A 131,508-nucleotide genomic window follows, 5' to 3' on the forward strand; every position below is an offset into this window, starting at 1 on the left:
CCTCTGGGGCCAAACATTGCCTGGAGCTGCGTCAGGACAACACAATGTGGGCGTCTGAAGGCCAAAAAAAAAAAAAAAAAAAAAAAGGCAGAGGAAGAAAAATACTGGAAATTCCCTGTGTCCCAGCGATGTTAGAGCCTTTCTTGAAAATCAACAGCAAGGGAAAGGTTACTGCCTGCCCAGGCAGGGGACCTCGGGGAGGGGAGGAAGTCACAAGTGATATTTTGAGATATTTTCAGTCTGGTGTGATGCCGGCTGATTTTCCAAAACACAAGGGCCTCACGCTGGGGGGAGAACCGAGGTTGGACTGGGGCTGACCGGGCATGGGGCAGGGCTCAGGATGGCCAGGACGAGGACATAAACACAAGCTGACCCAGATGGAGCCGCTGGCGCTCCCGCTAGCTCATGTGCGGGCCCCTTGCCGGGAGCCCCGGGGGTCTCCTGTTGCTCAGAGGCCCTCCCGGACCTCACCTCGGTGGGAGGAGTGCACAGAGAAGTCCCGGCTCGCCACGGAGCAGAACACCTGTCAGGTGGCCAGGCAGCCTCTGCTTGTTCTGTCTCCTTGCTGGGGACTCACCACCTGTTGTGAGCCCAGCCCCTTTGTGCGCAGCGCAGAGGGCCACCAACAGCGGTGCTTATGGAGGGACCAGCAGTGCCCAGCACAGATGACAACTCTGCTCTGGAGCTGGCGTTCTAGCGAGGAGACACAGACAGTGCACACGTTCATAACACGCACATCCCGTGGAAACCACCCACACAAGACAGAGCAGGGAAAGGAGAGGGAGGTACATAGGCTGTAGTTAAAAATAGGCTAAGGAGGAGGTTTCTCCTCACTCTCTGAGGGACCCAGACCCCTGGGCTGGCACCCAGGGCACCCGCTCCCCGCTGTGGGCGCATAAGCCCAGCAGCTGGCATCCTGGGAAAGCCTGGCTCTGCCTCAGACTGAGCAGGGCGCCTCTCCCAGAAGCCAGTGGGCATTTTATACCTCCCAGTCCTATGAATGCGCTTTAGGTCCCACTTGAGCTGTTTCAGCCGCTGTATCCTGCTGTCCCCTCCCTGAGCGGGCAGCCCTGGTGCAGAAAGCTCCGCCTCCTCCACCCCAGGGCGGTGGGGCCTCCACCCCAGGGCGGTGGGGCCTCCAGCCCCAGGAAGAAGAATTGCGTTTACTCCCATTGCTGCTGCTTGTGGAATTCTGTGCACGAGGCTTGCAGAAATCTTTCTGGCACAGAGGTACCTCACCCACGAAGCAAAGAGTTAATGTTAACATACCAAATGCACCCAAAAATTGATAAGAAAAATACAGAAGAAAAATAAATGTGGGAAAGACTATGACCAGGCATTGCACTGCAGAGCAGCAAATGGCCAACAAACAAGTGAAAAGATGTTCCGCACTCAGGCGGTTGTGCAAATACAAATTAAAAGAACTGTGAGATGCCATTTTTCTCCTATCAGATTGGGAAAAGTATTAAATATTGATGGCCTGCTGGGAGGGGGGCCGTCGAGCTGTGTTAACACTACTGGCGGGAGTGTGGCTGCCACAAGCTTCGGGGACAGTAATCTGTGGTTTCTATTAAAGTTTAAAACATGTCTGCCTTTTGATCCAGCAATTCCACCTTGGAGAATTTATCCTGAAAAGCTACATACACATAAGGTGAATTTATCCTGAAAAACAATGTAGACACATATAATGTGCAACAAACAAGGGTGTTTGTTGGAAAACATAACATATATATACACACACATATATAATATGCAAGACGTCAATCAAAAGGGCAATGAATGAATTCATCCTATCACATTCATTCTATAAAATATTAGGCAGCTGGTAAAAACAATTAGATTTGTATGTGGGTATGGGCCTAGAGTCATGTTTCTGATATATTTTTTTTAATAGAGGCATGTTTGTTTATTTGTTTGTTTGTTTTGTTTATACATGCACTGGGTACAGTCAGAAGCGCGGGAGGATGAGAGAATTCACCAGAGCCAGAGCGGGGAGCAGAGCAGGCAGAAGGACCGAAGTACACTGCTGAGGGGAGCAGCGGGCGGCAGGAGAGGTCTGCGCGCCACGTGGGACCCTCCTCCGGGGCTGGGGAGCAGCCGGGGATCGAACCGGCACCACAGAGGCTGCGGGCAGCTTCGCAACCCAGCGCTCAACCGCTGCGCCACCGGGGAGGCCCCTGATATGTTATTAGACCAAAAAAAGTTGCAAAATCAGGGACACAGTGTGCTGTTATCTTTACAAATATGTTTGGAAGAGCAGAGTAAACAGGAAGGAAATATTCTCCAAACTAACATCAGTTACCCCAGAGAATGGTTCCAGCAAAATGATTCTGTTTTTTAATGCCTCTTCTATATTCTTTGACTTTCACAATAAGTTTTTATAGCCCTAGTGATTTTAGCAGCAAATGCTTTCTCTCAAAAGTCCCTTTTATAGGTTGCTTATGGAGATGGGCTCGTCATGCCAACAGTGAACAAAGGGCACTTGCATGATTGTCTTCTCCCTGCCAGGCTGGGGTCCAGCTCGCCATGGACCCCAGTCCTTCCAAGGGGCAGTCACGTGTCCATTACTCACCCTTCCACCAGCAGGAATCCCATTGCTCAGTGAACCTCCTGGGTTCTCCCTGCTCCATTTCCCCATCTGCCTCTCCTATGCCTCATCTTACCTTCCCTGTTCTGTGAATGGTGCTGGTTCCAAAAATTGTGCAGAAGAGGCTGGGCGAGGCCCCTTAATTGTGATCAAAGACACAGGGGTGCAAGATCTAGTGCAGGACAGCCTGTTTCCATCTTGCACGCCAGCTCTGGACAGTGGCAGAGACTGCTCTGCAGAAAGGCATTCTGAGGCTGTTCTGGTTCTGCTGGCAAGGGTGCAGTGATTGATTTGTGATGTCTGCTCTGGGCAGGGAACTGGTAGATGGGAGAACTAAAGTTGGGACAGCCATGCGTGGTCTAGCCGGAGAGTCCCAAACTGAAACAGAAATCACTGGGGATTTTGCTTAACCTTTGGCGTCCGGTCCGGTAGGTCTGGAGCAGGGCCCAGGAGTCTACATTTCTAGCAAGCCCCCAGGGAATGTGGGTGCTGCTGGTCTGAGGACCACCCTTTGAGAGCCTGGTACAAGGATCTTTGAACTCCCCACTCAGCAGCTCCCTTCTCTTCAACTTCTTATTCATGTGCACACAGCACTGGCCCCCCTCCGCCTCTGTGCAGCGCCTTTTCTATCCATCATGATTTGATTCTTGAAACAGCCCAGTTACTATCTTCTTTGACAGATAAGGAACTAGAGGTCCATGAGGGTAAAGAACTCGCCCACTATGTCCCCCTCACCCCCTGCTGCTGGCAGAGGTGGCCCGGATGGCAGACGGATCACCAACCTCCCTTACCCATAGCCCTCTCCTCTCTGGAGCCAGAAGCCAGACAGAAGACCCTGCTGCTCCCCGAAAGCACAGCATCCACTGCCATAAATAAGGCTGAGCCTCGTCCCCCCTCCTTCCTCTGCAAGATTTCACAGCAGGCTGGGTCCAGGGCAGCCACGGAGGGAAGGGAGACAGTGTGAGTTATGGGTTCCAGGAAGCCCATTAGTCACCGAAGCGAGAGAAGTTAACTGGAGCTTATTAACTCTAAACGTTTATTATTCACATTGATCACCGAGCAGACAGCACCCAGCACCCCACCCCCGGAGTCAACCAGTGTATTCTGATGGCTGCACGGCCATGAGGGCTGGAGGGCTGGTGCCACCACATCCCCAGAAAACAGGCAGGACTCAGGCAACCTCAGCTGCCCCTTCCAAGATGCCACACCGTGCCTCATCAGTGGCCCTGTCGGCTCCAGTTCTGGGCCAGGCCCTGAGCCAGGAGTTGGGCAGCCGTGGTGGCACCACCAGCCACCATCCCCATCATCAGGACTGGAGCAGAGGAGGTGGGGTGGCTGGGTGGCTGGAGCCCTCGGGGTCTGTCTGGTTATGTCTCCAGCTCTGCCGCTTGGCAGCAGGTGACCTTGCATCTAAGTGGAGGCTGGTTTGGCATCTATAAAATGGGGACGTGTCCACTCAATGGGCAAATACTCTTAAGCACATATACTAGAGAACGTTGCCCTCATTTATATTCTGGGGATGAGACAAACAAAGCAATTGAAGAAAATAAACAGCTTTTCAGATAGCAGTGAATGCGATAAAGAATCCTGAGCCGGACTTAGGGGGGCTTGGGGGAATGTCAGTGGGGGTGCCCAGAAACGGCCTTCCCCAAAGAGTTTTCATCTGAGCTTGACGGGAAGGAGCCCACCAGGATCCCTGGACCAGGGAGTTGCCCAGGCAGAAGGAACAAACAGCAAGGACAAGGGCCATGGGTCAGGCAGAGCTTGGCAGGCATGACTGGCGAGTAGGCCTGGGAGGCTCAAACCGGGGCCAGCTCTGTGGCACTCCCTGGGGCCCTGGCTGAGACCAACCCCAGCTGGGCCTACAGCCTGGCTCAGGCTTTGCTCTGACCCTCCCTGCATCCCTCGCTCCCCACTGAAAGCGCCTCCTCGGTAATTCATATGTACCTGGATCTCCAATTTGTAGGGGACCCAGCCTAAGACAGGAGGATGAGTTCAAACAGCGGCTGTAGAGGTTGAACCCAATGGCTACCACTCAGTGGTAACTTAGGGTGAACAAGTTTGCCCAAGATGTTCATGGTTTTAGCATTAATGTACTGCCTCTCAGGAAGTCCTTCTGTTCTGAGCAAACCAGGAGGACTGGACCCCTGAAGTAACTGGTGGAGAAGATTCGTTCATTCAGTCATTCAGCAAACACCTCTTGGTTCCCCCCACCCCCGGGCAAGGTTCTGCCAGTAGAGCTGCCATGGGGTCCTAGCCTCACGGAGCCCCCAGCACAGTTGCGGGAGGCAGATAATATCAACAGAGGCTAACTCAGGCCTTGAGGAGATAAGAGGCCACCCCTGTGGTGAGTTGGGGCTGCTTTGGAGGGGGAGTTGCTGGCCCCCATGAATGGGGAAGAGCACCCACTCTGGTGAGCTCATGGCCAAGAAAGCCTTGAGCTTCAGCTGTACAAATGCCAAAGAGGCCAGGCAAGCAGGTCCTGGGGTCCCACTGGCCAGGCCCTCAGCTCTCTAGGCCTCGGTTCCCCATCTGGGCTCCATCAGGAAGCCCAGAATATCTGCCAAGCAAGGACTCTTTGAGAGGAACTCCTGGGCCACCAGTCGGAACCAGTAAGGCAGGACAGGGCACTGCCCCCAGGCAGCAGGCCCAGCAGTAGTCTCAGGGCCCACAGCCCAGACAAGTTGTCTTACCTCCATTGCACAGACAGGGAAACTGAGGCTTAGCAGAGCAGTGACTTGCTCAAAGTCACATAGTTCAATGGTGGTGAAGCTGGGGTTGGAATCCTAGGGCTCAGAAGCCAGTTCATCAACTCAAGAGGAAAAGGAAGGCATGGTCACCCACACAGTCCATTCCTTTATGTGTTGCCCTTTATTTTACCCACCAAGCCCAGAGGGGAGGGACCACTGTGTGGATCCAGCCAGGGCTCAGAGTCCAACCCCACTGTGCAGAAGCCGTGGAACTGAGGGCAGATGACTGACCGGGTCCAGTCCTGGTCTCTCCAAGAGGTGCCCAGGCCAGCCCATCTTCAAAGGGCTGCTGTGGAGATGCAGTGGGCTGATCTATGGAACCGCTTCCCAGAGCCTGGCACGGCATCTCAGCTATGATTGCTTTTTTTATTACGATGACAGTCCAAGGCAAGTCATAATAATAAAACATTGGGAACGACCTAAATGTTCAGCAACAGGGGCGTTATGAGTCACCCACAATTTATCAATTTGAGTGGACCCAACTGTAATGAAAACAGATGGTCTTAGTGTGAAGATAGACAACTAGACTAAGAGAACAGGATCGAAAGTCCAGAATAAGACCAACCTGGGTAGCCTCAGCAGGTTTAGAACACATGCTAGTGGCAAAGGGTGGATGAGCTAAACCAAGGGCGCTGGAGATGCACCCTGGAGGGAGAAGGGCCGGGACTCCCTACCTCACACCGCAGCCCCAGATCGGACCCACAGAGCTCAAGGCAAGCACTGACCTGGACCAGGTACACTCGTCTAGCCCTGCACTTTGAAACAGGTGAACCTGCAACATGAAAGCCACTTCAAGCTTGTGCACAGACGTTGGCGAGGAAGCCAGGAGGTGCTCCAGTGGCGCTGAGGCTCCCTGTGGCTGAGCCTCCCCATCGCCATGACTGTCTTCCAGCAAGCGAAAGCCAGGCCTTTATTTCTGGAGTTACTCACGCAACACGCCCGCTCCAAGCGACCGGCAGAAGACGAATCTCAGGCGAGGAGTCAATAAGAAAGTTCCGATTTCCTCTGGAGAACAAGGAAAACATGTTTTGTTGTCCTCCGGCAGGGAGATGGAAAAAATAAAATAACCAAGGGGAAAGTCACCCCACGCTTTCCTCGCGGCCGTGGGCCCCCACCACCGTGGCGCCGTGAGGAAGTCGAAGGTTGAGTGAGCAAAACATGTTTTCCTACGGCAGGACGTCTGTCGGAGCTGTTGGAATCAATTATTGGAAAACATAAAAATAAAATAAACTTCAGTTCGTGGTAAACACAACCCCTTCTTTCTGGGGTCAGGAAAACAAAGGCCAGGCTCGGGGTCAGCGTGGAGGAGCAGGCTAGCGCGCCGGGCAGGGCCAGGGGCCCCGTGAGGGGACGGCTGGGTGAGACGGACGCCTCCTGGGCCTCCGTTTACCCATCTGCAAGGGCACGACTCTGGGTCTCCCTCGCAGGGCTGGGGGGGAACGTGCCGTTTCATTCACGCCATAAACGTGTGTTTACCCTTGTCAGGCTTGACATGACAAGGTGTGTTTACCCTTGACATGGCCCTCGTCAGGCTACTGGGGTGGGGGGCTGGGCCCTGGAGCTGCTGCTTTCCTAGCTCTGCCGTGCGACGTTCAGCTTACGGGCTGGCGAGCGGGGCGGTCCCACAGGGGCCCAGGCTGCGGAGGGCCCTGGGCTCCGTTTCAAGCCCCATGTTCCGCGCTCGCCATCTTGAAATTCTTAATTTTTGAACAAGAGACCCCGTGCTTTCATTTTGCCCTGGGCGCCCCCCTCCCCTAAACATGGAGACAGCCCCGGCTATGAGGCAAGGAGCAGCGATGCTGTCCAGGGCTCAGGAAGGGTGCTGGCCCTGCGGGGTCCCCTTGAAGGCACGACATGAGGAGGACATGGAGAAATGCAGTTGGAATGAATGCGGGAGGAGAAGCAGGGGTTAGGGACGCCACCACCTGCCCCAGGTGTGCCCGGCCCGCGGGAACTGCTGTTGTTTCTGGGAGAAGGACCCCGATCTAGACTGGGATGGTCCTGGGGAAGGGCTGTGGGAAAAGAGCCAGCTGCGAGGTCACCATGGACCTGCTCTGTGTGTCCCTGGCCTCTGAGCCTCGGTTTCCTCACCTGTGAAATGGGCACAATCGTACCTGCCCCCTGGAGGCTTGTGCAGTCAACAGGCTGGGGTTCAAGGCTCTAGCTAGGGAAGGGGCACTGAGCCCTGGTCTACGCTGGTGGAAGTGCCTGGATCCTGAGAGGGGTTACAGGTAGAAGCAAGTCCTCTCGAGGCTGTGATATTGAATCTGACTAGACCCTGGAGCCCCGCCCCTGGAGGGCAAGGCGCTGCCGCCTGTTCTGAGTGAAATGTGAACAGATTGTGTCACGCATAGTCTGGGAAGCGGTGAGCCTGACCGTGAGGCCGGTGAGAAGCGGCGTGTGGAACAGACCGTCACGATCACACATGTCCGCCTTGCAAAAGTCACCTAACCGGTGGCCTCCTGAGCCAGCTAATAACCTACTCAAAACATCTGATGTCACCCAGAGGTCAGTGTGCGCCGGGGACCCGGCTAACTTTAGGGGCACGTGCAGTGAAAATGTTCGAGGCACCCATTTTACAGATGAGGGGTGGGACCCCAGGCAGGAGTGGGACTGGCCGGGCCTCCGAGCTGCTGGACAGTGCTGAGGCTGGAGCGCAAAGCCCCAAGGCTTCCACAGACACCGGCTGCCGAAGGCCTGTCCCAGCTCATCAGCATGCCCTGCAGCCTCCACGGAGGTGAGGTGGGTCCCCTCTTCAGGGCCACCCCTCATTAGGATCCCCCCCCTGAGCTGAGAGGGCAGGCTCCAGCCTGCAGCCCTTGGAGGCCCCTCAGCAGGGAGCCGGGAGGCTGCTGCCTCTGCTGGAAAGACGAGGCTGGCGCCAAGGGGCGGTGGGGCGGCGCCGGGCGCTGAGCGTGTTCATGGTGTTCCCGGGCCGGGCCTGATTCATTTCTTTAAGTGGGCTTCGGGTGGGGGGAGGCTAACCCCAGCAATGGATGGTGCCCATGACAGGGGGTCACATTGCCTGGGGTCTCTCCGCACGGGCGCACATGTGCTTATTAAGCTAATTAATATGATATTGCTGCCGCCGTCGCCCTCGCCTCCGCCATGGAGCTGGGGACAGACACAGTCTCCTCTCGGGAGCTCCCCGGGGGAAATAAATCAGGGGTCGGCCTCGTGGCTCATCAAATTGCTTCTTTTTAAATGGCCACCCTTCCCTCAAGCCCGGGGAAGGTGACATTGCGGCCCGGGCCTGCACACTCTCCCCGGGGAAGGCGGCCCCTGAGGACGTGCGCTCCACCCGCTGCGTCAGAGGTCAGAGCTGGGACAGGGTGCATGGCAGGGCCGTCCAGCGCGCGTGGGGGGGGGGGGTGCCGGCGTGGACACGCCCCACTCCCCCGCGCTTGGCCGCACACCTGCTGGATTAGTGAGTCGCGTTTTCATCGGATGCCCCGTTGGGACCTTCAGGCCCTTTCACGAGAAAGGGGTCCCCGTGCAGCTCCCACCACAGGCTCCCAGCCTTTCAGCGGGGCCTCCAAAGCCTTGACTCTATGAATCGAAGATTCTCAACCCCAACCCCAGGCGTCTTAACTGAATAAGCTTATCCACAGGCTTGGGATCCCCTGTATTAACCCAAAGGTGTGGGAAGTGGCCACGGCCTGGACAACCTTTGGAGGAGATTGTTCAGAACGTCAGTCTCCCTTTCTCGGTTCCGTCTGTGCGCGAGGCCCCTCTTGGCGCGGTCATCAGTGGGAGGCAGGCACAGGCTCCAGGGTCAGTCCCGCTTTACCCTCCACCACGCTCCTTTCCACCAGGGCATCTTGGGCACAAGACTCCCCCTCGGGCCTCAGGCTCCTCATCTGAGACATGGCGATGATGATCCCTCCCTCCTGGCGCCTCAGGTGCAGCGCAGTTTGGGGTGAGTGCAGACGCTCGCCAAATGTTAGTTCCTTTCCAGACACTTCACTAAGTGCTCCTGGGAGCCGCCTCCAGGCAGGGGGCCCACCGGGGTCACCTGTGGGGGTGAGTGCCGGCTTGGTGATCAGCCCAGGAATGGGGGTCTTGCGGGCACGCGTTGGCTGGGTATTAGCAGATATCACGGTGGGTGCTGCCAGGTTGGTTCCAGGTGCCTGGGGAGGGCAGCCGGGAGAGGCCAGTGCTCCCTCCTGGGGCTGGCATTCCAGGTGGGGAGACACACCCCACGCAGGTAAACAGACAAACGAGGCGGCTTCATATACACAAGTGAGGAAGCGCCGCGGGCTGATGGGGTGGAGCGGGACTGGGCAGAGGGTGGACCGCGAAGCCTCTTGAAGAAATGACATTTGAGACCTGGACGGTGAGGTGAGGCAGCCCTGGCACATCCGCGGGGAAGGTTTCTGAGAGCAGAGGCACGGGCCCAAAGACGCGGGGGGCTACAGCGCAAGGGGCAGGGCAGCGGGGGGGGGGGGGGATCGAGAGGAAGGCCAGGGTGGCTGGAGGGCAGGAAAATGGGGGACGTGGGTGATGAGGTGGGAAAGGGGCATTCTGAGGGGAGCCCTGGGCCTTGGGTGCTGTAGAGAGGAGAGAACCTGCCCAGCAGCTGCACAGGCCTGATGCCAATGCCGCCGATGCCAGGGGCTGTGGCCATGGTGAGGAGGAGGTGCCCAGGGGGGCTGCGTTCAGGTGTGTGGTTGAGGAAAAGGCTGGGCTCCCAGACAGTGGCAGCACCGGGCGCAGGCCCTGGGTCCCCCCTCCCCTGCCCTCTCGAACAAGTGCCTGCCTCTCCCTGGGTCTCTCCAAGGGTAAGGTCCCCCGAAAACATGCCTTCTGGAGTCCCACTGTGAGCGGCATCCACCAGCACCCCCAGCAGAGGGAAATCTTTAAAACTCAAATCTGCACGTCCCTGTCTCCCTCACCCTCGTCCCCAGCTCCACCTCCCTCGGAGAGAGCCCAAAGCTCCCCCTACAGCCTTGCTGCCTTCTCCCTCCCCGAGTCCCCTGCCCATGGCCTCTGCCCTGCCGGTCCCTCTGCCCGGATGCCCATCCCAGGCCTTGCAGGGACAGGCTCCTCACCCTGCCCGTGCCCTCCTGTCCTTGTCCACCAAGCTGAGCCGCCCCGCACCTGCTCCCTATCCACAACGCCAGCGCCCATCCTCAGACAGACTCATCCACCCAGTGGAGACGGGTCCGCCGCCACCTCCCCCAACGGTGTCCTCACAAAGAGGCAGTGACTCTCTTGGGGGCTGTTGTCACTGCCCGATCCTCAGCAGCTCAAAGACACAAGTGACTCCGTGTGGGCCGAGCGGATGACCCGAGTGGATGCTCACGACAGCCTGGAGGCTGGCACGTTCACCATCCCATCCACAGAGAGAGAAACTGAGGTTGCAACGTGGACGCCACCTGCCCGAGGGGCGGGGCCAGGAGCCAAGACTCTGGTGGAGATGGCACGACCTCCGACACCTGCCTGTGCCCTGTTCTTGACCCGCTGGAGGCCCTCGGCCTCTGAGTTAGCCTCGGGGCTGTCATCCAATCAGTGGGTGTAAACCCGGCCCCGCCTTTCCCTCTAGGTGGTGGGGACACCTGGGAGACACCCCTGAAGCAGACGCCCAGTCACCTGGACAGCGCCCCACCCGGGACAGGTCAGCAAGAAGGGGCTCCAGGCCAGGCCTGTCCTGGGAAGGGTTAATGTGGCCTCTTTGTCCCCTGGTTGCCATGGGGACAGTTCCTGTCCTTCAGGAAGCAGGGAGAGCAGTTTCCTGTTTTGCAGAAGGCTGGAGGGCTGTTTTCCTCCAATCAGCCCGCCCAGAGGGGCAGGAAGCCCAGGGCTGGCTGCTGGGTGTGTGGTGGAGACTTGCCCACGCCCAGCCGGCCAGGAGGGGCTGTTGTGGAAATGCAGCCTCGGGAAAAAGCCAGCCGGCCAGCAGAAGGAAAGAAAATGGCTGGCCGGAAGAGGGCGGTCACTTCCCCCACAGACCTTGGATCCCACCCAGTGGTGATAAAAACTCTGAGCTGGCCCTGCCCAGTGTGACTCCCCTCCCCCAGTGCTCAGCCCCTCCTTGGGGAGCCCAAGGCCTGCTGGCAAGACCCTCTAAGCAACTGTGTGCCCTCCCACCTGAGCACATCCTGCCCCCTGGGCATTCCAACCGCCACCAGCCCCAGTTCTCACCCCAGCCCCGACCTGGCATACCCCTTTCTGCTCTCCTCTGCTTGTGGGATTCCTTCAGTGTACACAGCAAAGCTAGCCTCCTCCTGGAAGCCCTCCCAGTCTGCATTTGAGCCCCTGCAGTGGAGAGCCAGGGGCATTCCTGAGTTCAGCCTAATCTCTTGGGGACCTGTGCAGCTTCCTCAGATCATCCTGCCGCCAGGCTTGCCCATCTGACTCGCCCACCACGCTGATACCACCCAGGTCTGACCATGTCGCTCCCTCCACAGACACACTCTATGGCTCCCCATCACCTGGGAGGTAAAGTTCTAGCTCCTTGTTCCCACTGGAGAGCCCATCTGTGACTCACCTTGACCTGCCCCTGCCTTCTGCTTCCCACTCCAGGTGGGGCTCTTCCCCTACCCGACTCCTCCACACGGCAAGGGCCACTTTAAAGCCCGGCCCAGCTCTTCTCCATCCCTCAGCTCAGTCCAGAGTCCTGCTATCACCCCAGCTGCGTGGCATTACTGGTAGCCGCCCCTCCGCTCTCCCTCCAACTCCACAGCAAGCAATTGGAGGGCAGGAGAGGGAAGAGGGAAGAGGACTAACAGGCCTTTCCTTTCATCCTCACCACAACCTGGGGAGAGGGCTGAGGTGCAGAGAGGTGAAGGGTCTTGCCCAAGGCATGGAGCCAGTGATGGGTGACTCCAGAGGTCTCCAGACCCCCAGCCACCCCTCAAGTCTGACGCTGTGTATACGGTGAAGGTGGGAGATGCCTGAGCAGAAATTATCAGACTTTCCCACCACCGATCCTTGGGGTACGGGAAGCACAGGCAGCCTTGCTATGACTGTGTCCACCCCTGCAGGTGTCTGGCTCAGATTTGTCCAACCCTGGAGCAGGAAGTCAAGCTGGCTACTGTACAGGGAAGAGGCGGACTGGAGCCGTGGCGTGAGAGAGCCGAGCTGTCCAAGGGGTTACCGGGACAGCAGCCCGGGAGGCTGCAAGACCAGTGGCTTCTGCTGTAATGACATGCACCTTATCCCGGAGACAAAAGGTACACCTGCAGAAAACAGGACGCCCAGGAGACTCCGCCACGGAGTGGCTGTGATGGTGGCAGGCCTGGGCCCTACCCAGCTTTATGGACGAGTCCCAACAACACCCAGGTGGTTACCCCTCAGAGCTGGGGCAAGAAGTGGAGCCCAGGTTTCCTCCCTGGCCTCCTGCTGGGCTCCCACCCGGCCCTCTATATTGCCCATCCCCGGTGTGCCCTGATTGTGGATTCCTGTGTCCGAGGCCCTGGAGTTTGTAAATATTGCTTGAGTACCGACTCTGCTAGACATCTGAACGACAATGACCTTTCATGGATGCCTCCTGTGTTCTTTCCCCTGAAGGCTCTGGATGAATTATCTCATTTAATGAGCAGACACTGTTATCATCCCACTCCACGGGGCCAGCATGCTGAAGTGCGTAACAAATGGGGCCTCAGAACCTTGGTGGGAGCCCCACAACTTACTGGCTGTGCATCCCTTGCAAGTGTGTCAGCCTCTCTGTGCCATAGTAGCCTCACCTGTAACATGAGGATAATAACATTGCCTGCCTCATAAGCTTGCTGAGAGGATTAAATGAGCCAATATTATATACAAGATACTGAATGCACAAAATAAACACTCAGCAAATACCAGTTGTTATGGTTTACCAGCAGGGAAACTGAGGCGCAGTGACTTGCCCCTGATCACACCCAGGTCTGTGCAACTCCTAACCACCGCATTCTACCGCCTGTCTGGACAGTTAGGGGTGGCATGCGCAGGTCACATGCGCTCTGGGTGCTCTGTTGTTTCTGGCAAGCAGGACCACCTCCAGTTTTAGTTTGCAAAGCCCTGCACTTTGCTGAGGCTTCGGGTGGCGGGAACAGGGAGCTGGATCTCAGCGGTTTAGATCTGAGGTTACCTAAGCTGTGTGTAATTAGCCCCAGATGGCCTAAGGACAATAAAAAGACAGGAGATATTTGCTTACCAGGAGAATACTGATCTTTTATGCCACATTATATGCATGAGTGTTAGTGAGAGGTGTGTGTACATGGCGGGGGTGGGGGCTTCACTGGGGAGGACCCTGGGGGTCTTACAGGATCCACAAGGGGTGACTGATTTCAGAGGTGCCAGGGAACCAATCAATCCCACAGCACGAGTCAAAAGGCATGTGGGGGGCATTGGGAGGTCTGTGTTTCCCCCATAATGCTCTCATCAAACTAAAGGGTGATCTGTCCTTGGGGGTCCTGCTTCTTCACCTGGCCTGGGCCTCCAGAAGGCATGGAGTGAGTTTCGCTTGGTTACCTGGTAGCTGGCACAGAGTAGGTACTTGGTGTATTTTTGTGGAAGAAAGGAGGAAGGAGGAAGGAAAGGAGAGCAGGCAGGTGGGGAGGAAGACAGGTCAGCCCCCTAGGATTTTGGTCTAGATTCTGCCCTATAATCCTGGACTAATGAGATTGTATGTGACTAGCACAGGGCGGGGGACAGGCAGACCAACGTTTAGTTCCAAGTCCAGTCTTGAGACAGTCTCTCCCCATTCTGATCTTCAGTTTTCTCATCTATAAAATGAAAATAATGGTAAAAAACATCTCGCATTAGCACAAGAAGCATGGAAATGGGTCAGCAGAACAAACCGCGCAGTAGGTGACAGCCGTGGTGGTGCTAGGGATATCCGGCACGATTGTCATTGTTAGGACGGTCGGCTGGTCCTGCCACAGCTTCCACACATGGTGCTGGTCCTCCGGGGTCCTTCCCTGCACGTCTCCAGGCTCCGGGGCTCCCGGGGCTGCCTCAGGACCAGAGCTGGCCCCCTTGTCCATCCCTTCCAACAGGGGAAGTTCATCCTGAGAAGCTGGGAGCTGCTGGCTGTCCTGACCCTGCAAGGCAGATGGAAAGAAGGAGGGCAGGAAGGAAAGAGAAAAAAGAAGGGGGAGAGCGAAAGAAGGCCTGCTAGGGAGGCCTGACACCTGCAGGGGACCCGCCTCAAAGGTGCAATGCCCCTTCCCTTGCCAGCCTCCAGTGGAAAGTGGGGAGGCTCCTGTCCTCAAAGAGAAGATGCCCATGTGGATTCCAGCCAGCGCTACCCCCCCCCCGCCACCTCCCCCTGCTAACTCACCATGTGATCCCACCACTGTCTGGGCCTCAGCTTCCCCGTCAGTCAAGTGGACACGGCACCTGTCCCTGGCAGGCGAGAGTCTGCAAGAGCAACAGCCAAAATGATGAAAGCGGGAAATCAATGCCCCTGTTTTGCTCATCACAGAGAAAAGGGGGTGTTCGTCTGTCTGGGCTATAAGAGCAAATCATTTGCCCTCTCTGGCCTGTTTTCCCAGATGTGAAGTTGGGGGGTTAATAATCTCTTTGTGGGGATCCGGGGAAGAAAATAAGTGTGAAAACTTCAGAGGCAGAGCAGGGAGGGTCATTCCTGCCATGCCTCTGTCCTTCGTGGGCGTGGACAGCCATACCCCAAGTTCCGTGCCGGTGGTGGCCCGTGCCACAGGGACTAAGCAAGTGCACCCACAGGCATTAGCAGCGAAGTTCTGGAAGCCTGTGGTCTTTCACATCCATTTTCTCTTATTAAGAAAAGCAAACAAAAGATAAACATTTCAGCCTCACAGCCTGTCTGTCATCCCACACAACATGTGGTTTCACCTACACAAGTTCAGACCTGTGGGTTTTCCCCACTGTCACTGGTGCTGTGATCTTTCTAAGCAGACTTTGCTGAGCCACAAATCCCAAATTCAACAGTCTCGGAAAGGGCTTAGCAAAGCACTGAGGTCTCTTCCTGCCGTGCTGGCCCCTTTGCATTATCCACGCCTCCCTCTCTTGCCTCTCTGCCCCGGGGTCCTAAGTTATATGGGTTTAATTATGAGTTGCCCAAAATAAACTCATTTGCGCCCATAGTCAAACAGATCCCTACCTTCTTTACCACAGTTCCACCCTGCATCACCTCTACTACCTCTGACAGCTTGACCAACCCCACCTCCCCTACTGTCACCGCTGCCACCCCAACATCACCTCATCCAACCTCCATCACTTCAGCCAGTTCCATCACCTGTCATCTCTGAGTGTCCACCATCTCTAGCTCACCTGTTGGTTCTTCTACTGCTCCCTCCACCACCATGGCTACTCTATCACCTCCAACACTTCTACCACCTAACGACTTCTCCCTCCTTTGTCCCCAACCTCCCCCATCCCCAACATCGCTGCCACTGTCAACTCCCCCATCACCACCTACTTCACCATCTCCACCAGCTCCATGCAGTCATAGAATGTATTAAGAGCTTAAGTAACACAAATCCTGGATGGAGTTTTTTCAATTCCGGAAACTCAGTATTTCTCCGCAGAAGGCCGGAGGCTTAGGGACTCTGTTGGCAACTCAGTGATGAAAAAGACATTTGAAAGAATCAAATTCAACCCCCAATGGGGAAACTGAGGACTGGTGATGGGCAATATGGGTGCTTGGGCTCTGGAGTTGGGGTTTGCCCACCCTGACATAGGCTGACAGTTCTGCAAATCTGGGTCATTTCTGGGACGGGGAAAGACGTGCACAGACTTGAGGGATGGTAGCGGGAGGTGTTGACCCTGTGTGCTGACTGAACAAAGAAAGGGAGCTTTCAATATCACCTCCTCCAGGACGCCTTCCTAATCATTTAGTCTCTACTCAAGCGGTTTCCAAACTTGGCCTCACCACAGAATGACCTGAAGGGTTTGCGAGACATGATTTCCCATTCAGGGTCCGGGAAGAGCCCCGGGAATTAGCATTTCTGACGCCTCTCCAGCTAGTGCGCTCATTTTTGAGAGCCAGATTCCTAAGCCTGCCTCGTCTCCCTCAAGCACCTGTCACCGCGCGGTGGCACGTGCCGGTTACTTGTCTGGCGTCTTGGCTGTGCCTCCCCTTAACTTCCACGGAGGCGCGCACCGGGGCTGTCCAGTCCCGTGCCGGGACTGAGAATAAAGGGCGCGATGACCGTTGGCCGAGGGACCAGAAAGTCCCCAGAAGTCCTCCTGCCGGCTTCCCCGGCCCCCGCCCAGTCAGAGCCGAGTCCCTCGCGCGCGCGGCTCCCCGGGGCCCGCGGCCACGGCCCCTTTAAATGCGCGCGGGGACGCCTCGCCCCCCGGCTCCCTCGGTCCCTGACAGGGCGGCAAGGAAAAAAAAAGCCTTCCTCTCCGGGCGCGGGAGGAAACGTCTAGGAGGGGGCGGGGGCCGGCGGCCGCCACAGCAGCGCCGGCTGAGGCGCGGCGGCCAGAGCGCAGCGCGCCCCGCGCGGAGCCGGGAGCCCGAACGGCCGCGACGCGCCCGCGCCCCCTCCCCGCCGCCCCCGGGCGCTCCCGGACCCCGCCGGCGCGGCCCCGCGCCCGCGCCCGCGCCCCCCGCGCCCCCGCGCGCCCCGCGCCCCGCGCCCAGCCCCGCGCGCAACCCCGAGCGAACGCGCCGCCGCGCGCCGCCCGGCCCCCGCCCCCGCGCGCCCCCGCTCGCGCCCCCTCCGCTCCCTCGCGGCGCCGCCCAGCCCCGAGGCCCGCGCCCCGCGCCCGCTGGTCCTGCGCGCCGTGCGGACTCCGGCGCGCGCCGGGGGCGGGGCGGGCGCCAGGGGTGCGGGCCCCGCGGGGCGGCCATGGAGTGAGGCGGCGCCGACTCGCGCTCGGACCGACGGACGGACCGACGGGCGGCCGGGGCTCCGCGCGCTGGAAGATGAACAGAGCAGGTAGGAGGCTGCGCGCCGCCGCGGCGCAGGGGGGCGTCCTCGGGGTCCCGGCCAGGTGCTCAAGTTGGAGCCCGCGGGGCGCCCCGAGCGAGAGAACCCCCCGACCCTCCCACTCTGTCGGCAGCGGTCTGGGCGGGCCCGGAGTCCCCACGTCGGGGAGGCTGACAGTCCCGGGGGCCCCGGCCCGAGACGCCCCGCCTCAGGGACGCCCCCTCTGTCTGGGCGAGGCCGCGCCCGGGCTCGCTCGCCCTCACCCCGCTCTCGCGGCCGGCCCAGAGCGAGGGTCCCCTGGGCAGCAGAGAAAGACGCCCCTTGCACTAGGGCGACTCGGTCGCACCCCTCAATCAGAAACCCCGCTCCTCGGGCGCCCCAGAATGGCCCCTGGCCGCAGGGCACGGCCGGGTCTCTCACACCGACGTGTATTCCTGGCGCTTCAGAGCCGGAGGCGCACCCTTCAGTGGATTCCCGCACCCCTCTTTCTCCCTGGACCCCGAGACTTGGAACTCGCGCGCCGGTGGGGACTAAAAAGCCCTCCATTATTCTGGGCGCAGCGCACCCCTCCCTCGCGGCGCCCTGGCCCGGGGCCCTCTTTGTGCCGCCCTCCGGGGAGCCGAGCGCCCGGGGGCCACGGCTGAGGCCGAGCCGCGCTCCGGCGCCCCTCCCTGCCCGGGCGCCTGATGCCGCTAGTTCACGGGCCAGGCGAGCCCCGGGACGCCCTTGGGTGCTCGCGAGCCCTCCAGAAGGTGCCATTTCACAGACTCGGGCACTGAGACCCCGAGATGGGCGGCGCCTGGAATCCGCTTCTGGTTCCCGACTCCATCCCGGCGGCACAAAGTTCCTCCACCGCGCGAGTTCGCGGGGAGCAGCCCCGGCTCACTCCATCCCGAGCCCGCGGCGCGCCCGCGCGCCAACTTCTTTCTCTTGGAATTTCCAGGGAGGCAGCCCCTTCCCCAGCCAGCACCCTCGCCTGGACCCGCACTCCCAACACACGGCCCTGAAGAAACAGGAAGCCACCATTTTGCCTGTCTTAGAACCATATCCTGCTGCCTTGTGTGCTGTGGGCTTTTTTCTTTTTTAAATCTTTTCAATGAAAAAAGTCATTGTCCCCGGGCGCATGAGGTGCGGTGGAGATTCTGGGCTGGCCTGATCTGACAAAGGAGCCCCTTGGAGTGCGGGGTCGTGGGAGCGAGGCGGCCGCCTCCCGCGTCCAGGCCCTGCTGTCGCTGGGCTGTGGACCCCTGGACTGTGAGGGAGGGTGGGTGGCAGAATGGGGGCCGTGGGGGCAGGGGTGCCACTCTGTGGATTGGGAAAGCCTGGAGCAGGGTCCCGGCGCCCATCCGGCCACTCCTGGGAGGAAGAAGGTGGCCCCCGCCTGCGGTGGCACCGCGCACGGAGCCCAGCTAGCTTTCCCTGCCTCCCAATAAAACTCGCTGGGAAACAATGGTGAGAGCAGTTTCAGAGCTTGAGGTTCAGGCCGCCCCCTCCCCCACTTTCAGAGACTCTGGGGGACGGAGTGAGGCAGGCAGAGGACATTTAGAGTCATTTTCCGCATGGGACATTTTGCCAGTTGCCACTCTTGCTTTCTGCTGTCCTAGACAAACCTGGATACCTTTCCAGCGAGCCGGGGTGATGGAAACCTCACGTCCTGGCCTTGCTCTGAGTTTCCTGGTCCTGTGGTGCAGGGGCTCTGAGGCTCAGAACCGCTATGCCCTTCCATACATGACCTGAGCATGTTACTAAATCTGTTTCTTCATCTGAAAAATGGGGATCATATGATTTTTTCTTTGGAGCTTCATGATTAAATAAAGTAAAACTTGTAAGGTGCTGTCGCTGTCAGGTTGTAAGCTTAGTGGTCACTAACTGCCAGCTGACACTCACTGGTACTTACTATGAACAGGGCATCTGCTTTTAAGTGTGCCTACTTTGTATCAATTCCATTTTCACAGTAACTTCCTTTTGAGGTGAGTTCTCTTACTATCCCCACTTTATAGAGGGGAAAACTGAGGTGCAGGCATTATGTGGGCACTGGTTTGTGGGCACTGAATGAAGGACAGAGACAGGATTGAGAGCCTGTTTTTAATTTTGTTTTATCCAGTGTTTTTGTTTTATCCAGTACCTGACACATAGTAGGTGTACAGGAAAGGGTTGCCAGTTGACTCTGTTAGGCATCTTGTGTCTGTTACTTCCCTTGAACTTCTCAGTGGCCGTTTTTGTTTTTTTGTTTTTTTAAAAAAGGTGGGGGGAGGGAGGGAAGGTGTTCTGTTTCATAAAGAAAGAAACCGAGGCTCAGAGAGGCAAAGTGGCATGTCCAGGATCCCATAGACGAGGCCGAGCTGGGGTTGGAGTCCAGGTCTGTCTGAGCCTGGGCCCGTCGGACCGGTGCTGTGCGGCGCTGCCTTCCTGTGCGTGCCCTGTTGTGGGTCACCGGGTTAGCTAACAGCAGTCTAATTAGAAATCATCAGGCTTGGCTTGGACATTCCAGCAGGCACCCAGGAATGAAAGTTAAATTTAGATTCAATTGGAAGGTGAAATTGGAAGATAATTACTCTTGGAACATATGGTTATGAGAATTCCAGGGGGAGCATAGTGAGCTGCAGTTGAAACAGATTTGGGGCCAGAAAGTGGGGATGTGGGGGGGCGTCATAGGAAGAGCCTTGAGTTTAACAGGCTGTAGTCAGCCAGAGCAGAAGGCACTTCCTGACTGTTCCTTGTAGTCCCTTCACTCTATAGGTGGGGAAGCTGAGGCTCAGAGAGGGAGGGACTTGTCCAAGGTCGTACCTCAGCTAAGGGCCCAGCCAGGAATAGAGCTCGGAGCTCTGGTCTCCCAGTCCCACGCTGCTCCTGACACCTGTCCTAGCTGACCTGTGCACAGCTGCCGAGGGAGCAGCAAGCATGAATGTGTGAGTGACAGATACTTAATTAAAATAGAGAGAGAAAATATAAACTGGAACGGGGGATGGGGTGGGTTGGCTGGGGATGATTTTTATCACGAGAGCTGTTAAAAATCTCTTTGTGTTGTCACTGTGGTTCCCCTACCCCTCAGTTAACTCTCGGCATCTTGGCTGGAACAAGGGCATTCTGCACTGGAGTCATCCTTGGGCTCAGCAAAGTGCTGGGAGATCCTGGGTGTTGGTCACTTGGGGTGGGGAGGCTATGCACCCCCCCCTCCCAGCTCTGTGATGCAGGAGAGGATTTCATGTAGCAGCCAGAGGATCTGAGGAGATAGCTGAAGTCTCCCCAGCTCCTTCCATGCAGGGGTCTCCACAGTCGCAAAGCTAAACTTAGCCCAGATGGGGAAACCCCGGCTCTGATTCATGATGAATTATGTAATCCCCCCACCATCACTGCCATATTCTAAACCTCAGCCAAACTGATCCCGACTCTGCTCCTCTGCTCCTAGAGGGCTTTGCCTCTGGGTCTCTGCACACTCTGTTCCCTCCACCTGGAATACCAACTGCTTTTTCACACATGAAAGTCCTGCCCGTCCTTCTGCCTGCACCCTTGTGTCTCCTTTTCCCTGAGTCTTCTCTCGGCAGACTCGGTCATGACCTCATACTGAGGGCAGGGGCCTTATCCCGGTCCTTTCACAGAGGGAGGCGGGAGTGTGGGGAGCAGGGCTGGAAGCTTCACACTCCCTTCAGTCTCTCTGCAGCCTCCTCAGGCTCCTGAGGGCTCCCTGCTTGGCCCTGCTCCTTTCTCTGTCCACACTCCATCGCCTGGTAATCTCACCTGATTCATGCTTTAAATTCCATCTCTCTGCTGGCTGCCTCCAGCCAGACCTCTCCCCAGAGCCCAGACAGCCATCTCCCAGAGACCACTTGACAGCCCCGCCTAGGCGTGGCCGGCTAGCTCAGACTTGCACGTGCAAACTGAAGTCCCCGCACCTCACCCAGCCCAGTGTGGGGCAGCTTCCTTTTCCAGTCGCTCAGTCCCCAAACCTTCATGTTCTCCGTGACTCCCCTCTTTCAGACACCCCACACTGACAGCACGCCCCACCAACTCTCCCCTTTATTTTCAGAATTTGACTCTTTTCATCACTTCCAAAGCCACCGGCCTCTCTCATCTCTTGCCTGGATTATTCAAGACCCTCCTCCCTGGTCTCCTGCTTCTCTTTATTTCGACACATGAAGCGCAGTGTGCATGTCCTTCTGCCTGGAGTCAGAGCCCAAGTCCTCCTGAGGCCTGCGGGCCCTGTGCACCCTAAGCTCTCCCCACCCCCGACCTCAGCTTCTGCTTTTTCCCTTCACTCCTCACTCATTCCTCTCCAGCCACCCTCGCCTCCTTGGACTTGCCAGGCGAGTCCTAATCTTTTCCCGTGGACTTCACGATCAGCTGACATACAAGATGTGACCTACTGACCTTTGTATTGCTTATCTTCCACCATTTGAATATGAGGCCCACAAGGATCAGGGTCTTTGTTTTAGTTACTGATGTATACCCAGAATCTAGATAAGTGCCTAGCGCACACAGTAGGTGCTCAGTAAATATTGAATTGGATCAAAGGGAATTGGATGGGAGCAACTGAAAGTTACCCACCTTGTGGTCAGCTAGAACTTCTGAGCCCAGGACCCAACTTTATTTAAACGTCCTATCTGGATAGCTGTCCCTGGTCTCTCTGGCCTCAGTTTCCCTGCATTGTCACCTCTCTGCCTCACTGAATCTCCACGGTGGAGGAAATAGTCAGTGGCCAAATGGTTCAGGATGCAGAAGGCAGAAGTCCAGGATACAGGAAATCCACCTTTGACGCGGTGCCCCGCTCTGGACTCGCCGAGTAACCTTGCACCAGTTGCCTGCCCTCTCTGTGCCTCAGTTCCCTTGGATTTCAGTGAGGGGCCCGGAAGGGCCCTTCTGGTTCTGGCATCCTTTGATCCCGGTGGGACACAGATGAAATGTCCTTAGCTTTGGAGCTGGAAGCAGGGGTGGGTGCTGCAGGGGTGGGCGCTGCCTGCTTGTTCCCAGGGGGCTCCTGTGGGGAGGGAATTTTCTTGCAGGATCACGCGTCACCATAACCTTTGCTGAGGAGATGGTGCCCACAGATCAATAGCTTGATTGGATGAACGATGGGGTGGGGGTGGGGGCGAACCAGCCAAGGTGATGGTCGTTTTTCACAGCCCGTCTGTCCCTCTGTCAGGTCTCTTGGTGCCCTTGTGAAATGCCACCTGTTAAGGATGAGAAATGAGGTTTCCCACCCCTAGAGAATAATTTCATGCCAATACCTGACACCACACGTTGAAAGTCTGAAACTAATATTGCGCAGCGTGTTAGGGTAGCGCGGGGCTTACATGGGGATGTGGGCTCGGCAAGGATTGCCTTGTTAGAGCCGTGGTAGCGACTGTTCGTGGAGTGCTCCCGTGTGACAGCCTCAGCACTTCACTCCCACAGCAGCCCTGCGAGAATATGTGCTACTGTTGTACCCATTTTACAGATAAGGAAACTGAGGCTCAGGTTCATAGCTCAGGCTTTGAACCCACACAGCTGGGCTCCAGAGGCCCAGCCTGTTACCCCACATTGATGAGGAGCTTGCAGCCTCACTGTTTAAGCTTCAAATTTGGGGGTTTCTTGTATTCATTTAGACAGATATTTTTCTAAACTGGGAAATAGTTGATTGCTTATGGGAACAAGGAGTTGCAATCTCACTTAAATCTTAAAGCCTCTGGGCCACTGTCTGGATGCTGGTGGCCGGGTGGCCGTGGCTGCCGACGACAAGGTGTGGGCTGGGGCTCACGCTGCTGGTATGTTGGTCTTTAGACACCTGTGACTCTCCCCTCTTCTCTCACAGTCAGTTACCACATCTTTTTAAGATTTATTTTTATGTATACAAGAACTGGGGTGCAGGCCAGAGGTGCAGGGGGCTGGGAGGATTCACCAGAGACAGAGTGGAGAGCAAAACAGGCAGATCTACTGAAATACACCGCGGAGGGGAGCAGCAGGCGAGACAGGAGAGATCTGCTGTGCCATGTGGGTAGCTCCCTGGCCAGGGATCAAACTCGTGCTGCAGTGGCTGGCAATAGCTTAGTAGCACTGAGCCTTTAACCCCTGCGCCACCAGGGAGGCCCAGTTACCTCATCTTATAGCTGGCAGCGATCCTGCTCTAACTGCCTCCTGTCACCCCTTCTAATTAGCTGTGCTCCGGGAAACCAGACACCATGTTCATTAGATTTATGTGCAAAGTATAAGTAAAGAGGCTTCAAAATCAGGCCTCCAGGAGCCTGGGCTTTGTAAACCTGTGTTATTGCCTCTCCAGGCCTTTCTTATTTCCTTTGGGGCCTCAACTGAATTTCAGAGTTTTCTGTCCGATTAAGGGAGATGATACTGACTTTTTTTTTTTTTTTTCACTTATACAAGCACTGGGTACAGTCAGAAGCACGGGAGGGTGAGGGAATTCACCAGAGACAGAGCGGGGAACAGATCAGGCAGACTGACGAAATACACTGCTGAGGGGAGCAGCGGGCGGCAAGAGAGGTCTGTTGTGACATGTGGGACCCTTGCCGGCGGCCGGGAATCGAACTGGCACTGCAGAGGCTGCGGGTAGCTTCGCAGCCCAGCGCTCAACTGCTGCACCACCAGGGGAGGCCCAAGATGATACTGACTTTGAGGTGACTATAGGAAGATCCCGTGGAGATGTCTAAAATCAATAGGAGGTGCTCAGTTCGGTCCTCCAGCCAATGTGGCTGGTCTGGACTGTGATGTTCTGTGAGTGTGCAGTACACTTTAGATTTGGGCAACTGAGCATAAGAGGAATGTCAAAACCTTATTAAGCAGGCCTAGATTAGTGATGACTAGAGTTTGAGGGCGTGAACAGGAGAAGCATCTGCCCACAGAACCCCAGTTCCTTTTATGTTCCACCTTCCTTCTGCTCCACCTTCCTTCCATCATGAGCCAGCCTGGCATTCTGAGGCTGCTCTGTGTCTATCCCATCCTCAGTGTGGTGAGGAGGGTACAGTTGGACAGCCTTATCCACGGACAGCAGGGAACCAGGTGGTATTTTGAAGCAGAGATGTCGGGACGGAGCTGCCTTCTTGGAAATCTACATTCCTCGCTCTGCCCACAGTATGGTGGGACCCTTAGGGGTGTGGGGCAGAAGCGATGCAGAACTGGGCCCTTCTTCTTGTCCATATGGCTTCTCTCCTGCGAAATGTAGCAGAGACTTCACCTTCCCCGAGAGGTCTTCCCTCGCCACGCAGCTTTGCTTCTCTGCAGCCAGTTGCATATCCAGTTTGCCCCCCCCCCCCACTTTCTTTTCTGCCAGTAGGTCCTCAGCACCCATAAGGGAAGAGCCCTTTTGCAAATATCCATGTTGTAAAATACCAGGTAACTGCTCCCCTGGTATTTGGAAGCCCATGAAATTTGGATGCAGGGAAGTTAGCTAGACATCAATCTTGAAGCATGTGGAGTTCAGAAGTGACGTCGGAGTCATACATCACTGTCACTGACCTGTGCTGTGTCACCCTTGAGAGGGTGAGATCATGGTGCCTCAGTGATAATGCCAGTCCACAGCCTCCAGCTGCTGCTTTGCTCTTGTCAACCTCTCTCGGCTCAGCAGAGGTGTCCTCTTCTTGACCCTGCAGACCGTGCCATCCCCGGTGCTGTGCATGTGGATAGCAGGACCGGGGAACTCACTGTAGTATGCGTGTAAACTCCATGAGGGCAGGAGGGGCGGAGCTGGCAGGTCTAACATGGTCTCGTGGATACCCGGCACCTACCTCTAATGCATGGCTGGTGAATGAATGTGTGCGGTGATCTAGGCACCTTTACTGGGAGAGCACAAGATGCCATTCGGGTGGGTTACACTGGCTGGACTGTGGGTAGGAGAAAGGTCTGCTTGTTTGCTTACAGAATGAATTTTTAGGGAAGGCCTCGGGATTTTAAAGATGCTGGTGGAGGCTGTGAGCCTAAGAGACAAAGGAACATAATGGCCTGGTTCGCGGGGCTTGGACAGCATCGCCAGTGTTCTCTTCAGCGTGGTGAGTAGGAGACTCTGAACGGAAGAAAAGTTAACCATATTTTTGTCTCCTCCATGTCCTTACTTTCCATCCTTTAGATTCCCCAAAGCCACCAGTTGCTCCCAAGCCAAGGACTGCCAGTCCCTTCACGCCAGTGACGGCGCCCAAATTACCTTCGTCGCCCCGACCTGACGGTCTCCACAGCCCCAACTCCATGTCCAGGGGGCCGAAGCCCCCCATTGCCCCTAAGCCCAGGCTGGCTGCGCCCCACGAGTGGAGAGCCAGCGTGTACATGATCAACAGCCTGAACAAATGCAGCAACGGGAAGCTGCTCTGCGTGGACCGGGGCCTTTACGACGAGCACCGGCCTGGCCCCGAGGGCCCCGAGCCCGCGGTGGAGGACTACATCGTGGCTCCCCGGGCTCCGCTGGCAGAGGAGGACGGGCCTGGTGATGGCTGCGGTGGGGAGAAGGCAGAGGAGCCTCCAGAGACCCCTGAGGAGGAGAAACAGCAGGAGCTGGGCGAAGAGTGCAACCCTGAGGGGACGGGAGCTGCTGAGGACTTGGAGGCCTCAGCTGAGGTGGCGCTGAGCACAGAGGGTGACGAAGGCGCCGCCCCTGCTCCCGAGGACCCGCAGGCCGAGGATGGTGCCGGGGACCCGGGGGCCGAGGAGCAGGTGTGCACAAGTGAGGAGGCGGAGAAGCCGCTGGAAGAACACAGCCTGGAGCCCGGGGACCCTTGGGCTGGCGAGACAGACTCCCAGGACCTCACTGGTGGTGGCGACGAGGCCCCCGAGACGGCCCTGGAGGCGGAGGATGATGGCGAGGACTCGGGCGCAGAACCAGGGGCGCCAGAGTGTGTGGATTCCGACCACCCTGCCGAGGGGGCTTCTGAGGATGCCAGTGAGGAGCCCCCGGAGCAGGAGAAGTTGGCCGCGGGGGTCCAGGAGTGGGGAGCGGCCACCGTCAGCCCTGAAGTCTCGGAGGAGGAGTGTGTGGACGGCACAGGCGGCCTCTGCCAGGACGAAGCACCAGAGCAGGATGAGAAAACAGACGGAGAAGAAACGGCAGCCGTCACCCCCGAGGTGGGGGAAAACCCCCAGGAAGGCGGAGGTCCCGGGGAGGAAGAGCCTGCAGAGGAGAGCTGCCACATCGTCCCTTTCGAGAGCGACGGCATGGACGACTTCGTGACCGCGCTCTCGGCAAGCCCCTACCAGTTCTTCCCGACGGAGAGCACCTCGTTCTGTAGCCAAAGCTACTCTCCGTCGGCCGCGTCCGGGACGGGCTCAGCGCCGGAGCAGGAACCAGAGTCTGGGGACCGTGTGGAGCTGGACCCAGTGGCCTGGCCTCCGTGCAGCCAGGAGGGTCCCGGCATCTCTGACGTGGCGGCTGTGCCGGAGGAGGACGCCACGGACGACTCTCTCACCAGCCCCTATGAGATGGGCCTCGAGTGTGGGGCGGCCCTGGGGGCAACAGAGCGGCCTGAGCTGCAGGCGGCGTCCGATGCCCTGAGCGGTCTTGGGGAGACGGCGATCAGTGAGGCCGAGGGCGGCCTGCTGCCCCCGGATGTGAAGAACAGCAGCAGCAGGGCCAGGCCCCACTCCGGGAAGCTGACCGGCTACGTCCCCGAAACTGTCCCGGAAGAAGCCGGCCCAGAGGCAGGCTTGTCAGCTGCTGGCGTTGCGGCTGCCTCCGAGGAGGCCAGGAGGACGGCGTTGTCCTGGGAGGGGAAGCCGCTGGAGGCCGGCAGAGCCTTGCCCGCCAAGCCCCGGGCCTTCCCTTTGTACCCGCGGTCATTCTCAGTGGAGGGCAGAGAGATTCCGGTGTCCGTGTACCGCGAGCCGGAGGGGTCCGGCCTGGACGACCACAGAATCAAGAGGAAAGAGGACAACCTCTCTCTGCCCTGCGTCATCGGCTCCTCCGGGAGTTTCTCCCAGCGAAACCACCTCCCGTCCAGCGGCACCTCTACACCGTCCTCTGTGGTTGACATCCCCCCGCCTTTCGACCTGGCCTGCATCACCAAAAAGCCCATCACGAAGAGCTCCCCCTCGCTCCTGATCGAGAGCGACCCCCCAGACAAGCACCCCAAGAAGAAGAAGTCGTCCTTCAAGCGGTTCCTGGCGCTGACGTTCAAGAAGAAGTCGGAAAACAAAGTGCACGTGGAGGTGAACCTGTCTTCCTCCAGGTCCTCCTCGGAGTCCAGCTACCACGGGCCTGCCAGGCTCCTGGAGATGGACCGGAGGAGCCTCAGCAACTCCCCGCAGCTAAAGACTCGCACCGGCAAGCTCCGGGCCTCCGAGTCCCCGTCCTCCCTCATCTTCTACAGGGACGGCAAGCGCAAGGGCATCCCCTTCAGCAGGACGGTGTCCAGAGTGGAGTCCTTCGAAGACCGCTCCCGGCCCCCCTTTCTGCCCTTGCCCCTGACCAAGCCACGCTCCATCTCCTTCCCCAACGCCGACACGTCAGACTACGAGAACATCCCCGCCATGAACTCGGACTACGAAAACATCCAGATTCCGCCCCGGAGGCCTGGGAGGGCTGGCACGTTCACGAAGCTCTTTGAAGATCAGAGCAGAGCCCTGTCCACCGCCAACGAGAACGACGGCTACGTGGACATGAGCAGCTTCAATGCCTTCGAGAGCAAGCAGCAGAGTGCAGAGCAGGACGCAGAAAGGTACCGTGACATTCCCTGGCTCTGTCGTGCCGCGGCCGTGACTGTCCTGGAGGCAGGCGTGGGTGGAGGGGACGGGGAGGGCTGGTGTTTACAACCCAGGCCCTGTTTCTCCCCAGCGGTGTGGCTCAGGCGAGTGGCTTTACCTCCCTGAGCCTCAGTTATTTCATCTGTGAAAAGGGATCTGTTCTTCCTCGTGCAGAGTGTTTGAGAAGATCAGAGTAGAGAATCTGTGTGGAGGCATTTTCCAAAATACCGAATGTGGTACAGACGTGAGTGTGTGTTTCCATTAGTTGGGGGACATTTCTTATCTTCTAGGTAGATGACTTTGCCACTCCCCTCTGGGAAAGTCACCAAGAGAGAAGGTTCTGGAATCTGGCCAATCTAAATATCTTACACCCTCGGGGAAAATACCCTAAATTAAGATTGATACTTTTTTATTGTGTAAATATGCTCTCTAGTCAAGGGAACTAGAAAAGACTGTTTAAATTGTTTAGCGAACTAAGGGTGCTGTGAGCTAAATGTCTCACTAGGAGTCTTTCAGACTTTTTTTTTACTCATCATCTTGGGAGTGAATGTCTTGAAGTTATTGATAGCAGTGGCGGTTTTCTGGCCCCACCTCCCAGGGCTGACGGCATGGCATGCCATGCCCTTACCCAGCACCCGAGGGGCTGGCCCACAGCCTGCTGTCCTGACACGCTGTGGATGCTGCTTAATGGCGCTACAGTTCAGCCTCAACCACTTACACGTTTGGGGCGCCTGAATGAACAAAAAGCCAAAATGGTGGTGATTTTCAGGGAACTCCTGCCTCTCACCTCCTGTGTGGTAACAGTGGGGGGTCCTGCACAGCTGTTGCTGCTTCAGGATCCCCTGGGGCCCTGTGGTAATGAATAGATAAGAACTGTTGGCAGTTAGCATTAGCTGTTCCCACTTAGAGATGCTGGAAGTGTTTGCTTGGTTTATTCTCGAGTTTTTACTTGGTTCCCCACCCTGACTCCATCTTCTCTCTACACCAAGTCTGGGTAGGGCTGCTAATTAGTTCTTTCTAGGATGAGCGGGTTTGTTGCTGAAGCAGAGGTAAATGCCAGCACTGCTGGGGGGACTGAGTTTAATTTGGAGACTGTGAACTGTGTGCAAACTCGAAGAGGGTGAGAGTGGCAGAGCCCTCGAGTTCATTGAATTAATACTTAGCCAGGGCCTGACAAGGCCCAGTCCCAGCCCAGACCCAGTGCCTCCTGGCAGCACTGGGAAGAAAACCAAGCTCTAAACCCTTTAAAATGCCATGCTGGACAGGACCGCAAAGGGCATATGGTAAAAGCCCCCACCTCTCACGGCTCTTTCTCTAACCTGGTCCGTGCCTGGGTTCCTTGGGTCACAGGGAGCTCCCCACCTCCCGGAGCCGCAGCATCTGTTGCTGGGTTCTGACTCAGTTTTTCTTCCTGGCTGAACTGAAAGCTGTCGCCCTCTAACATTGCTGTCCATTTATGTCGGCTCTTTCCTCTCAAGCCAGGCGAGTGAACTCATTTCCTCTTTCCTCCGAGAGCCCCCCAGAAATTGAACTCTGCTTCTGTACAATCACATTTTCTAGCTGGAAGGAGCGACAGACAGTAATTGGTCCAGCTACAGAGGAGGAAGCTGAGACACAGAGCAAGAGGGACTTGCCTGAGGTCTCTCTGTGACTTGGTGGAGAAGGCGGTGCTAGGACTCAAATTTTGTGCTTCTTGCTTCAGGAATTTGCAGTGACTTTATGCTGGGGGGCGCTTGGTCTGGTTGTGCGGGCTGTGCACTCCTCAACCCCAGGACCACATTCATCTCTCAATCTCTATGTGGTGCCCCTGGGATTGTGCAGTATGCCCATAGGCAGAGGCTCTGTGGTTTTATCAGTACTTTGTCCAAAAAACAAAACAAAACAAAAATCTCTCCACCCAAACTAACACGACAATAAGGAAGAAAAATACCCAAGAAAATGCCCATGCCACCGTACCCTGACTGTGTGCCAGACTCTCTGCTGGGTGCCATCCCTGCATTAGCTCACATTTGGTTCCATAGCCTGGGGCTGGGATGAAGTTCCTGCCCAGCAGACTCTGAATGTCAGAAGTGTCATTGTCCCACCTCTGATGCTGTTTCACTGAAGGCCAGACTGGCAGGGATAAATCTCCCAGGCAGGAACCACATCCTCCTGGACATCAATCAGTGAGCAAAGCTTTCTTCCGTTTTCCTGCAAGAGACAGACGGAAGCAAAGGGGGAGAAAAGTCCCTGCTTTGGGCTGGAACAGGTCTGGGCAAGGGAGGTTGCAGACATGAGTTGAGAGCACCAGGGACTGCTGTGCAAAGGAGGCCTGCATGGGGGGCTTTGAGAATGCTGCTGATCTGAGACCTGCGCCCGGGGTGCTGGGGTCGGATGAGACAGGACAAGAGGGTGGGGAGGCACTTCCTTCCTCCTTCCGCCACTTGTCCTGCTCCACACCTTGCTCCAGTGCAAGGATCAAAGGCCGAAGCCAAAATAAATAGCAATAGTCCTGAAAGAGCCCGGGGCAGGGCCCTGGGAGATGTGGGCTCAAAGCCCTCCTGTCACCGCCTGGCTGTGGAAATGACCAGGCCAGTGTGGCCGTGCGCAAGTGGTTAAGATTGGAGCCGATCCGAACTTCCTGTGCCACCTTTACTTGTTCTGCTATCCCGCCTCCGCTACCACTCACTTGTGTTTTTCTTTAAGTCCATCCATCTTTTTGACCAAACAAAAGTATATCTAGAAAGGAAATTTTATGACATTATTGGGGCATGGGAACACAGTATCCATGGCTGTAGTTAGAAGCAGGTCTCCCGCACCTCTCCCTGTTGAGCAGAAGACCGGCCCCCACGCCAGGCTCCACTTTGCTGGTGGTTTTATTTTTCCTTGTGCCTCACCAGGGGCGCGCGGCGGGCGGGTGTAAGACGCTATCTTCAGCAGCGCGCGCTGGGTGTTCCGTCCACACTTGTTAGCCACCCGTCTGGTCGAAGCACTTCACAGACTTGGGTTCGTCCTGTGTCTCATTTCAGTCCCCATAACTGGGTGTTTGTTTTTTGCGTGACGATGAGTCTGCGGCAGTCACCCAGCATCACCGGTCGGCGCAGATCCCTGGTGCCGCCTTCCCCCATCTTTTCATTAAGAACAAACTTACAGAAAAGTGGAATGTTCCTACAGTGAGTCTCGACATGACCGCTGACTGGCTTGTCCATTAACACACTCCTCCTCCAGCGCCTTCTCCCTCTGCGGCCACGGGGGTCCTTGCTGCATTCACGGGGCCCGTCTGTGCAGCAGACAGGGCCTGTGCTCCCTGAGCGCCGTGGGTGAGCATGTGGACTTTTGAACCAAGCTGCCTGGGGTTCAGCAGCACCCCAGCGCTCTCTGTGCATGGCGGAGGACAAGCTGCTGGCCTGCCTGTGGCTCAGGTCACCTGAAAAGGACAGTGATGGTAGGTCCTGCCTCCTAGCACCCTGGAGACTGCGTGCGTTCATCCAGCACGTGGCGGGACGTGTGAGCACAGTCTGTCACTAAGCGGGTGGTCAATGGTCGCTGCAGGGTCTGAATTGCATCCCAGACAGGTGGGTGGGCACCTGGTCCTGTCGCTGGGGGTATCTCTTTCTCTTTCTCTTTCTCTCAAGACTCTTCTTCTGCATATGTTGCCTGGAGTTCAGGACATCACATCAGTGTTGTGAACTTCTCCGCTGCACCCACATGGCCACTACCCCTGCATGCGGCAGGGTGGGGTGGCAGCAGCTGCGGGCGGTGCTGGTTTGGAGTCCTCAGCAGCCTCTTCCACCGAGGCCAGCGGGCGCGGGCACCCTGGGAGTCCGTAATCGTGGTAGTAGAAACGCCTGTCTCTGTGACTGGTTCTAACCAGGACTGCACTTGTCATGCGTGCTTAGTTAGGCATTGAGGCGTTCCCAGCCCCGCTTTCCAGGTGAGGCTGGGTGCAGTGGTGTGAAGTCCCCGCCGCTGTGCAGGCAGCAAGAGACCAAACCTAGGTTCTGGCCCAGGACTTTGTGACTCTCAGCCAGAGCTCTGCCTGCTCTGCCCCGCAGTTGCAAGACGCCAGCTCTCTGGTGGTCCTCGTCCAGACTATGAGCATCTCTCTTGCAGGACACTGGCTGGCACAGCCACCCCCCAGAATGTCGCCTTTGCTCACTGGTTCCAAGGGCACAAGGGAAAGTGGAAGGGCACTTTCCTGACTTTTCGGACAACTGGTGGGTCTGCTGCTCCCTTCACAGCTCCTCAGAGAGACTGACGAGCAATCCTGGAGCGTGCCAGAGGGTCACCCGGCTGTCTCACCCTCCCTGGGGACCCTGTCGGGGACCCTGGCCCTCCTGTGGCAGCTGTGACACAGGGCAGCTGGGGCTCTGGGTTAGGAGCAGGCCGTATCTTTGGAGCTGAGCTGCTAGTTAGAGGGGCCACAGATGGTTCAGCCCAGTCCGATAGCTGTAGTGCTGTGCCTTCTGGAGAGAGTGTGAGGTCCGAGTCCAGCCTTGGGGATGGTCTGCTCCCTGTCCTGCTGCTGGTCATTGTTGGAATGCAGCAAATCCACGCACTCAAGTCTGAGTGTGGGACACGGTATACATGCGGGAGAGGACACGGAGCAAGAGCGTCCAGGTAATTGTGACTCACTGAGGACGGCCCTCTGAGAAACGGTGGTTCTGGGTCAGGATCTGCATCCAGTGAAGTATGGAGAGAAAGTGGGACCAGATGCCTGGCTTCGGGGGGCATACAGCCGGAGAGGCGGGTAGGAAGAGGTCTTAGACCCCGATCCTGAGATGCAAGACAAGATGCTCAGGACCCAAGGGATAGGAGTGCAGAGGGGGATGGGGTGGCTTTGTGGATAAAGTGGCATTTGAATGGACATGACGGGAAAGCGGGATTCTGACATACAGAGATAGGAAACAGGTGTGAGACCTGCAGAGCAACCCAGGGCGGTGGGTTTTAGCAGGTAAAGCTGCAAGGACAGTGACTTGATCTTTCTTTGGTAGGTACCTTGCTTCTTTATTCTGGAAAACAGCTCATCATTTGCAGACATGGAAGTTGGGTGGAAAGGCTTAAGGGCTCAACTCAAACGCTGTCTTTATCAATCTCCGGCCTAACAGAGGTGTCCACAGGTTCAGCTAATCCACTCTTTGGACTTTTGTTGTGCATCTACAAACCGTCAGCTATTCTTCTAGGAATGGGAGGGTTCTGGGTCTGGTTGGTAGAAGTGCTAACTTGGGTTTTGTGACAGGGCCACCCACACAGCGCTGGGGGAGGTCGGTGGCGACCCTGACCACCTGGGAGACCTTGAGGTGGGTTTTGCTAGAGGAGCATGAGTTCAGGGTGGAGACCAGCAGCTCAGGAGGCACACAGGCCGGCGGCTGAGCGTAGGCTGAGCAGGGAGCTGCAAGTACCCAGATGGCTCTCAGTGGACGTGTCTGGGGTCTGTGAGATGAAGTGGGGAGGGCAGGTCCGGGCCCCTGCTGAGAAGTGCCTCATATATCCGCTTAATGAGTTTGTGGTTCCTGCTGGGCTGTGGGGAGTCTGGGGTTTTCAGCAGGGGAGGTTGAGAGACAAAGACCCTGGTGGAGGGTGGAGGATGCAGGCCACAGAGAGATTAGTCTGGAGGCCATTGTGGAGTTCCCTCCAGAGGCAATGAGGATGGAGCGGGGCTGTGGCAGCGGGAAGAGGGGAGTTCGCACTCTAACGTGTACCCAGGAAGCCAGGAAGCCCCTCTGAGGGCCCACCCTGGCCAGGTACAGGGCCAGCTCTGTCTGCCTTTCCTCTTGTCATTCTTTTATTTACCTTTCACAGTCTGCGCCCCAATAAATAAAAGATTGGATTTGAGTTGGTTTCCAATAAAAGAACAGGAGGAAAGAATTAGAATTCGGTCCTTAGAAATGAAAGTTCAAGAACACAAGCCAGATAATAAAGTTGGGTAGGTGATTGCAGGGGCTGCCCCAACCAAGAAGTTGGCTGCGATTAGAATTCTGAAATCCAGCAGAACTTCTCATCCCTCCTCCCCGGTTCCCAGCATCCTTAGAAGGCGGTAAATATTTTGCTGAAATGATTCCCTGAAAGAGCAAAACCTGACATTTATTTTTAACAACCAGAGACTGAGCCGCAACAACAAATATACACATAATTGTAAAGCAAAGGTGATTTACTGCCTCTGCTGTAAATCCTTGCGTGGATATAAGGCGCAGTTGCAGCTAAGCCTCCTGCTGACTGATTCCATCGGTGCTGAGAGCTAGGGGCTGGGTTTTTGGCATGTCCCAGCCATGGTATTCTCTGGTATCTTTATATCTGCCTGTAAGCCAGGAGCCTTCCCGTTATTATTACGTTTTTGACAAATGAACTCATGCAGAGCTTTCATTAAGTTTCATTGAAAGGGCCTGGAAATGCTATAAAAATTATTATAATCTCAAAACCATTACATCCTAATGCATGTGACTGTGCTTCTTGTTGAAATTGACTGATGAGAATACTCAGTTTTTAATTTTCTGACTTAAAATAAGACCATCTGCAGCTGTTTCTTTTAGCAATAATTTTTAATTAAATGCAATAAAATTTACAGGGAAGGCTCCTAACAAGAAAATCGTGTCAGGAACACACTTAATTGTAACGTTACGAGCATGGTATTAAGGCCCCCAACTATTTTTTTTTTCTTTGCAGAGCTATAATATAGACAAAGTCCTGATTAAGTGTTAATCACAATGTGGTTTTACCTTCATAAAACCAGGGCTTACCCCGGTGGGAGGCGTGAAAATAATTCTTGCTAATAGAAGCCAGTCTCGTGGCAGGAGTTCTCTGGTGAAATGTCAGCAGCGGGTCCCCGGACCAGCTGAGCCGCAGGGAGCGGGAGGCTTTGTTCGGTTTGGACAGTGCTTCATGCACTGGGCGTCGCCTTGCACCGGGTGCAGCCGGAGAGGAGACACCTGCGCTTTCACCGCTCCCTTCAGTGAGTGTCCAGAGCATGGGAATCAATAGTCAGCCCCCAGATAAGATCCCTGGGCTGGCAGAGCCCTGTTCATGGGGGGAGAGGTACACAGCAAACAAATTAATAAGTAAATGAGATAATCCTAGATAAGGAGAGTACGCTTTGGAGAGATGACACTTTTGTGAAGAAGAAAAGAGCAGTGTGATAGCGAGCGCCTGGTGGAAGGGACGCTGCAGATAGGGCGTCAGGGAAGGCTGCTCGGAGCAGGGGGATTGCACGTGAAGCCTGAATGATGATCAGACTCCATGGGCGGGGGAAGGGCATTCTGGGTAGCGAGAACAGCAGGGACAGAGGCCCTGAGGCTGGAGGCCCTCTGGGGTTGTAGAGAGGCCCAGAGGCCTGGCTGGAGGAAGAATGGGGGGGAGGGGAGACCGAGAGGGGTGTGACAGGGCTGGGCTGGGCAGGGACTTTTGTGAAAGATTTGGATTTTACTTTAATGAGACACCACTGGAGGGAAGTGTAGGATCCAAAAACATCTGCATTATCTGAACCCTTCAGACCAGTCACAGGCCAGGTACGTTTAGGGTCAGATCAGCAAATTACTTGAAAACTCAGGAGTGTTTGCTGTTTGGAATGGTTCTGGGGGTAGAAAGTGTGGATTTCAGTCCCGGTGCTGCCCTGGCTGCTGACCTTTGGGCAGGGTGGTCGCAGGTCTTTGTGACAGCTGTGACAGCTCTGAACTGGCTTGGAGCGAGCAGAGTCCACCAGGCTCTGGGCAGCGTGCAGCCCCCAGCCTCGGGGCCCCAGGGTGACTGCCACAGAGGAAGAGCAGATGTGCTCAGAGCCAGCTCTGCCCCCTACCTTGTCATCTGCTCTGAACCTTGGTTTCCTCACCTGGTCAAGTGGCATGACGTGCCCTTGCTCACTGAGCTGTCTTAAGTTGGGAATGACGCCTATACAGGCCTGTGCAGGTCCACAGGCCATCGTCTCATGCTTTCCTGCTGGGAGCTGAAGCGACACATGAGGCCGTACTGGACATTCACACATGAGGCTGGTTGAAGACGCCAGCCCTGTCTTCAACCCCTATGGGGGCTAACTCAGCCACTTACTTCAAAAATACTATAATCAGGGCCTCCCATGTGGCACAGCGGCTTGAGCACAGCACTGTGAAGCTGTCCACAGCCTCTGCAGCACAGGTTCGATTCCCATCCAGCTTGGGAGATGCCCATATGGTGCGGCAGACCTCTGCTGTCTCGCCCACTGCTCCCCTTAGCAGTGTTTTTGGTCAGTCTGCCTGTTCTGCTCCCTGCTCTGTCTCTGGTGAATTCTGTCACCCTCCCGCACCTCTGACTTATTATACTCCAGTTCTTGTGTAAATAAATTAAAAAAAAATCTTTAATAAAATACTATAATTAGCAGGTGCAGAAACTAAGGTACCAGGAAGTTAGGTTGAAGGCCCAGGTCAGCAGCAGAGCCCACGTGTTGACCCCGCAGCTCCCAGCACTATGTGCCCGGCCGCACTGCGAGGTTCTGCTTCATGTGCCTCATCTGATCTCATTTACTGCCGGTTCCTTTGGGAGGAGATTCCCACTTTCACTTTTTTTTTTTTTAAAGATTGATTTATTTATGCATACAAGAGCTGGCACTTGACAGTCTCAGGAGGGGCCTTTGGGGGATTTCTCCCCCATGCTTACTGTTCTCCAGGTCAATAGGACCAAAAACTAGTCGTGGTTTCTGAGCGAGGCATTAACATGTTTCATCTGGCTCCCGGAGAATGCCCCAGGCTGCCGCCTCCAGGGCTGAGCAGCCGCCCAAGGTTTTGGTGCTTCCCTGTCTTGGACAGGCCTGGCCCTTGGCTGTTCTCCTGCAGGACGGATGTCTTGGACTGAGATTGTTTTTCGGGATGATGTGGCTGGTCTCTATGTAAACAGACCATTCTCTGTGCTTGTGGGGTTGGTCTGGAGCCCTGGAGAAGGCCCCAGGGAAGTTTCTCCAGGTCAAGCCACGACCTAAGAACTTGAAATTTCAGCCTCGCTTGCATGATTTTATCAAAACAAAACACACACCAGAAATACTGTCAAAATCCTGCCTCCAGCATCTGCTCAGAGACCTGAAGTCCCGCCATACTCTATGATGCTGACACTTTCTTACCTGAGATGTGTCCAGCACAGGTATGCTGTGAAATAGTGAGCTCACCATCATAGTGGGTAATCAAGAGCAAATAGAACCATGCCAGACTCTATCAGGAAGCTGGTGTGACTGCACAGGTCTTGGGGTCATTTTTGAAGAGGTAGATAGAGTTCCAAGGAGTCAGGTGGGCTATTTTGGGTGTTGGTTCAGCAGCCCCTAGAAGGTGTCCAGCCCCCAAGGCTGGAGAGGCCCCAGAAGACTACAGGGAGACTCAGTGCCAGTTCTGAGACCAGATCTAAAAAGTCCCTCCTGGTATAGTGAAAAGTACTTTTCATGCCCAGCCTGGCCAAATCAAAGTGAATGGGAAAATGGGTTATTTGTGCTTCCTCGGGAGGCAGTGGGTGGGGGTCCTCACACCCTTAATCTTGGTGTTTCTCAGACTTTCTGTAGCAGCCAGATTCTTTTTCAGATGAAATTGTATTCTGAACTGGGTGTCCCTGGTGGTGCAAGGGGTTAAGTCACAGCACTATGAAGCTATCTGCTGCCACTGCAGAATGAGTTCGAGCCCCAGCCAGGGAGCTACCCACATGGTTCAGCAGACCTCTCCTATCTCGCCCGCTCCCCTCAGCAGTGTATTTCAGTCAATCCACCTGTTCTGTTCCCCACTGTCTCTGGTGAATCCTCTCATCCCCCACCCCCCACACACCTCTGGCCTGTACCACAGTTTTTGTATGCATAAACAAATAAATCTTAAAAAAAGAAATCTTATTCGAAAACCCATCATGGAAGGCAAGGATTTATTATTATAATTCTCTTTCATGAGTTCAGTTTTTTAATACTTCCTAGAAAATCGATGAATGAGATTGTCATGAACAAAGATCTTGGAAACGGAGTCACGGACTGCAGCGGTGCCCTGAGTGCCTGCAGAGGGCAGCGATTGTGTGTAGTGGTCGTGGTTGGGTGTAGAGAATGTATTTTTGAGAATCAGACCACTGGGTTCCAATCCCATATCTGCCAGTTGCTAGCTGTGTGCCTTCGGACACGTGACTTAACCTCTCTGTGCTTCAGCCGCCTCAGATTGTTTGAGGTTTGCCTGAGTTAACATGAGCTCAGAAGGTCGCGGGAGCCGGTGCAGTGCGAGTGCAGGACACGGTCAGCTGCTGCTGTTACAGCACAGCAGTGTCTGTGGCCACGGACTATGAGGCAGATAGCTGGCCATCCTTGCCCACAGGAGCCTAGGGGTTCTGAGGAATGAAGTTTCGTCTCATAGCATCCAGGCAGACTTGCTATAAGCGCTGTCTGTTGGGTATAATTTGGAAGTCTTTGTAATCTCATCAGCAGTTTGTCGACCCCGTGCCAGAAGTGTGACTTTTGCCCACCTTGCAAAGCTTTAGTTCTGTCAAGGGGAAGGAGGTGGGCGGGTTACAGACATCAGCTCCTCAGCTCCTGGATTATGATAACCCCTCACCCCTGGTCTGCAAGAGTGGAGAGGCCAGGACTCCCAGCCCTGGGCTTGCCACTCCTCTGCATACCTGCACTCATTGACTCGCAGCCCCACCAGACAGTTGAGAAAGCCGAGGCTCCAGGACATCATGTGGCAGAGGAGGCAAGCCTGACAGCCAGCCTGAGGACCCAGAGCAGCAAGCCTGGGCCCTGGGAGCAGGCACAGGAACCCCACAGGCAGGTGTGGGAGGCAGTTCCAGCTCCACCAAGCACTGTTCGCTCCTGGCAGCAGCTGCTTCCATCTTAGGAGACAGTGAGTCGACCGCCCACCCCATGGTGGGGTGTGCAGAGGATCTGGGTGAACCCCAACCAGAGAGGCTGTCATGGAGATTGCTTTTGCCAGCCAGAAAGCTGGACTAGGAAAACACACGGTTCAGGAGGTCACGGCGTCCTGATGTGGCAGCCATATACTCGTGGTCTGCACTTGAGAGTCTATAAAGTTGTTCCACACCACTTGGTCCATTGATTTCACCCACAGCCATCACCAGAATGCAAGATGGCGGCGACATTTGTACAGACCGCAAAGAGGGTAGAGGCAGAGCTATTTTCCGGATGGGCCTCAGGTAGCCATTTTCCTAGAATGTTTCTGTTTCCTCGATGGGCAGACAGGGATAGTAGATGCGCGGACAAGTCTTTCAGGATTAGGAGCCTCTGCAGCGTGCTTGGTGCTGGGGCTGCTGCGAGGAGGCTCTCAGTGACTGTCGTGACTAGGGTGGATCGAATGCAAAAGCTACATCCTAGGTGGGACAAGAGGAGCCGCCCCGTAAGAGGGAGGATTTAGAAGTGACCAAGGAAGGGGTGATCAGGGCAGAAAGGGGGCTAAGGCCCAGACAATTGCCCAGGATCCTGTGACCAGCAGGCAGCAGATCAGACTTAGAACTCAGGGTCCTGTGCCCCACGGGGACAATGAGCTAAGCCGGGCGCTGGGGTGACCGGGAAGGGTGTGTCTGGTCCTGGACCACACCTGGAGCTGCTCTGGGTGATAACAGGAGAAAGGAGGGTGACGTCATGCAGTTAGGGATTGTTCTGGGCCCGTGCTCCCCTCCCGGGAAGCTCCCTGTAGAAGCTACGTTTAGTTTCCAGGGAGGTCCCTGGTCCAAATCCAAGTTTCCTTGCCCGCCTGAGGCCAGAGGTCAAGGCTGGGTTCAGAGCCAGAGTGAGTCAGTGGCTCAGCCGGGATCAGAGTCTAAGTGGCTGCTCAGTCTCTGGGCCGGGAGGCCCCCCATCCTCCGCAAATCTAGCCTGCGACTCCGGGAGGCTCCTCCTGAGGCCAGCCGCAGCACTGCCGAGAGGAGGCATGGTGCGTTATAACCACAGCTTTCTGGTCTTGCGCTGACCCGCCTCCGGGCCCCAGCGTTGGGGAGGGAGGCTCAGGAGTCCACTGAGCCTGTGTGAGCAACTCCACCTCACGAGGAGGAAACTGGGACCCCAGGATGGGCTGTGGTTTCAGGGTTCCTCCTCCCACCACGTCAGCTGCACCCTTGGAAGTGATGGTGGAGAGGACGGTGGTGGGAACAGGCGGGGGTGATAGGGGAAGGGGCAGGGGGTTCACAGCATCCGCACCTGGAAAAGCGTTCTGGGACGGAGCCTCCTCGGACTCCCTCGCCTTCCCAGGGGGCTCACTCTCTCCTTAGTACCTGTGTCACACCTGTAACTGTCTCCCCACCTGCCCAAGCTCTGGATGTTGAGGCCACAGGAGCATCAGGGCAGGTTGACAGTCGACCTGGGGACTCAGGACTGAACAGCCTGAGGCACCGTTAATTAGCTCAGTTCAGCTGTGGAGCTGAGTGCCCCAAAGGCTGCAGGCTGTCAGAGGAGCGTCTAACAGGACGGGATCAAGATCTTGTCGGAGGAGGAATTAACTTGATGCAGGGAGGGGGTTGGCAAGGAGCCTGTGAAAAGGGTATGCTCGGTTCTCCCATTTTAGAGATAAGGAGACTGAGGCTCTGAGCGGGGAAGTGACTTACCTAAGGCCACACAGGTATCAAGAAGAGAGGTTGGGGTTTGCATGCAGGCCTGTCTGACTCCAGAGCCCAAGTCCTTTCTCCTGGACCCGGAAGCCTGAGGTGGCCATGGGGGCGTCCCAGCGTGCTGGGCCAAAGCCTCCCCTCCCTGCTGGAAACACTCCTCTGCCGCCCACACCCAGGGGCTCGCCCGTGCCCAGCTCCTTCCTTCTCCGTTCACTCTGCATCTCGTCTGGCGTGAGATGTGACCCCTGTGTGACCGCCTGTTTCCTCAGTCCTGCCAGTGGAGGTCAGGCCACAGAATGGCTCTGGCTCCTGGCAGTCTGGGGGTTCACTACATGCAAGTCTGACCTTGGAAGACACTTGTGGGCCTCAAGTACAACGACATACAGTAGTTCCCCCCCTTCCTAGGTTTTGCTTTCCAAGGTTTCAGTTCCCCGTAGCCAACCACACCCGAAGTATTACATACAAGATATTTTGAGAGACATTCACGTAACTTTCATTGCAGCCCATTGTTGTCACTGTTCTATTTTAGTATTGTTTATCACTGTGCATCTCTTACTGTGCCGAATTTATAAACTAAGCTTCATCATAGGTATGTGTGGATAGGAAAAAACATAGCGTGTTTACACACACACACACACACACACACACACACGGTTCAGGAGTCCACTGGGGTTCTCCTCTGCCCACGACTGTCCTCACGTCACTCTGAGGAGCATTCCTAGGTCATCACCTCCATGCCGAGCCTGTAGGGTTGGGAGCTGGGGATCGAATGCAGACTTAGTGCCTGGGGGTGGGGGGCAGAGAGCCACAAACAGCTGGCTGGATGCAGTTATAAGCACCATGGGAAAGTGAACAGTATTCTAGCAGCAAAGAAGGACCCTCCAAATGTGTCAAAGAGGCACCCCTGGGAAGCACACAGGATTTGGAAGGAACATACGAGCTGGGCTGGAAGGGCAGGTAGGATTTTGCAAGGGGAGGAAGTATGGGGTGTTCTAGACAGAAGAGGTGGCCTCGCAAAGGCACACCCTCGGGAGGGCCTGGGGACAGGTACATAGTGGCCGAGCTGTACATGGCCGGGCGTGACCTAAGGTGAGAGTTTAAAGCCACCAGCCCGAAGCGCTGAAGCTTGGAGGGCAGACGCAGAGGCTGAGCGGGGCTATGTCTCCAGCCTGGGCTCTGGGGCTCTCCCGCCCTTTCAGGCTCCTTGGAAATGATCCAGAGTCTGTGAGACTCCCCTCCCGCAGGTGGCAGAGGAGAAGGTGTGGCCGTAGAATGTCTTTTGAGCCTGGGGCCCCGCCTGCCTCCCAATTATCCCTGGAGAGGCAACTACTTAGCTCACGGGGACTTCATTCTCAAGGTGCTTGTGATGGAGGATGCCGCGGTGACAGGCATGCATTAGGTTCCTTTGAATAGGCCAATTACACCTAATTGCTGGGGAAAATGTATTTAGGTGGCTTTGGCCCTCGGACCAGCCCTCTCCGAGCTGTCACTTTTCAAAATCCAGCCTCTGAGATGCCACCCACCCCACGGACCCCCTCTCCTTGGCCCGAGGAGCAGCTGGGTTTTGTGTAGGTGAAGCCCCGTCCTGCAGCTTCCGCTCTGGCCATGGACAGGGAGGCCGGCGGGGCTGCCTGCAGCGCTCTGGCTCATGATCTTGGCGCCACAGCTGGGTTTTGGCCTGAGAGACCCTTGAGTCTCCCTCTGAGAGCAAGGAGTGGCCCAGGACGTCGGGACTGGCTGCCTCTCGCTGTGTAACCTTTTCTCTGAGCTCCATTTTCTGGCCCCATTTCCCTCTTTACGAAGCAAAGGATGCAGGGAAGTGGCTGGTTCTAAGGGCTGGTCTGAGCCAGAGATGAAGTGTGAGTTTCTGTCACTTCCATAACAATTCAGCACAAGTTCAGGGGTGTAAAACTGCATCCATCTTCTGTCCCACGTGTGTAGGTCAGAAGGCCAGGGGGCCAGCCGGGTCTCTCTAGGTCTCGCCAGCCCCAAACAAGGTGTCTGCTGACTTGGGCTTTTAGCTGGAGGTTGTTGGGGAGCATCTGCTTTCAAGGTTCAGGTTGGGGTTCGGGTTCTTGGCCAACTTAAATTCAAGGTGTGCCTGAGGTCCAGGTTGTGCTGCTGGTGGTCAGCAGGGAAGGTCTTGGTTCCCCCTCAATGAGGGAGCCCCCTCAGCCAGGGGAGTCATACTCTCACTTTGCGTCTCTTTGACTCCAACCAGAGAAAGTTCTTACTTTTAAGAACCCCAGAGATTTGATGGGCCCACCCAGGCCACCTGGGATCCTCCCCAGCAGAATGGGTAATGTCCATGACTTTCCCTGCGTTCCCAGGATCAGGGTGTGCACGGTTTCCAGACCATCGTCCTGCCTACCAGTCCTCCTCTGGCCCCCAAGGACGCATGACCATACGCAGTGCAAAATTCGTTCCACTCCAGGTGCCCAGAGATCTCGTCCCAGGACTGGGCCAGCTCAGCAGGTCTCCCCAGCATCTCCTCGGCGATGAGGAGGGAGATTTGACCAGTTCATTTTGGTGTAAAAGTCATTTCTAAAACGTTTTGTGAAAGGTGACGTGCAAGCAACCTAAGCGTCCATCGGTGGATGAGAGGATACAGAAAATGCGGGAGACATATAGGCAACAGAATATTATTCAGCCACGAAAAGAAGGAAATCTTGCCGTTTGTGACAGTATGGATGGACCTTGAGGTGTGTCCTACTGAAATAAGACAAACACAGACACCGCGTGATCTCACTTACATGTGGAATTTAAGACAAACCAACCAAGCTCGTAGATACAGAGAGCGCTTTGGTGGTTCCAGGAGGCAGGGGCAGGCAACGTGGGTGCCTCAGAGCAAACGGTACGAACTTCTAGTTAGAAGGTCAGCCAGTCCCGGGGACTGTAAGGCGCAGCACGGAGACTGCAGCTGATAATGCTGTGCGGCATATTTTGAAGTCACTAAGAGAGTAGATCTTAAAAATTCCCTTCACTAGGGAAGAAAGTGTAGCCCCAAGTGGTGATGGATGTTGCCTAGACTTACAGGGGTGATCATTTCACAGAAGACACAGATACAGAATCATGTTGTATGCTTGAGAGTAATAAAACACTACATGTTGATGATATCTCAGTTTTGGAAAAAAAAAATAACGTACGCCAAAAATTCAGTTCTTCCAGCCCCTCCCTGATGTCTTATGTGTGTGCAAACGTGCAGGGACACGAACACATACGTACACCCCCCACTTTTTTAAACGTAAATGGACTCACATGGACCACGTCTTCCAGACCTCGCTGGGTTGGTCTAGACATGGCTCCCTGCGGGGTCACACAGGTCTGCTCCCGTTCTTCTTGATGTCCACAAGGATTCCAGTTCTGCTCACCTATTGCAGGACACCCAGCTGCCTGCCAGTCCTGTGCTCTTCCAAAAATGCTTACTTAATAACTTTGCACATACTTATAAATACAGCTGAAGGTTAAGATAAACCAAAATCAATTCCACCCCCACCCCCAGGTCCACATAAGCACCATTCGCATTGGCCTGTGGCTCCTTCTTGGTCTTGGCCGTGTGAGCGCACTGCAGGGTGGCTGCCGGGAATGTGGTGTTGTGCCTGCATCTCCTGTCTTGCTTATTTAATGGCATGTTGCAAGCAGCTGCCCATATTATAAATAACTCACTAAATTAATGCTACTGTGAGGACATCTGCGCCAGGCTCCGCGGACCTGGCCAGTGACTGCTCAGGTAGTGGATTTGAGTGGTGGTGCCCCAGGTGAAGGTGCCCATCCCCCCTGCATTTAGGGTGTGTGTTATATCTTGCTTTGTTGTATACGAAGAAGGCTCAGTGAATGTATTTGTCATAGATGCTCTTTCAGCGTTCGTAGAGGGTCGCAGTGCAGAAGGGGGTCCTGTGTGGCCAAAGAGCTCTGTAGGGCTATGTGGTGATCCCCCTGACCCGCCCCGTGGGACCCACCCAGGGCGGGAGCTGCAGGACCAAGGGGGACCAGCAGTCATTGTGAGGAATAACTCGTGTGATGATTGCGACCGCGGAGAAGCGCCCCCATGCGGGGTGGCTGCTTGGCGTGTGCCCTTGCAGGGCACCGGCCCGCTGGGTCGCAGGCTGCTCCGCCCTGCTTGGTACCAAATTATGGAGGCTGAGAAGCAGCAGAGAGGGGTCTGTGTGAATAATTCACTATTCTGAGACACAAAGGATTACTGGAGGGAGGCAGGAGAGGAACAGGCTTAGTTAAAGAGAAGACACTTTTTTTTTTTTTTTTGGATAAGATTTCAGAAAAGATACAGGAAAAGTCAGCGCCCAGGGGCACAGGATAACTGACGGCTGTCCTTTCTGGTTTATCTAGAGAGGACACAGGTGGGGTGTGGGTCCCAAGGGATCTCCCGTGCATCTGAGTGTAAAAAGAAAGCCAGACAGCGCTGTGCTTAGGGTATGATTGAGGGGTGCCTGTGCCCCAATCAACCCTCTCCTGCCTGCTCCTGTAGTTCGCAGCCTCCTGAGTGTGTTCTTCCTGGCAGGACCTTCCTTAACCACCCCCAGCTGCTCTCAGGGTCTTTGCACAGTCCCTTTACCCCAAGGAGGACTCAGGCTGTTGCTAAATTCCAGGCATTCAGCTCCCATCTCAGCTGGGACCATGCTCAGCCTCACAGGGGTGCTTTTTTCCTGGGACGGGAGCCCCAGTTATGCAACTGCATCTTTCAGGGACCCAACTGAGCACACACCCCCAAACCTAAATCATTGGACCATGAGGCTGCCCCGTCTTCATTGCCCCACCTTGTGGCAGCCCCCAGAACCCACCTCCGGGGCCTTGCACACTTCTGGGGACCATGTCCCTCAGGCTGTCTGCTGTCTTACCCACGCCACATCCTGAGCCTTCTGACTCCCACAGCTGCGTCTGTGCTGTGCTATGCCCAGCTGCTCTGCCACTCCTTTGGGGTGCACCCCTTCCTGGGGGTACAGTGGGGCCCATTTGAGCTACTGCTTTCCCCTCAAAGCCCTCGTTGTATCTTCTGGCACTGAGTGGCTGATGCCACCTGTTTCTCAATGGCTTTGGGATTTCCTGCCGGCTTCCCTGCTCCGTGGCAAGCTCTGGCAAGCAAGCCCGGCTCCCCCTTCCTGTGGTGTCTATAGACACCTGCAGTTTCAGCACGGAGTGTGGCTGTGCAGGTGTGTGGAGGGGCGAGTGGAAGATGGACAGGAGGGGTGTCAAACACTGGTCTCCGTGACCGTATCATCTTGTGCAAGCCAGTTGCCCCTGGGGACTCCTCTGTGCTGTGCTTCCTCCCCACAATTAATATAAGAAACAATTCCTCCGTTAAGAGAGAATTTGTTGTATCACCTGAAACCTGATGTTTCTCATCCCTAATTTTACAACCCCGAGCGGAATACTTGCTATTTCTTCATGGAGAAGAGAGTCTAAATCGAGTTGCCTTTTTCTTGTGTTTGACATTTTAGTTGATTTGTTGTTTTTCTTTTTAGACTCTGGCTCTCCAGGCAGGGGCTGGGTCTCTGGCGCCAGCAGGGTCTCCGCAAAGACCGAGCGGAGGGGCCCTGTGCTCAGCCGCCTGGGAGCCCTTGGCTTCTCTGCAGCTTGGACCCTGCACTAGAAGCGACTCTCTGGCCGGGAGAAGAGAGAGGCGGGCGTGCTGGGCCAGATGTCCTTTCTGCTGAGGCCTTTTCCACTTAGCCTGGCAGGCTGGGACCGGGCTCCACTTCCCTCTGAAGACACAGCTGCTCTCCTGGGGGCTGACACTGAGTCACTGCGTCAGCCTGGCTGCTCTTAGCCCTCTGCCCCAGGGCCCCGCAGCAGCAGGCTCGCATGCGGAGGGCCATCTGGATGCCATGTAGCTTGCTCTGATGTGTGTGTGTGAGTGGGGGGCGGGGGGCAGGACCTGGGAGCTGTGCCTGGTCCACCCCACACTCCCGCCTCCCCCGCCCTTGATGAGGTCTCGGCCAGCCCTTCCCCGTCAGGGAGTGTTTGTTCATGGACAGAGCTCCAGGAAGCTCCTTCTTGGGGCTGGAGGGAAGGCAGGTGTCCTGGGGTCACCCCTGTGTGTTCAGCCCCGTGAGTTAAAGGGAAGGGACCCCCACCTGCTGGTGGGGAAGCTGAGGCTCAGGAAAGGGACAGGCTGCCTGGGCTTGCACGGTTGGGGCAGCTGGGATTAGAACTTGAGACTCCCGACGTGGCTGCAGTAGTTTTCCCGTCTCAGTGTGCCGTCAAACCACCACACTCACACCCCCAAGCTTGAGGGTTTCTGGGCCCTGCGCCCAGAGATTCTGATCTGCAGGCTGGGGTTCTGTGCAGGGGTCTCATTTATAACAACCCCCCAGGCACCCCCAGTTCATCCTTAGGGAGCATTCCTCCAACCACGTGGCTTTTCCTTCAGCCCCTTCAACCCTGCTGCGAGGTTTCAAACAGCAGCGTGGTGAGGGGTTAGCCCGGGCAGATCTCTGGCCTTGGTTTTCTCATCTGTGAACTGGAGCCAGGACTTCCTACCTCATAGACCCTTTGGAAGAATTGAATTAGACACATTGTGTTTGAATGAGAAGGGAACCCCAATTTCTGCTGAATAGGCCACCCCAAGCCATCTCCTGCCTTGTTCATGCCGTTTCTCACTCCTGCAAAGTCTTTCCCTCTTTCTTCTTGCTAACCCTGCTGTGCTCATGGATTGCCTAGACCTGCTGGAGACCAACTACCTTCTCGGGCATGCGAGGAAGCCCTGGTCCTGGAGTCGCTGGAAAGGACAGGTGTCTCCCTCAGCTCAGATTCTAGCTTCTGTGCTTCCTGGCATTTGAGAGTTAGACATTCTGCTTTTGCTCATTCAGAAAAGGCCTGTTTTATTTCCTTTCCTGTTGCTCACCCGTGTCAACAAAATCCTCCCGATGCCAACGCCCCGCCCAGGTCACTCCCATCGTGAGGCAGACAGGGACCCGGCCCTGCGGGCGCGCAGGATGCCCTGAAGGAGAGGCTGCGTTCAGCCAGACTCCGAAGCTGCTTCACTCTGGGCAGTTAGGATTTAGGCGAATGTAGTTTGTAGCGGCTGGACCTCCAGACACGGGGTTCTCTTCTCCCCTCACAAGGCCAAGGCATTACCACCATTTTTTTTTTTTTGGTGGGACCCTCGCCAGCGGCCGGGGAACGAACCGGCACTGCAGAGGCTGTGGGCAGCCTCGCAGCCCAGCGCTCAACTGCTGCGCCACCAGGGGAGGCCCCATTACCACCATTTTTATCTGTTAGTGCCTCTTCCTGCTCTGAGAGCTGTGGGAAGTTTCTTGGAATCAGGAAATCTGGGAGCAGGTGGTGCAGGCCGGATGAAGTTAGCGGGCCTGCTACAGCTGGTGCCAGGCCCTGGGGCAGAAGAGGGGGCGGACTTGGTGTCCATGGGGCTGTGACTCCCCTTTGTCTTACAGACCTCACAAGATGTCTGTAAACGCGAAAACCATCTAATGCACTTTCTGTTTGGGCCTTGAAATCCCCCAGCTCCTCCCTGACCACAGCAGGACGGATCCCAGAATCTGGAGGGGGTGGAGACTGGAGTGGAGCAGTGTCCAGCAGGTAGCGAGGAGGGCACAGGAAAGAGGAATAGGCTGCTCCAGGCAGCTGGAGGTACAGAGGGGAGACCCCACGCAGAAAGCTCTTGGTTTTTTGAGGTGGAGGCAACTGGCTCTCATGGAAATGCTTCACATGAGATCTTCCTCCTGCATCACCAACTTGGGGACGGCTCACTGTCACTGAACCTGGGCACACAGTCTGATCTTTATGTGGAAGAAAAGGCTTCAGCTGCTTGGGTACTTGGGGGCCTGTTCCACAGGGGACTGAAAGGTGGGGTTTGTGAGGATCGGGCTGGGCGCCCTGCCATCCCTAGAGGTTCTGTTTTCCAGCTCATTGTCTCTTTTCCAGCACTTTCTTTAGTCCCAAGCCAGCCTTGCCTATGCGATGGGTGTTTTCCCAGCCTCTCATTGTTGCAGTCTCTGTCCTGGGCGTGTGGGGCAACAGCTGTGCCAGCTGGCCTTGCAGCCCCGCTCTCAGAACTCAGATTTCAAAGCAATTACTAACCAGAGCAAAGCAGGCCTAGCTGCACAGCTCGTAAATACTTCCAGATGCCTGCCTTGGGCCCTCAGCACAGCCCACACGGCACCGGGCCCATGGGGTTGTCGCCTGATGACATGCCCCGGCACTGGGTCCAGAGGAGGGGAGCACTGTGCAGGTCCCATGAGGTCCACTAGGGGAACATAGAGGCGTTGTCCCTCACACAGGGGAGACTTCTCAGCCATGGATTCAGATGCCCGGTTCTTGTCCTGCCCTTCTACTCTTCCCGTGGCATCCCTGCTGGTCTCTAGGCCTCCCTGGACCTCTGTCTCTCCTCTGTGCTGGAGGTGATGAAACCCACCTCCCAGGCGTACGGGAAGAGCCAGTTGCAATGAAGTACATGGAGGTGTTTGTGGGCTGAGCCTGGCGTGCACGTCCTGGTTGGACAGTAAGGAGGCCCATCTCGTGCGGCCCACTCCTAGAGCCAAGATGTTCCGTCCAAGGCGAATCACAGGAGGTGACAGTCATGTATAGTTTCTTTGGTGTCAGAGAGGTGAGTTCTAGTCCCAACTCCACCACTTCCAGGCCTCAGTTTTGTCATCTGAGACCTGGGGTGCTAACACCCCACACCCTGGCCTGAGCTTGTGTGAAATCATGCAGGTAGGCGCTTGCCGGGGGCTTGGTCTGCAGGAGGCTCTCAGCGCAACTAGGATGTTAGCACTTCACCAAGAAAGACATTCAGAGTTTATCACCTAGATGAGGCTTCTCAATGGCTTCCTTGGGAATGTGGCCCCCACCTTCCACCCGTGGCACATGGGTTGGCCTTGCTGTCCACTGTCTTGTTTGATCTCCCAACAACCCACAAAGCCTGCAGAGTGGGGGTTTAGTGGCCACTTGATAGATGAGGAGAGTGAGGCTCAGAGGTGGGAGCTTTTTACCCAAACTCACAGGGTGAGTTACTGGCAGGATAAGAGTTCCCTGCGTCTTAGAGCTGCCCTCCTAATTGAACCTCCTAATTGAACCATTTGGAGTTTGGAAATCCAGCCTAGAGCACATCCCTGCTGGGCTGTACCCTAGAGGCCTGGGACTGTCCTAGGTGCAGCTTTCGGTGAACACTTAGAAATGGCAACAGCCTGTGGCTACCGTGCAGCGTACTGTCCTAGGTGCTTCTCCAGGCCCTCTCCAACCTGGTGAGGTTGGTGCTGTTCCCGCCGTTGTAGAGATGCCCGAGGTTGCAGAGCTGCTAAGTGGTGGAGAACCAGGTTCTGGCTCCAGAGTTCGTGCTCCTAAGCAGCCTTCTGGAGCCCACCTGCCACCCTCAGTGTAGAAGGTCTAGTCACAGGGGCTGCACAGCTGGCCCTGCGTTGTGTGATAGCCTCGCTGTGCAGACTGGGACCAATCACCTTCCCAGCCTGACTTTGCCACCTATGACTTGGGGGCACTAGACTGTCCAGCTCTAGCAAAGGTGGCATTTCTCTAGGTCCAGGGAGCCTGGGGTGTGGAGTGGCCAGCTCAAGCCCTGGGTCAGCCATTGTCTGCTGGGCTCTGCTGGCTGAAGGGGTGTGGCCCCCCCAACTGCCAGGCCCTCCCCAGGGAGGAAGTGTCAGTGTTTACAGGAAATGCATGACAAGGCTTAGGAGCTGGGGGTGGGGAGGGCAGCAGGCCTCCCCCACCCAGATGTGTGTCTGGGCACTGGTGGCACCCCTTCTTTCCCCCCTGAGGAAGAGGCTTTTTGTTGTTGTTAAAGGGAACAGTCCCATGTCCCAACCAGGCCGCCCCTTCCCTTGCCTCCCCCCTCCCCCCCACTCCCCCCACACCCCCTCATCCCCCTCCAAAGCTGGCCCAAGCCGGAATGCCTGGAGAGCCCCTCCACCAAGGGAGTTTCCTAGGAGCTGAGGAAAATGCCCTGGACCTCACTTTTCCCACCTGTCATGTAGGTGACTGTCTGAGCCCCAAGACACAGCCAAGCCCACTCTGAGGCTCAAATGGGCCTGGAGCAGGCAGCCCCATCCTGCCCTGTGACCCTCGCAGCACAGGGGGGCCTCAGTGCACCCCAGAAACCTTCCTCACCAAGTGTGTCTACATTGAAATTTTGTAAAAATGGGCCCTGCGTGGATTGCACTGGAGGCTGGGTTATTTTTAAAAGTCCAAATAAGAATCGGAGCGAAACCTACATTCACTGAGTCTGTGCCAGTTGCCAGGCGCGGTCCCTGCCCGAGTCTCCTGCCCGGTAAGGGACGGGGGTTGGAGTCGCGGATGCAGGAGCCGAGTGTAAGTCTGGGCACTGCTGCTTGATGACTGGGCCCCCCAGCAGGTCCCCGCCGCGCCCAGGAGCCTGTTTTCTCATCTGTGAGATCGAGGCAATAGGTTGTTTCCCACGCCGCTTCTTCATCCGTGGGTTCCTCGTTGCCCCAGTCACCCCAATCTCATTTCCAGCCTCCAGTGCCCCCTCCCTCTGCTCTCCCAGGTGCTCCTTCCTTGGCTTAAACCTGGCACTGGCTCCCCATTTCCTCTGGGAGACCTCGCCAGCCTCTCATCCCAGCCCTCCTTACCTCGTGGGGGTGATGACAGTCCCCCGCTCCCCGGGCCTGACATTTCTCCCCTCTGTGCCTTCGCCTGAATTTCCCCGAGAATGTTCTCCCCATCATCCTTTTCTTTGTCTCCTGCTGGATGAACTTGCACACTCGTGCAGGGTCACTTTTCTGTGCTTTTCCTGCTAGCATGCACCACCCTGCCCTCATCTGCCTGCCTGCCTGCCTGCCTGCCTGCCTGCCTGCCTGCCTGCCTGCCTGCCTGCTTTCCCGCTGGGCCGCTGGGGCCTCCAGGGCCCTTGCCGCATTGGAGTCAAGCCCACAAAGCGGAGCAGCAGGTGCTCCGTCCCGTGTGCCTGGTCTGGCGGGGCAGCTGTGAGTTGGGAACTTCCAGAATCCCTGTCGGACGCACACGGGAACCTACCTGGCAGCGGTGCTTCCTCTGGAGTCAGTTCACAAGCTGACTGCAGGTGTTCCTCGCTGAGTCCCCACTCTGCAGGGCGCGGGCACTGGCAGCTGTGCAGAGCAGGCCCTCCGCCCGGGGAGAGGTGTCCGTGGCGCAGGGCCAAGTGGAGGGGAGCAGGGGTCTTCTGTTTGCGATTCTGTCTGTGAGGGGTCCACAGGGTATGCTCGGCTCCACACCCCAAACTAGTGGCGGAGGGAAGACTAGACTCCAGGTCTGTAACTATCAGTCAGTAACTCTGTCCCAACTTTTAGCTCAAACTGATTATGGCAGATAAAATCACCAGGCAGTGTCCTGAGCGTTCCCCTACCTCACTGATCTAACCTCAGAGACCCTGGGAAGGTCAGCACTGTCATCGCCTCCTTCTTACAGAGGAAACTGAGGAAGGTTAAGCAGCTGACCCAGGGTTATTGGGCTGACAAGTGGCAGAACCGGGTCAGGCTGTGAGGAGGTAGAACTCCAGCTCTTGTTCCCTCTGCCTTTGTCCTCTGCTGTGGGCCCAGAAGTGGCCAGAATGTAGGGTCAGTCGCCTGAGACTGGAGCTGCTGACAGGCCAGAAACCTAAGAGACCATCCTTCTGGGGGGGGACTTTTCTACCCCCTTGTCTGTTCCCTCTCTGTTGGCCCATCATTTCAGGAGGCCGCTGCAGATCTTTTAAAACTATTAACTCCCTAGGGCCTCCCCGGTGGCGCAGCGGTTGAACGCTGGGTTGCGAAGCTGCCCGCAGCCTCTGCAGCACCGGTTCGATCCCCGGTGGCTCCCTGGCCTCCAGAGGAGGGTCCCGCATGGCGCGCAGACCTCTCCTGCCGCCCGCTGCTCCCCTCAGCAGTGTCCTTCGGTCTTTCTGCCTGCTCTGCTCCCCGCTCTGGCTCTGGTGAATTCTCTCACCCTCCCGCGCTTCTGACTGTACCCAGTGCTTGTATAAATAAACAAACAAACAAAAAAGAGTTCTCCTTTAAAAAAAATAGTTTAAAAGTATTAACCCCCACCCCCACCTGAACCTCCAAATCTTAGTTCATGTCCGAAAATCTCTTTGGCTGAGAAATACAGTAGTTTCGTTGGGGCAGGAGGAGGCTGAGCTGGTGTCAAGGAGAACAGAATTCCTGAAGCTCCCTATAAACCTCTTCATATCACTAGGATGACTAAAATGAAAACAGAAGACAATACCCAGTGTCGATGAGGTGGAGAAGTTGGAGCCCTCATACCCCATACACCCATGGAGTCATGTCGTGTGGTGCAGCCACGCGGAAGGCAGGCTGCAGTGCCTCAAAACGTGAAACCTGTAGGCCGCCCATTCTCCCAAATATCTACAGAAAAAGGAAAGCACATGTCCACATGAAGGGTCACCCACAAGTGTCCTTGGGAACATTATTCCTAAGAACCCAAAAGTAGAAACAACCTAAATGTCCACCAACAGATGAATGGTGGTGAATTCACACGGTGAAATATTAGTCAGCCGTAAACAGGAATGAAGATAAAATGCTGCTACCTGCTGCCATGTGGATGGGCCTGGGGAATATCAGACTGAGAGAAGCCAGTCGCAAAAGGAAAAACACTATATGATTTCACTTCTCTGAACTGCCCAGAGTAGGCAAGTCCACAGAGACAGAAAGGAGCTTAGCGGTTGGCAGGGGCTCGGGTGGGATGCGGGTGACTGCTGAAGGGCATGGGGTTCTTGGGGGTTGATGAAAATGTTCTAAAATCAGAGGTGCTGATGGTTGCACAAGCCTGTGAATATACAAGAACACTGAGTTGTTTGCTTTAAAAGAGTAAATGTCATGGTATGTGAGTTGTATCGCAACAGAGCTTTTGTGACAAGAAAGCAAGCCTCTGAGACACCATCGACACTGCGTTTTAGCGGCGGGAGGGGCTGTCCCAGGTCAGAGAGCAAGGACACACTTCTGTTTCTGTTTAGTGGAAAATGAAAATTGAACTTTTGAAAAAAGCCTCCCCTTCAGCCATGTTTCTGGGAACCATTCCCAGCACTATCCCTTGGCCGACCCTGGCGTGGGACGCCCCCCCCCCCCCCCCACCGCCAGCAGAAACCCAGAAATGACGCGGCCCAGCAGGCAGCTGCTTGGGGAGCCTAGCCCCCACTGCGGGACCCACAGGGGCTTCTCATCTCTGGGCATTGTGTTCAGCATCTCCATTTTACAGATGTGGAAACTGAGAATGGTCACACGGCCCAGCCCTAGCAGGGGGTCAGCAGTGAACCCAGGCATCCTGGCCAGTGACCCTGTCCTCTTGGGCTCTTTCCCTGTTTCAGAGCAAAGATCCCCATTACAATGCAGAGATATCTGTACCCATGAACATCTCAGTGGCCCTTGGGGTCAGTTTGGGTGACAAGGAAGAAGCAGAGTAGAAGGTGCCCCCTGGGGAGGGCCTGGAGAAGTTAATCCCTGCAGAGCACCAGAGAGGGTGCTGAGGGGGTGGAGGTCTGGGGAGGAGACAGGGCAGGCTTGAGTATCTGAATGTGGGAAGCCCAGATTTTGCACCCAGCCCACCTCTCTGTCCACTTCCAAGCTCTTCCATCTCCTCTGCTTATAGGATGGCCTTGGTCACTGAGCCAGCCGTCCTCTGTCCTCCATCTCCAACTTGCCAGCTCCTGGGCTGCTCAGCCGGGAGGCCTCCTGCCCTTCCTCGCCGTCTTGGTGAGCTCTGGGAAAGCTCCAGCTATCTGGGAGGACCCACGGGCATCACAGCTGCAGTCTGGCTTCATTCGCACATATCACACCAACAGGACGGAGTTTGGGCCGAAGCACCCACTGGGAGGTCCCCAACGGGGGACGCGTCCATGCTTTATGAGTTATTAGGTCGCTTTGGCTGTGCCCGTGGTGTTGGTTCCCAGCGAGTGTCACTAGGATGGGATTTAATGGGCAGAGCTGGACTGCGCTGGACCCATTACAGCCACTCGTCCCCCACGTGGACACACATGTCCTTTTACGACTCCAGGCAGCTGGAGAGGACTGTGCTCGTTGGGAGGGTCACTTAAGGTAATGAGCTCTGTGTTTTAAAGGGAAACGTTCCCTTTAAAGCACAAGTTGACCCAGAGGGAGGACGCAGCTCTGTGGTGATGCGTCCAATGGTTCAGAACTTAGATCTTCCATGGGCCCTGGGCTGATTGGGAAGGACGCTCTGTGCAGGAGTGGGCCATGTTCACACTTGTGTTGTCACTGAACCCCGTGCTGGCCTTGCAGAACTGCTGCTACTTTGCAGACAAGAAACAGAGAGGATGGGTGACTGGCCCAAAGCCCCACAGTGACTCTCCTCTGACCGATGCCTGAGTTCCAGGCGACCCAGTCTCCTAAGCTCACAGTGCTGACCCTCCGGGCCTTTGCCTGTTCTCCTCAGCACATGTCATCACCTCTGATTTACAGATTTAAAAAGCGAGAAGACAAACGATTGAAGCATGGGACATTTAAGTAAGTTGTTCAGAGTGGTGGAGCGGGGGTCACCTCCAGCCGCCTGACGGTTGAGCAGACTTTCTCTGAGGCCAGAGAGAACGTTACAGTCATCTTTGATTCCTCTGTGTGTTAGCTCCTTGAAGTAGGTCCTAACTGATATTTGTTGAATGAGCGAGTGAGGGAATGCGTGGATGGAAGGACGGCTGGGTAGGTGGGCGATCGGACAGATGGGTGGGTGGATGGGTGGGTGAATTTATGGATGGGTGAGAGAGTGGAGAGATGGGTGAGTCAGATGCGTAGGCGGTTGGCTTAGAGGGTTTTCTCCTAGGTATCGGTGTGCTCGAAGAAGCGACCTGGAGACGGGCTCACCTAGCTGTGATGGGAGAGGGCCTTCTGCCTCCAGAGGCTCTAGTGTGAAGGCGCTGCCTGCCCGCGCCCCACTGCACTAGCGGCATCCAGTGCCGCGGGGAACGCGGAGGGCTTGTCTAGGTTGTGTCTGAGTGGCTGCAGAGCCACTAAATAGCTAAAGTCTCAGAGCCCAGCCTCCCCCGCACCAGGCTGTGTGAAGGACACTCAGGGTCAGGGGAGCAGATGGGGAGATGGATGTGATGTGTGGTGTCGGGTCTGGGCTCAAGGGAGGGCTGGTTACGCAGCCAGGATGCAAATTCTGCCGGGGCTGGACGGAGCGTGTGGGCAGAAATTAAGAAAACATTTCTTAGAGGTGTTTCCCCCGTGTTTGAAGACCAGCCTGGAGCAGTACCCGGTGTTTACAGGAGCAGCAGTGCTGGCACTTGTAGTGTCAGAATCAAAATGTTTTGATTTGCTTATTTAATGAATGACTTTGATCCAAGATCAAGTCAGTGCTCTCGCTTTCCCTGAATCCGCAGAGGCATTTGGATTATACTTGATCTTTTATGTCCTGAAAGGGTATTTTTTTTAATGGAGACTTACCTGTTGTGTTCACAGTCCCTAAGAACAGTGACATAAATGAGTCAGAAATGCCCACCAAACCCTTGTCTCCTGACTTCTGATTTAAGTCATCTTTCTAGGAAACAAAAGCCGGAGGAAGAAGTAAAATAGATGGTGTCTGGGCCGCAGGTCCGGCCAAAGCTGAGGTCAGTTGAGGAACGCCCGGTGCTGGGCCAGACCCCGCAGCTTCAGCTCCCCCCAGGTCCATGCGTCTCCTGGGCGAGCAAGACCCCTTCAGTCATGCGTGTTCCAGAGCAATGATGACATGGTCCGTCTTAGAGCATTAAGAGAATAACGCTGTGACATCACAGGTGTCAGTACTCCGACGAGGCCAGGGGAGTGGCAATGTTACAAGAGTCGACTCAAGGACGGTGTAGGTACGCTGTAGAACTGCTGTGTGCAGCCGGGGCCGGGCTGATGGTGCAGCGAGTGAACGTGTCTTGAGTTGTGACGTGTGGCTCGCTGTTCTGTGCAGTTATGAGCAGCCCAGCAGCTTTGTGATTAGCCACTGCCTGGGAGCATGGGGACTCCCTTGCCCCGTGGAAGGATTGGCAGGACTCCTTTCCTCCTTTCCAGAACACTCTAGGAAAAGCCTGGCACATTTTTTTTTTCTTGATGAGGAGGAGTGGTCCAGGAGCACAGCTCACTGTTAAGTCCCTATCATTAAGGGTTTTCCTCCATGGAGCGTAAGGGTCCCTGCTGGGACCCGGAGGAACCATTCCCCTAGCGTCTGCAACTAGCAGCTGGTGCTGGAGGGCGGGGAGCTGGGCTGAGTGGGACCAGTCCATGTGGTCACTCAGTTTCTCCTCTCTTGATGACCCCACCCTGGCCGCTCTTGCCTGGGCCCATACCTGAGGCAAACAGTGCCCCTGCCTCCACAATGGCTGCATAAGATGCTCCCCTATCTCTTCCCATCATCCACCCAACTGCTCAGCATCATCCCAGCATCTCATCCCAGCACTCCCAGAAGAAAAGGATAAACATTGATAAGAACGTATAAGGCTGGCTGCCTAGACGTGAGTGTGAAGAGAGGTCCGTGAGCACTTGTCTGGGACCTCATGGGCAGTGGCAAGAAGGAGCCAGTGAAGGTGTTTGAGCAGGAGAGGGCCCCGGCCCTGTCTCGGCTGTGCGGCAGTCCCCATGCTGTGTGGGACAAGAGGCGGGAGCAGGGGCCTGGCAAGAGGATGTTGCCATGGGCCAGGAGCCTCCTCTGTGGGGCTTCAGAAGTCAGAGACAAGAAGGCTCATCTCTTCAGGGTGGCTCTGCTACCTAGGAATGCTTCTCTGCTCCCGTGCTGCCAGGGGCTGACTCCTCCACTCTGTGGTCCCAGCCTTGGGGAAGTCCTTCCTGACCTGTCTGAACAGTCCTGCTTGTCCGTCTCTATGAAAGCACTGCTTTTGTCTCAGTCATTTGCCACAAGCTGTCATCTTGAATTAGCCTCCCTTTTTGAGCATGTCTGTTTTACTCACTAGTGTTGTACCTACTTCCTACTTCCTACTTCCTAACCCTGGACTTGGCATAAAGCTGCAATGAATAAGTATTTGTAGAATGCATGTATATTTAATTCATTAATGGCAATGGCTGCATAACAGAGCTATATAGATAAGAGATTGCTATCACCCTTGTTTCAGCTTTCTGAAGCATTGATCCTCACAGCATTTGCCAAGTAAGCAGGATCCTTCCCAGATAGCTCAGTGGACACTGATTCCCTGAATTGCATCTTGTCCAGCATCCAGCTGATGGCAAGGAGAGAGGTGGGAATGTACATTCCAAACTCTGTCTCCACATCACTGCATTCCTTATTCAGGCCCAGAGGACATGGCCACCTTGAGACTGACTGATGGGTGACCACGCCAGTCTAGACCGCCAGACTAATCCAACTGAACATCTCCTGCCCTCATAGTAATTATTTGTAGTGATTTGCAATTATTCAGCATCCCAGCCTGGCTCATCTCTAACAGGGAGAGGGGTCTGTCTCAGGATGTGCAAAGGCGCTGAGACAGCAAAGAGCTTGGCATACTCACAGAACTACACGGATACCAGCATAGCTGGAGCCTGGCGGGTGGGAAGGTTTGTGCTTCGCTTCTGGGTCTCAGTGGAGGGCACAGAACACCAGTTGCTGACTCTGGGCATCCATAGGGCCCTGCCTGTTCACTTGGTCTTGGCTGCACCGTAGCTCTAACCCCTCTCCCCTCTGCTCTGTCTCCAGTGCCTACACAGAGCCCTACAAGGTCTGTCCCATCTCAGCGGCAGCCACCAAGGAGGACCTCACATCGGATGAAGAGCAGGGGAGCTCGGAGGAGGAAGACAGCACTCCAAGGGACCCCAGCCTCACTCCCAAGGTAGGGCCCTCATGGATAAAGGTGTGGTAGGACGTGGGGCATCAGAGATGTGAAGGTGGGGAGAGGATGGTGTGTAGGGGCCCCTGCATCCCCTCTCAGTGTGGAGGGAACTTTCCTTCTGGCTCTGAAACAGATCCAGAGGTGGGGTCGCCCAGCATCAGGGCTGCCCTGGGAGATGCACGGCAGACACGGGGTCCTGTGCAGTGGAGTTGAGGCCGTGACGCCAGGGCCACCTCCCTGGCCGTGGTCTTCCCAGGTCGGAGGAAGTCTGGGGCTTTTCCATGCCTTTGTGGGTGAAGTGAAGAAGGCTGCCTGATTTGAAACAAGACAGGCCTGGATTCTGATCCTCAGACTCTTGGGCCTCAGTCTCCTCATCTGTGAAGTGGGAATGATGAGGTGAGGGGAGCCAAGGGATACAACTGAGTCTCATTACCTGAAAGCAGCATTTTAGAATGACAGCCGCGTCCACGTGCCTGGAAGTCACCTGTGAGGGGCTGGGGCTGGGGCGGGTCTGAAGGGGTTCAATAAGTTGGATCCGAGTCACAGTACAGACCATTTAGACATGATTTTAGCTTTTTCTGGGCATCCTTGGGTTGTGGAACCTGGGAGCAAAAAGACCAGGTTTCATCATGGACTTGGTCCCCAGCCTGAGATGCTGGGTCTCTCCCCACTCTGGAATCAGATCTAGGCACGAGGCTGGGGAGAGTGAGTGAGCTGGTGGATCAGGGGGGTGTCCGTGTGCCACCCTCTGTTCTTCAGGACCCCCCACCTCACAATGATTCCCACCACAGTCCCTGAGTTCCTCTGGGACCACCTGCATCGCCTCCATGGCCTGGCGCTTCTCACCAGGGGGCCCTGCACCTAATCTCTAGAAGAGGGGCTTCGCTGGTAACCGAAGGGCAGTGACAGTGCCAGCTGGTGGGAGGGATGTGAGCTGCTGTTTCTGAATCCGGGTGGGAGGTGGGCAGGAGAGGACACAGCCTGGGCTGCTCAGGACCGTGGTGAAGCATGGAGTTCCAGGGCCATCTGTGTGCATCGGTGTCATGTGGGCCTGCTTTCCCGCCTTCCTGTCACCAGGCCACATTTGGTTGCCCCCAGGAATAAGGAGATTGCCAGAGGCAGGGGCAGAGGGGACAAGAGGCGCAAACATAGCCTTGCCCCTCTGTGTGCTGAGTGATTGGAGCAACTTCTCTGTGTTCCTCAGTGTCCCTGTCTATAAAAATCAGGAAAACAGTAACGGCCTCTGCTTCAGAGTAGGGATGAAAGTACAAGTCTGAGGAGACTTGGAGCAAGGCCTGACGCAGTGAAAGAACAAGCAGAGGTCAGAGCTTTGGAGTGGGACCCAGCGCCAGCACAGAGAAGCATCCTGCCTGAGGTCTCTGATAATGCCAGGGTCATGGGGCTGAGGTAGCTCCCGTCTGTGACAGGGGCCCCTGTTTGTCATGCTGAGGCCAGGGCTGGTGTAGCCAGTGAACAGCCAGGAACACGGCCCACACAGGGGCCAAGGGGTAGAGACAGGAGCATCACAGAGGGAGAGGTGAGGGTCCCCGCTCCTCACTGCCAGGGGTCCAGCCTTCTTATCTACCCCATGGAACTGAGCAACCCTGCCCTCTGCCCTCTTGTTCTTCTCTATGAGGCTGTCATGACAGATTAAGTTGAAATCACCTTTAAAAATCAGATTTTCATCATATAAAGCATGTTCTATTGGATTCTCTGCATACGGTATGAGTTTATCACAGGGATTCTCAGCCCCAACCCCAGAGCCCTCACAGAAGTAACTGCGCTACACAGCTTATTGTGTATCCTTCCAGAACTTTCCCCTTGTATTTACCTACATATTTACCATTTTGAGTGGAAAAATGGATGGTATTGTTCGTGAAGTTGTTATTATCCCATCAATCTTATCAAACTGCAAGAAACTCAGGGCAACTTGGTTGGTTTCCTTTACTAGTCTCTCAGGGATTTTCCCACATTGATAGACATAGCTTTAGGTTAATTTCTTTTTCACTGCTGTATAGTACTCTGCCATATGGCTGTGGTTTATTTATTTGTCCATCACCTTCTGAGGAGTTTTTACAATGTTTCTAACTATTCTGTATAAAGTGACTTGCAGTGCCTCTGTCCACACCCACCTTATACACATGAACTGGATGTTGCCTAGGTGAATCTCCCATGGGTCAGAGAGCAACCACGTTTTAAATCTTCATCCCTGCCGCTGATCTGCCCCCACCCTGCCAAAGGCTGTTGTATCAGACCCCCCAAAACCCCATCTAGAAGACCAGGGCAGAAGTGAGGCCAGATTGCCCACCTCTAGCCTCCTGCCGAGCAGACCTCCAGAAGTGTGCTGCATCCCTCCCTTCTCCCAGTTTGATATGGCTTTTGTCAAACTAAATAAAGGGTGACCAGTTCCACCCTTCCCAGATGTTTTGGGGGCACCAAGTCAGGAGGGTGAGATTTGGGGAGCAGGACAGGAAGCTGCGCCCAGCTGGTCCACCCACAAGTCTGACCTCTCCCTCTCTCCCACTCAAAGACGCGGACGTATAGAGGGTGTGGATTGAAGGAAAGAGGGGGCAAAAAAGGAAAAACTGAGAGGGACTTAAAAATAGCTCTAGCTGTGAAAGGAGACATTCAAAGGCTGTCTGGTCTGCGGCCCCTCCCTGACAGTGCGCCAGGTTCGCAGACGAAAGAAAAGAACGGGGACTTTTCAAGCTAATTACCAGCTCCCCCGAGACCAGCCCAGGAGTGTTGGCCGCCCCTCCCAGCTCTCCCTCCTCCTGCTCTTAAGCCCGGTTGCCACGTGCCCGACAGGCCCACCCCAGCCGCACAGAAGTTTGCCCTGGCTTCTGGAACAGATCCTGCCTGCCCTTGTTCTCTCCCTGGCTCTCCACCCAGGTCAACTGTCCCTTCTCTGGCTCAAGGTCCAGGCAGCCTGGCCTGAGCCTCCTCACTGACCCAGGCCTTGCACCTGACCACCTGCCTGGGTCGAAGGTTCGCTGGGACCTGTGTCATTTCCATTGGGCCAGTCTCCAGCCTGAGTTAGAGGTCACCCTGCGCCTTCTCTGTGCCCCAGGCTCTGACCCCTGCAGCTCCACACTGCTGCACACGGCACTTCTGCTAGTCCTGGAGGGGCCTTTCTACACCCGTACCGCCCCGCAGGCTGCAGCCTGTTCTCAGAATAACGGCCTCTTCTCCTGTCAGTCAGGAACTCCTCTGGCCCCTTTGCATCTCCTCTTTCCAAATCCTCACTCAGTGTCTCCCCGTCCTTCCTCTTCTTCGACTGAAGTTTTTTCTCTAAGCACTTACTGAGTGCCCTCTCTGTGCCAGACACCCCAAGTCCCACGGGTGCCCCCCTACCCTGGTGGAGCTGGAGGAGATGAACCTCCAGCCGGGTGGTGACAAGCTCGGAAACCCGCAGCCCAACAAACCAGCCCTGGTGATGGGGGTAGAGGGCGCTTGCACAGGGAGGCTAGAGAGGTTCCCGATTTTTTAAATTGATCTTCATAAATTTTTTCAATTTTTAAAAATTGTGTTAAAGTGCATACCACGTAAAATCCACCATCGTAGCCATTTTTTTGGCATGTGACTGAGGGGCACTGAGTGTTCCCATTTCTGTGCGACCCTTACTACCCTCCACTCCCTCTTCCCCAGCTGGAACTCAGCCCCCATTAATCAGTAACTTCCAGCCCCTTCCCTCCCCGCCCCTGGCAACCCCCTCCTGCTTCCTGTCTGTGAATTTGACTCCTCAAGCCACCCCTTAGAAGTGGAATCCTACAGCGTTTGCTCTTCCGTGACTGGCTTATTTCACTGAGCATCGTTCCTCAAGGTCCACAAGTGTCAGAGTTTCCTTCCTTTTTAAGACTGAATATTCCGTTGTGTGCATTAACCGCATGGTCCATCCGTTCTCATCAGTGGGCACTTGGGTGACTCCGGGTTCAGCTCCTGGGACATGCTGCTGTGGACGTGTGTAGGTGCCTCTTGGGAGCCCGTTTTTAGTTCTGTGCGAACCCCCAGAGGGAGAACCACTGAGTGCATGGTGATTGCTTGTCATTTTTTCTGAGGAGCTTCCACACTGTCTTCCATGGTGGCTGCACCGTTTTACAATTTCTCAGGTTAGGACTTTTTGATGAGGAGGAAATCTGTGAGTAATAAGCTGAAGAGTGTAGGGCGTGAGAGGTGGGAGGGCTGAGGACAGAGGCCAGCAGTGCAAAGGAGGCAGGGAATGAACTTGGAGACCCAGAAGCCTAGAAGGTCTTTCTGGCCAGCGCAAAGGAGAAGAGGGGCTGGAGAGATGCTGTAGGCCTCCCCTCCACCCACACATAGTCAAGTCTTGCCCCTGTCCCCTGTGCTCTCACTGCTCTGCACAACCCTGGACCCTCGCTGGCCACCTCCAAGAGGCAGGTGGCCTCTCCATGCCTGCCCCATGCCTCTCCACCCACTGAGCTCCCGAGCCTCAGCTCTGGTGTTTCCTGCCTGGGCTCTGCCTGCATCGTCCTCTCCTTGCTCCCTTCTACTTCCCTGACCTTCCAGCTTTGTCTGCACCTCCACATGAGGCATTTCCCCAGACCTGAGCTCCTTCAGCCTCTTATTCTTTGTCCTCCGCTCAGACAGTCCGTTCCAGGCTCCCAACTGGCCCTTCTTGGATCGCACTCGCAGGCTGAGCCTGGCCTCATGTTCTCCACAGTCCCACACTCCAGCTTCCAGCTGCCATTCTGGGAAGACACCAAACTCAGCACCTCCCAGGCCGAACTGGCATCCTGTCATCCCCACAGCCTCCTTCTCCTCTTGTGTCTGCCAGCCTGGTTGTTGGCACCAGATTTGAAATCCCTGGCGTTTTATCTTCTCTTGCCATTTCTTTTTTTTTTTTTTAAGATTTATTTATTTATGAATACAAGAACTGGGGTACAGGCCAGTGAGGGGGGTGAGAGGGTTCACCAGAGACAGAGTGGGGAACAGAACAGGCAGACTGACTGAAATACACTGCTGAGGAGAGCAGCGGGCAAGTCAGGAGAGGTCTGCTGCACCATGTGGGTAGCTCCCTGGCTAGGCTGGAGATTGGCTGGGGATCGAATTCATGCTGCAGAGGCTATGGACAGCTTCATAGGTTGCCAATAACCCCTTGCGCCACCAGGGAGGCCTTTTTGCCATTTCTTAATCATGGATCACATGAATTCAACAAACACATAGGCCTTTGGTCAAGCATCATGAAAGATGCAAAAATGAAGCTTGTCCTTTGAACCCACCCCAGGGTCTTTGCACTTGCAGTTTCCTCCACCTGAAACACTTCCTACTCTTTGCACAGCTGGTTATGGGCCTCAAATGTCACCTCCCCAGAGGCCGCCCCTGCTCACCCTCCAGGGCTCCATTGTGGCATTCCTGTTGACTTCCTTCCTCCTACTTATCTCAGGCTGTGATTATATTCTTTATTTTTCTGCTTACTTGCATATTGTTTGCCTTCCCTGTCAGACTAGCTCCAGGAGGGCAGGGACCGTGCTCGCCCTAGTCCGAGTTGTGTACTTACCGCCTGGCACACAAACTCGTATTCAGAAAATATCCTCCAGCAAACTAATAAATAAATGAACATGTTAGACTGGGTTCCTGCATGTGAGGAAAACAAACCTCAATGCCTGACAGTTTAATAAAATGAAAACACTTGTTTGTTTCTCCCTAATGTGCTCTGCACCGTGGTGGGGCAGAGCTGGCGCTGCACCTGCTTTTCCCTGGCAGAGGTGGGCAGCGCAGTCCAGTGGCGCATGGCAGGGTCAGCAGAGGAGGGTGAGAATGCAGATGCTCAGAATCCAAAGAGGGGGAAAGAATAAGGGCTCGGAGGTCAGAGAGGTGAACTAGGTACCCACATGCCCATATGCCCATCAGGGCTCCAGGCTTTCGGAGCCAGGGGCTGGGGCAGGTACAGTTGGGAGGCCCTGGCCCTGAGCCAGCTTCCTCTGGCTGATTTGCTCCCAGCCCCAGCTATTGCGGTTCGGGCCACCGGGTCCTGCTCACCCTGCTTTCTCCTTCCCGGCTTCCTGGCCATCCCTCTCTGTCCTCGTCTGTAGCCCTGCTGCCCAGAGCTCCACCTGTGCACCAGCAGCACCCTTGGTCCCATGCCTGACCCCCTGCATGGTTGGAGTTTGAGCCCTGGTCTGCATACATCCGCCATCCTGTCTGCACTGGGCACCCACACTGCCCTTGGCTCGGGAGGTGCCGGCAAAGAAGCTCGTGGGGTCTCCGACCTTGGGAACTGACACAACTGAAGATGAAAGAGCCCCTAGCATGATAACCTCTACACCTTATATTTATGTTGTATGCACTTTTCTGAATGTTACCATCCAGAGACTTTAAAACCTAAAACAAAACCCCAAGGCTGCATGTGAGATAGAAAGGACATTGGGTGGTCCCAGCCTGCTTGGCTATGGAGGCGAAACCCTGGGCCGTGGAAAGGCCCACATCTTGAGAACAGGCAGTCAGGGAGGCTTCCAGGAAGCAGTGAGGAGAGTAGGCTGTAGTTAAATTGGAAGAAGGAGAGTATGGAGGAGGTAAAAGCTTGAAGCAAGGGTCCAGACCACCCTGGCTTCTCTAGGTCACTGCTGGTCCTTTCTGGAACTGAGCCATGTACTGCCTCTTCCTGATGCCCAACAGCGAGAGCTTGCCAGTCACAACCCAGATGCTCTCTTAGGATTCGAGAAGATGAGAGAAATGCTAGAGATGACTTGTGTTTTTTATTGTGGAAAGAACAGTCAGCATGACATCTGTCCATCAATGGACAAATGAATCAACAATATGTGGCCTCTCCAAACAGCAAAGTACCATACAGCCTTGAAAAGGAAGAGATTCAGGCTTGGCCGACAATATGGGCGAGCCAGATGGCTCTGTGCTCAGTGAAGTAAGCCAGCTACAGAAGGTCAAATGTGGCTCATTCCACTTACAGGGAGGCTCTCAGTCAGTTAGTGTCATGGAAGCAGATGCAGGATGGTGGTGGCCAGGGGCCCGGGGAGTGAGACACTGATGGAGTTGCTCTTCCATGGGCAGAAAGTCTCACCTTGCTCATTGGCAGGCACACGAAGCTCATGGAGAGGTGCTTGGAAACTTTCTGGCCCATGTGGGCACCTGAAAGCTCCTGCTCCTGAGGCAGATGGTTCGGAGTGTGGACAAGCCGGGGGGTGAGCTTCGATGTAAATGGAAGCTGTCTGAGAAGGAGACAAGAGACCGAAGATTATAGCATTGAGAGGAGAGAGCCCAGGTGAGCCCAGGTAGGGGTCAGGTGTCAAACCAAGACCTCAGGGCTCGGGGCTTGACAAGGAGCTGAGGGAGACGCCGTTTAAAGTCAGAGCAGGTGTAGACCCAGGAGGCTCACAAGCAGGGAGGAGAGGTGACAGAAAAGGAGCTTTGGGGCCCAGCTCCTTCAAAGGCTACGTGGCCCTGGGCACATGCCAGGTCGTAAAGCCTGGGGTCACTGGCCTGCTTCTCACCAGTGGTGTTGTCATCGTGTGTTCCTACTGTTACTCAATGACAGTGGTGCCTCCCTCCAGCCTAGCTCTTCGCCAAGAATAAAGAGCCTTCCACAATCTCTAAAACAGCAGTGCTCAGATTTTGGTCTCGGGCTTTACCCCCTTACAAATGATTGAGGACCCAAAAGAGACTTCTGTGACATCTATGGATCAAGTAACACCGAATGATATAAAACATCTATCTTTTCTTTCAACTGACTTAAAAAAAATAACAGTCATAAACCCATTGCCTATTAATACCAGGAACATTTTTTATGAAAAAGAATTGTTTCCCCCCAAATTAGTGAGGTGCTTGATACTGTTTTACATTTTTGTGAATCTCAGTCCTGCAGGCTTGACGGAAGGCAGCCGCTCCTGCACTCTGTCAGAGTTTGGTCAAGTTCAGTGAAGAGCCAGGCTCCCACAGAGAGGTCGTTGGAAAAAGGAGGCCAAAACCCTAGAGGTTCTCAGGCCACATTTGGGGAGCTGCTGTTGTAGGAGGAGGTGTGTAGCTGGAGAAACTGAGGCATGGAGGCAGACGACCGGGACTCCTCACTCTTCCTGTTAAGACCCACTGTCCGCCCAAGGGTCCCTGACCGAGTCCTGTCCCTCCCACGCCGCGCGGGTCGGGCTGGTCCGGTCAGTGTGTGGGGGCCTGGGGAGGAAGTGTGGACTGGGCGGCCCTGGGGAACTGGGGCGATAAGATGCAGCCGCCTTGGGCAGAGGGGCCGGTGGCCGCCTCATGTAACACCCACGGCGTCAGTCTGAGAAAGGTGATAGCGTGGGCCTGGCGCCCCGGCCCCCACTCCTGGGAGGAACCCTGTTCCCAGAAGTCTGTCCCTGGACACTGCCGTCAACCTCGGAGTTCATTTCCTGGTTAAACAAACATCTATATTAAATGGCCCAGCGGGGCAACGCCCAGGAGCAGCCTCTGGGAGAGCCTCGGGCACATGGCCTGCCAGGCCCCCTCCTTGTCCAGCTGGCGAAGACACATCCATCACCCGCAGGGTCACCGCGGCAGCACGGCCCCGCGCGTCCCGCCCAGAGTCTGCCCGCCTGGCGGGAGGGGCCGAAAGGGACGTGCCGAGTGACCCGTGCCCGACCCGGCCCACGTCTGTCCCGCCGCTGCGCGAGTCTAACAATGGTGCTGATGGCATCTCCCCAAGCTTGGGTGAGGCATGACCGTCTCGTGCCTCATCTGCTCGTCTCGTCCTTGCCGGGAGGGAATACTGACTTCTTGCAGGTGAGGAAACCAAGGCACCGGGGATGCTTGCCCCGACGGGTGTGGGCCCATGTTCAGCCTAGTTCTTCCCTGTGTGCCGGGCAGGCTCTGCTCCAGGGCCGGGGCTGCGCGAGGTCTGAGGACAGGGCTCCAGCCCAGCCCTCCTGCCCTGTAGGTTTGACTCCTGCCACTGGCTGGCAGTGCAGGTGGAGGGCAGGTGTCTCCCGGCTTGGAAGCCCATGAGCTCTGGCGAACAGAGATGCCATCTACCAACTTCTCCCTCTGTGCCGGCCACTCTGCTAGGGGCCTGGGCGTCCAGCCGGACTCCGTGGGCTTGGATCGTGGTTCTGTCACTCATAGCAAGTGACTTTGGGCAAAGGGTAGCACTTCTTTGTGCCTCAGTTTCCTCATCTGTAAATAAGCGATAATAAAAATATCTTTCTCAAAACTCATTGGGAGGATTCAGAGAGATGATCCTCATAAAAAGGTTAGTCTTTTTCAGCACGTGCTGAGTGATCAATAAATGCCGTAGCCACCACACCGTGAAGTCGGTGGTGTTGTTTTTGCTGTGACTGTTGTTGTTATCATCCTCATTGTATGGACGAGTGTGGAGAAGAGGAAGTACTGTCCATAGATGTCAGTGTGCGAGGGAGGAAGCCCAGGGCAGGGAGCCCTGCAGGTCTCCAGCCCCAGAGCACAGGCTCCCAGCACGTGAGGAAGGCGTCACAGGCCCAAGGAAGTGGGAGGCCATCTTCACTCATGTTTAATGGGGGAAGAACCTGAGGCTCGGGTCCCCTGGTCCTGTCCTTCCTCTGTGAAGCAGCTGTCTTTATGGCAGCTTGACCACAGGGTTCCCTCAAGCTGCTGAGGCCTGTCTGGGCAGAATACATCTTCCCTTGTCAGGGCTTTGTTTAGAGACCCTTTTCATATGCGGGACTCTGCAGGGCCTCTGAGCTGGGAACAGGGAGCTGCTCTTGTCCACAGAACCTCGCACTAGCCCTGCAGATGCACAAGGAAGACAGCGAGTCACGATGCAAAACCCATGGGAAGGCAGGAAGCCAGGTGCGTCTGGAGGCCTCTGAGGCCCCTTGGAGGTTCCCTCCCACTCACAGACGCTGTGACAGAGAACAACCACAGCCCAGATTCTGCACCACGAGGGTGGCCTCGAGGGACTGAGTCTCCAGATGTACTTTGCTTCTAAGCTAAGAAACTATTAGGGACAGACCAGCTAGGGAAGGGCACCCTATTGAGTCTGGCACCATATCTCATCCTATTAGTTTTTCACACATTAAGCATCTGTTCGGTGCCAGGTTAATTTTCAGTAGTGTGACTACTCTAAAGAAAAGCACAAGATCAAGGGTTAGAGTGGTAGATCTCAGCTGGGGTGAGATTGTACCCCCCATGGAACATTTGGCAACATCTGGAGACATTTTTGGTTCTGAAAACTAGAGGTGGGGGCTGCCCCGTCACCCAGTGGGTAGAAGCCGTGGCTGCTGTTAACTGTCCTTATGGTCCATCCCTCAGGCTGTCTGTCCAGGCTGAGAGACCTGGGGCAGAGATTGGCAATTGGCAATGGGTGTCCCTTAGGTCACCCTAAGGGTGGCCAAAGGATGTGACTTTTGGGTAAAGTGGGACCTGAAAAAGTCAGAAAGCAAGAATGAGAAGGTCTGGCGGTGAACATTACAGGCAGAGAGAGTGGCGGGCGCCCCGAGTCAGGACGGCAAAGTCAGAAAGCCCTTCTGTGTGAGGCGGGCTGAGGACATTCTGCACCCCAATGAAAACCCGGGTGTCTGAGGTCAAGGTTTGCCAGGCGTCGAGATTGAGGTTTGCCAGGCGTCGGACAGGGAAGCCTGCTGGAGCCAGGGCGGGCGTGGTGGGCCTGGTCCAGAGCCCACACTTTCCACGGCCTTGGCTGTCGCTGTCCAAGGAGACCTTCCCCTACTTTTAAATTACTTTTTGCTTTTACTTTTTGTCTTTTCCATCCCTGGGCACATGGCTGAGCTCCCGGTGCTACCTCAACAGCAAAAATTAAAATGAAAATTATTGCTGCTGTTTCCATGGTCCTTGCTGTAGCCAGGTACACTGTTGTCCTGGCTGCGTGTGCGCGTGGGAGGGGCAGAGAAATGTGCGTGCACACTTAATCCTCACAGGGCGTGCCGGAGATCCTTGTGCTGCTGCACCGTCCTGCACACGAGAGAATTGAGCGTGAAGCGGTGAAGTGACCTGGTAAAAGGAGGCGGGATTTGAGCCGACGCTGCCTGGCACCAGAGTCTGCCCCTAGCCGTGACCCTGTGCAGTTGCTCTCTCAACAGGGAGTGGGTTGAACCCCAAAGGAGGTCACTCTTGTGTGAGCTTAATCACTGCAGATAGATCATCTGTTTTTCCTGCGGCCCCTCAAGTTTATTAATGCCCAAGTTCAGCGCCAAGGCAAGTTACAGGTTACTTTGTCCGCACGTGGGGAAGCTGCCGCGACCTCGGGCAGTGGCTTGTGCACAGGGGCACCAGGAAGTGGTGGTCGAGCCCCCGCCAGCATCCGTCCAGGTGTCCTGGAGCTCCACCGAGGGCTGCCCTGTCCCCAGCCCGGCTGCCCATGCCAGTGCCCACCGTCTGTTCTCTCAGGCCCCATAACATCCTAGCTCTTCTGGGTCCCAACCATTTTCTGAGGTCCTGCAGGTTTGGGGCCACAGAGAAAGTACCCCAGTACCTGCCACACTTCCTGTTGATAGACATAATCTGTTGTTCCCCACCTTACAGGTGCAGAAGTGGGGACTCGGATGAGTTAAATGGCTCCCCTTCCCTTCAGAGGTCAGCAGCTCAGTCAGGGCTTCACGTGGAGCGAGTATCCATTCACCCATGCACGTAGTCTTTATTGCAGTTAACAAAGCAACCTACTGTGCACCGGGCACTGGCCATGCAGAGGCGAAATCTAGGATCCCTGCCTTCCAGGGAGACAGAATTGGTGTCCTGGGAGGGGCCACCCAGAAAGGAGGCCTCACCCAGCTGGTTCGGGGAGGGAGGTCGACAGGCTCCTCAGAGCAGGTGGTAGGTACTATGATGCATGCTTGAAGGGTGGCTGGGAATTAGCGAGGCAGAGGATTAGCCAAGCGTTGGAGAGGATGGTGTGGGCAAAGGCTTCCTTTTCTCTGAACCCCTGGGTTGTCCAGGCTTGCTGGGCTATGTTGGGAGGCACATGTCCCCCAGTCAGGATGGAAGCCTCTTGGGGAGCACTGATTCCGTGGTGGGCACTGTGCCATAGCTCAGTCATCTTCTGAGCTGGGTGCCGTGTGCTCCACATTCCCAGATGAGGACACAGGGGTACATGGAAGTTGGAGGTCACACTGCAGTGAGTGTTTGCCTCCTGGGAGCCTGCTGCTGCCCCCTGTGCTGTCCTTCTGATGGCCGTTTCCTCCCACAGGTGGAAGGACACTCCCGAGCCCATGTCATCGCGCAGGAGCTGCTGTCCTCAGAGAAAGCGTGAGTCCCCACGCAGCTGCCGTGACCTTGAGCTGTGAACCGTGCGTCACCCCTCCCCAGCTTATACAGAATGGGAAGTAATGCCAACTCAACCCTCTTTCCCTCTGCAGATACGTGGAGATGCTCCAGCACTTACATCTGGTGAGTTAATCATCTTAATTGTCCAAAACAAATTGCCCTCTTAGTGGGCTGTGATATAGGAGCCAGGCGATCGCCATGAACAGAGACTCGGCGAGTGCTCACTGAGGCTCTTCGGGGAAGTCTGCTCTTGATTCATGAGTATGCAGGGTCGTCGGGGCGGGGTGGGGGGCAAGCCTAGCATGGGTCTGCCTCTCTGCCCTGGTGGGGGGCCTTGGGGGCTGGACACATGTTTCTGGAAGGATGTTTGTGATTTCCTAAGCTCTGCTGTTCAGGAAGGTGGTGGGAGGACAGATGTCATTCTGGTCATTGCTCTGTGCGGGGAGGGGTGTGGGGTGCAGTGCACGTGCATGTGTGCACTGTGTGTGCACTCACTGTGTGCTTAGAGCTGCATGGAGGGGATGTGTTTGTGCATCAGGTAGCTTCCTCAGCTGTCTCAGCATTGGGGCAATAATGCCTGGGCCTGTGGGGAGAAATTCCTTTTCAGAAACTTCCTGGAAAGTCTCCCTTTGCAGTGATTTTGATTCAGTGCAACAAACTGTTAGGGACAGTGGACACAGTTTCCTCGGGCCCTTGTGGTGTTCCCTGTCCCTCAGAGCCCTCATCCACTTACGGTCTCCTCTGGGCCAAGCTGCTGAGGCCACACCACTTTATGTCACTCAGCGTCTGTCAGAGAATGTCAGAGCTGGGAATGGACGTCCTGTCAGTGGTGGTAGGGAAGCTGGGGGGGAGCCAAAGCCAGTGTCACACAACGAGTGGGCCTGGCACCCCTGGCTCCCGGGCACAGTCACGTGCTCAGCATGGCAGGAGCCCAGCCAGGCACTTGCTGAATGCAGCTGAGGTCCCTGTCAGTGATGTCAGCCTGATGTCACGTGCTGTGTGAGCTGGGCCCCAGGGCCCCAGAGGGGGGCTGCTCTTGTTTGCACTCCCAGCTCCTCATTTTCACCCTTCAGGATGAGAGCTTCCTGTGCGGCAAATCCACAGCCCTCAGGTCTGAGACGCTCCCCCCAGACACACCCAAAAGATCTACTTAGCAGGGCAGGAAGAATCACTCTCCTGCTTTTTCTTCTTGCTTCTGAGCTGGCAGCTTGACAGAGGGCTAGGCTTTTTGTTTTATGACTTTGTTAAGAGGGTTTTAACCAGGAAACTTCCATCTGTGTTTGCACTGCTTCCTGCCAGTTGGAAAGATGCTGAAGCTGCTGTAATCCATAATAATATCCTGAGGAGGGAAAAAAGGGCCCATGAAAATCACAGCTCATAAGCTGGTTTCGGGAAATTGTGGTCTGGAGATCCACGTATGACGTCAGTGCTTATGGGCATCAAAGTGGCAGAAATGCCACGATAGGACTCCCTGCCCCAGCCGGGAACATGAGTCTCCAGAAGACCCACAGACTTGGGCTTCTGCCCACTCCTCAGCCTGGGTGCATCCCTGATGCCTAAAGTTGGCAGGTTCTCACTTGGAGTTTCTTAGAGAAATGCCATACTCTTGAACCCCGGTAACAGGGAGGGGTGGACTTTGTACCCTCCAACTAGAAGTGCCCTTGACCCCTCCCATTATCTGGGGGAGAGGGGAAGTGAAAGGTGCCTCTGGTCTTCTGTGTTTGGGATTTAATTCATGTTTATCAAGTGCTAACTCAGGGATTACTAAACATTCTGGGCATCTAAAATTAAGTCCTAATGGTCAAGATCTTTGTACAGCCCATGACTAAGAATGGACTTTACATCTTTTAAATACGTGGGATAAAGAGCAAAGAAGAATATATTACTGAGGTTGTTTGTGGTTCCCAACACCTAAAATATTTATTATCTGGTCCTTTACAGAAAAAAATTCCTGACTTCTGGTTTAAAGATTTCTTTCCATCCTTCCAAGAGTGCAGTCATAATCATGTTTATCTACCTGCCCATCTACCCATACAGTCACCCTCTGGCCCACTCATCTGTCCTTTCATTTGTCCATCCACCCAATGACCCATCCATGCACCCATTCACACACCCCTAGTCATCCACCCATCCTCCGTCCACACGTGCAGCCATTCATCAACTCCCCCTATCTGAGCATCCATCACCCACTCACCCACCCACCCATGCCTGCCAGCCTGCCTCCCTCCCTTGCTCCCTCCTTTGCTCCCGTCCTCCAGGTAACTCAGTTCCTTCTGGATGGGACATCCAGGATTTATACAGTGCCATAGGCACTGAACCAGGCCTCACAGCTCCAAAGATGACAAAGTCTCAGAACCTACCCTCGAGTGAGTCTCTCCTTCTGTATGTGGGAAGGGGTGGAGCTGAAAAGAAGAAATAGATAAGTGAGCAGACCACCATGATATTACTCTGTGGTGGATATAATTTGCACAACTGAAGTTTTATGCAAAGTCTGCAGGAGTGTGGGGGAGACTTACTCCCCTCTGAGGGTATCCAGGAAGGTAGGCAGAAGAGGTGCCACTGAGACAGACTTAGAAGGATTCTCCCAGGCCAGGGTGATGGAGGAGGGCCTGTCCACAGGTGGTCAACACAGCAGACACCCACAGAGCTGATGAGGCCATGTGAAATGTCAGGGGAGGGGGCTGGTGCATATCACACGTCTGCATGGACCAGTTTGGGCTTCCTCATGTGTGATGGTTGGGCTCCCAGAGTGGGTGTCGGAGGAGAAAGTGTGTGACATTTTTATGACCTAGCCTTGGCAGTCTTAGAGAACACTTCCACCACACTCTCAGCTGAGACAGTCACAACGGTCCACCCAAGTTCAAGGAGAGAGGGCGTGGGCCCTTCCATTCAGTGGGAAGAATGTCCAGCTCACATAAAGACCACGTGAGATTGAAAATATTGTTATGGCCATTTTTTGAAAATGCAGTCGACTAAAGAATCCTTTCCTCGTAATTTCCTAGTCATTCTGTGTCACTTAAAAATTGTGTTCAACTGTTAGTGATACAAACCCAGTTTATAATGGTTTAATTAAGGTAGAGGTGATTCTTCCATATGAAATAAATCCAGAAGTGAGAGACCTAGATCATGTTTGGCAGCTCCACACTCTCAGAGACCAAGGTCCTGTTTGTCTTCCTGCTGGATGCATTTTGAAAAATTCCTCATGAATACAGGATGACTGCAGCTGCTCCAGCCATCATACCCACATCCCAGGCAGGAAGAAGGAAAAAGTGGAAGAACTATAAAGGTCATGCTGAGTTAGTCCCCTTGAAAAAAATATTTTCTGAAATCTTTTTTTCTGAAAACTTCCCTGGACAGCATCTCCTTGCATCTCAGCAAGGGAAGCTGGGTCTACCAGGAGTTAAGTGGTCAAGGCTGAGTTCAGCTCTGTGACTGTGCTTCCTGGGTCTTCCTTCTGGGGCCCTGGCTAAAGGGGCACCAAACACTCCAAGGAAGCTCTTCTCGGATGTCGAGAGGGGAGTAGAAACATAGGGCTTCTAAAGGCCAAGCTCATAACCGGCACATCATCACCCTGCCTGCATCCCATTAACCAGAACAAGTCTGATGGCCAGACCCAAAGGCAAGGGACAGGGCTGGGCCCTCCCCCACAATGAGGCCACCTCGAGGGTTGTAAACTCAGGGAGGGTGATGAATGCAGCTACCCCTCCTTCTCTGCACTCACTCTTACACCCTTTATTCTCATCCTTGGATGTTTGCCTCTGCTTACTTGTTATGTTGTGTTCATTTTCATTCAGTTCCAAATACTTTCTAATTTCCTCTCTTCAACCTATCAGTTATATTAAATGTCGTTTAATTTCCAAATATTTGGGAATTCCCCACATTTCCTTCTGCTACTGATTTCTAATTTAATTCCATTGTGACTAGAGAACGTGCCTGTGTGGCTGCAGTCCTCCTAAATGTATCGAGACTGGTTTCATGACCTGGATGTGGTAGATCCTGCAGACAGTGCCACATTGACCCACAGAGAATGTGTTTTCTGCCCTAGTGGGTAGGTGTTCCATAGATGCCTCTGACGTCCAGGCATCACCTTGGATTGGCACACAGGTGGCATCCTGAATTGCATCATCTTCTGCATCTGACTTTCTAACTCACAAAGCTGTGAGATTCACCCAGGTTTTCACGTGATAGGTTTTCTTTTGCATGAATGTACCATGATTGGGGTGTCTGTCTCCCTGTTAACGATGATTCGGACGGTTTCCAGTTTGGATTGTTATAAAGCTGCTGTGAACATTCCTGGTCGTATCTTGTAGGGAACATGTGATCTCATTTCACCTCCGTATTTACCTAGGATCGTTGGGTCAGAGGGCAAGCACAGGTGTGTCGTGCTTCTTTAGACATGGCCCACGAGGGTCACAAATCAGTGGCAGAGATGACCGGAAGGCCTGCCAGCAGCTCCGGCTTGCGGGCATGCTGGTGGGGCCCATCGTCACCCCCAGCCGCCCTGATGATGTGGCGGGTTCCTCTCTGTGGTTTTAATTTGTATTTTCCTGCTGATTCATGAAATTGACTATCTATCTTTCTGTTTATTAGCCACTTGGAAATCCTCATTTGAAAAATGTCTTCTGCTTGCCTTTCAATTGGATTGTCTTTTTTTTTTTATTGATTTGTGGTAGTTCCTTAAATATTCTTGGTACAAGTCCATTTAGTCCATTTTCAGATACAGGTTTTAAGAATATTCTCCCAATCTGTGGCTTCCCTAGTCAGTTTCCAAACAACATAATTGAAATAAAAATCTCATATTGTATGATTCACCCATTCAGAGTGTAAAGTTCAGTAGTTTGGTAGATTCCCAGAGGTGGGCAGCCATCCCATAATCAATTTTTTTAAAGATTTATTTATTTGTTTATATGAGAACCGGCGTACAGGCCACATTCGCAGGAGGATGAGAGGTTCACCAGAGACAGAGTGGGGAACAGAACAGGCGGATGATGAAATACACTGCTGAGGGGAGCTGGGTGAGACAGGAGAGGTCTGTTGTGCCATGTGGGGCCCTCCCGGCTGGCTGGGATCAAACCGGCGCTGTAGAGGCTGCAGTCTGCTTCACAGCATGTCGTTTAGGGGAGCCCCCCACTGGGGGAGGCACCCTATAATCAATTTTAACACATTCTTATCACCCCCCAAAGAAACTCTGTACCTAGGAGCTCTTATTTCCTTCCCCCGGCTGCCAGCACCATACCTCTACCAGCCTAGTTCTGTCTCTGTTGACTTGCCCATTCTGAACATTTCATTTCAGTGGAACCATGCAATTTATGTCTTTCATCATTGACTTCTTTCATGTCACCTGTGTTGTTTTCAAGATCCATCCACATGGTAGCTTATGTCGGTACTTCACTCCTTTTTAGTGACTAAGTAATATTCCCCCACGGATGGACCACATTTTGTCTATCCATTCCTCCCTTGGTGTGCATTTGGGTTCTTCCCACTTTTTCACTATTAGGAAAATGCTTCTATCAACACTGACTTACAGGTTCTCGCGTGAAAGTATTTTCAGTTCTCTTGGTATATTCCTAGGCGTGAACTTACTGCATCATATGGTAATACTTTAACTATCTGAGGAATTGCCAGGCTGTTTTCCAAGGCAGCTGCATCATTTCAACTCCCACCAGCAGTGTGTGAGGGTCCTGCTTCCTCCGCTTCCTCGCAGTGCTGGTTATGACATGTCTGTTTCATGTAACTGTCCTCGTGGGAGTGAGATGGTATCTCATTGTGGTTTTCATCTTGCGCTAATGACGAGTGCACTAATGAGCATCTTTTCTTGGGCTTTTCGGTCATTTGTATATTTTCTTTGAAGAAATGTCTTTCAAATCCTTTGCCCAGGAGCAAAGGGTAGAATCCGATGTGCCATGGTAGGGACTATGGTGCCTTGGAGGTGGCCATGGTGTGGTCACATACCTGTGAAGAAGAATGAACCTGTACCCCTAAAACATATACAGTGTTGTAAGCCAGTGTTACCTTAATAAAATAAATAAATTTAAAAATAGTAATATAGCTTACAGTTCAAGAAGTCTTTGCCAGCCCCACTGACAATTGTTTTCAGGGTTCCACAGCACCCTCAGGTGATTGACAGGGTAAAGGGGAGCAGAGTTCCCAGGCAGCTCACCCCTGCCAAGGTGTGTAGGGGATGTGGTGGGAAAGGCTGAGGTTGGTGTTTGTTTGGCCAGAGGCTCCCCTGCTCAGCACCCTTCAGTGACTCCCTGTCACTCCAGGGTGATGCCCAAATCCCTGAGGAATCTGCAGGGCCCTGAGGGAGGGATCCCCTGCCTGGCCCCCCAGCATTATATTCCGACTTCTTGCAAGGGTGGGCACATAAGCCTGTGCCCACATACACCCACTGCACCCAGGCCATGCTTGGTGTCTCGCTTCTTCTACCGCAGGGCCTTGTCCGGGAACACTCCCCGCCTCATCTCAGTGGCAAGTCTTCCCAAAGCTAAACCAGGTCTCCTTGCTGTGGTAGCCATGGCCTGTGCTTCCAGCACATAAACCAGTGTTGAGATCAACTTTTTTTTAAGAAGATTTATTTTATTTATACAAGAGCCGGGGTACAGGCCAGATGTGTGGGAGGGTGAGAGGATTCACCAGAGACAGAGTAGGGAGCAGAACAGGCAGACTGATGAAACACACTGCTGAGGGGAGCAGTGGGAAGACAGGAGAGGTCTGCTTGCCATGTGGGTTGCTCCGAGGCCAGTGGGGATTGAACCAGCACTGCAGAGGCTGTGGACAGCTTCACAGCGCTGCGCTCAACCGCCTGCACCACCAGGGAAGCCCGAGATCAACTTTTTGTTCATCTCTCCCACCCCTCCATTGCAGGCTCAGGGACACAACTGTGTCTCTGCTGCTCTCACTCTCTCCTCTGGGCTTGGGTGGAGAATATTTGTTGAGTGAAGAGCGAGACAAGGACCAGGTATCTCATACCCACCTCCTCTCCTTGAGATGGGTGTAGCACCCCCAAGTGCTGTCTTGGGCAGAGCTACCGAGACAGCCGAAACCCTGCAGGGAGGGGTGGAAGGCACCCGGCCCCTGTGTCCCGGCACCGCGCCGTGTCTAAGGTAGGATGTTTGTGGCAACTCCGATTATGCTAGTTTCTGAAGTGCTGGGGATGGCCGTGCTGCCCACTGGGACCGAGTCGATTTAGTGAGAATTAATTACAGACGAGGAACCAGCTTGCAGAGCAGTTAATATTCCAGCTCCCTGGAGCGCAATGCAGGTGCCCCATCTTCTTGTCTCCACTTGTCCTTCCCCATCGCCCCGCGTCCCCGTCTCGTTCCCTCTGTGGTGCTCTGGGTCTGGACCTCAGGGCGACTGCCACGAGCCACTTCTCTTCTGTCTTAAGGGTCCTGCAGTCCGTCCACCAGCTGGCATTATAGACCCCCTTCTCGTGTCACATACTCTGCTGGACTTGACAGGGTAGGAGACAAAGAAATGTGGCCGTGCTGTGACGCTGTCGCATCTCAAGCATAATCACAGCTGCTGTGGGACTAGCACTTGACAGTTTGCAAAGCAGCTTTAAACATCAGGACGAGCCTCTCGTTAGCCTTGGTGGTACCTTATCCCCATCGCACAGATGAAGGAGCTTAGGCTGCAAGAGAGGGCACTTGCCCGCAGGCACTATGGAGCAGCTGAGCTTCAAGCTGGCCCACGAGAGAGCGTGCTGGTCTCTACCAGGAGCTCCCCATGCACAGGGGTATTGTCCTCCCTGAGTATTTTCTTTCTTTCTCTGGGATGCTGGGGCTGAGGAGACCTTGCCAGGCTGGGGGCCGGGTCTCTGAGCATGGAGACTCACAGCCCTCCTGCCTGGGCGCTCCTGCTCAGCTCAGCAATCTCACCTCCACGGCAGGTTCCGCGGGGCCCACGGCCCGGGAGGCACTGTGGGAAGAGAGGCGAGTTAAAGACCACCTCCCTCTGGCTGCCCCCTGGCACGGGAGTCACACTTTGTCTCCTAAGCACGTAACAGGAAAAGGCTTTGCTAGGTCAGGCTCAAAGAGGCTCAGTTTCTACTCAGAGCTGCAGCCTTAGCCCCCACATGAGGGCACACATGCCTTCGAGAATCCAGCCACTGGTTGCTGACCTTGGTGATGGGACTGAAGGATTCCCCAGACCTTGATTTACTCCAGATGGGGCCTCTGACAGGAACCAGCTCCACTCCATCCTTGGGACCCTCAGCCAGACTGGGCAGCCTGTCCGCTCCCCCAAGTCCTGGCAGAGCAGGTGGTGGCAGCAACAGGCCAATGCCTGACGGGCTGCGGAACTCAGGATGTGGAGACCTCAGTCACCACCACATCTGCATCCCCATCTGCCAGCGATGGCGGCCTCTTCACGGATGTTCCACAGGCAGCTCTAGGGAGACCGCCCCAGCCTCTGCTTTCCTCATCTGTCTCCCTCTCTCCATCATCTCTTCCATGTCTTGCCTCCTCTTTCTCTATCTTCTTTCTTTCTCCCCCTTTGCTTGTGCCCCATCCCACCTCCCTCTTTCCTGTCCCCTCCTGTCACCTGCAAGCCCCTACTCTCTTCTCCTTTACTGAGAAGAGAGACCAGAAAGCCTTCCTGGGGGAAGGGCTGTCCTTCCTCTTGGGTACTTCCCCCCTCAGAGTCTACACACGGAGACCTTTCTAGCAGTGAGAACTGTTTAGCAATGGAATTAACTGTCTGCCCAGTAATGAGTTCACTGTCAGGGAGGCAATCAAGCAAGGTCTGACTTACTTTAAAGGCGTAAAGGTGACTCGACCTTCCCCATCTGTCTGGGTGACACAGCGCCTGAGCTGAGCCTCCCTCTGTGCATCACTGCATGTTTTCAGGTGGTTTCAGGTACCCTGTGTATTTAAAACTATAGACCTGCAAGAACAGGTGTGTTTGAAGATAAAATATTTTGGTTGTGAGCAGTCTTGCATGCTTTGTTCTTTTAATGTTTATTAACATTAGTTTAATTTTTTTTTTTAATTTTTTTAAGATTTTTTTTTTTTTAATAGAGGCATGTTTTTCTTTCTTTATTTGTTTGCTTGTCTGTTTTGTTTATACATGCACTGGGCACAGTCAGAAGCGCGGGAGGGTGAGAGAATTCACCAGAGCCAGAGCGAGGGGCAGAGCAGGCAGAAGGACCGAAGTACACTGCTGAGGGGAGCAGCGGGCGGCAGGAGAGGTCTGCGCGCCATGTGGGACCCTCCTCCGGTGGCCGGGGAGCAGCCGGGGATCGAACCGGCACCGCAGAGGCCGCGGGCAGCCTCGCAACCCAGCGCTCCACCGCTGCGCCACCGGGGAGGCCCAACATTAGTTTAATTTTTAAAGTAAGCATGATAGTAGCAATTTCAGAAAACAGAGACAAGAAGGGAAAAGTAAGCATTCCTGAGTTATCCCTGCACAGCCCCAATTGACGTTTCTCCCCTTTTCCCTTTAGCCTTTTCCACTGTTCATTTTCTGTAATTCTATGCACAAACAGCATCGTATTCCTTTGTGCTGTCTTAGCACCACGCCTGAACACGCTCATGGAGTCGGCCTCCTCACGCCAGGTCACTGCTCAGCACTCGCAGGAGTGACCGCAGGTGATTTCTGTAGACGCTACTTTGAGCCAGCTCCGGGCCCAAGCTCTTCGACTCTGAGTGACTGTGGGGCGCAGGGGCTGGATGTTTCTCCAGAGCAGGAATCCAGCTCCTCACCCCTCTTGTAAAAGGGACAAGCACCCAGGTTCCTGCAAAGAAGGAACGGCCCACTCCGTGCCGGGAGTGGTGTGCTCCTGGGCATCCCCAGGCCTGTGTATCACCTGTGTTTTGCGGATGAGAATGCAGGGGACAGCAGCCAGAGGTCCCAAGGCCATGCTTGGCCAGGGCTCCTCTGCCTCTGCAGCCTGCCAGCCGGGCCTCTCCTGTCAGTGCGCGTCACAGACCTTTCGGGGTTTCAGGATTTCCATGGAGCTGTCACCCGGGCGTTGGATGAGATGGACCAAGAGGGCAAGAATGGGTCGTCCAGGGAGGAGCTGAGGCGCGGCCTGAGTGAGCTCCCCGCCATCCACGAGCTGCACCAGGGGCTCCTGGAGGAGCTGGAGGAGCGGCTGCTGCACTGGTGAGCTGCCCCCCGCTCCCAACCCCGTCCTGTGGGGCCAGGGTCTTCCCTGTGACGGGTGGGGGAGCCGAGGCCCAAGATTTGCTCAAAGTAAGAGCACCACAGTGGGGTCAGGCTGGGATGCCCCTGTTCAGGGGCTGAGCCCTCACTGTCCTGTCCCCTGCCCCTCTTCAGGGAGGGCCAGCAGAAGGTGGCTGACCTCTTCCTGGCCCGGGAGCAGGACTTTGACCACCATGCGGCCCACATCCTGCAGTTCGACAGGTGCCTGAGCCTGCTGGGGGAGAACTGCCTGCACTCTCCCCGGCTGGCAGCTGCCGTCCACGAATTTGAGGTGGGTTCCTTGCTCCCCTGGGCACCTGCTTTAAGGACTTGGGCATGGGTACCAAACGGTTTAATGCCAAGCAGTGGGGCTTCTTGGGAGGTGTGAGGCAGGGGGCAGGGGAAACACCTGGTGGGGTGGGGTGGGGTGGGGTGGGATGGGGTGGGGAACACAGAATATCCTTGTTGAGCCATGGATGCCAACGTGGTGAGCCCAGCCACAGGCATAGCTTCAGTGGCCATCCTCCCATCCCAGTAGAAAAGTATGATGCAAACTGGGCCCCAGCCACAGAAATGACCAGCAAATGGTCACATATTAGGGATTTGGTTACTGGCAGAAAAAATAGGGGTCTCTTTTCTATCACTAATACTGGATGCAAGGCCCAGGAAAGGCATGTTTTTCTGCAGCACAGGTCATGGGCCTGAGGACTGAATTGTCACGGGGGGTGGTGCTAATCTAGGAGGACTTCCTGGAGGAGGGGAGCCTGGTTCTGTAGCGGGAGGGCGAAGGCCAGCTGAGATGAGAATGGGGTGGTGTGTGTGGGTCGCAGGGATCGCTGATGGAGTTTTGTCCTTGTCTCTCGGGAGCAGCAGAGCCTGCCAGGAGGCGGCCAGAACTCGAAGCACCGGCTGCTGAGGGTGGTTCAGCGGCTCTTCCAATACCAAGTACTCCTCACAGGTGGGCCCTGGGGAGGGCAGGCGTACTGAGGTGATGAGGGGGAAGGGAGGGGTCTGGGTAGGTGTGTGATCACAACCTCTCTCCCACGAGGCCATCAGGGGTGGGGGAGGCTCAGGCTCACTTCCTGCGCCTGCCCCTGCAGAGGTGCCAGGCTGTGACCTCCTTTCCCCTCCAGCAGAGCTGTGGGCCCACAGCACTGTGGAACCCCACTCCGGGCATCCTGTGCCTTCCTTCAGCCCCCTCCAGCCCACCCTGCATCTGCTCCCCGCAGCAGGAATCTTCTCATCGCACTCACGTGGTTCTTGTCACCAAGCCCTCCTGACGGACATCAGTGGGTGTTCGCCACTCGGGCATGCTGGCGCTCTTTGTACCTTTGCCACTAGCCAGGTGCTGCCGCTTTCCCGCAGAGCTTTTGAGTGATGTTCTCTCCTCCCCCCGCCCCTCCACCGCTGACACCCCCTCCATGAAGGGCCACTCTCCCTGCACGGGCCAAAAATGCCAGCATTTCTGGGGCTCCGGCCTAGGTCCTTTTCCCTTCCCTCCCTGCACACTCTCCTCCCCTCCTTACACTTGCCAGAAACACCCACGCCTGTCCTTGAGGACAGGCCCATTTTCCCAGCTGCCTCCCAAATGGGCAAAGACCCCTGCCCTGGGGAGTTGGCCTTCCTGCGGGGGAGGTGGACGTAGAGATGGTTGCGTGTAACTCCAGGGAGTGACCAGGACTGTAAGAAAAGTGCACAAGGGGGTAGAATCATTCACTCAACTAAGTCGGCAAATACTAAACTGAACATCAGCTCAGGATCAGCCCCCCGTGCTAGATGCTGGAGAGAGAACAGGGAATTCAGCAGTCAGGCGGTGTCACGCTGAGGAGCTTGTACGCCAACAAAGAAGGAAAGAAAAATAGAACCCGTTTGTGATCAGAGTTCAGGAGAAAAAGAAAGCAGGTGAAGGAGACAGCGGGCAGGGAGCTGCAGCGAGTATACACTCTGAGGCGACCTCTCTGAGGCGGTGACATTCAACAGAGCTCAGCACAGTGAGGACATGAGCCCTGGGGAGACCTGGGAGAAGAGAGTGCCAGGTGGAGGAATAGTGAGTGCAAAGGCCCTGGGGCAGGGGCGAGCTTGGCATGTTCAAGAAATAGCAAGAAGGCCAGCATTGCCACAGTAAAAAGGTGAGATGGAGGGTGGTGGTCATGGAGGGGTGAGCCAGGTGGAGCCTTGCGGTGTACATGCACGAATGGTCCAACACATCACACTCCAGTATGCCTCCTGAAGACGGGGTTCACCTGCCCTTCACATCTGTATCCCAAAGGCATAGCCAGTGGCACACACACAGCAGGGGCTCTGTAAATGTTTGGGGAGTGAGTGAACGGCTGGCTCGCAGTGGCGGTGGGATGTTCGTGGTGGCCCTGGGGGCCTGGGCTTGTGCGAGTGTGGTGCTGTGATGGGGTGAGAGGATGGATGTCCTGTTATGGAACTTCTCTGCTTTTGGAGAGAGGGGCTCCTGCTGTGGACCGGGGGTGCCAGTCTCCCAGGCACACTGACACTGGCTCTTGTTCTGCCTACAGATTATTTAAATAACCTTTGCCCGGACTCCGCTGAGTACGAGAACACACAGGGTAAGTCCAGCGTGAGCCTGGAGGAGGAGACACATTCCTGTTTCCCCTGGACCCAGTTCTGGACTCTACACCAGTTCCAGGCCCAGGACAGAGCCCCCTCCCACCAGCTGGTGCTTGAAGCCTCTGGGCTTCTGAGATACTCTCCTCCCACCTCAACCACTGGGACTCCCCAGGAGGTGCAGATGTTAGTCAGAAGAGAAGGGGTGACCAGAGTCGATAGTAGCAGATGGGGCCTGGCCTGACATCTCTCCCTAGGCTCCAGGTTTTCCCCTCAATTCTATGTATCTGTCCCTGTAGTTTCCCTGACAGGGAAAGTGAGGCACAGAGTGGTCAGACCACTATCCACTTAGAAAGCAATGGTAGACCAGAGGTTAGGCCTGTGACCTGACCCTACCGTGAGGAAATACAGTCCCACCCACAGGCAAGGTCCTGTGAGGATAGCAACCTCAGGGAATGTTGGGCTGCGAGGGGGGCATGCATGGGGCTTGGGGATGGGGATAATAGATGGGAAGAGGCAAGCATGGGGGTGACCAGCCTGGCCCCCCACAAACGTCCCTGACATTTGCTCTGCTTCCCTCCTCAGGTGCACTGACCCTCATCTCCAAAATCACAGACCATGCTAATGACAGCATGGAACAAGGGGTAAGTCCATCCCCTAGGCACCTTCCCTGGGGTACAAGTTCCAGGACCCCCTTCACCTTGCCCAGGTCCGCCTTGTGCTGTTCCACCTCTGGGGGCTGCAGGCAGCCATTTATCTCACAAGACACAAGAACCTTGGATTCTCAGGTCCTGTGTGTCCTTCTCTGGGCCTCCAGCTCGCCATTCAGACAAGGAGGAAGGCTCCAGGCTCACACAGACCTGATGAGTAAAATACCAACTGTGGTCTGAGGCATCAGTTCCAGAAATGCTCTGTAAACTGCAGATTTCTCAGCACCTCTGGGATCTTCCTCTTCAGAATATCTGAGGGTAGAAATGATTATCAAGCACCCAGGTGAATGTTCTGCTCAGAAAAGATTGAGACCCACTCCTCTGGAGAGCTCATAGCTCTAGATCTTATGTGTGTGATTCCAGTGTTTGTCTACACCAATCAGGGCTTTTATTGGGTTTCTTCCAAGGATCACCCTTCTCAAGGCATATCCCAACTCTCTCTGAGCAGTTAATAGGTTCCTGGTGTCCACATACTTTCTGCTCTGCTAAGCCGTAAATGTGCTAGAGCGTTAGACCCAGATGATTCTAAGGCTGAGGCCCAGCAACATGGAACAGAGTTCGTGATCTATTAGTGATGCCTTCACAGGCAGAGATGGGAGGGAAGGCGGTGTGTTTGCTAAGCAGTTGCTTAGCTAGTATGGGTCAGGCTGGGCATTGGAGGTACAGAAATAAGACATCACAGCCCTTGAGAAATCACAGCTGAGTGGAACAGTAATCATGTGGACTCAAAGAGCCATGGTGAACATCATAAGGCAGAGAGAAAATGCTGTCAGCTTCAGAGAGGGGAGCTGTCCCTTCCTCATTGGTATGAGTGCTTGTGGCAGATGGGGGAAGGGTATGCCGGGAAGAGACACTGGACTGGCATAGGCATGGTGGCAGGACACTAGCTCGGCTGAATGGTGGAACAGGGCAGGTGAGGTAGAGGTTGGATACCTGTACCTACAGCATGATTTGTGGTGGTCATCATTGACCTTGAGCTCACCTGGCCGAGGTCGCACTTGTCAGGTTTCTCCACAAATGAAGTTATTCCTCCTCCCTACCTTGTCTATAGAAGGTCTCCATGTGGAACACACATTTGGGGACGGATAGTTATGCCTTCTCTCCTTCAGAATGGAGAACCTAAATTAGGAAATCTTCTGCAAGGGAGTGATGTCTCTCCTCCCTTATTTATTAATGTAGTCAATCATTATAATTAAATCATTCACTTAGATCAGTAGACTCATAGATACTTATTTTATGTTTGGGTTACAACCCCATGCCACTGTATTTATTTCCCAAATTGTTGCAGCTTTGACCATTGGGAATCCATTCAGTTGGTTCATGTGCCCTGATCACACACTCCCATCAATGCAGGTTTTGAGGGGTATGTGTTTATTTGGGCACTTCCTTGTTTTCTGACATTATGGATGCCCCAGGCTCAGCTTATATATTTCTTGACCCATTTTTCCAAGGATTTCTGGCTCCTTTAATTAGATAATGGTAGTAGAGACCAAGATTTGGGTGCCAGGTGTGTTTATTGCTGCTGGGGTACCATTTACTTTAACCCCTCTCAACTGACAAAGCAAAGAAAGATAAACACTAGCCCATGTGTATATTCCTATTAGTAGATTTTCTACTCATGACCTTCTGTATTTTTATTAAGTGAACATGACTTCTGACTGACGTCCCCATCTCTCATCACGGTCACATGGCCGAATTCTAGCCTCTTTTCCTTGGTTATCTGTAAATTTCCACTCCAACAGTAAGAAACCTGGCTCCCACAGTCCATCACCCATTGACTTAATTGTTCAACTTACCTTCAGTCTTGCAAGGTACTTTCTCTGGGTATAAATATGGGTTGACCATTTTTTCCTTTCTGGGTGCCATGGGAATGCCCACCTGGTCTCACTGTGAGGCCTGATACCCCATTGATGTCTGGTCCAAGGCTTCTCCTCTGAGCTGACGTCCCCATAAGGCCTGGAACATCCAGATTTCAGCAACCCAGGGTGGGACCTCAGGGGGAGAGTAACCATGAAAACCCACCACCCAGGGAGGAGACGGGTCCAAGCTGCTTATGGGCGTGGCTGGGGAGCGTCAGTCCCACTGGCCATCCGCTATGTGAAGAGGTAGGCCTCATCCCCCCTGCGCAGCACCCCAGATTAAAAGCAATAATGAGCATCCTAAGTGTGGGGCAGGTGCCCCGTGAGCCTCACTCAGGGTCACATTCGAAAATGAACCACTGAGGTGAAAACCAGGTGCAGAGAGTCAGCCTGAAAAGGCCTGTCCAGCGGACGTGGGTCAGGATCCCTCAACTGTTCCTGGTTCTGTCTGTGCAGAAAGCTGAACCCCCCCCCGCCCCGCCCCCATGGGAGAAGAGCCTGGCAAGGTGCAGTCAGGACTCTTCTCCCGCTGGTGACTCTTTGCCTGCTGGTGGCTGCATCCCGAGGTGCCCACTGGCCCAAGTCCCAGTGACTGACAGGCACTGGCACGGGGATAAGAGGCCCTGGAATAGCCGTACCTCTGGGGATGAGCAAGAAGCAGGGGTGTTGGCATAAAGGAGGGTGAGAAGAAAGCCGCTAAAATGTCAGTGAATTCTTAAAAGTCAAGAATGGGTGGGGGAGCAGTTTAGAATAACACGGAACCCAGACATGAGGGACATCAGCAGTCACTTGCAAACTCTTTTCTAGGAGTTTCTACCAGGTGCTCACAAGGAGGACTGGGGGCAGTGCAGGGGGCCAGGAGGAGCTATGGTACAGGCTGACACAAAACCCTGCCCATTTCCCCAGGTCCCTGGATGGGCTGGCCTGATGATGGTTTGCACATCTGGTGGATATGCCTGGCTCAGACCTGGGTCCAGCTCCCTGTCCTGTCACAGTCAGGAGGTCTGATTTGGGCCAGGCCTTTTGGGCTCCATGCTGCTGCTCTGAAGAAGAAGCAGTGCTGCCCCTTACCAAGGAGATAAGACCCCTCCAAGAGGCCCTGATCTCTCCCCCTCACCCCGCTCCCACCCACAGGAAAACCTGCAGAAGCTGGTCCACATCGAGCACAGTGTTCGGGGCCAGGGGGACCTCCTCCAGCCAGGAAGGGTGAGTGCACGCCACATGGGCAGGGTGGGGGCAGCCTGGCGAGTGGCAGGCTCCGAGAAGCCCACCGTTAGGCTGGGCTGGCCTGGTGGGCTGGCTGCAGGTGCTGTGTGCCCGAGACGGGTGTGAGCAGGCGGCAGGTGGGCTTTGCTGGACTCGTTGGGCAGAAGCAGCATCACTGGGGTGCAGTGCTCCCTATGGTGCTCTCCACCACTGGGAAGACACCCCCAAAATACTTCGCTTCCCAGCATTCCTGAGAAATCAGGAAAACCAACTCTCAAGAGCCCAACAAAGCATTTTTAAAAATCATGTTTTTTGCCCTTTGGCTGCTTCAGCCGCACCTGGTCCTCTGGTCAGCGGACACCGCCTATGTGCAGGACGGCGCATCGGCCACGTGCCGGCCAGTAGATTTTCTTCTCCTCTCTCTTAGCTCTCCCTTTGCTCACTCCATATGTAAATAAATCCTTTTTCTTGCTAAAAAATAAAATAACATTTTAAAAAGACAATTGTACCCACTTTTAAGCTTCCAAATAATAATAACAACAATAACAAACATAACACTCAGCTCAAAACCAAAGGGGCGGGACCTCCCTGGTCTGAGATCCTGGGCCTGGGCCATCACTTCGGTGTTTGCTGTGTCTGCTCCAGCACTGAGGGGGCTTAGCGCTCTTCACAGGTCTCCAGCTGTTCTAGCAGACTTTCAGGATCTCCATTCTGAAGGGACTGCCAGCTGCTCAGGGCAGCAACAGGGTCGTTGTCTGGACCAGAACAGTGTCTGGGGCTTGTCCTTCAAGGTGGGGTGCTGCAGGAAGGCTGAACAAGGATGCTCCAGCCTGACAGCTGGCCTCTGCTTCTCTCCACAGGAGTTTCTGAAGGAAGGGACTCTGATGAAAGTAGCAGGGAGAAACAGACGCCCGCGGCACCTGTTCTTGGTAAGTCCCTGGCCCCCAAACCCAAGTCCCAGACTCTCAGGGTCTGTGAAGTGTTCTAGGGCCGGTCTCCCAGGAGGAGGATGAGGACAGGGTGGGCTCTTAAAGACAGAATCCTTCTGTACAGCTGAGCTTTCTGGCAAGCGGAGACTTTACCCCTACCCCATTTATTATTTGAATGGAATGTCGCCCAAATCAGTGATCCCTGTTCCCATCTGAAACCTGCCCAAGCCAGGACTTCCTTAAACTGGCAATCTCTAAGGAAGCACCTTAGCACCAGGTCCAGAGAGGAGGTGGGCATGGCCAGGTCTGCTCAGGTGTGGGGGTGTGCGGGACGGAGTCCCAGGGCATGAACAGGAGGCAACTCTCCATGGCCACACTCTGGATTCACAGGCAGACCGAGCACCAGCGTCCAGCCTGTGAGGCAGGGATGCCCACCCCGTGGCTGCTGATACCAGAGCTCTTAGCCCCTGTCCAGTGGCCCGGCCCTGGGCTTGGAGTTCAGTTGGTGGGGGTGGGGAGCACCATCCCTTGTTCTCCTTTGGAGACTTAGTATTTTAATTTTCTATTGAGAAAAAAATCCACATTCTTGAATTTAGGGCCATCTATGTGGTAAAGAGCTAGTCTGAGCAGTTGGGTCCTGACCTGGCATTTAACTCTCCTTAACCCTTAGACAAGACAGACATCCCAGCCTCTGATTTCCCATGAGCAACAGGAAACCATGAGCAAGTCCCCAGGAGTAACTGGGAACCGGGAGGAATTAAATGAGGCACATAGATGCAGCTTATTTGAATTACTAAGAAGCTTCTCCTACTGCCCCATGGGCCACAGGTCCTCCCCCTACCAAGGGCTGCGTAGTCACTAGCTTCCTTTGTCCCAGCACAGCCCTGAAAGGAGTTGGGGCCCAGGACTGGGTTGCCCCAAGTCTGCCCTTCTCCGGGACAGAGATAGTCCAGGATGGTGCACGGGCTGTGGGGTCAAACATCGGCTCTGAATGAGGGACCAGCGCTTCACCAAGCCCTTCCCGTGTCCTGGGGAGTTGTCCCTCCTGAAATGAGGGAGCTGAGGGAATGCCACTGAGGCCCCAGCCCTTCCCCATCTGGCCACCATCTGGGGCCAAGCCCTGCCTCTCCCTGTGCCTCTCTTGGGGACCTTCGATGCCAAAGGCACAGCGTCATTGTCTCATCTGTCCTCATCTCTCACTCACCGGCCCTCAAACAAGGGCTCTTTGGGAACCCACTTCTCTGCCCTGCAAACCCTCTTTACCCTTCAAGTGGGGCTCAAAGGTCACCTCTATCAGATGTCTCACCCCTCCCTCCTCCGCCCCTACCCTTCTTGCTCCAGCCTCCCTCCAGCATCCAGTCTGACGCTCCATCAGAGCTCCCCTATCATGATGAAAGGCCGGGTCTCCCCCAACTCCCCTGTTACTAGACCACCCGTTCCCCCAAGGTCTGCGCTGGGTCCCCTTCTCTCTCCATCAGCACAGGGCCTTCCCCTGAGTGGGCGTCGAGTGCTAGAGGAACATCTGGGAGAAGGTGACAGGGCCCTGGGCAGGACGCAGCTGGGAGCGCATGCTTGGGAATTCCCCGTCCTCGTGGGGGCCCGTTCCTATAACAATCTTAACTGCAGAGCAAAGTCTGGGCATCTTCTCATGACACATGGGTTTCAGCAAGGCTGTGGCAGGGTCCCCCATCGCCCCCGTGTCCCCAAGCAGTAGGTGGGCCATGGGTAACTAGCTCAGTGCAAAAGATGCCCCCTCACACCTCCATGAGGAATTCCTCTTCGTCCCTCTGGATCAGGGCTGTGAGACAGACTTTGAAGAGGAGAGGAGGGTTGGGGCATTTAGGAGGTGCACATAAAACCTCAGGGGGCATGCTGATGGCCATGGCAGCAGTTGCAGAGGGGCAGCCACAGCGAGGCTGGGACCGCTCTGGGCAGCTTGTGAGCAAGTCTCTGCCAGGCCAGTCACTGGCCCCAGGAGGGGCCAGGGCAGAGCCACCCCAATATACCTATGCACATCAGAACAGAGGGGCTCTCACTCACCACCCCAGCTTTCTGACCCTGGGCGGGCTGGCCAGCCCCTCTGGGTCTCAGTTTCTCCATCCATGGATTGGGGGAGCCTGCATGAGTGTGGTGGAGTGCTTTGGCCACACCGGGCACAGGGTGAGTGTCCAGCTCTGGTCCTGAAGAGCAGAGCAGAACCAGAAGGAGCTCAAAGGTTCCCTGAATCTGGGGTTGTCGCTCCTGAGATCTTTGTGTTAGTAAAGATCTGCTGGAACACAGCCTCATTCCTTAGCTTATGGGTCATCCACAGCCACGTTGGGCTGAGTGAGGAGCCGTGACAGGAACCGTGACAGGGACCGTGTAAACTCCAGAGACTAAAACATTTAGATCTGACCCTTTGCAAAAAAGTCTGCCGGCATCCGGTCTGCTCTGGCTCTGGCTCCGCTCAGAGACAGTGAGGCCCAGAGAGAGGAAGGGCTGTCCCGAGGCCACACGGCAGCTCCCTGGCGGACCAGGGCTCCGAGCTGCTGTGGCTGGGATGCAGGGTCCTGAGAATTGCCAGTGGCAGGACAGTCATCCATTCTGTGTCCTGGTGACCAGCAGGGAGAGAGCCTGTCGCTCCTGAGTCCTCGCTGATTGGGACCCCAGGAGGCAGGTCCCAGGCAGCCCCCACAACTCCCCAGTTGTGATGGCTCCCCCACACAGAGGCTCCAGGGCCTCACGTCGGTGAGGAGGCTGAGGCTCAGAGAGGAAACGGCTGGACCACAGTCACCCAGCCCGAGTGGGCGAGGACAGCCCGCCCCAGGAGCGTGGGTTGTCTTCACCAACTCTGAGCCTGTTAGCTGGACAGACACTCTCTCCTGGGAGGTGAAGCGCTTCTTCCTGTCTGCCCTGCTCGGAAGGGGAAGAGGAGCTTCAGATGGTCCTTCAGCAAATATTTATTGAGCACCTACTATGTCACTGGAGGTGCCGCAGAGCACGGGGACCACCAGCCCCCTCTCTGCAGTGCGCTCCCCTCATCCTGTCTCCTCTCCCCCCTCCCGCTCCCCTCCTTAACTAAGCTGCTGTTAAGGCCTAATTTATGTAGAGAAAGCGCAGCAGTCTTACGTGCATGGCAGTAAATGCACATCGTGTGACCACCACCTGGGTCAAGATACTGAATGTTTCCCCTGCCCCAGAGAGCCCCCGGTGCCCTTGGCAGTCACTCCCTCCCCCACCTGATATTTGGCATCCCAGGCCGTCACACGCTGACCAGGCAGCCCACACCCCTCCCCGTTTGACTCTGGCGCTCGGCGTACTCTCGAGAGTCATCCATGTGGTACGTGTCCTTGGCAGGCCCCTGTTGTTCGCCATGTAGTATTCCACGGGTGGACACCTGCTGAGAGACGCGAGGGCTGTTTCCTCGGAGGAGCTGCAATGAATTAGTCCTCTGGGAACATTCTGTACTGGCCTTCTCGTGGGCACCAGCATCTGTTCCTCCGGAGCTTCTCCTTGACAGCGGAACTGTGGGGACCACTCTCGTGTGCCAGCCCAGAGTTATTTGTTCTGTGGGGTCACTGGGAAATACAAAACCCCCGTGGTCCCTGGAGCTCAGGTTCTCCAGGACAGACCCCTAGCGCAGCCTGACAAGGTTCCTCCCTCCCCCAGATGAGTGATGTGCTCCTGTACACGTATCCCCAGAAGGATGGGAAGTATCAGCTGAAGAGCACATTGGCAGTGGCCAGCATGAAGGTAAGAGCCTGGCAGTGGGCACCCTGCAGTGGGAGTGGGAGGAGATGACACCCTGCTTCTGGGCGCCCACACACCCACCAGGAAGAAGGGGCCCCCAGGAATAGTGTGGATTACAGCAGGACTAGGATAGCACATGTCAAGGGAGAGGGAAGAGGAGGCGGGCTTCCTGGAGGAGGGGAGCCAAGTCCATTAGGATGGATAACATTTGGACAGATGGGGAGAAAAGAGAGGGAAGGTGTTCTAGAAGAAAGAAGATGAATATGGAAAGACTCAGAGGGAAGGACAGAGGGTGTTTGTAGCTTTTTTTTAATTGGTGGTGAAACATACTTACCATTTTAAACATATTTAAATGTATACAGTGGCAGTAAATATATTCACATGCTGTGTAACCATCACCACTGTCCGTCTCCAGAACTTTTTCTTAATATATTTTTATTTATATTTTTTTACATTGTTGTCTGTTCTCCTCTCTGGTGTAATCCCTGTAAAATTTCTACCACCAAGACGCCCGTGAACCATCACCATAGTCTACTGTGTTCTTCTCTCCCCCGTTTTGACTCTCCCCCTCTGCCTCCCCATCTGAATGTCTCTGATTTCTAGTTTGCCTGCTAGTTTTCCTTTTTTCCTCATCCCTTGTTTGGTTTCCCTGTGTTCCTCCTGGCAGCGAAACCATCCAGTATTTTTCTCTTCATCTCCAGAACTTTTTCATCTTTCAAAACTAAAGCCCTCGACCCATTAAGCACGTACCTGCCACCCCTGTGCCCAGCCACTTCCTCCCTGTGGAACTCACCGTCCTGTTTCACCACGTGGCTTATAGCAGGTGCCTCTGACTTGGTCCAGTGGCCTCGGCCTCCGGCTGCCTCTGGGTTGCAGCCTGTGTCAGAACGTCCTTTTTTAAAGCCCAGCACGGTTTCCTTGGGCGCACAGACCACGCTTTGCTTCTCTGTTCCTCAGTGGGCAGAACCTGGGTAGCTTCACCCTTTGGCTTCTGGGAATCATGCTGCTATGAACCAGGTGTGCAAATACCTGCTTGAATGGCAGGTATTTCTTAAACATAAGCAAGATGCCAGCCAGCTGGTGGGCGAGGCCCGAACACCAGAAGGACCCATCAGGTGTGCCTCGGTGTGACTGGTTCCGTGCCATGGGCTGCAAGTGATGGGCCTGCCTGAGGCCGAGCGGAGGGTGTGAGGAAGGAGACTGCTCAGCCGGGGTGGGCGACAGGGTGAAATGTGAGTGGGAAATGGAGGCAGCAGGTGGCAGGAGGGATGTGAGGGGCATTGGGGTGTCTCTTGACCCTGGAGGCCCTTTCACAGGAGAGAAGGGAAGCAGAAGTACCTTGCTCAGGGGGTGGAGAGGTTGGTTCTCCTTGGAGTGAAAGGTTCCGCTGAGGAGCTGCTGGGAACAGCCATGAAGAGAGTGTCCCTGGGCAGGTGCTGTCAAGCTCAAGGTTCTGGGGGGCACTGAGAGGAATGCCGCCCACCCTCCTGGGAGGGAGTGGATGGCCATGGACAGGTTGGCAACTGGGTCCCACCACACACACATAAACCATGTACACAGGCACACTCACAGCACCTGCCAGCAGAGAAAGGCTCACCATTTACAGAGGAGGAAACTCGGACTCAGGGCTGGGGTGGGAGAAGAATGTGGGCTGTGGGCGCCCCACCCTGAGGCTGCTGTTGCTCTTCCAGGTCAGCCGCCCCGTGATGGACAAAGTGCCCTATGCCCTGAAGATCGAGACCCCTGAGGCCTGCCTGACCCTGTCCGCCAGGTACAGGGAGGGGTGGGGCGAGGGCCTGGGCTCAGAGGGATCTGATGTAAAAGGTGGGGAAGCTGGGAACAGCCAATGCTGTTTTGATAGCCATTTGGATCAAAGGTCTTTTCATACTCGTGTTTCTAGGCCATCTTTGGGTCACAGACCCACTTGAGAATCTGAGAAAACTATGACTTCTTTCCCCCAAAATAATGTTCATACACAAAAAACTTTGCATAGAACTTCAGAGATTTCTGGAGTCCATTGTTTAGCTATATCTCGTGTATGAAAAATGCTGCAGGTTATTGGGTCTTTACAGCAAAATTAAAAGTTATGACGAGTAAAAATGTGCATGGTGCACCCTACCTAGCTCCAGAGTCTGGAGAGAGAGGAGGTGCGATGAACCAGCCTCATCCTGCCTGCTCTCACTTTGGGGGTGTTGCCTTTCAAGGCTGGCTGCTCCTCCTCTAGCCCTGAGGCTGCCCAGGGTCCCTAGTCATACCCTTTAAGCAGGGAGAGGGCCCCCCTCTCCTCCTTTGGGGCTAGGCCAGCTCAAGTTCTCAGGGCTCAGAAGCCAGGCAGGCGTGACTTCCGCCAGGAACCACTCTGGACCTAGAGGGGGTGAGACAGGGGTCCCTCCTTTCAGCTGGTGTGTATCCTGGGGTGGCGATGCTGGGTGTGACCTTTGACCAGCACACACCAACCTGCATGCCCTCTTGTGGATACCTTTGCTTGTTAAGCATTAATTAGATGCTCCTCGGCACCAGCTCCTATAGCTGAGGACACAAGCGATCTAAATCTTGATTTGCTGGGAGGGAGTCCACATTGAGGGCTGGATAATTACGAACAGGCTAGAATGCAGAACATAACTGCCCTGACAAAGCAGTGGTGGCAGCAGTGACCTGCGGCAGACACCTGTCAGGTCTCAGGCACCTCCACTCACCCTCCTATCTGGGAGAGTAAGGGAAGACTTCCTGGAGGAGGTGATGCCTGGGTGGAGCTCCATAGTCTCTCCTTACTTAGTAAAATCAGAGGCATGAGGAGACCCAGAGTGTAGTTTCTAAACAGAACAGTGACAGGTCACTCCGGTCTTCATGTGGGACTGCCCTTTGGCCTGTGGCCTTGAGGAGTCTCTCACAAACAGGCTGTCCCCTTCCTGCCTGAAGCATCCAGGAGAGCAGGACCATGCGTCCCCTTCCAGGGACAGAGCACCAGGCTGTGGCTCGCCCTCCCAAAGCCTTAGCTCTCTCTTCTCCCAGCCACAAGCTTTCCGGGGGCACACCACACACTTAGCTCAGGGGGCAGCGACACCTTGTGGGCATGGCGATCATTTCCAGCCACTGCCCTCCCAGGAAGCTGACTGGAAGCCCTGCCAGGCAGAGGGGGAATGTGGGAAGTCTGCTTTATCGGATGGGTCTCTGGGAAGCTGTCTGGGCACATGAGGAGGAAGGTGGAGAGCCTGGGAAGTTGGCCCTGGCCCACTACCGTCCACCACTCTCCTCTGGAAGATACCCAGCCCTCTGTCCCCTGCCAGCCTGTCCCTCCTAAAGTGTGGGACCCTGAGAGCCCTCCTAGTGCCCCTTGCTTTTGGATGGTGCTTCTGCCCCCCCACAAAGTGTGTCATCATCCCATGGCCCACTGCAGACCCTCCACGAGCCCCGGGGGTGTGAGGAAGAGCGCTCACATCCTGGGTCACAGGTGAGGGGGCAGGCCCCGAGGGCACACAGGTGCTGGCAGGCGGAGGCCAAGGGGCAAGCCTGATTGGCAGGTGCCCAGTGGGACATGAGACCCTGGGACGGGGCACGGGGGCACCCTGCCCACACTGAGCGGGTGGAGGCAGTGGCTGCTGGCACACGCCCGTCACTCCGCACGCCCACAGCTCCTGTGCGGAGAGGGACGAGTGGCACGGCTGTCTGAGCAGGGCGCTCCCCGAGGACTACAAGGCCCAGGCGCTGGCCGCCTTCCACCACAGCGTGGAGGTGAGTGGGGCCCTGGGATGCCACACCGGCCTCACAGCCCCGGGTTTGCCAGGGAGGACACGGAGCTCCTTCCACTCGGGCCCTGACTCTTCCCCCACCCCAGAGACCTTCCCGCAGGGCTTGGGGGTTTGCAGGCCATAGCAGGGCTCCTCCCCTTGGCTCCTCTGACCCATGCTAGCATCCTGGAGGGTGGGGTTGGGGTGTAGCGCTGGTGTCCACGCCACCCCCACACATGCACGCCCTGTCCAGGCGACCTTACTGCGTGCCCGGTTCTGTCGCTCCAGATACGAGAGAGACTGGGGGTCAGCCTAGGGGAGAGGCCCCCCACCCTGGTGCCCGTCACCCACGTCATGATGTGCATGAACTGCGGCTGTGACTTCTCCCTCACCCTGAGGCGTCATCACTGCCACGCCTGTGGCAAGGTGAGTGGCCCCTCCTGGAGACATCCGAAGGGGCTTCACACCCGGCCCCCCGCGGGGATGCTCACACCAAACCTGAGAGGTGGGGGTTGGTCATTCCCATTTTACGGGTCTCCTCGAACTGGGGCTCCAAACCCCAGGCCATTTCACCCCCCACCCCCACCAAGACCATCACAGTGTGCTTGAAGAGAATGTCCCGTACCTATGTGTAAAGGCACTGAACTTAGTTCTGGAAGAAGAGATTCTCGAGGTGACCTGCAGGCTTTGAGTTGCCCCCCTTTCACTTAGAGATGGGTTCTCCAGGACACGTCTGTTGTGCAAAGTGACAGCGTCCCTCAGGTGTGCCGCCGGCAGAGGCCCCGGACAGCTGCGCTGTGAGCACCAGTGACCCAAGGTGGCTTTTCACCTGGACAGGGCACCCCTGGCTCTGGTGGTTGTGCTACCACTAACCAGAAAGATCCAGAAGCAGTTAAACAAAGATGCAACTGGTGGCCTATTTAGTTAGCACTCACATCAGTGATGGACATAACAACGTGGCTGTTATGTGTAAGTTCCAGATGCTCGATGAGCGTGACACACTGCTCATGTCGCCGTGAAGGTTAACGAGATGTGATTCCTAAGGAAACAGAACTAAACCAAAGCACACCCTAGAAATCTGACTGTAGAATTGAGACTACAAGAGAGAGAGGAGGGGGCCCAGTGGACTGGTGGGGGATTATGGGTACTCTGGTGGTGGGTATGAGGTGTCTAAAGAGGGGTCAACCCGTGCTCCTGCAACGTAGATGGTATCAGAACCAGTGCGCTGTCAGTAAGAAATAATACAGGTTTTAAAAATTATTCTTAATTCAAATACACTGAATACCGTGCTTTCAGAAACAGAAAGGGCGGGAGGAGGTAAGGAGGGAGGGAGGCAATCAGAGCATTCGGGGTCATTATCCTTGGGATTGAAGGGCTGGATTGCGGCCAACAGGGGCTTCCAGCATGGGGACAGCTGTGCGTAACACCATGTTATACATTTTAAGTTCTTAAACATTCTCATCCCAAGGAAAAAATAACTTGTCACTTTAGTGATGGATGTTCGCTCGGTTTGTGGTGATCGTTTTGCAATAGGTACAAATATCAAGTCTTGGTTGCACACCTGAGCGAATATAGCATCATATGTCCATTTTCTCTCAGTTTAAAACAAGGAGAGCAGGTAAGCACCTGCACAGCAACCTGAGGAGCTTGGCCAGAACAGGGGCCCTGGAGGAGGCCGGGTGGGGTGGCTCGGCGGATGGAGAGGATGCCAGCCCTCTGCGGGCGCCCGGGGCCAGAGCTCTCTGACACCGCCCCGTCACCTGCAGATCGTGTGCAGGAACTGCTCCCGAAACAAGTACCCTCTGAAGTACCTCAAGGACCGGATGGCCAAGGTCTGTGACGGCTGCTATGGCGAGCTGAAGAAGAGGGGCGGAGACGTCCCAGGCCTGATGCGAGGTGAGCCCCTGGGACCACCCCCCTTTTGCCCAGGTGCTGGAGGGGCTTCTCCCAGCCTGTGGCTGTGGCCTGAAACCACCTTCTCCAGAGACTCGGCACAGACACTGCCCTTAAGGGGGTTAAACTCACACCTGGGACACCGTTTATCAAAACCTCGCTTCCATGGAAAACCCACGGGTGCTCCCAGAAGGGTTCTGTGGGCAGCCCAATTTGGGAAACACTGAGTTGGGGCCTGTCTCCCAGGGAAGGTCAGCAGGCGCACACATTCACTGGCCTTGGTACCCTCTTTTTGAGTGTGCTCTGTAGTCGGGTCCTGGGGGGGCCCTCTCTGGCTTGAGGATGTGAGGCAGAAAGCAGAGGAGCTGGGGCTCAGGAAGGGCCTCGGGCCCCTGGTGAGGGAGGCGAAGAAGCCGAGCTGGTCCTGAGATGCCCAGGGGATAGGCTTTGCCCTCGCAGGGTCAGGCTGGAGGGAGAGCAGGGGTGTCCTGGACTCCCCCATGATGTGGGGTCCGGGTGTCATATGTCCATTTTCTCTCAGTTTAAAACAAGGAGAGCAGGTAAGCACCTGCACAGCAACCTGAGGAGCTGGGCCAGAACAGGGGCCCCGGAGGAGGCCGGGGGGTGGGGGTGGGGTGGCTCACTTGGCCTCCCTGCAGCCATCAGAGAGGCAGCCCAGCCTGCCGTAGGGGCAGCTAGAGGAGGAGGCGGAGGAGCACCAGGCCTGGGGAAAACCTTCCCTCCTGCCCCACAGCCTCTGTCCTGGTCACCCTGAACCTCCATGGGAGGCAGCTTTCCTCTTAGGACCCCCCCCCCCCCGGGCTGGTTCTGCAGGAGTAGGTGTTCTGGGGACCAGGACCCCGTCCGCTGACACTCACCTCATCTCCCCGCTTGTTGGTTACAGAGCGGCCAGTGAGCATGAGCTTCCCCCTGTCCTCAGCCCGCTTCTCCAGCAGCGCCTTCTCGTCCGTCTTCCACAGCATCCACCCCTCGACCTTCAGGAAGCAGAAGAAAGTCCCGTCGGCCCTGACTGAGGTAAGGCAGGTGGGCCGCCCCGCGGGGGGAGGGCATTTGGAAGGTTCCCCTCCTGCTCCGCTGCCCACCGGCTCTCAGACAGGAGGAGCCCAAGAGGGAGAGGCGTAGCCGGGGACTGACTCTCCACTAACCAGGGCAGCAGCTGGTCCCTCCGCATGAGCCTCACGCACAGGCCTGCCCCAGAGAGGGCACCTTCCCCCTTCTCCTCCCTCCTCCCCAGGGCTGAGTCCCCAGGGGGTAACACACAGATCAGTGGGGTCCTGGGTCCTAAAGCAGCTTCAGCCCTGGCTCAGCTCTCCCCTCTGGCCCCCGGGCATGCCCTCACCCGGGGTCCCAGCTGGGCTCAGGGTGAGCCTCCTGGAGGACCAGGGGCTCTGCAGGAAGCCTCGGAAACGGCTGAACTCGGTTCCGGCCAGGTTATAGAGCTGCACACGTCACAGTCGCAGGCAGAGTGTGGACAGGCCCCGGAAACAGGTGTCATCGGCTCTCTCCAAGATGGTCATTAATATTCAGTATCAAGTAGCAGGTGGCAGGGGATTGAAAAAGTGTTTTGGGCTGAAAACCCTAAGCGGGTACACTCTGCCCATTAACTTAATTCCTTTTGCATATTAAAAAATGTGGAAATAACACATACACGGTCAACAAAGCCTACGAAAAAAGACGTGATATGAAAAGCGAGTTTCTCTCTCCCGCCTACCTCTCCTGCAGTCCTACCCACCCCCTCAGGTAGCCACCATCAAGTTTCTTATGGGTCCTTCCAGAAACTTTAATGCAGATGCAGAAGATGTTTATCCATACGTCCTCCTTTTTTACCCCCAAGCAACCATATTATATTGACTCTCCTTACATTCCTTCCCCGTCATTTATCTGGATGTTATTTCACTTGAGCTCTTGCACTTAAACTCAAACACATTACATGGCACAGCTGTCCCACTGTTTATTTAGTGCCTTCCTTTCTGGGGACTGAGAGGTGTCCCTCTCGCTCCCAGAACCCAAATTCTTCCTGGGTGTGGAGTTTGGGGGCCACTGCCCTGACCCTTCTTGGATGAGGCTGCTCTGACGTTGGTGCCATGTGCATGGGCTCTGGTAGCCCCTTCACAGTTGCCCAGAGTGACGGTCATTTTATCACCCAGCAAAGACTGCACTCAGGGGGCTCTGCAGCCCCCGCTCCATCTCCCACAGCGGCCTCCCGTTCCCCAGGAACTCAGCGGCACCTGCTGGCCAGGAGGAGGCGCAGGCATGCTGGCCCGAGCTCGGGCGGCCTTGGAGAAAGGGAGGCTGCTGGATGAGGTTCCCAGACTTGCTCTCTTCCCGTAGCCGGGGTGCCGCAGCGGGTGTCAGGGTCCTGCCTGAGAGGGAGCTTCCTTTCCCGGTACTTCTCAAAATCCTGGAGCTGGTTGAAGCTTCTTTCAACCCTGGGGTTCATTGCCCCGGGCAGTATTAGCTGAGGGATCCAAGTCCCTGCCCACCTGCCGCTCTCCAGGCGTTAGTCAGCCCCCTCCCCTCCCCTCTGGTCACCCCTGTTCTGTTGTCAGACTCAAGGGGGTTGACTGTTTCCGCTGATTCGCTTTATTTCTTTATATCCCACACGTGAGCGACGCCCCCCTCCCTGCCCTCCTCTGCCCGCCTGCCTGGCTCGTTGTGCGCCCTCCGGGCAGTCCGTGCTCCCCGCCCGCGGGTGCCGCTGCCGCCCTGACCCGCGCGGGACCCCCCCCCCCCCGCGCCCCGCACCCCGAGGAGTGAGCAGGCCCCGCCCGGGGCGAGCTCCCCAACCTTAGTAAACGGCGCCGAGAGGACGTTTCCTTCCCTGCGGGAAGGAGACAGCGGACAGTCCGCGAGCGGATCTGGACACTCCTCCGGGTCTGCGCTCTGGCCTGGGGGGCGGGGACCAGGCCCGGGGTCCCCGCGAGGGGCAGCGCACCCCAGGGCAGCGTCGGGCGGGCGGGCGGGGGGTGCGGTGAGCGGGCGCGCCCTCCAGGGCCCACCTGACGCTCTGCTTGCCCCGCCAGGTGGCCGCCTCCGGCGAGGGCTCCGCCATCAGCGGCTACCTCAGCCGCTGTAAGAAGGGCAGGAGGCCCTGGAAGAAGCTCTGGTTCGTCGTCAAAGGCAAAGTGCTGTACACCTACGCGGCCAGCGAGGTAGTGGGGCGCCCCTCCGCGCCGGGCGGGTGCGGGCGGTGCTGGCCCGGGGCGCGGCCGGCGCTCGGGGGGCCTGGGGAGACGGGCCCGCCCCGCGCCGCCCCCTGCTTTGGGGCACGGTCCGGCCCGCGGAGGAAGCCCTGGCCCTTCTAGTCTGTGCTCCTCTTTGTCCGGGGCTGTGCTGCCTCGTGGTAGTGCCTCTGCGGGGAAAAACAAGTTTTTATCTTTCTAGAATGTCTTCTGTGGGTGTCTCCTGGGCGGTAGGCGAGGTCTTGGGATATCCAGGCGCCTGGTCCTGACCCGGGCTGCGCCTGACCCCCAGCGGGAGTTGTTCCACGGCCAGGCCCCAGCGCCTGCTGGTCTCCCCGGGCTAAGTCTGCTTTGAAAGTTCTGCCCGGCTGCAGAGGGTGGGCGCCCTGCCCCTCCATTGCTGGGGAACGTGCAGAGGGCACTGCCAGCCCCTGCGCTGTTTCGCTGACCCCCTGCCATCCTGCCTGCCTTGCTGTCACTTTAGAGCAAGCCTCAGAGTCAGCTTGTAGAAGTCCTCCGCCCTTGTTCTCTTTAAAGATTGGCCAGATTGACCTATTCTAGGTGTGCGCCCAAATAAACTTGTCAGTTTCTACAAAAAAAAAAAAAAAAAAAAAAATTGCCTGCTGAGATTTTGACAGGTATTGTTATAGGTCAGTTTGGGGTGAATTTGCAACTTAATATTGAACTGTCCAATTCATGAACTAGGTGTAAATCTTCATTAATTTAGTTTATCTTTTTTTAAAATGTTTTAAAAAGATTTATTTATGCAAGAACCCGGGTACAGGCCAGACGTGTGGGAGGGTGAAAGGATTCACCAGAGACAGAGCAGGGAACAGAACAGGCAGACTGACGGAAGTACACTGCTGAGGGGAGCAGCGGGCGAGACAGGAGAGGTCTGCCATGCCATATGGGTGTATCTGCGGGAGGCAGAGGGTGCAGACAGCTTCACAGTGCTGCGCTCAACTGCCTGCACCACCAGGGAGGCCATAGTTTATCTTTTAATCCTTTGTAGTTCTTAGCAGACTTAACGTCAGTTAACTTTATTCCTGAATATTTTACTTAGTGGATGGTATTTTGAATGAAACTTATTTTACTTTCTAGTTGTTTGCCGCTAATAAATAGACATTAAGAAATTGGTTATCCTGTGACCAATTAGTTGTTTATTGCCAAAAGTTGTTTTATAATCAGATGTGTCCTTTGCAACAAGCACATACAGTTTTACTTCCTCATTTCTAATGTTTATGCCTTTCATTTCTTTTTCTCCCCTTAATGCCATAGCTAAGACCTCTAGTACCATGTTGAATTTTTGGTGAGAGTGAGTACCAGCACCATCTTGCCTTGTTCTGAACCTTAGGGAGCAAGCATTTCATATTTTACTAAGTGTGATGGTAGCTGTAGGGATATACAGAAGTCCTTTGTCAGATGAAGCAAGCACCTTTATTCTTAGATTGCTGAGAGGTTTTTTATTCCTTTTCCTTCTTTTTTAACAACTGAAAATCAATTTAATTAACTGTATTAACAATTAAATTAATTGTATTAATAATTAAGGATATGATCATCTCAGTAAATATTGAAGAAAATGTTTGATGTGCAATGGGCATTTATAATAAAAATCCAGCATAAGAGTAGATGCCTTAGTCTTATGATGCAAACCAAAAGACAAGAAAGAAATGCATAATATCAGCACATTAGGTCGTGCAAATATGTCGGACTCAAACTATCTTTACTTTTGTCCTACTCTATTATTTTGTATGAAAACCAAGAATGAGCAAAATATTTCTTGATAATATAAATCAGAAAGTGGTTCCCTCGGGGTTAAAGCCCCCACCCCCTGGGCAGACAGGGATTGACTGGAAAGAAACATCTGGAGACTTTCTATGATGATGAAAACTATTCTTTATCTGATTTTTTTTTCCCCTCTGGAAAGCCAAAAAAAAAAAAAATCCCTATAAATTGGAGACCTTTCTCCTTGTCATTTCCTTAAAATGAAGGAAAATGATTTATTTATTTTTCTGTGTTAAATTTACTGATGGGGATTTGAGTAAACTTGCCATAAGTGAAAGAAGGGGAATTAAAAATCTTATCATAAATGGATGTTGAATTTTCCTTTCTAGCACTTGCTGAAAATGAAAAATAGATTCTGTTTTGAGCACAGAATATTCCCTTGCCTCCTCCCAAGATCACTCTAGTTGTATCCAGCTAGATCCTTCATTCACGTGTGGCTTTGTAGTGTTGCATTTTGTGAACATGTATTTCCACACAAATGTAAACCTGTCTTTATGTGTAAAAACCTCTTTGTCCACTGAACACTATGATTTTGAGACCCATCTATGTCCTCTGAATTCATGTCATTGAATTGTCAACAGCTTTCCTGTCTAGACACCCCCCAACCCCACTCGGGCCACTCATGCAGAGCTGCTGGGCTCGAGGGTGGGGGGGGGTGAGTACAAAGTATTATGGAAAGCAGCCCTCAATTCAAGTGGGTGGCAAGAATGTGGGATGAGCAGGTGGTTGTGGACAGAGCTCTGGCTCTGTCCCTTACTCACGGTGTGATCCAGGGAAGAAGTGGCCTTCTGTGAGCCTCAGCTTCTTTTCAGAATGGGGGTGACACCCTCTAGGCTCATGGAGATTAAATAAGATAGTGTGAGAGTGAAAATGGCCCTGATACGTCGTCCAAAATGTTAGTTTCTTCCCCTCCTCTTCACTGCTCCGGTGGGAATTGGGGGCAGAGGGTGGTTGAGCGTCACACACAAGGGCTCCATGTACACAGGCGGCATCAATAGAGGCCCCGCTGCCGACCGCCATGGCTCAGGTTTATGTCCCTTCTGCCATCTGCAGGACGCGGTGGCCCTGGAGAGCATGCCCCTGCTGGGCTTCACCATCGCACCGGAAAAGGAAGAGGGCAGCAGCGAAGCAGGGCCTGTTTTTCACCTTTTCCACAAGAAAACCCTATTTTATAGCTTCAGAGCAGAGGATACCAGTGCAGCTCAGAGGTACCTAACCACGCGCGCCCTCGCCTTGCCTCTCTCAGAACAAAACGTATCGGGCCCCAGAGCTGGGCTCTTCTCCAGCTGTCCTGTCCCGTCAGGTCCCTTTGGCCACAGCAGAACTCCCTGTTCCTGATCCTGAGATTTTTAAAGATAATTGTGATCATTCACATGGGCATGCATGGGTTCAGCAATTCTGTGCACTGCATTCCAGGCCTTTTGCTAAATGCTGGGTAAACAGATGTGAAGGTGGCGTGGTCCCTGGCCTCGGGCTGATAGGCGTCTATCCCGACACTTACAGGCGGTGTGACCAGAGTCACAGGCAGAAGCAGGACACCAGTGTCCCCCTCTTCTGTCTTGCAGGTGGATGGAGGCCATGGAGGATGCAAGCGTGTTATAGCAGTCAGCAAGCGTGTGGGCTCGGAATAAACTCTTAGGTTGATACGTGGACCCTTCCAGAAGCCAGTCCGGTCTCCCCAGCAGGACCGCATCTGGGTTCAGCACGGGGCCTGACCTTTCTCTGTAACCCCGTCGGTCACACCCTTACAAGTGGAACTTTGAAGAGATATTTATGGACCATTCCTCTGTCTTCGTGTTCCCCCACCCCGCGTCCCGCCCCCAGCATAAACCATTTCTTTATCCAGAAGTGAGAAAAAATTGAGCAACATGAAGACATGGAAACCAATGGAAAAGTCTGTCTCAGAAACAAGGCTTGGTAGTAGAAGCTTTTACAGTTTTTACTCCTGGTGAGCATCGTCGCCTTGCGTGTTGCTGATTTCAGCGCCTCAGGTGAGACTAGAAACCACAGAAAGAACAGCTCCTCTCGCTGAAAGCACTTTATTGTTTTACTGAGCAACAACCTCCGGTGTGATGTTTCCCAGTGACTCACTCACGAGCAGATCGAGACTTGTGGACCTGTTTGCCAGCAGCACTCAACAAGGGCATGTGGAAAAGGGGTGCCAACAGGCATGCTTCCTGGGGGCCAGGCCCTGGGTCAGAAGGGGGGACTTTCTCCTCCAGTGGATCACGTGACTTAACAGAGGAGCCTCCCTCCACCCCATGGGTCCCCAGCAGCACCCCAGCACTGTGAGCGCGACCAGGCGGCCTCTCTGCTCCCTCCCAGGAGACGGGTCTGTTTCCATTGATGTGTGCCTTCCTGTGTTGACCCGCTTGCTCGAGCCAGCACCTTCGTGTGTGAGAACCTGTGCTCCTTTTCCACACGGTGACCCTTCCGCTGTGTGACTGAAGCCTTGAGAAAGTTACAAAGGGAAAAAGATACAGTCGGAGGGGGAGCGCCGTGACCTTGGCCAATGGCTCTGGACACAGTGAGGGAGCAAAGAAGCTGCACCTGGAAGATGCTCGCTGGGGGCCGGGGGCTCAGTCCTGCCCGCTTATGGCTGCTCCTCGTGCTGGGCCTGTTTTACATAAAGCAGAGGGCGGGCAGGTGGGATCCCTTGTTACTCTCCTCCAAATAAAAAAAAAAAAAAAAATCACATCATTTTCCGATCTCTTGTCCCAGCCTGCTGCTGCATTTACTGACAAACCTTTCATAAAAAGCACTATCTCAAGGAATTACATACCTTAATATTTTCAGGGTTTTTTCCCCCTAGTTTGCAGTTCATCTTCTAAAATGTTTGCATTAAACATTTAATAACTGCTTCAAACTAAGTGATTAGATAGGCCCCTGTTAATTTTTGAGGACTTTATTCCAATGGAATCGTTTCAACATCACAGGGATTTAATGGGCCTTCTAGACCTTTTAAACCCTTGTAAAGCACAAGACTTCAGCAGGAGGCTGGGAGTTTCCCCAGCCTGTCCTCTGCCCTCTGCCCCGTCTCATGCCCATTGTCTGTTTCTGAGTTCCAGGTAGAACGATGCCTCTGGAAGTCTGCAGGTTTGTTTCACCATATAGCACCCTGTTTCTGATGCCCGTAAAGAACAGGTAAGAGGGCTTTTATTCCTCAGCGAATGGTTACTCTAATAACAATGCTGGGTTATAGACCAAATACACTCAGTGGGCTTCGTGCAAGGAAGTGGCAGGGCCCCAGGGTTCACCACAGCTTGCACATGACCTGCTTGGTTCACCTGGACCTTGCTAAGTGCTCATTCCCTGTCCTCCTCCTTGTGTGATCTGGTCCAAGAGTGCAGTGTCACCCACCTGTCCATGGGGCCTACCCAGACCAACTTGGGATGAAGGCACCCACCTGCCCTGAGGGCACCTTTTCTCAGGCCCAATTGGCCAGCTCTTCCCCCAGACCACGGTGCTGGAGGCCCCTGCTCCCCGGGCACAGAGCAGCCCCTCCACCAAGCCTCTGGCACAGGCTGTCTCCAGAGCGGCGCTGAGCTGGGGCAGAGCAGCAGGCCCTGGGCAAGCCACTGCCTTCAGTAGCTTGGAGCCTCGGTGCCTCCACCTGTCCTGTGGAGCCCACTGCAGCCTCCCAAAGAGCTCAGGAAAAGCACCAGCCAAAGGTTTGTGAAGTGGCCTGACAGCCAGGAGGACACAGGGTGGCACGGTTTTACATACAAAGTGAAAATGAAGTCGTGGCCCTGCTCTGTGCTGCTGTGTGGGAGATGCTGCCGCCTCCTCCCCAGGAGACTGGCCTGGCAGCAGACCAGGCTGGGAGAGGCCCACACGGGCAGGTGGAGCACCAGGCTCTCGGATCTTATCTCCTTCCCTATGCTGTTGTGTGCCCTCTCCCTGCTGTGGACATCTTGCCACAATCCAGCCTCTGCCTGCGTCTCAGGGTCAGCAAAACTTGCTAAAACCTAGGGTTTTACTGCAAGCAGGCAGCACTTCCCTTGCTTTGGTGCCCTCGTACCTTCCCACAGACTGAGTGTGGTTTCCGCCTGGGTTGGCCTGGGTAAGTAGAACAACTTCCTTTCATTATCACTGATACAAAGCGCACTGCAAACAAACATGGCAACACCCCAGGACACTGAGTGAGTCCTGGATGCTAGGACTAAAGGCCAAAAATACACTGAGTCCTGAGGCTCATTTTCCCTTGGGGTAGTCTGATCCTGCGTGCAGGTGTGGAGCAAGGGGCTCATGCCTGAGCCAGTCTCTGGGCATACACCCCGAAGGCCAGTGCCAAGGACCCCGCCAGCCCTGCCGCAGCCACTGCAGGGTAGTGTGGTCAGTTACAGCCCTTTCTTCCTCTTCCAAGTGGCCAGCCTTTACACAGGTGACAGTGTAAAGGTCCTCACTGGACACTAAAGCCCTAAATGGGGACCAAGGCCACCTGGGCCAGGCTGGAGCATGACTTTCTGCTATACAGCCTAGGCAGCAACATGCTAGAACATTCTTCTGTTAAACTGCTTCAGCCTTATTTGCTGTGGGTTGCTTCTGTGGTTCCACATACCAATGGTCAGTTGAGAAGACAAAATGTGTCCACACTTAGAAGATGCCTGTTTTCAACATTAAGTAAAAGGAAACCAACCTCAAACTGGTGTGAATAGTTGGGAAGTTAGTTCAAGAGGGGGAATGTTTTCAGAAATGGAATCAAGTCAGTGTAAGCAGTACGCAGTCTGGCACCTAGCTGGGTGTGTGTCTCAGACCCCAAATTTGCAGCATTCTACCACCAGAACCTGGGCTACTCTACCAGGCCCCCTCTACTCCACCCCGCCCCCCCTGCCCACAGCAGGTGAAGCAGTGGACAACAGCTCCCTAAACAAAAACTAGTTTCAGCTTATATAGCATTTAAGCTACTGAGTTTTTTGTTGTTTGTTTTTTTTAAAGATTTATTTGTTTATACAAGCACTGGGTATAGTCAGAAGCACGGGAGAGTGAGAGAATTCACCAGAACCAGAGCAGGAAACAGAACAGGCAGAAGGACCAAAGTACACTGCTGAGGGGAGCAGCGGGCACGGCAGGAGAGGTCTGCGCACCATGTGGGACCCTCGCCGGTGGTCAGGGATCGAACCGGTGCTGCAGAGGCTGCAGGCAACTTCGCAGCCCAGTGCTCTGCGCCACCAGGGGAGCCCTAAGCTACTGAGTTTTGATGTGGTTATACCAGAGCCACAGATAATCAAGAAGCTTGAATTTTTTGGTTCCCTCTCAAGATCCTCTACAAGGACAGTAAATTAAAAATAAAAAGATACAACTTAAAAAAAAATTGAAAGGGGCCTCCCCTGGTGGCTCAGCGGTTGAGTGTTGGGCTGTGAAGCTGCCCCCAGCCTCTGCGGCGCTGGTTCGATCCCCGGTCACCAGCGAGGGTCCCACATGGCATGCAGACCTCTCCTGCCGCCCGCTGCTCCCCTCAGCAGTGTATCATCAGTCTGCCTGTTCTGTTCCCCACTCTGACTCTGGTGAATTCTCTCACCCTTCCGCGCTTCTGACTGTACCCAGTGCTTGTATAAATAAATAAATTAAAAAAAATAGAAAGGCCTAGGGTATGGAAACCAACTTACTTTTGAAAGGTAGAGCATGCATGGATAGGGCAGTGAACTCGGCAGGGAGAAGCTAACCCCCTGTACCTGCAGAGGGGGACACCTACCTGCCCCGGAGAGGCACAGGGGCCAGCGAAGGCCAGGGTGGGACGGAGACGTGAGGACCAGTGGAGGATCACATCTCCTAGTCCTACCCGCCACAGGAAGGTGATGGCCCTCTCCCTGTCCAGGCAGGAGACAGGATGTTTATTCTCTGGAAAAACAAGTGGACAAAACTGAGGACTGAAGGACACAAGGTATAGCTAGGAGGCGTGTGATGCTACGGGGACCTGCAAGTCTGCGTGACGGAGAGTGGGAGCAAGGAGTTGGCCATCGGAATCCCGAAATAGCTGAGCAGTAGTTTCAAGTATCTTGCCCTGGGCAAGCAACATACAGATGCCCTATAAAATGCCTGTCTTACTGTATGTCAAGTTACCTTTACAGCATCAGGGGAGCCTGGAGCCCCAAGCAGAACCAGCATAAACCACTGTGCAAGCGCACAGGATTGCCGACTGACCTACAGTACCCACAGACTCACCACAGTAAGATCTCTACCTCTGAGATTTGCCCGCCATCCTCCGAACATGGAATGTGTGAAGCAGCATAATCTAAGAATGCACATGTGCAATCCTGAACCCATGGATCCCTCTCCAGATGAAATGCATCCAGCCCCTTTCCTGCCACTATCCTAATTCTAAGCTGAAACTAGCTTTTGTTTAGGGAGCCTTTGTGTGCAGAGGTCTCCTTGGAGCTCTCGCTGTATCACTTTCCAGTTTAAACAGGAAGATCATCAGTGACTCAAGCTCCTCATTCTGATCTTAGTCTTGGGGTACTCAAGTGCCCAGCTTTTGGGAATGGAACGCCAACTACTATCAGTGCCACATTCAGGCTGGACCAGGACTCCTAGCCCCCAGCAGGTGAAGCGTGGGCATTGGTGGCATTCACATTGCCGGGGACCTAGGTGAGACACATCATCCTGGCCACACCTAACTAGTGGGACTCTCCACTCACCTCCTAACCCTGCTAAACACCTAGCAGGCTGGGAGCCGGAGTAATAGGCCCCCATCCCAAGTACACTTAACCCAGGCATGGACTTGTTTACTGCATGCCAAGTTCCCTCTCCGTGGAAGATGAAAACATGCTAATAGAAGGAATCCAAGTTCTCCCTGCATGCAACAGCGCTTTTCTTGGAAGACGACCCTGAGTGATGCTCTAATCTCACGGCGGACAGACCCCTGTGGAGGACTTGAGTTGCTCTGGCTCAGCTGTTGGTCTGAGTAGAGGTCCCAAACTGGTTCTAAACCTCAGGTCTGTGTTAAGAAATGCAGATTTGCTACATAAAGAAAACAGCTACTAAATTAACAGCTACTAAATTAAAGGCCAACATTTTTAAGCCCCAGACTTCACATTTATAAATCTGGACTTCTGGGAAGGGGCGCAGGAAGCAAGGGCGGAAATCCAGATAATTTCTTCTCTTGAGAAATCAAGATACCTACCTGGGGCCACATTCCAGGTGATGAGAAGCTGCCCCTTTAGGTGGGTAGTGAGCTCTCAGGTCTTGCTAGGACCATTTAACACACGGTGCTTATATGGCAGCCTACTACTCTTTAAGGTAACTGCCAGACCTACACCAATTGTTTGCACTGCAGACCTAAGCAATGCAGAATCATTGAATAACTGTATGAACAGGGCTAAGAAAGGCTGTTTCAGAACACGAGGTAGCAGCATGAAGGCAGGCTGTCTGGAGGCAGCCTGGTGGAGACAGGTTGGATCAGGAAACAAAAGCAATAGAAGGCCTGAACTGGGAAGGGGCAGGGGAAGCAAGGGCAGAAATCCAGATAATTTGATGTCCTTTAGACCCTTGTTCCGGAGTGCGCAGAACTTCCCCAAGGCCAGAAGCCTCAGTGCAACATCCCATTTTCCCCCAAGGGGAAAGGAACCTTTGGCTCTGAGGAGCATTTTCTGGCCTGTGGTGAACAAGCTGTGGGGTTGAAATAATCTCTTAAGAAATTCACAGGATGCCTCTATTTAACTTTTGGACTTCCCAAGTGAAAGGTCAGCAGTCCCAGGTGGATTAGCCTTTGGGGTGGTGCTGGGATAGTGAACAACTCCCAGACCTCAAGATTTGAGTTTAGTAGGCAATATTTAAAAAAAACCAAACACCCTTTCCAGCAGCCCACTTTCTAAAACAGGAGACCAAGGCCAGGTACATGTTTTTTTTTTTTTTTTAAAAAGATTTATTTATTTATTTATGCAAGCACTGGGTACAGTCGGAAGCACGGGAGGGTGAGAGAATTCACCAGAGCCAGAGCAGGGAGCAGAGCAGGCAGAAGGACCGAAGTACACTGCTGAGGGGAGCAGCGGGCGGCAGGAGAGGTCTGCGCGCCATGTGGGACCCTCCTCCGGTGGCCGGGGAGCAGCCGGGAATCGAACCGCAACCCAGCGCTCAACCGCTGCGCCACCGGGGAGGCCCAGGCCAGGTACATTTTTAATGAGAAAATAATTTTCCGTCATGCCCCAAGTATCGAGCTAAGTACAACTTGATCACGTTTTTTTTTTTTTTTTTAATTTTTTTTTTATAGAGGCATGTTTTTTATTTATTTTTATTTGTTTGTTTGTTTTTTTGTTTATACAAGCACTGGGTATAGTCAGAAGTGCGGGAGGGTGAGAGAATTCACCAGAGCCAGAGCGGGGAGCAGAGCAGGCAGAAGGACCGAAGTACACTGCTGAGGGGAGCAGCGGGCGGCAGGAAGGTCTGCGCGCCATGTGGGACCCTCCTCCCGTGGCCGGGAAGCAGCCGGGGATCGAACCGGTGCCACGGAGGCCGCGGGCAGCTTCGCAACCCAGCGCTCAACCACTGCGCCACCTGGGAGGCCCAACTTGATTACGTTTTTAAGGCCTGTAAGCCCCAAGTTCGAAGCTCTAGGGGCATGACTTTCAGTTGTAGCTGTTGCTCCAGTGCCACCATCCACCACAGGGTTGGTCTTTCTGTTCTCGGGAAGAACCAAGGCCATTTATATAAAGCTGAATAGAAGCTGAGGCATCTCCAGGTAGCCATCTAGTGCAGTGGGGCTCAACTTAGAATCACAGAGATGGGAAGAAGAGGGTTTCCCTCTCTCAAGGACAGGAGAGAAGAAAACAGAAATAACTTACTAAATGTTCTACCACTTGTTAGCTTTGCAGAAGTAACCCTGTTTAAAGCCTAAAAACAAGACACCACCATATACTTCACAAGATTGTTGTAAAGATTAAACAAGATCGTGTGGGATTGTGCAATCTGGTATTCAGCAATGAGATGTTATGATTCCACATGATGAAAAAAATTCGGCAAATGACATCAGGTTTAAAAGTTTATTTTATAAAGGGTCATAATTATATAAAATAAGCAAGTTTCACAAAAACATTAATTACTATATTTAGTAATAATAAAGCATAAGCTATTATGCTGTAGGGGCGCTGGGGAACATTTGGGTCTCCTTCACAGTGCACTGTTTAAGGAGTCAGAAGTTCACAACCCAGCCTGGGAAGTGATCAAGTTTTTTCACTGAATTCATGTTCTAAAAAAATGCAACAATGACATGAATGTTGCTTGCCATACGTGGTACTGGAAAAGCATTCATTCACCAGATGCTCCATCACTAGGTACATCTCAATACAGGGCTTACAGCCGGGGAGCTGCAGAAGCCACACACACGCAGGGTACAAGGATATGGCCCAACGGATCATAATGCCCATCCAGCCCCAATCCTGTGATCAGGCTCCTGGAGAGTTAAAACCAACCAAAAAGAAGTTTTTCTACACTGCATTTCAAAAGGGGAAACGAAAAGAATGTCTTTTCTGCCATGCATGTTCAGAATTAGATGAGTGGTTCAGGCCTGCAGTGGACATCAGCAGGATTTGTGATGCGCAGGAAGAACACTGACCCCGGCCCCACCCAAAGCTTATGGTTCAGAACCACTGGGGACCCGGCAGTTCTGAAGTGCTCCCTTCGTCAAGACCCTTTATTTTTAAGGCGGGTAAAACAATGTTAAAAGCACTTTAGTGCCAATGTGGTTGCTTCTTACTAAAAGACACTCAAAAAAATGGAAATATAGCCAATATAATAGAACTTGGAATTTTTTTTTATTATAAAATCCCATCAAAGTGTTACAAAGTCACAAAGTTCTCAGTAGGGTGATTTCTGTGGAAATACATGGAAGGAAAAGAGCGCTCTGGCAACAGAGCTCAGCCTGGCCAGGCCTGAGACCTGATCTCACAGTATACCTGTGCAAGGGAAAAGGTGCCTGAAGTTAGGAAGGCTTGTTGCCACTTTTGATGTTAAACAACCAACCTTTGACTAAAAACTTGCCAAATACTATTACAAACAGGGCGAATGAATACAGCATGACTTTTAGCATCACAAAAACAAGATCAGAGCCCTGATGGGCCTTACTCTCCTTGTGGCCCTGGGCAGGACCAGGAAGCCTGGTTCCTACACCCAGGACATTGGGCACAGCAGTGCCTGTTCACAGCACAGTGAAAGTGAGACAACTATTAAGTCATTATGGAAACCTTTAGTGTTTATTTCAAAATCTATTACAATAATGTGTTTGCCCCCCCCCAAAAAAAAACCCTAAGTGTGAATTTTTACAATATATCCACAAGCATTATTTAATATTAAAAACTTAATTTTTTAAGGTCACGCACATTGCTAGGGATATATGTATACGTGCTTTTTTCCTTGAGTATATAATTTAAATAGTTTTGAATTTAATTGTGGAGAACGTGTACACAATCACAAAACAGTCCACCTTTGCAAGGATTTACCGTCAGAATACTGTGTCACAGAATACAGGGACACCACCTGACCTTTCTGGCTCTCACCCATCCCTTTCCTCAAAATCTTCCTGGCAGAAGAGGCTTTGATCATGTCACCTTGAGGCCACTTTCAGCTACAAGGTCTGTGGTTCACCATAACCTTACAAACTTTGCTTGGCCCTGCTTCCTTGCAAGAAAACAGTGTGCTTAAAACATTACGTAGCAAATGAAAGTATTTTAACATTCTGGAGAAAATACACAAAGTTGAGGTCATCCTGAAAAAATGCCCAAATGGTTATTTTTTAAGACAAAGGGTTAACTCATCCACCTTGGAGCCGCCAGTGTTTATTCATAACAAGCAAAGCACAGGAAAAAAAAAAAATCAATGCGTTCTGCAGCCTACAAAGCAACCGCTTACAAGAGTCCAGCCGAGACACTTCGGGGCACCTACGATGAGAAACGGTCGTAGGTTCCCACGTCAGTCGAAACTGTCACTTGAACGAGAAAGAACCGACTAAGGAAAACCTACAATCTTAAGATTTACAAGATCAAGAGAAGTTATAGTCTTAAATTTTATATATCAAGCTAAAATTTCTATAACTTAAAATTAATTTACAGGATTTATAATTTTGCAAAAGGTGGCTTTCCAGATACTTGATGCATTAACCCGCGAGGTTCAGAGGCATGGCCTTGACGTTCACGGAAGCCGAGAAAAAAGATGGGTTTGGAGTATGTCAACACTTTACCTGATACCGCAGGAGCGGGCGCCTCCGCAGACTTCTAAAACCTCAATGAACGCCCCGTCTGCGCGAGCGGGGCCCCCCCGTGCAGCGCCCGCACGGACCCACCCGCTGCCGACCTCCAGGCGCCCCGCCGCGCCGCGGCTCCCCCGGTCCGCGCGCCGAGGACTCGGGGCGGCGGGGGCCGGGAGGGCGCAGGGCTCCCGGTGCGCCCGGCGGGGCTGGCGGGGCCCCGGGCAGGGCGGGCCTGCCCCCAATAACGGTGCCGGCCGGCCCGGGTGTGCGCAGCGACGCGCCGGCCCTGCCCCGAGACGCGCGGCGGCCGCGCACTCCCGAGCCTCCGGCGCCCCGGCCGGCCGCGCGGGCCCCGCGCCTCCCGCCGCCGCCGCCGGGCCCGCGGAGGGGCGGCCGGAGCCGCAGGGCCGCGGCGTTCCGGTGCGCGCACGCGCCTCAGCCAATCGCGTGTTCGCCCGCCCCCCGCGGCCGCGGCGAGGCTGGCGCTGGGAAGAGGAAGAGAACATTCGCCCTCCTCCTACCAGCGCGCGGGCGGCGGCGGCGGCGGCGGCACCGGGGTCACGAACTCTGACCTTTCACTGACAAAAACAATAACAAGCCCCCCCGCCCCAGCGACCCCGGCGGCGCCTCCGGGCCCGCCCCCGCTCCCGCCGCGGCGTCTCGCCTCCCGCCCGCCGCCCCGCGAGCCCGCGGCCCCCGGGCTCCCGCCCTCCGCCCACGCCGGGAGCCCGGCCTCCCCGCGCCCTGCCCTCCGCGCCGGGGGCCGCCCGCCGCCGACACGGGACCGGCTTCGAGGCTGCTTTGGCGCCAAATCCGGAGGTAAAGCGGGGCCGGGGCCGGGCGGGCCCGGCCGGCGGTGGAGGGGGCGGGCCTGGCGCGCGGACATGGAGGCGCCGCGGCGGCGGCGGCTGAACCCGACCCTTTTACCTTTGCCACGGGGCGGCGGCGGCCGCTTTGCATAGTGGGCCGGGCCGCTCCCCTCCCCGCCCGCGGCCGGGCGAAGCGAGCGGACTCCCCCTGACCGGCCCGGCCGGCGCGAGGGTGGGGGCGGAGGGGGAATGGCCGCGGCCCCGCCTCGCCGTTGGCCCTCCGCCAGCGCCGCCATTTTGTTCTCGTCGGCGATGGCTCCGGCGGGGCCGGGCTCCCCTCCTCCTGCCAAGCCTCCTCCTCCCTGCGGGCCCTCCTTCCCTCGCTCCCCGGCTCCTCGCCCCTCCGCCTGCGCCCGCCGTTGACGGCCGCCGCGGCCCAACCGCCGTTTTTTCCTGAAGGGGCGGGTGAAGGGAAAAGGGGGCGGTGACATTGTGAGCGACGCCCGGGCGAGCGAATGGGTGCTCGGGGGGGAGGGCTCGCCCCGCGGCTCCGCCCCTCGGGGCGCTGCTGATTGGCCCGGCGGGGGAGGGCGGTCCTCGCGGGCGCGGGAGCCCTGGCGGGGCGGGAGCCCGAGCCGGGGCGAGGCGAGGCGGGGGCGGGCCCGGGGGCGGGGCGGCGCGGCCGGGGCGGGGCGGCGCGGCCGGGGCGGGGCGGCGCGGCCGGCCTGGGGTCCCGGGAGCCGGCGGACGCGCCCGCGGCGGGGTGACCTCCCGGGTCGGGCCTCGCGCTGCCCGAGAACTGCCGGGCAAGTGTGGTGAAGAGCATGGAGCAGCTCGAGTCCGCGGCCCCGGCTCTCCGGGCGGGCTTTCCAGAGGCCGGACGGCCCGCGGGGCTCTCGCCCGCACCTCGGACGCGGCGGCGCGGGGCGCCCCTCCAGGAGGCCCCGTTTCTTGAGCTGTGAAATGGGGCGAACGGGCGCCACGTGGCGCCTCCCCTGTGGGCGTCGCTGAGGGGCTCCGCTCCGGAAGCGGGGTCCGGGCTCCTGAGCGACCCTCGCAGCGGCCCCGGCGGGGCAGTTGGAAATGGGGGCGGAGCCGCCGGGCGCGCCGCGCGGGAGGGCGCCGACCCCTTGAGAGCCGGGGGACTCGGAGGTGACCCCCTCTGCTGCTTGGCTGCGCGCATTCACTCGGCTTGGCGCCCCTGGACCGGCCCGCGCCCTCCCAGAAGCGGGGGTGAGTGCTCGCCGTGGAGGCGGGCGCTGTGCCGCGGCAGGCCCGCGGGGCCTGGGCTGGAGGGGCGCGGCCGCCCCGGGAGCGCGGGGGGTGGGGGGGGGCCGGCGGCGGGCCGGGGGGCGGCTCCCCGCTGCTCTGCGCGCCCCGCCCCCCGCGGGCGGCCTGAGCCCTGTGAGCCGGGAGCGGAGGATCCGAGGGCTCCGGCCACGCGGCAGCGGCGTCGAGGAGTGGGTTGCTGGCGAGTGTGGGACTCGGGGACGAACCTCAGAAAATGGGTTTAGTTCCAGATCCTCACTGTTTGTTAGCGCCTCTGCCCACCTCAGCTCATCAGCGCTGCCCAGGGCCGACGGGGGGGGGGGGGGGGGGCGCAGGGACCGGCCCTGGTCGGGTCCCCGCGCGCGAGGGTGCTGGGGACAGTCCGTTCCCCGCGCCGCGCCGCCACGCGCACGGCGGGGAGTGTTCAGGTGGAAGCTCAATCGCGTGTCATTGACAGCGCCGCGCTCCGCCAGCTGTGTGACTTGGGGTGAGCTGCTAAACTTTTTTGAGCCGCGGTCACCTCATCTGGACAGTGATAGAGCTTGCTTTTCAGGGGTGAAGATTAAATGAGTTAATGTAAATAAAGAGCGTCTGTGCCTGGCACACGGTAGATCGTCGTCACCCAAGCGATTGTTGACACTCTGCAGCTCTAGTTGCCTGGTGGAGACGTTGACTACTTGAATGATGAAAGCAGAATTTTCGGCGATGTGGCCTGGCGGGAAGCACTGGATTAGAACACTGGGAGTGGTTTTGACTCTTCTTTCAGCGAGTCACTACTCAGCCTCCAGACCAGAAGTTCATTTAGAGAACAAGTAATGGGGCTAAGCGGTGCTGATAACGGCATGGGGTGCTTTGCAAATTACAAAGCTCATTTATAGACACAACCTTATTCCAGCCCCACCACCACTGACATCCTGGTAGAGACCCCTTTTTCTGCTCCCCATTTTAAAGCCCTTCCATGCCTTTTCATCTTGTTCTTATCTTTGTGTCCTGGATGCACTGGCCTGCCTTCATTTTCCTTGACAGTGTGATTTGCCTTTACCACAGGCTCTTTCACCTCCTGTTCCCTCTGCCTGAAATCCTCAGGTTACCCCCCTCCCCCTTCCCATCTCAAGCTTCAGATCCTCAGGGAACCGCCTCAGGGAACCTCTCTCTGATGCCCACTGCCAGGCTAGATCAAATTCTTTTACTTTACACGGTGTGGTGTTCTATTCCTTTTTACCCTTTCACTTTATAGTCACAAATATGATTGATTGATTGATTGATTGATATTTGTACCTCTCACTGTGCTGCAAGTTTATGAGAGCAGGAATTACTCACTAGTGTGCTTCCAGCACTTAGCAGAGTGCCTGGCACTATATGTCCAGTGCATGAATTGTTGCCTTTTATGCTATCACTCTGAGATCAAAGCTGATGTCGATTGGTGGAATCTTTTCATGTGAACTCTTCAGATAGCAGTGCCACCAATAAAATGTCTGTCACGGTAGTTGGATGAATTCAGGAAGTGGTCCCTCACAGATCCAGAACTGCCTGGGCGTGTAAATACGGATAAGATGGCCCAGATAGATCCCATTTTATCCTTAGATGTTACCCATATGTAAAACTTAACATGTTTCTTTTTTTTTTTTTTATAGAGGCATTTTTATTTATTTATTTATTCATTTGTTTTGTTTGTTTTTTTTTTTTGTTTATACATGCACTGGGTACAGTCAGAAGCGCGGGAGGGTGAGAGAATTCACCAGAGCCAGAGCGGGGAGCAGAGCAGGCAGAAGGACCGAAGTACACTGCTGAGGGGAGCAGCGGGCGGCAGGAGAGGTCTGCGCGCCATGTGGGACCCTCCTCTGGTGGCCGCGGAGCAGCCGGGGATCGAACTGGCGCTGCAGAGGCCGCGGGCAGCCTCGCAACCCAGCGCTCAACCGCTGCGCCACCGGGGAGGCCCTTAACATGTTTCTTTTTAAGACAAATGATGGGTCATTTATAATTAATTGAATTACAAGTTAAATTTCATGAAAGTTACTGAGTTTATATGTGAAGAAGCAGCTGAAATATAGTAATTTCTGTAAATGAAGTAACAAAGTGGCACTGGGATTTTCTTGGATTTAAAAATGCTGGTCTTTGTTTCTCTATCCCCAGGCATCATACAACAGAGAAGAAGCTTTTAGTGGGTTGAGAGTTGAAAGTTTCTGTAGCCATTAATTTTAAATATCTTTGTTTCAAAGATAAATTGATTCATCAGTGAAATTATTGAAAATCACTTTCACATTTTTTAACATTGTGAAGCAATAGATGATAGTGTTCTGCAAACTGAAAATGCTTCTCATATCACTATATGGTGTATAGTTGTACATGTTAGTAAATACAAACTACATACAATTATTTTTAATGGTGTAGTCATTATTATATAAATAATCTGTTTGGCTAATACCTTACTGATGATTTGGTTTTTAGTTTTCACTATTTTTAACAAGACTGTTTTTGAATACCTTTATGCCAAAATACCTGTTAACTTGCCTGATAGCACTGGGCCAAATATTACACAGATTTAAAATTTTCAACATAGTTTACACATTGCCCTTCAGAAAATTTTAATAAGTTGATATTCCCATCAACTTTTTATGAGCGTGCCCCTTTGCTTGCTGCATATTAAAGAGTTCTATTTTCCTCTATCCTTTTGTAGATATAATAGGTATAGAAAGTCATTATCTAAAAATTTTTATTCCAACCTGTTTATACATAATATATAACCCTGCAATTTTTTTTTTTTTTTTTTTTTTTTTTTACCTTTTGACATGCCTCCCCCCCCCCCCCCCCCCACACACACACCCTCTTTCCACCCTCCACCTCTGCCTCTGGCAACCACCAATCTACTATAAGGTTATTTTGTTGTTTTCAGATTCCACATATAAGAGCCATCTAAGTATGATTTTCTCTAATTATTTCACTCATTTCATTTAGTACCTTACTGTCTCAAGGTCCATCCATATTGTCGCTAATGCAGGGTTTCCTTGGTTTTGATGGCTGAATCAGGCTGCGTACATCCCCCCACCACATTATCCATTTGCCTGTCCCTGGACACTTAAGTTGTTTCCATTAGTTGGCTCTTGTAAGCAATGCTGCATCAGGAATGAGTGTGGCTGTCTTTCTGAGATAGTGCTGGATGGCTCTACTTTTACTTTTTCGAGGGACCTGCTTTCCCTTAGTGACTGCATTATTTTATATTCCCACCAACAGGGCACAAGGATTTTCTTTTCTCTATCTTTACCAACATTTGTTACTTCTTTCTGATAATAGCCTTTATAACAGGTAGCAGGTGATAGAACCTTTTTGTGGTTTTGATTTGCATTTCCTGATGACTAATGATGTTGAACATCTTTGTAAACTTAATGTCTTGGGGAAAGTGTATCTTAGCTGTCTATCTGTATGTCTTCTTTGGGGAAATGTCTATTCGGATCTTCCGCCTATATTTTAATTGGTTTTTGCTATTGAGGTATTATATAAGTTCTTTATATACTTTAAATGTTAGTCCTCTGTGCAGAAGACTAATATGAGAGCTTTTTAGTTTGATAGTTCAACCTGTTTATTCTTTTGGTGTCAGATTCCTATGTCAAGGAATTTACTGCCTATGTTTTCTGTTAAGAATTTTATGGTTTCGGGCCTCCCCGGTGGCGCAGCGGTTGAGTGCTGGGTTGCAAAACTGCGCGCGGCCTCTGCGGCGCCGGTTCAATCCCCGGCTGCTCCCCGGCCAACGGAGGAGGGTCCCACATGGCGCGCAGACCTCTCCTGCCGCCCACTGCTCCCCTCAGCAGTGTCCTTCGGTCCTTCTGCCTGCTCTGCTCCCCGCTCTGGCTCTGGTGAATTCTCTCACCCTCCTTCCCGCACTTCTGACTGTACCCAGTGCATGTATAAACAAAACAAGCAAACAAACCAGCAAACAAATAAATAAAGCATGCCTCTATTTAAAAAAAAAAAAAAAAAAGAATTTTATGGTTTCATGGTTTACATTCAAGACCTTAATCTGTTTTGAGTTAATTTTTGTGTGTGGAGTAGCAGAGTGGTCACGTTTATTTCTTTTGCAAGAGACAGTTCAGTTATTCCAGCACCATTTATCAAAGAGATAAATGACCATATATGTGTAGATTTATTGCTAGGCCTTCTATTCTCTTCCATTGATCTGTGTGTCTGTTTTTATGCCATACCATATTGCTTTAATTACTAAAGCTTTGAAATCAGGAAGCATGATGCCTCCAGCTTTAAGATTGCTTTATTAAGGGTCTTTTGTGGGTCCATAAAAATTTTAGGATTGTTCTATCTCTGAATAATGCCATTGGTATTTTTTAAAAGTACACGACTGTTGTATCCTGAAACAATGTTTTGTGAGAGACTGACAATCTCATCTAAGTAACTCAGTGGCATAATTGGTCATTGTTTGTACGACCTACAGATGTTCTACACCCTTCCTTTTTTTTAATGTTGCAAGTATTTTAATATATTGAATTTATTTTCTTACATCATTGTTAATTTGGGGGCAGTCCTTGCTTTCTTCCCTCAGGTGTAGTGCCCACAGTTCTCCCATCGCCAGAGCAGCACCTGTGATCCATGTCCCTTTGCTCTTCCCTTCCCTGTTTGGATCCCTCTCCCTCCCCCTTTATGCCTCAGATCTATGGTCTGCTTGAAAGTTTTGGTTTTTTTCCTGACCCTTTGTTAGGGTTCTCTGTAGTCCGTGTATAGGTGCAACCATCTGATATTTATCCTTTTCCTTTTGACTTATTCCACTTAGCATCATCCCTCCCAGCTCCATCCATGTTGCCACAAATGGTAATAACATTATCGCTGAGAAATATTCTGTTGTGTGTATAGACCACATCTTCTTAATTCATTGATCTGTTTTGGGGCAATTAGGTTGTTTCCCTATCTTAACTATTGTGAATAGTGCTGCAGTAAACATTGGAGTGCAGGTTTCCTTTCTTTTTTAAAATATTTACTTATTTATGCATACAAGAACTGGGGTACAGGCCAGAGGTGGGGGAGGTGAGAGGATTCACCAGAGAGAGTGGGGGACAGAACAGGCAGACTGACTGAAATACACTGCTGAGGGGAACAGCAGGGGAGCAGCAGTGTGCCTTGTAGGGAGCTCCCTGCTGCAGAGGCTATGGACAGCTTCACAGTGCTGTGCTTATTAACCCCTTGTGCCACCAGGGAGGCCCCAGGTTTCCTTTTACATTAGTGTTTTTGTGTTCCTTGGGTAGATTCCTACAGGTGGCATCATTGGATCACAAGATAGTTTCATTTTTAGTGTTTTGAGGAACCTCCACACAGCTTTCCACAGTGGCTGGACCTTTTTACATCCCACCAGCAATGTAAAAGAGTTCCTTTTTCACCACATCTTTGCCAACATTTGTTGTTTCTAGGTTTTGTTTTTTTTTTTAATATAAGCCATTCTCACAGGTGTGAGGTGGTATCTCATTGTGGTTTTGATTTGCACTCATTAATAATATGTGATGTTGAACATTTTTTCATAAACCTTGTTGGTTTATTGCATTTCTTCCTTGGAAAACTGTCTTTTTAACTCTTCTGTCCATTTTTTGATTGGATTGTTTGTTTTTGTTGAGTTGTGTAAACTCTCTCTAAATCTTTGATATCAGTCACTTATCACTTGTATGGTATGCAAATATTTTCTCACATTCAGTAAACTGTCTTTGTTTCTGTCTTCAGAAATAAATTATGTTCTGTAGTTTTTAATACATGTCTTTTGCCCTTGTAGTTTACTCCTTATTTTATTATTTTTGATGCATTTGTAAATGGGATTATTATATTAATTTCTTTTTCTGATAGTTATTAATGTATAGAAATGTATAACAATTTTATGTACTGATTTTGGATCCTGCAATATTACTGAATGTGTTTACTAGTTCTGTTTCTGTTAAGATAGTCATATGATTTTTATCCTTCATTTTGTTGATGTTTTGTATGTATCACATTGACTGACTTGCAGATGTTGAACCTTCCTGGCATCCCTGAAATAAATCCCACTTATAGTATATGATCCTTTTACTGTATTGCTGAATTCAGTTTGCTAATATTTTGTTGGGGATTTTTAACATGGATGTTCAACAAGGATATTGACATGTAAATTTCATTGTCTGGTTTTGGTATTTAGGGAAAGGCTGATTTCATAAAGTGAGTTAGGAAGAATTCCTGGCACTTGTGTTTTTGTAAGGAGTTTGAGTACGATTGGAATTAATTCTTTGGATATTTTGTCTAATGTACTAGTGAAGCTGTCTGGTTTTGAATTTTTGTTTGTTGAGAGTTTTTTTTTATTATCAATTCAATCTCCTTGCTAGTAATTGATCTGTTTGGATATTTACTTCATCCTGATTTATTCTTGGCAAATTGCATGTTTCTAGAAATGTGTCTATTTCTTCTAGACTATCCAGTTGTTAGTGTATAATTATTCGGAGTAGCATCTGTGTACAATCCTTTGTATTTCTATGGCATTAGCTGTAACATCTTTTTCATTTCTGATTTTGAGTCCTTGTTTTTTCTTGGCTAGTTGTCTAAACACTTGATTTTGTTTTATCTTTTAAAAGAACCAGCTTAGTTTCATCGATCTTTGTTGTCTTTTTGGTCTGTTTCCTTCATTTCTGTGCTAATCTTTATTTGCTCTCTATTAATATTGGGTTTCACTTACTCTTTTTGATTTCTTCCTTTGACTCATGGTTGTTCAGCAGCACGTTGTTTAATCTCTGTATATTTGTGAATGTTCCAGTTATCTTTGTGTGATTTGTACTTTTATACCAGTGGGGTCAGAAAAGATACTTGATAGAATTTCACCCCTCTTACATTCATTAAGACTTACTTTGCTTTCTGGAAAATGTTCCATATGCATTTGAGAAGAAAGTATATTTTTTTATTTCAGGGGAGGAGAGGTAGAATGGGGGTGCTTGTGTGTGTGTGGTTTAAGTCTGTATGATCTAATTGGTCTAATGTTATTTAAGACAGATGTTTCATTATTGATTTTCTGTCTGACTCATCTATCTCATTGATATAAGTGGGGTATTAGGGTTCCCTATTAGGTATTATCTATTACGTAAAGTATTATAATTTAAGTGGGATATTAGAGTTCATTTATGGATGATTAATATTTTTACTTATATGTTGAATGCATGAATATTTACAAATGTTATATCCTCTCATTGTATTGACCTCTTTATCCTTCTGTTACACTTTTCCTTGCCTCATATTACAGTCTTTATTTTAGTCTATTTTGTCTGATATAAGTAGAGATAATTAGTTTTCTTTTGAGTTATATGGAGTACCTTTTTTCATTCCTTCACTTTCAGTCTGTCTGTCCTTAATATCTAAAATGAGTCTCATATTGACTGTGTATACGTGGGTCTCGTTTTTTTTTTACCCATTTGGCCACTTTTTTTTTTTTTAATTTACTTCATTTGCATCTAAAGTAATTACTGATAGGTATGTATTTATTGCCATTTTAGTTGTTTTCTGGCTGTTTTCTAGTTTTTTGTTCCTTTCTTCTCTTGCTCTCTTCCTTTGTGGTTTAATGACTTTCTCTAGTGGTTTGCTTAAATTCCTTTCTTTCTCTTTTGCATACTTACAAGTTTTTGCTTTGTGGTTATCATGAGGCTTACATATAACAATTTATACCCATAGCAGTATTTTAGGTTGGTGACAACTAAAGTTTGTTCCCATTCTAAAATTTAACATTTTAATTCTCTCCCTCAGTGTTTTATGTTTTTCTATCACTTGTTCAGTTCAATACTTTTTTTTAAAAAAGATTTATTTACTTATTTATACAAGCACTGGGTACAGTCAGAAGCACGGGAGGGTGAGAGAATTCACCAGAGCCGGGGGGGAACAGAACAGGCAGACTGATGAAATACACTGCTGAGGGGAGCAGCGGGCCATGTGGGACCCTCTCCAGCGGCCAGGGATCAAACCAGCGCTGCTGACGCTGCAGGCAGCTTCACAGCCCAGCACTCAACCACTGCACCACCAGGGGAGGCCCAATTCAATACTTTTGATTCCTTGAACTAATTATACTCAGGGTAGCCAAAGAATTGATAGCCTAAAAAAAAAAAAAAAAAAAAACCTCAGGGCCTCTCTGGGGCACAGGGGGTTAAGACGCAACCTATGAAGCTATCCGCAGCCTCTGCATCATGAGTTCGATCCCCAGCCAGGGAGATGACCCACATGGTGCAGCAGACCTCTCCTGACTCGCCCGCTGCTTCCCCTCAGCAGTATATTTCAGTCGATCCACCTGTTTTGCTCCCCACTCTGTCTCTGGTGAATCCTCTCACCCCCCACACCTCTGGCCTGTACCACAGTTCTTGTGTGCATAAATTAATAAATCTTTAAAAAAAAAAAAAACCTAGATACTGTCTTTCACCATTAAATTACTTATCTCTTATTTTAAGCAGTTGTATACAGTAGCCTTGAAACTTTGTTTTTATGAATGTACCTATATAGAAAGAAGAAAAACTCTGTATGTAGTAACCTCACTTTATGAGAGCTGGGAAATTTTGACATTGTCTCCAAGGACGTTCAAGTGACAGTACAGGAATGGAACCCCAATTCAGCAGCCTCTCTGAAGCTTATAAATTTCCCACTTACAAAATGGGGGCTGGGGAGCCAAGACTGAGATTGGGGCAGGAGTAGGGCCCGATGCTGTGTAAATGATACAGAGAACAATGGCAAGTGGATCTGTGTGGAGCAGCCGCCCTTCAAGCTTGGCACTGAGCCACTGGCTTCTTGTGGAGCTTCTTGAGTGTCTGTATATATCGAGAGCTCTCATTTGGGGTTTTTTATCTTTGAATTCTCTTACCCATGTGCCATATCCTTGTTTAGTCCTAGAGCACCTCTTAGAACAGACACTAGTCTCTTCTACTTAATCCCACGTCCGGAGGATGTGCTGCAGCAGAATCTAGCTCATCAAGTCCTGTCTCACACCTGATGCAGATCCCTCCTACCAGAGTTCAGTTTTTCTCTTTTCATCCTATTGCTGATTACAAGGAACTTCAATAACATTGACTTTTTTCCCCCAGATATGACAATCATCTGAACCCAACTGACATTGATGCTCCTGTTGCATGATGTAAAATGACTGAATTGTTCTTATTTGTGGCGTTTCACTTGCCTTCAGCCTAACATGCCTGGAAACTCAGCATCTCTTTGTAATTCCTTCCCATCCTGCCATTCCTTCCCCATATCCCCTGTCACCTGCTGCTGCTCCCTGTTCTCCATCCTCTGGTGCCCTGAACACTAGAATACTTTAAGCAGCAGGAGCTCTGTACCAAAAAGTCAGGCTTGCCTGGGAACAACACTCAAGTAGCAGAGCTCACAGTGATGAGGGGCAGTGGATAGAGAGGATGAAAGTCCAGACTTAGGGCATTGGCATAGGACATTGTCAGAGGGATAGGCAGTAAGAACGGACTCATACCTTTGGCGTCTGGGGGCCTGCGGTAGAGGAATGGGAGGTGAATTGTTATATGGGGAAAGAATAGGCTGGCTCAGAGGCTCAACTCTCCGTCCTCATTTACCTCTGGACTCCCAGTAACCTGTAATAATGAAAACCAACCTCAGGGGCAAAATGCTGATTCTTTTAGGAACAATAAAAGTTACCTCTTTCACTGTAATGAGAGACGTAGAGCCCCTTGAATAGGAGCTTAAACCTTTCATTCTGTAATTATTGGCTGTAACCCCCAAAATTCTAATTCCTAGAAATGTTAACATGTAAATATGGAGGAATGGTATTCCATTTAGAAAAAACCATACAGTTCTACTTGGATTAGTGGGAGGTGTGAGAGAAGGTGTTGGGCCTAGAAGGTGGAAGGAATGTGTCTAGAACGTGACCAGGAGAAAAGAGACTGGTGGGGACAGACCCAAACTTGAAGGCGTGATAGTTTTTACTGGAGCCACCTTATTTACCTTTATTGTCCTGTATTGATAGAAGCGATGACGAAACAGAGTTGTCTGGTTGTTCTCGTGTGCACATTGAAAATTCGAGTAACTGCCTCTGTGGTGTAGGCAGGTCTCCACTGAGAAGCTGCATGGCTGAGCAGATGGCTGTAAGAAGGTACGCAGTGTCAGCAGGCTTGTGATGTGTTCCCCCTGTTGTGTTTACTGTACATTGAATCTGATTGGGTGTCATTTGTAGACCACTTCAGAAATGTCATTTGTATTACCTGCTCTTTCTCTCACCCTTTCATGTCACACTAACAATAATGCATCTTTTTTTCTAGATTGATTAGGTGAATAAGCTGGAATAATAAGAAAATCTTTACCAACACTCAAAGTAGATATCACAAAATATATGCTCACCATTGACTGAAGAGACTGGCATTAGAATATGCTTGTTGGCTTATTTAATACAGTACAGATTCTTTGTAATTTAAATTGGTAATGTTTCTTTCCAAGAAGTAAAAGTTAATTTTTAAACATAAGAAAATTTTCAACTGAAGAAAAGATAGCAGTGTATCAACAGGATGTACCAGAATGTTTATAGGACCTTTAGCTATAAGAGCCCCAAACAAACGTGTCCTGGTTATATGTTTGGAATACTATACAACAATGAAAGTGGACCAACTCTTCATGGTTATCATAAAAATAAGCAAAATAATCCAGGCACACAAAAAATACATTTCATAGAGCTCAAAAACAAGCAACACTAATCCATGTGCACAGAAATCAAAAAAGTCTATGAGGAAATGGAAACTTGGTTGCTGGTGGTGCGAGCATTCTGTTTTAGCTGAGTGGTAGTTAATGTGTGTGTTCACTTAGTAAAACTTTGTCAAGCTGTTTTATTTATGATTTGTGCACTTTTGTATTTGTATGCAAAACTTTAATTAAAAATAAAAGACGGTAAAATTGTCCTCATTATTTTAATCAATATGATTACTATGTAGGCAAAGTTTTAAAGGAACATGTGTTCAAGTTGAAAAGGAACTTTCCTGTTAGTGCAGGAGTGAAACGGGTTGGGAAGGTCCTCTGAGGATTACTGAAGCATAACTCACATGTTTAGGGTTTGTATAAATGAGTTATTAAATGATCTGGCTTGTTTATGTAGCAGTTTGTTTCCTTAAATAACTGACTGATGTATTACTTTAGATTCCTTTCTCGTGACTTCATTTTTCTGGGAAACTATTTTGAAGAGCACTGAGATAGGGAATTTCGTGATTTTAGAGTTGGAGGCCTGAGTTCAAATTCTAGTTCCATGTTTCACAACTAAATGACTTACAACAAGTCAAATTTCTGTGTCCTCTCTTTTTTCTGTGTGTTGCTGGAGCTAATATTACCTACTCAGAAGGAATATTGAAGACTCAATGATGCCTAGTTTGATGTAAGGCACATTGTAAATGCTCAGGAAATCTATCCTGCTTTTTCCCCATCTATCCCTGTCTCACACTAACAGAAATGTAGAGAGTTGGCGTCACCCTTACATTTGGCCCTTGGAAGGGTGAGGGATGTCATCCACAGTGTGCAGTGATGGTGCACGGAGCTCGCTGTAGATGAGAGCTGCTTCTCTTTCCTCCTTTCACGCCTCACCCCACCTCCGCAACCCCACCACACATGTACCACCACTGCCCCTCGCTTACACAGGCATAGAATGTGGAAGAAACACGTTTCCTGTGGAGGGCAGGAAATCACCCGACCTGAAAGCTAAGTCCTCTTTTGAGATTTTAAATAGTGGCATGGTTTTTGATGACAGGATGTGTATCTGAGCTTGATCTGAGAGGCATACCTAGAAGATCAGCAACTTTATGTTGATGAACATTTACGTTATGAAGTTTGCTATTTGATTTCCATTTCTTGGTTTTCAGTCTTGATCTCTGATTTCAAGTCGTGATCTGTGTATGTATTTATCCTTTTTTCTTAAATTCTCTCATGATATATATTCTTTAACTTTTATTTTCCCACGGGTATAAAAAGATGCTTGGCAATCGTAGTATAATAAAACTTAATGCTGAATATCTTGTACCTGTCAAGAAGTTCTATACCCAGTAGTATTTTGCATGTAGTTATAAGCATCGCTTTGCTTTTAAATATTTGTGAAATTTTATCCTAACTCAGCCCTTTTATTTTGCCCAGTTATACAATTAACAGAGTGAATTACAAATACTATGTAATACATATCCATAGTTAAATTTTATGTGATCTTACATCAAAGTGAGAGGCCTTTCCCTAATCATGATACACATTTTACAGTCTGAATAAATTGCTTTTAAACTGAGAAACTAAGGAGGCACCATCTCCTTGTACCAGAGGTAGCTACCATGCATTGCATACCTGCTGACAGTGTTAGGCCCGTCATACGCATACTTTACACAGACTCTTCACAACAGCCTCGGGGCTTCAGTCTCAGCGCCTCAGAGCCCATTATTTTTGTTTAGATGAGAAAATAGCAAGAGGTATTTGAATGTTACATAATTATGGACCATGTAATACACAAATAGAGAAGATATGAATCTCTCGATTGTGAAGGGAAGGGAAGACAAAGTTTCCTGGTCCCGGGATCCACTGACTATTTGAGACACTGGTTCCTCAGCCTGCCCCTGTGGAGAGCAGAGCTGGGCTGTCTCAGCATCAGGGATTCAGATGTGCCAGGAACACCCAGGAGCACAGCTTTGACTGCAGTTGGGTCTGTAGCCCTGGTTGCAGATTTAGCCAGCTGTACACTTCTTGTGAGTCTAGGCAAGTTGATTCAAAGCCGCCTTTGTGTTCTCTGCTTTGTTGTTAAAAGAGTGTCCTTGCTCTACTTGAGTTTGAGAAAAACTGTTACAAAATTTATCAATAAGGTCAAGCAACGGTAGTTTGACTGCCGCTTTTCTGGGGTCTGTATTAGAGTTTTATGTACTGTGCCCTGTTGACATTTGTGTGCTCCACAGGACAGACTCAGTGCAGGCACAGTTTAAGATCTGCCTTCACCCCTGGTCTTTGCTGCCACCTCTTCCTAACTGCCCTCCCATGGTCTCTCTTTTTCTGCCGTGTCCAGAATGTTGCCCAAAAGATTTATTTGAAGTTCCAGATGTAATCACTTTATTTATTTCTCTGCCAAACTTCTGATTGATCTCCGTTATTCTCAGAGTCAGTGTCTCGCCATTCCAGCACTTCCACTGCAGATCACTGTTCATTGAATATACCATTTTCTTCATACCTGCGGGTTTTTATGAGCTGCCTTCTCTACTTAGAGCTCTTTCTTCATCTTCCCTCTTTTTGCAACATTGCCACTCTTCCTTCAAGCCCCACTTTTAAATATCTCTTTCCCTTTAAAACCTGCATCAACTCCTTGCAGGCAGAAGTTGCTTTTTCCTTGGGACACTGCAGCATTTACACTACATAACTTTCATTGGTTTTCTTTTTTAGGTTCTTCAAGGACAAGGACTTTCTCCTCGTTTTCTTATTATTGTTAATTCCCAGCAATCAGTTAAGTGCCTAGTTCACAGAGATTTCTGGGAAAAGTTTAGTAGTGGTTGAACCAAGCAAAGATACTCTGTGGCAATTTTTTGCTTAAGATACTTGGTCTTTGGCAACCAATCAGGTTCTTTTCCAGAAACATTATTGTGTGTGGGCAATCTTCAAGGGTTAGGAGCTGAGTGCTGCATGCACCAGACTTTGAAGACTCAGGTTTTTATACCAAGAGCTATTTCTGTCCACAGTGCTTTTTAGCACAGTGCCTGGTGTTTAGTAACCACTAAGTAAGTTAGTTACATCACTATGTGTTTACCTATCATGCTTAGCTCCACAAATCAAAGATTGTTTTTAAATGCTTTGTCCAGTTTGTAGTATCAAAATAATAGAGCATTTCAAATTGTGCCTGTAAATATGTAGGTTTATCACATTACATAGAGGCACAAGCCACTTGTTCCCTGCAACTTCTTATTCTAGGGGGACATCCTCTAATTGGTAACTATCACCCGGTAGGTACCTTTTCTAAGCACTCTACCCTTCTTTCTCACTGTATCATCTTTCTGTCTCGAAGACCGCCTATGGCTGCGGTAAGAGAATCTCTCAGGTGAGAGTCTGACCCGGACATTACCTTTGCAAATAGGGGGTGGGGGTGGGGGTGCTTAATGTTCAGTATTTCCCTCCCTTCCTGATATCACCTGAGGATTTACTTTTATTTATTTCTTATATTGCGATATACTTGAAGAAGTCTCTGTCTTCCTTATTTATATATAAGAATAGTAGGATATGGCTTATGACTTCGGTATATTTTCAAAAATAACCTGAAAAAAAAGTAAATCGCCCTCGCACTTAACTGCTTAACTGGATTGAAATCCTATTGAAAGCACTTGCTTTTCATAGTTTCTCTTTCAGTTTCTCCCTCTCATTCCTGTTCTTACTCTGTCTCTCCTTATTTTTCCAGAAGGTGCATATTCCTCCTTGTTCATTTTTAAACAGCTTCCAAAGCTGCTATTGATGATGCATGAAGCTATTTTGGAGGCAGAAAATCAACAGAGAGATCAAGAATTGTAAGAATTCAAGTGCATAAAGAAAGCTTGCTACTCTGTGTATTGACTGTTTTGAAGATGGTCCAGGAAGTTGGCGTGGGAGAGAGAACAGGAGGTTTGGGGTTGTAGAGGCACTTTCCCTATCAGCAAGACTTACTCTGAAGCTGCAGTAATAAGATGAAGGTAGTAACGGAGAGAGATGTAAATACAATAATAGTAGTGGAATAGAAAACCTAGAATTGTCTCCACAGAGATGAAAAACTGATTCATGGCAGAAATCAGCATTGAGATTATTAGGGAAAAGGATAGATTATTCAATAAATGGTGCTGGAAAATTCCTTATCCATATGGGAAGAAAATTTACTGGATTTTTACTTTCATCACCTCAAGAATCAATTTGCTGGGCCTCCCCGGTGGCGCAGCGGTTGAACGCTGGGTTGTGAAGCTTCCCGCGGCCTCTGCGGCGCCAGTTCGATCCCTGGCTTCTCCCCTGCCACCAGGGGAGGGTCCCACATGGCGCGCAGACCTCTCCTGAAGCCCGCTGCTCCCCTCAGCAGTGTACTTCGGTCCTTCTGCCTGCTCTGCTCCCTGCTCTGGCTCTGGTGAGTTCTCTCACCCTCCCGTGCTTCTGACTGTACCCAGTGCATGTATAAACAAAACAAACAAACAACCAAATAAATAAATAAATAAAACATGCCTCTATTAAAAAAAAAAATCAATTTGCTGCTGTATTGAGAACTTAAATGTGAGGGGTTAAACACTTATTAAAAAAATACATAAAATTATACTTAGGACCGGGGGTAGGCCACGATCTTCATAAATAAAAAGTACAGACTATAAAAGAAACTTTTGATAAATGCAGTCTTAATAAATTTAAGAACCTCTGTTCATCGAAGATACCATAAAGTAAACAGATAAGCCCCAGAGTAGTAAAAGATATAACTTACATAATCAACAGAGTATCCATAATATTTACCTTTTCTAATCTAACCAGTTTTACTATTTCTCTGTGACCTAAGACCTATAGTCACTGATTATTAGCAGTATCTTGGCTCCTACAAATTTAGTGATTACAGAAAGTTTTCTGAATTGCTAAGACTATCAGGCCGTCATCTGTAAAATCCACTTCAATTCAAAACTTGAAGGATCAAATCATCTCATTTAGGGAAACCCAATGCAAAGTTATGCCTTTCTAGTACTCTCTTTCTATACTACTCAATATTTGCCTAACAACATACCTGTAATACTCAAGATCGCACATTTCTTGCATTGAGTACTAATTAATCTACACTTGGTAATAGCAACAGAAATGTTACTAACACCTAAAAGTGATAAAACTAGTTGCTGTAGCTGCATGTTTGGATTTTATTTCTTAACACCTAGGGCCTCCCCTGGAGGAGCAGGCGGTTGAGCACCGTGCTGTGAAGCGTCCGAAGCCTCTGCAGTGCCAGTCCAATCCCGGCCAGCCGGCTAGGGTCGCACATGGCACTGCAGACCTCTCCTGTCCCATCTGCTGCTCCCCTCAGCAGTGTATTTCGTCAGTCTGCCTGTTCTGTTCCCCACTCTGTCTCCTGTGAATTTTCTCACCCTCCTGTGCATCTGAACTGTACCCCGATTCTTGTATAAAATAAATAAATAAATCTTTAAAAAAATATATATATAACACCTATTAGTTGTCTTTATTTTTTATTTCTTGGAGTGCTCTTTTAAGAGAAAAGATTAGAATTCCAGACTTTTTACATA

The 131,508-nt window shown here is 53.3% G+C and overlaps 1 protein-coding gene across 1 annotated transcript; it reads left to right on the top strand.

Moving 5' to 3' along the window:
• Positions 1 to 25,328: 25,328 nt before the first annotated feature.
• FGD5 (FYVE, RhoGEF and PH domain containing 5) lies at positions 25,329 to 103,642 on the top strand (the record flags this gene model as incomplete). Its single annotated transcript, XM_084247927.1, has 20 exons — positions 25,329 to 27,802; positions 57,945 to 58,077; positions 70,199 to 70,257; positions 70,368 to 70,398; positions 80,225 to 80,385; positions 80,560 to 80,716; positions 81,295 to 81,382; positions 82,950 to 83,000; positions 83,584 to 83,642; positions 86,702 to 86,773; positions 87,634 to 87,702; positions 91,351 to 91,434; positions 93,123 to 93,202; positions 95,064 to 95,163; positions 95,448 to 95,585; positions 96,926 to 97,055; positions 97,957 to 98,087; positions 100,097 to 100,225; positions 103,094 to 103,248; positions 103,606 to 103,642. The coding sequence occupies exons 1-20, from the start codon at positions 25,344 to 25,346 to the stop codon at positions 103,640 to 103,642; spliced, it is 4,323 nt and encodes a 1,440-aa protein (XP_084104053.1). The 5' UTR covers positions 25,329 to 25,343.
• Between the last annotated feature and the right edge of the window lie 27,866 nt (positions 103,643 to 131,508).

Source organism: Talpa europaea (assembly GCF_964194135.1).
Source record: "Talpa europaea genome assembly, chromosome: 11".
NCBI lineage: Eukaryota > Metazoa > Chordata > Mammalia > Eulipotyphla > Talpidae > Talpa > Talpa europaea.